The sequence below is a fragment of the Poecilia reticulata genome, chromosome 19, assembly GCF_904066995.2.
Source record: "Poecilia reticulata chromosome 19, P_reticulata-male-v2, whole genome shotgun sequence".
NCBI classification, from domain to species: domain Eukaryota; kingdom Metazoa; phylum Chordata; class Actinopteri; order Cyprinodontiformes; family Poeciliidae; genus Poecilia; species Poecilia reticulata.
In genome coordinates, this window is record NC_088848.1 from 19,760,586 (window position 1) to 19,904,764 (window position 144,179).

Consider the following 144,179-nt stretch of genomic DNA (forward strand, 5'->3'; position numbering starts at 1 on the left):
TGTGTTTTCTGGAAAAGACAGGTTCCTGCTGGTTAACTGTCATTGGACTGGGAGGAAAAGAAGCAAATTGTTCAATGTCTTTATGTACCACCGTTAGTCAAAGTTAGTTTCTTCAGTGCTCTCTGGCTCCGTGTCCCTGTTGCTAGGTCTTTAACACTGTAGCTGGATCACTAATGAGAAACTTTCCTCCCACACCTTCCACTGGTTGGGATCATAACAGATTCAGTTTCAGACCCACGGTGACTCACGTCTCCACCAGTTCTTTATCTCTCAGTCATCTCCAAACCTTTTACCGTCCCAACACTTTTACTCAAATCAACTCTCTTTAAACTTGATTTATTCCCTTTTCCCTTTAATTCCTCTAGTTTGTCATCCTGTTCCTTGAAATACTTCTGTCCTTTTTTTTCAGCAGTTTGCAATTGAACCAACCAAGAACTGTCAGAAACAAAAAAATGCAGTTTTTTTGCAAACTTTACAGACAAAGGGAATCCTTTTCAATGATGTTAAAGCATCGTATCTAGGCAGGATGCAGAGGAAGAAGGCCTTGTAGTCTTAAGGAATGAAAATCTGCTTGAAACGTCACGAGTTGTTGTGTGGGAGAGAGTAAGGTAGGAGGGGGTTAAAAAGCAGTAAAAAAAGAGGGATGGAGGTGAAAGATGTAGCTGGAGGCTCTAGGGAAGTGTTAAGTACCAGATAAAAGGGATGTTTGGTTTTGCTACAGTAGATATGAATCCTCACTTGGAAAAGTTCAAATTAGGTTTCTATGGTGTGGTTAGAGAGGAAATATGAGTAAATGACAGGAACAGTAAATATACTAAAAACATCTCAAGAGCTCATTATTGGACCAAAATAATCAACTGAAATGCAAAATCTCCAAAACGCTGATTGTTTGACAGTTTGTTTTTTTTCATCAAAAACTGATGTTGGGCTACATAATTCAAGTTTTAGAAAATAACTGGTGTTTTCCATGACGTTGTGATTAATGAGACCAAATACATGAGTATATATAAATATAAATGTGAAAATTTTTTAATGCTCTTAGTCATGCAGTTAGTAAAACTTCTGTTAGCTTGTTTTTGCACGGGACCTATGTTTGACGTGTTGTATACTGTACCCCTTTCTGCTTTGAGATGATCCCTCTCTTAATTTTATGTAAACAAGGACTAAGACGACAGTGATGCAACAATAAATATCTTGAAGTAAGCGTTGTGCTGCTTGTCTTTTTTTCTTCGTTGCACCAGAATCAGAACAACTGTTTTTCTGAAACGGTTAGAAATACCCACAAATCACAATTTCAGCTAAAACTCAAAGCAAACCAGAACAGTGTTCTCTGGCATCTATTTCTGCTGTCTGATGGCCACAGTTACCGCAGTTGCTGGAGGTTTTTGTTGTTCAGTGTCCCAAGTGTAACCCAGTGTTAAAAACACAAGTAAAATGAATAGATATTGATTTAATATCTCATTCCACAACGAGATTAAAAAGTACTTAAGTTTAAAAAAAAAAAAAGAATATGTTTGTAAATATGTTCATAAATATTGATTAAAAAGTGCTAAAAATCTTTTAAACCTGTGAAATATACCTTTAATGATTGCTTTTAGTGACATTTTAAACAACCAATAACTGGCACAGTCTGATTTGACATCAGCCAATCAGGTTGATTGTCCCGCCCCTTTAACTGCAGCGCTGAGATTTAGCTCAGATTGTGTCTAATTCCCTTGAGAGCTGACGGTTGTCCCGTAAATTGCCTAGAAGATTATGCTTTGAAGAATCCTGGAAATTGGTAAGACAATGTTAAATTAGTATCGCAGAATTCATAATTCAAAATAGTGAATCTGGGTTTTTTAAAATTAGATCTCCAAAAGCTTCTGTTCTAAAAGCTGACGTCCGGAAAAAATCCCTGGTAGTTGTGTAGCATTGAAGCATCGGTTAGTAATCGCACGCGCTCAGCCGTTGGCCAGTAAATTTGCTAAAAATTGGCTAAAATACCTAATAACTGTTCAAATTTAATAAAAAATGTAATTGTATTGTAAACTTTATATCATTATTATTGTGTATGTTGTATTTGTCTTATGTAAATTTACTTCTTTTTCCATTAGTACGTTTTAATATTTCTACATTAATGTCATGGTGCTGTAATGTGCTCTTATAGGACAGAGCTAATGCGGGTTTCTAATCCACATTTTGAATGTTAGATTTAGTGTTATAAATTTACTTTGGCACTTTTAGATTGAAATTTGAATTATTGAATTGCTTTGTTGATATTAGCATCCTGAATTTTAAGATGCTTTACTTTGACCTTCTTCCAGGTCAGGTTTTTTTTCTTATGGTGCACTTTTGAAACATTGTGCCAGAGACATCAAGATCACCCTTACAAGAACTTGGATGGTGAGCCCCAGCCCAGAGGACCAAGTGAACTGGTAGACGGTGACCTGACTGGTCACCAGCCGTGAAACAACAAAAAAATATTTCACAGACACATTGGAAAGACTAAACAAACTTTGAAAGAACATTTGACAGACATCAAAAAGACTGTGTTATTTTTTTATTTAATTTTTTTTAAAGCGTGTAATTTTTGTTTATTTGTACAATGTGGATCCACAAATGTTGATTATATTAAATTCTACTTTTTAAAATTAAATTCTACTTTTTTATATACATTGTGTGCTCTCCTCTGTTCACACTAGGCTCCCCCGAATTTAGAATCTCCTGGTCAGGCCCAACTTCCTTATACTTTTGTAGTGTTGGTTTTAGTAAGGTAAATTAACTTAACTTGCCATCTACTATTAAAGGTATTTAAAGTAACCCTTCTTGTGGGTTACACAAGGGTCACTGACAAAGACGCGATGCACACATACTTAAGATCAATTTCTATCTGTTGTGTCCCACTAGCCTGGAAAAAACCAGCTCCTTGAGTTACGCTATGCTTCATACACAGAATCTAGACCCTCGCCTATTGAGAAATGATTGCCTAATGGAGGTGTGAACTTCAAGTTTCAAAGAATTAGATTACGATACATAATTGCTGGCGTTTGGCCGTGACATATAAAATGTGCCATCTCGATCATGAAGGAATCTACGCAATGAAGCTTACCGGAAAATACAAACCATCCTAAAATAGAAATGCCAAGTCAAATGGCATCTTTACCAGCAATAAAATGTCTTAAAACATTCTTCTTGGTTCAACTTTAATTTCTCAATGCTTGGAGAAGTGGCCAACACAGACTGAAAGATTTTGTTTACTGCAGGGTTAGTGAACGAAGCTACAAGTAGGTTATAACCCTAAAGGAAGCCAGAAAATCAATATCATTGTTCACAACTTCTCCTTCTGTTTGCCGATTGGCCCGGTTGAAATTCTACTGGAGAAACCATGGTCAATGGGAGAGATCTCAGACAGAGCACTGAAGGGAGATGCGAATCAAGCTGAATTGCATGGAAAGGCATTTGCCCAGCTAGTCTTCCACATCGGGTTGATGGGGCAACAGGTCCAGAAGGGAACCACACGCATCTCTCCCAGTCCAGACTGGACACATAGACCATCTTCATCAGTTCATTTTAAATCCTGAATCGTATTAAAAAACAATCTAATATTAATAATAATGCCGTCTGATGGAGACATAAAAGAGAAGCTACTATTCTTCTAAAAACAGATTTAAACATTTGTTTGCCAGTTGGTTTAATAGTTAAAATACAAGAAAAGTGAAAAACCAACAGACTCATAACCAGTTTACAGGAAAGCATAGAAATTGACTCATTTATCTCCTTCCTGGCTATCAGCAATATGGGCTGCTGACGCTGTGCTGCTGTTGGTGTCGAGCTCAGTTACACAAAAAAAAGCTGGAAGACATTACGTTCTGTCTATTGTTTACATTTCCGCACCGTACAGAACAAATGTGTTCGAGTGGGTTGTTTACAACCCATCAAGTATGGAGCGGCAGCGTCATTTCTTTGGGATCATCCTTTATTCTATTTTTATGCTAACGTGTTAAGTTATTAAACTAAAATTATTTATTTGTAGCTCTTTTCCAAGCAGGCAAAATTTCTTGTCACAATTTACAACAGCAGCAGCAGCAAATGTTTGTCAGTTACATTTAATTTTTTTTGAAGATATTTTTAGTCAAGTATAATTCAAAATTTTAAACCCGATAGAATGATGAAAAACCCTACTTAAATTAATGATTTTAACATAACATTGTCAATCTAAACTTAATATTCAGCCATTAAAATCCGTGGTTTTAATCCCTAGCCTCCTGAAATTTACCCTTCTGAAGTCCGTCATGGCGCCTCGAATGATTAAGTGATGGAGTTGCAAAGGGTTAATAGTTTGAGACATGCAGAACTGATTTGACTGTTTCCATAGCAATGATCAGAAGCAAGATATTCCCCCAGAACTACAGTGAGCTCATTGTAGCTATGACCTCATCAATGACATAGATCAAAGAACATCTGAGGTTATGAATGCTTGGGTCTCAAAACAGGAGGTTATATCCAAGTATCTCTTTTAGCAATAGCACCGTGTTTGACATTTTCATAATGCAACACATCGGATTTACAACAATGTTTTTTCCCCTGACATTTGGAGCAGGGTATTTGATCACAACGGGAGTGAGAAAGCTTTTTAACAAGGTACTGCCTGGGATCACTTTCGACATAAGCAGTTACAAGGACGAGAATGAGTATGACGAATTTGATCAGTACCTTTTCAAGCCTTCCCCAACTGTCCAGCAAGCTGCCCCGGCTGGGGCAGAACAGACGTCCTCGGCTGAGGACGTCTGTTCTGACAATAAAGGGCAGACGTCCTCGGCTGAGGGCGTCTGTTCTGACAATAAAGGGCAGACGTCCTCGGCTGAGGGCGTCTGCTCTAAACAATTAACTGGCATATTGAAGAAAGGGGAAGGAAAAAGGAAAACTCACCGCGTTGATTTTGTGGATCCGCCAGAGACTTTTTGTCCGTCTTGGTGTCCGTCTTGTTGTTCGTCATCTTGACGGACAACAAGATGGACATCAGGGGGAGCTGATTTTTAGAATGGCAGAGAACTTAGCCAGATAGCACATCACAGCAAGCTGACCCAGGCGGCTTGCTGTGATGGGGTCTACACCAGGAGAGACCCCGGTAGAAGGGAACGATGTATCCAAAATTTCTAAAGAGCAGACTTCCTCGGGCAAGAAAAAAGGACTTATGTGTGCAATTCGCCGATCAGCACAAAGATAGAAATTCATAGTGGGAGTTTTCAGTCAGCTCTGTCTGACGAAAAAGCAGTTTGGAGCGGAAAGGAAAAAGACAAAACTAGAAGAGAAGAGGAAAGACGGATCTGCTGTATGAGCTGAATATTACAGTGTTTGCAGCGATTCTTCTGTTCATCGATAGAGAAAATTCATCAGAGATCGTCTGACTGCCGCTGCTGGATAAATATTCAACATCACTAAGTAGTAGTAAAAAAGAAAACAGATCGACCATCAACTCAGAAATCCGGGATCATAGAGCCGTTAGCGGTTGAGATTCGTTAGCCACTAACGGTCTCACCTCACTTTGCGAGGAAAAAGACAACAATCAAGAGAAGTTTTTTCTGAGTTGAATATTTGGACATAGCATTAAGAGACGGAAAGATTCTGGTTTAAGCGCAGTGCTAGATGTTTATTCAGTAATTGTTGCTATAATTTTCAGCGAAGGCGGCGGGGAATTCCGGAAAGAACCAACCGTTAAACATTGTATCAAAGAGCCGTTACCCAGACTTGATATTTTTTTTTGTTATTATTAATAAGCGCTCCCCTGAACACAGCGGTGGTTATTTAGTTCATTTTAAACTCCTGCTCTGCTAGTTATTTTGGTAATGGAACCGAAACGCACAGAATTGCGCAGCATCTTGTTGAAACAATAATCACTGACATTATTATTGTTGTTGGGTCATTAATTTGAACACGTTTTGTTGATTTTTTTTGTTGTTCTTTAATAAAGTTACGGACGTGTTGATAAGGAGCCAGAGGAGGACGTGCTGGTCACAGCGTCCTGGTGGTGTTCAGTTTGTCACCTAATGCCGAGACTGAAAACCTTCCGCTGCTCTAGCAAAGCACGTACAGTTCAGAAACAATACACTGCAAAAAGTCCCCTTTCAAAAACAAGAAAAAAAGTACAAAAATAGGGTATAATTTTCTTAAAATAAGAAAAATTATCTGCCAACAGAACAAGAAAATTTATCTTGTCAAGATTTTCTAAAACAAGAAAAAATATCTAACCAAGATAGACCTACAAATATCTTAAAATTAGTGTATTTGTACTTAAAACAAGCCAATTTTACTTATACGAATAAGATATTATTATCTTATTTTAAGAAAAATTATCTCGAGTAAAGAAAATGAATTTCTTGAAATCAGCGTAAATTTTTCTTATTTTAAGAAAAATGTTCTATGTATTAAGAAAATAAATCTCATATATTCTATTTGTATTGGTAAAATTGGCTTGTTTTAAGAACAAATACACTAATTTTAAGATGTTTGGAAAATCTTGACGAGATAAATTTTCTTGTTCTGTTGGCAGATAATTTTTCTTATTTTAAGAAAATTATACTCTATTTTTGTACTTTTTCCCTCTTGTTTTTGAAAGGGGACTTTTTGCAGAGTTATACCTAAAACTAGTTTATTTTTATTGTTGCAAAGGGTTAAAATATATAGCATAAGCATAAGATTTTTGTCTTATGCTAAGACAAAAATCCAAAAATTGATCCTGTGAATACTGGAACAAGAGATGTTATTGGCTTGCTGAAATGAAGACATAAGTTCAATTACTTTTAACATCTTTATTACGTTTAAGTTTCACATAAACACAATAAAACATGACTACTGGTCAGAATTTAAAGTCTGGATGGGCATCTGATTCTGAAACAATCCTGTAAAATGACAGAACAATGACGATCTGACACATCTGCCGCACTCATAAGATGCACTAAGAGTCAAGCAAACCAAATTGTCCAAAGCAAAAAAAAAATCTTGGGATTAGATGTCAACAATAGGAGCTTCCTCCGCAATGAACTTCTTCCAATAAGCCATAGCCTTTTATATGTGGAAGTCTTGCCTCAGTTACGGACGCTGTTCTCAAGACGTCTGTCAGCAGCACAGAGAGGAGTGGCCACAGACAAGCATGCTGAAAGGTGTAGTAGCTGTGATGTCCTCCTTTCAGAAGATCAGGGCAGGCATGGTTCCAATGGCCAGTACAAAGTTGGTTTCACAATCACCACAGAAAAGTGGTCTTGTTCGAAATTGTTGGGTCATCTGCTAATTGGAGCACAGACAGAAAAACAATCACAAAACAAACCACGTTTTAGGGACTAATCAGTGTAATGATGAATCAGTATCATAAATTTCTTACCTCAAGAATGTGAAGGACGCGGCCACTTGCAATTCCCAAAGTTTCTTGTAGATGGTGCAATACGTGATTGACAATGTGTCTGGCATAGGCTTCACCATGGCAACAGTTTGGTTTACTTGAAAAATTAAACAAGTCTTATTTTAGTTTATGTGTTCAATTACAATATTACATGAATTCAAGATGGCAAGAAAGTTATTTTAATTAAATCAAATAAGGACTACTTAAATTCACCAATCAAAAATAGTGTTTAAAATATCCTGGTAACAGTGTGGAATATCTAACCTAGGCTTTTAGACTCATTGCATTTAAGTTTTTAAATTACAGCACATCAAACACCCTCAGTTAGTGAAATACTAGGCGGAATTGGCCTTTAACCATTTCCCGAATCAGAAGCTACGAATGAGAAGCCACCTTAGCTATGTTAAAAACGGAAGCTACCAAGAACTCGTGTCGATATTATTTTTAAGCCACAGCTATTGTGGTTAATAACTGTTCAAAGCTCATATTTACAAGAGCGGCTCTTTAACCGCGGATGAAAATTGGCATTTCACGACATGCTAACTAGCTTCAGTTAGCTTATCTAAGAAAGACAGACTTTAAACTTACCTCTGAGTACAGCAGCTGTAGGGTCTATACACGTAAAAAAGTCCTCCATCTTCATTCATGTCCAACCGAGATTAGAGAATTTGCCAAAAGAAAATCTTATAAAAGTACAGTAGATAAAAGCTTAGTTAGGCTGTTACAACTGAATTAACCGTTAATCAGGGCAGTTAAATGATCTCTGGCGTTGCCGTTAGTGATGTGCGGATTGATATTGAAATATCGATTCTTCCGATACCAGAACTTAATTCTTTAAAATCTATTGTCAGATCCAAGGATCAATACTTTCAACATTAATTTGAGATAATGTAGATTAACTAGAGTACATTAGAAAGTATCTAAATTATTGAGATCTTGCCTAAATGAAACGTTGTTAATGGGAACTACTTTTTCATCCGCCTGGTAAGTACGTAATGCCCAAGCGCAGCGTGCTGCTGACGCTCACTCACTCAGAAATGAACATGTTGACAGATTATAAAAAAAAGTGACATGGAGCTATTTCAGCTGTCAATTTATAGTAGTTTTAATAATTAAACAAGGATGTATTTAGTAGGGTTATTACTTTACTAATTTTCTTTTTTTTAGTTTGCAACTCGATTTTCACATGTTTTGTATATTTCAGCTGAATTAAAATAGTTTATAGTAAACGAGATTGTTCTCAATGTACTTCTGAGTTTAAAATGAGTGCATCAGAGTACATTGTGTTCTTTTTATGAAGCCAAGATATGGATTACATTTATTTTTTATTTAATTAAGAAACAAATTAACTGTCTTTGCACAAAGTATGGGATCTGTATTGCCAATACCAGCTTAAATTTTACTCGGTATTGGATCGGAAAGAAAATCTGTTGTATCGAACATTAATACTATCTCACTGACATTTTGGGCGCTTTCCCATTTGGATTGTATGATGTCATAATTAAATCAAACAAGGACTACTTGTTATTGTTAGTTTGAACAATAAAATATTGTTCAAACTAATATTAGTAACTTATAAAGTAAGAATTTGAAATATAAACCAAAAGTTAAAATATTTATCATGACATTGAGCTAATCAATATTGTTGATTCTAATCTCATTGTGTGGAATACCAGCCATCAATAGAAATTTCATGACATGTCAGTAAGAGGTCCCACATCTTGCATCAAGAAGATTAGATTAAGAAGGTCCTTAGCAGATGGAAACATGCCAAGAATTATCTTGATATATAAACTGATATTGTCTCTGAAATTGTTGTGTAAAATGTCCATCCATCCATCCATTTTCTTGCACTCTTGTCCCTTAGTGGGGTCTGGAGGGTTGCTGGTGCCTATCTCCAGCTAACGTTCCAGGCGAGAGGCCGGGTCACCCTGGACAGGTCGCCAGTCTGTCACAGGGCAATACAGAGACACACAGGACACACAACCATGCCCACACACACACTCACACCTAGGGGCAATTTAGAGAGACTAATTAACCTGACAGTTATGCTTTTGGACTGTGGGAGGAAACCGGAGTACCCGGAGAAAACCCACGCATGCACAGGGAGAACATGCAAACTCCATGCAGAAAGACCGGGGCCGGGAATCAAACCCAGAACCTAACCCATCTCAGTCTCCCATGAATTAAGTGCTCATGTAAGATGTATTTTCCTTATTGGAAATCGTGCTAAACTAACCAGGTTAATGTTGAACACAGCACAGTGCTGTCTGTCATTGTTTTTGTTGCTTAAATTGGGATAAAAATTTAAGAATTAAGCAAATATTTCGTAAATGCTTATTTTTATTAGATGTCCAGGCAGAAAGGCAGAAAATACATAGGTTTTCCTTTGGACAGAGGAAGAAGCTAGCCAGTTCCCTTAAAATGTAACATAATGTGGCACTCAACATGGAATTAAAAGACAGAACAGTCCACAACGCAAACCTGGCTGTATCGAACAATGTCCCGAAATAAATCCTAAAAAGTATTTAAGTAAAATAAGCTTACTTATTTTACTTAAATAAAAAGATGAGAGCTCTGTTGAGAAACAAGATGGATGTGAAAGATTATAAAACTTTTCTGAAGTTCTGAAACTTTTCACGAGTATACAATTTGTTCACAAATGTTTCCAACATTTGGAAACAAATAAAGGAACAGCTCTAATCTCTAATCTATCAAATATTATTTATTACCTTCACTCTGCTGTGGGAGACAGAACTTTAATAACAACTGAGAGAAAAAAAACATTGCTACAGTATTTAAACAGAATTCACTGAGATGTAGGATAAAAGGATAAAAAGAGCAAAAGTTTCTGGTAAATAGGTAGCTGATGATGGTAGAACATTGTGTTTTGAGTGTAGTGTGAGGCCAGGACATCTGGGGAACATTATGTAAAACTACAGCTGGGCTTATTTCACCTTTTACAGATAATCTGCTCTTTTCAATCACAGCTGCAGTAAACCCCAGCAATTTCTAGCTTCAAAGGTTTTTTTTTACTAATATAATCCCAATCATCCTGCATAATACATCCACTTCTTAGGTGAGCATTAGCTTTGAAGATTTTTTTTTTCTTTTGACGCAATACTAAGAAAGGGGAGAGTTTCAGGGGGTTCAGTTAATAAAACTGAATGCGTCCCTTTGATATTTGTTAATGCTGAGAGTCAAGGTGATGACCACAGTTTGGTTTTCTCATGTTTTACATTATGGGTTATAACTAACGGCTCTTAAAACCAAAAGTACTTTCATTTGATCAAGCTGTTTCTAATCAGCCTTGTTAAGCTGAAGCTAATAAATGTTATATTTTAATGGCTGAGTTTTCAAACTGCAATTACAGAAATGAATTTGCTTAATGGAAACATGGCAATTTCTAAAAAACAAAAACAAACAAAAAAAAGTTTTATAAAAGAGTTTTATAAAATGTGTATCAAATTAGTTTATTTCACAAAAATGCAATGGAAAATTTTTTTGCTCCACACTAGTCATGTGATCAACAAGCGGATGTTATTACTGGCGGAAAAGACGACAGGAAGTGGTTGGAGGATGTTGGCATGGCATGTTTTTTTGACGACTTATAGCGTGAATAAATTAATTTAAGTGTGATTTTAATTGCTTTTCTCATTTGGGAGAAACACAACAATTGCACATTGTGGTTGATTTTTTTTCATATAGACAAAATGTTGACAATGTTTTTTGAGCAATTATAATGGAAACGCTGATAATTAAGTGACAGCTAATTTCTGCAGCTTCTATCCAAGATGAAGATATTTGAATGTTATAAAAACAAAAATAGAAGTAAAACATTCTAAGATTCCACAAAAATTCAAGTTCCTTCTATTTGTTTCTTTGCAAAGGATTTCAGTGCAAAGAGGTCTGAGTCCCAGATGTCCCTCATTAGCTGCAGTGCAAGACTGGCAGAGTAGAAATGACATGACAGCAACACATCAACATTATTGATCTATGGCAACACATTGTAATTTCAAGTCTGTCTGCCAAAAGCAACATGTAAAAACGAAGCAGGTGCTCATTACATAAGCACACAGAAGTGAGTAAGAGCAAAAGTATGCTGACAAAACAGCAAATTCTGCTCAAACGGGCATTGGCCACAGACTTGGTATGAATGTCTGACTTACTATCCCTTCGTACTATCAGCTGATCCACGTCCATAACTCTACAGGTTGACATTCCGGCAGCAAATTCTTTTTAAACGCTCCGGTGGGTTCGGAAACGAAGTACAGGCTGACGGAAGCAGGAGAACGTACAGAATAAAGTTTGTGTTTGTTGTGATTAAGATGAGTCCTGTAAGTGTTTTTACAAGTTATCCTGGTTGGAATCGTGTCTGCAGTGATGAGAAAAAGCATTTGCCTTGTAGATAGACTGAAGTCCATCACTTCCTAATCACATGGGCTATGATTGGTCCAGCCCAGAATCAATGGTGAAAATCAGAAGTAGAAAAGAAAAAATAGATGCCACTATAAGCCCAGTGGCAACGGCCCTGTATGCCCAACTGCCAGTCCAGCAAAGCCTCATACAGATTTCTTCTACTTTAGCTTTTTTGTGGCTGCAGCATTTCAGCTCGTCAAACTAATTTAAAATTTTGATCAAAACAGCCTAAACATATACAAAGCCAAGTTTTCAAAAATGATTATTTCATTTATTTTAAACCAAAATATTAACACTGTTCAAAACTCAACCATGAAAAAGAGAGGGTTTGTTGTAGAGTTTCAAGTTCAAAACTTCTTACCAAAATGTGTGAAAAATCCCTGGATGGATTAACATTTAAGATGCTTAAATTTGTATATTATTCCCTAAGACTTTAAAATAAATTTTGATTTTTTTTTTATTGCTTTTAATTTACAGTTTGTTTTTATAATCATAAGCATTTTGTACAAAACCTGTGTTCAAAATAAACCACAATAAAATCCAGTGTGAGTTAGCACAACTCTGCAAAGAACAGTGAGACAAATTTCCTTTACGGTGATGTAAACGACTTTTCCACGTATTGCAAAGTCTTGGCTCAATTACTTTTTAAGCTTAAAAACTTCTGTTTGTATTTACATCACCTAAATGAAAAATACCTTTTTACATAATTGTGTTCAAACACTCCCTAAGCTGAACTGTGGTGTTTCCATAAAAGCCAGTAGCTGCAGCAGTAATTGGCCAGATGACTCCAGGAAGTTTGAAGTTTTAGCGCCGTCAGCTAAGTAAATGTCAACAGAGCTGCTGCTGATTTCTGCAATTACTCACTGAAAGGTCTCCACTGTTGCGACAGCTTTCTGTTTCATCAGCCGTATACAAATTCAGATGACGGCGGTGAACGCTCCTCTCTCAAAGCGAATGCACGGCGGCGTGGTTCAGGTTCTGAGCCTTTCTCGACTCGTTATTGATCCGTGTGAGTTCCTCATCCTGATCGCCTCATCACGACCAAATCACGGAGGCACACACCCTTGAATCACTTTGAGAAAATGGAGAAAATATAGACTTCACGTCCCAGAGCTGGGTTTATTTAATCTAACATTAAAGTAATCAAGTTGGAAATTAATATTAAACTGTCTGCAGTGATGATGACTCCCAAATATCTTGCCTCATTTCCTCTTTGTTTCCAGTTTCCACACAGCCCCACTAAATTGCCAGATAGTTCATTCCTGCAACTACTTCAAACTTTCCTCAGCAATTAAATGGCTGTTTGTGTACACAGATGAAAATGATTCTAAAATTAAGCCACAATAAGGCTTTTTTTTCTCAGTTACTTTAATGTATGTTAATGTGAAAAGTAGAATTCTGAAAGCAGCTGGTTGCACTACATTTTATTTAGATATCAGATTAAAAATTACCCTTTTTTATTTTTGCTTTAATATACTAGAGCTTAAGCAGCTTAAGCAATGAAGCATTTTTTTATATTGGGACTTCTAATGTATGTTTTATGGTAACTGTTTTATTATCTCACTTGCTCAGGACAACAGAAGGAAATTAGCTTAAGCTAACTTTGGTGAAAATTATTTTTTATTTAAGTTTTTGCACATTGTTACTGTTGTAAATAAACAAATAAAATGAATTGAAGGCGGAATGGCTGATTTTTCACAGTTTCAAAAATGTAGGACCAACTAATGTGACGGGATTAAGGAACTGACATAACAAGCGGCTAACAACTAGCAAACAGGCTTTTCTTAGCCTGTTTGCTAACAGGCTAGCATATTCCAAGCCAAACCTCTTCCAGTTATTTTATTTTTTAAAGAAATGTATTTCATGAGTCCCAACAAGAACTTTATTTGTTGTCATTTTTAACATGAATGTTGGAGGTCATGCTGCCCTAGACAGGAAGTTGACATTGTTTGTGATTTTACCCATATCAGAAACTGCTATTGGTTAGCGGGTACAACTTCTGTTGGGCTTGTTTTGTTTTACTCATTGCTCAGTGTGACTGAAAGCCTTGGGTCAAATTTGACCAGTAAATGCCCAGTAATGGAATTTTGTCCTTTCAAAAATGATTTTCCAGATGGTCTCACAAGTGGAACCCATCAATTTTTCAAAAACTATTTGTATAGTGGAGAAAACTGGCGGCAGAACACACCTGCTTAGGAATCCATGCCCAGGAATATGACTCTTGATCCCATTTCATCAGATCTTCAGTCGACACAGGTGCCAACTAGCCTCTGGCCAGGCCAGTAAAATATATTTTATGTTTTCCTCTAACGACTAATGACCCAACAAGTCCTGAATTGCCGGAGCTCAGCAGGTTTCAATTAAATTAGAAACGCTGTCATGAGATGCAGTTCTCTTGAGAGGAAAAAGACAACAAGTAAACTATGATTACTTTCCTAAATGCAAAACCATTACTGATGAATACGCTTCACATCTGTAACATTACCTTTTAATGACCACGATGAATTTGAAACCTAACCAGATGTTTCACAGTGTGCGAGGGGATACGAATGGCAAACAGCAAATGTCAGAGACTCCACTGAGGGTAGAGAGCAGAATAAAATTCACCTGCTGAAAAGCAGCTAATGCTGAGCTACAGGTCCTGACCCGGATAAAACAGGCAACGATGAAATAAGATTAACAACATTTTTGTTAGGGATTTATGCTCCAAAACAAATAATAAAAACAGATTGAAACTTGTTAATATTTAATTTCTGAATGATTCAAAAAAACTCCTCTTTGTGTCTGTAATGAATGAACCAGTTTACAATGCCTTCCCGTTGTCCAATCGTTCATTATATCATCACACTAAATAGGGTGTAGATGGTTTTTTCTTTTCGTCACTCTGGCCATTTTTATATCGAGAACTGATTTTTTAAAATCCACATTTAAAACCTTTATTCAATAAATATATATATGTATACATATATATATATATACATATATATATATATATATATATATATATATATATATATATATATATATATATATATATATATATATATATATATATATATTGTGTTGCTCAAAAAAGGGAACACTCAAATAACACATCCTAGATCTGAATGAATGAAATATTCTCATTGAATACTTTGTTCAGTACAAAGTTGAATGTGCTGACGAAATTGATTGTCAATCAGTGTTGCTTCCTAAGTGGACAGTTTGATTTCACAGAAGTTTGATTTATTGTGTTGTTTAAGTGTTCCCTTTATTTTATATATATATATATATATATATATATATATATATATATATATATATATATATATATATATATAAATTCCCTTCTCACCCTCCGCGGGTGGTCTGTTTCATCCTCTGAGCTTGGGTCGTCTACCAGAGGCCTGGGAGCTTGAGGGTTCTGCGCAGTATCTTGGCTGTGCCTAGAACTGCACATTTCTGGACTGAGATGTCTGATGTTGTTCCTGGGATCTGTTTGAGCCACTGCTCCAGTTTGGGGGTGACTGCCCCGAGGGCCCCGATGACCACAGGCACCACTGTGGTCTTCACCTTCCAGGTCTTTTCCAGTTCCTCCCTGAGGCCCTGGTATTTCTCCAATTTCTCATGCTCCTTTTTCCTGATGTTGTAGTCACTTGGTATTGCTACATCCACCACAACGGCTTTCCTCTGTTCTTTATCCACCACCACAATGTCCGGTTGGTTCGCCATTACCATCTTGTCTGTCTGGATCTGGAAGTCCCACAGGATCTTAGCTCGGTCATTCTCCACCACTTTTGGGGGTGTTCCCCACTTTGATCTCGGGGCTTCCAGTCCATATTCTGCACAGATGTTCCTGTACACTATGCCCGCCGTCGTTCCATGTACGCTTTCCCTGCCAAAGGGAAAGCGTACATGGAAAGCGTACACACATATATATATATATATATACAACCTTAAATGTAAGATATAAATTAAAGTTACAGAGACAAAGTGTGGTCAGTGAATTAAAATAACAGAATGGAAATTATTTTATTTTATTTTAATCTATTTTCAGTCAGAAGTGTCCTTGTAATATTTGAGATAGATTTATTTTTTTGTTGAAGGCTTGCTGTAATAACGAGACAGTATTTTTTTTAATTAGAGGTCTTGCAAAGTCTTCAGAAGCAGCATTTTTACTTCTTGTGCTTTTGCTGAAAAATAGTTTCACAGAAAAAAACTAAATAAAGAAATAAATAACTAACTACCATCCGATGTCACAGTGGAGGCGATGACCTGCCAGGTCTGCAGTTGATCTACACATTTCTATTTTCAGAGGACGGACTGAGCAGAGCTGCATGAGATGATTGAGATGTTATAAGCTAACCTGTTTTAAAACCTTCTGTTTTTATATTCTGGGTTATCAAAAGAGAATACAATTGTAAAATCTTTCAAAACCGTGAATCGTTTTTGATTTACTCTACAGCTTTGAAGCCACCCTTATCTCATAAAATTCAAATAAAGCAGGTCAAAGTTTGGGCCTTTAATGTGACAAACAGGGAGAAACTTAAAGGAGCTGTGTGTGTGCGTGTTTGCGGGTGTGTGTGTGTGTTCGGAGAAGCCGCTGAACATCTGACCCGTGAAAACGATCAGCGGCTTACTTTGCGGACCTGGATAAAAGCCCAAAGAAGCCGAACCTCCATAAATCTGCTTCACCTCTACTCCTCTGTCCTCCTCTTTACCTGCATTCAATAACTTCACTTAAAATAGCTGGACATAAACACCGGCAGTGGGCAGCAGCACCGTTCCCCTGAGGACGCTCTGACCGAACGCCCTCTAAAAGGAGGCTGAGCAGCATCCATCATGGCGACGGTTTAAAATATACAGTGAATAAAACAACCACAACAACGCAGGTCATCAATCAAAACTGGACTTAGCTTCAGGTCAAAACTCAACCTGTCAGAAAATGATTTTCTCCCGTCGGGATAAAATATTATTTTATAGCATAAAAGATAAAACGGTAGGAGGAATATTAATGTTCTTTGACTTTCTAGGACAGATTGAAGACGAATTGTGTTTCTAATTTCTAATACCTGACAAAGTTTAAGTGTAAAACAAATAAGAGTGACTTGTGTAGCAGGATTGGCCAGAAGTTTGAGTTTTTGCTCTCTGATCTTTTGTTCTGATAAATCTTTACAGATTGTCTCAAGAAATATCTTATGAGCTACAAATGTACACACTTTGTTATGATCTGTTGCAACCATAATTCATATCCAGACACCAGCATCTGGTAGAGTTCCTGAGGAATCTTACCTAGCTCACTCCTCCTGAGCAGAGGCCTTTACTTCATGAATATTACTGGGTTTGTGTTCTGCATCCGGCCCGTTTCAAACCCAACCAAGTATTTTCTGTCGGGTTCAAGCAAGGTGACTGTGATGGCCAGTCTAATGTCTCCCAGGGCTTCTTCTTCTTCCCAAGCCAGTTTCTTGGTGGACTTCGAGATATGTTTAAGCTGAGTGTCCTCAGCTGTTTGGCTGAAGGTCCAAGCCTCGGATTCCTCGCAGGCAACATGAAATTCTCCGTTGTAAATTCTTCATACTTAGCTGAATCCCTCCCTCCTTAAAAAGTCTTAAACTCATGTATCTAAAATTAAGGCCTTAAAATAAAAACAAAACTTGGTCTTAAATACTTTAATCACAGGCCTTAAATTTTGTTGCGGCAGGACTATTTAATCTTGATTATGCGTTTTTAGTTTTGTTTTCTTGCGGGACTTTTCTGTCAGGGAAAAGTTTGAGTTGCGCACAGAGGTTTTTATTTCTAGTATACCCCTGCTAGCTGGCTAGCTTTTACTTGCGTCTGTTATGGGTGGGTGCAAATTTATCAACAGTTTTCTGGATGATCCTTGTCTTCGCCATTCGCTGGCTTCTGTTGCTAACCTGATGCTAGGTGAATTCTGTACAAAAAAGCTCAACACTATAGGGGTTAAAGCTACAGAGAGGCACAAACAGACCACAGAAATGTCTGTTTTGACATGGCAGGGCTAAAACTCTCCAGAAAACTAATCATCTCTTCAAAGAACAGAGTCCACAACACTGTTTTGCTTATTTACACAGCTGTGAGCAAACAGGAGCTGACCTTTATGGTTCGCAAGAGTTGGTAGCGGTGGACATCTTGGAGTTCAGACATGGAGTCAGTCAGAGTTTAGCATGAAATCTCAGTGGTTGTTGTCACCAGTTCTTGCTACAGGTCATTCTTGGTCAGTCGAAGGTTGTATCTACCAAGGGTAGCACAGATAGTTATAAGGTTTAGGGGGCAGTTACTTTTTTGGTTAGGACCAGGGTCATTTGGAAACTCTTTTATATTTTACTCAGCTTATGTGGTTAAGAAACAAAGAAATTGTAAGGGAGTAAATACTTCTCTCTATATTGGCTAAACACCAGTCCTTGTTGTTGAAACAATCTCTGGGTGAAACGCTTGTCAACACAAAGGTCCTTGAATTTCAGTGACTTCAGTGGAAAATCCTTGCCGACGGCCCGAGCAGGATATCGATCAGTGACTCTGCTGATTGAGTAGCTGATGAAAGCAGTGTAGGCAGGTGAGCAGAATGATGGATTTGGGGTTTAGGGGCTGATCAGTGACATGGTGTTTGATTTAGATAAAAACCAAAGTGCTGGGGTCGATGTGCGATATTCAGTCAGGCGTGTGAGCATTAAGCTCCTTTCAGACGTGTCATGCCAACCTTTCCGTTCGCCGATGCTTAATGCATGTGTGCCTTGGTGCTTTTCCCTGTCAGAGCTGACAGCTAGACCCAGATACATTTACACATCTCTCTGCTGCAGCATCATTCCGAATTGCTCATGTGGCTTTAAAAGCTGGTTTCAGTTTGGACCTTCTATACTTTGGTATTTGGTACTTTGGAATTTGTGTTTGGTATTTGCGTACTCTGTTACACACATACCAAAAAGACTCAATGAAGTTTGAGAATACAATGTGACAAGTTTTTGGTGGTATGAAAACCTTGAAAGGCACTGTAGAACAATTTCACTGAACGTTGTTCATAAGACTATGAAGTCTTAAACGAATGGCCTCACAGCTCAGCTCCAACAAAGTTCTGCTTTGACTAATAACATATTTGTACCTCATTGGATATAAATTGTGGCGGTCTGAGCGGTATAAAAGCTGCTCTGAGCTCATCTAAAGACTTCTTTTGATCAGCCTGCCTGTGGATATGACACTTATTACACTAATCATCAGGCTGTCTGTCAGCCTTCAGCCACGTCTACTAAATCTGAGAAAAAACTCTGCTGCTTTAAATCACCAGAACATCAATATACTGAGCCAGAAAATTAAAGAAATTTAGGCTTAAATTTTTTTTTATGTTTATAAAAATAATAAAAATCGTGAAAATTAAAACTCAGAATAGGCTGAGTGACCTTCGCTGATGAGTGAAGGTCACAGGTGGGCAGCACTTGATGTTTGGTGGTAAAGGGGTTTAATTTCTACATTCAAACAAACTGTTAATCAGACCGTTTTGTAGAATATTTACCAGTGCAGCTCAAAAAATTTGAATATTGCATGAAAATGCAATATTTTTGGTCAGTCATCTCTGAAAGTGAAACTTATGGACACCGTTTTCTAACTAGACCACTTCTGAAGACAACTGGATGCACTATACATGTATTTTTGCCATATTTTATCTTCCTTTCATTTCACATTTGTGTTTTTACTGAAGTTTTGTGGTTGTGATGGCATTCAATTAAATAAAATAAAATAAGATGAGGGGTATAAACACCTTTGCACAAACAAAAATTCTCAACAGAGACAGAAAAGCGTGTAGCTAACTCAGTACCTTGCTGTTTTTGTGGGCAACTAACACACTTAACTGGTGTGTTAGTTAGCGTGTTAGCTGGTGTGTAGCTAACACAGTACCTTACTATTTTTTGTGGGCAACTAACATACTAACTATGTTAGTTGCCCACAATATCGAACAGATATCTGTTGTATATCTGTTCGATATACAACAGATTTTCTTTCCGATCCAATACCGATCGGAAAGCTAGTACACAGGTTTCCACAGTCACTACTAGAGTTGTAGCGCTCTGAAGGGTTTCTCTCAGCTGGTGATATACAATATAATTTGGTGAAACAGTGGATGACAGACATACGAGGTGCTGACATGTCAGCAAACGAACAGGTTGAATGGCCCATTGATGTCACCTGCTGCGGTTATTTAACATAAAAATGCTTTGAATGTAAATAAAGTCTGACTGTCCTACGTGACTCTGAGCGAGGATTTAATCAGCTGCTGTTAGCGCCTTTTGTGTCAATGCTACGGAAAGATAACATCTGATCATTCACTGGCACGGGGAAAACAAGTTCTTTCCATTGCAGGATGCCTTTCTCAGCAGACAGGTGTAGGAAATCTAAAACAGTATACTGCAAAAACTGAAATCTTAGTAAGATGAAATATCTTAAATTAAGAAGATTTTTCTTGTTTTCTTTCTGACAAGATAATTTTTCTCACCAAGAGGGATTTATGTTAGAATATTTTTCTTATTTTAAGTGTTTTTGTACTTATCTCAGTAAGATATAAAAGCTTAATATTAAGAAAATATTACTTATTATGAGTAAATATGTTCTAGAATCTAGAATATCAATATTTACCAATCAAACTTCAAGTCTAGAACTTATTTTATATAAATAAAAATTTCTTATTTCAAGCACAGAAAGCAAAATCACATACTTAATGAAATGTCTTCAGATAATTAAAACAGACTATGTCCAAATGGAATCTTTTGTGTTATTGTCAATGAAAAATAAAAAACCCCATGAACTTATATTCTTGTATAAGTTGGCAGAGTGTACTGGAAATTATAATTTAATATTTAAACGATTGACATTTAACACGGTGCACAGTGGCGCAGTTGGTAGAGCTGTTGCCTTGCAGCAAGAAGGTTCTGGGTTTGATTCCCGGCCCCGGTCTTTCTGCATGGAGTTTGCATGTTCTCCCTGTGCATGTGTGGGTTTTCTCGGGGTACTCCGGTTTCCTCCCACAGTCCAAAAACATGACTGTTAGGTTAATTGGCCTCACCAAATTGCCCCTAGGTGTGAGTGTGTGTGTGTGCATGGTTGTGTGTCCTGTGTGTCTCTGTGTTGCCCTGTGACAGACTGGCGACCTGTCCAGGGTGACCCGGCCTCTCGCCTGGAACGTTAGCTGGAGATGGGCACCAGCAACCCTCCCGACCCCACTAAGGGACAAGGGTGCAAGAAAATGGATGGATGGATGGACATTTTACACAACAATTTCAGAGACAATATCAGTTTATATATCAAGATAATTCTTGGCATGTTTCCATCTGCTAAGGACCTTCTTAATCTAATCTTCTTGATGCAAGATGTGGGACCTCTTACTGACATGTCATGAAATTTCTATTGATGGCTGGTATTCCACACAATGAGATTAGAATCAACAATATTGATTAGCTCAATGTCATGATAAATATTTTAACTTTTGGTTTATATTTCAAATTCTTACTTTATAAGTTACTAATATTAGTTTGAACAATATTTTATTGTTCAAACTAACAATAACAAGTAGTCCTTGTTTGATTTAATTATGACATCATACAATCCAAATGGGAAAGCGCCCAAAATGTCAGTGAGATAGTATTAATGTTCGATACAACAGATTTTCTTTCCGATCCAATACCGAGTAAAATTTAAGCTGGTATTGGCAATACAGATCCCATACTTTGTGCAAAGACAGTTAATTTGTTTCTTAATTAAATAAAAAATAAATGTAATCCATATCTTGGCTTCATAAAAAGAACACAATGTACTCTGATGCACTCATTTTAAACTCAGAAGTACATTGAGAACAATCTCGTTTACTATAAACTATTTTAATTCAGCTGAAATATACAAAACATGTGAAAATCGAGTTGCAAACTAAAAAAAAGAAAATTATTAAAGTAATAACCCTACTAAATACATCCTTGTTTAATTATTAAAACTACTATAAAATGACAGCTGAAATAGCTCCATGTCACTTTTTTTTATAATCTGTCAACATGTTCATTTCTGAGTGAGTGAGCGTCAGCAGCACGCTGCGCATTACATACTTACCAGGCGGAATAAAAAGTAGTTCCCATTAACAACGTTTCATTTAGGCAAGATCTCAATAATTTAGTTACTTTCTAATGTACTCTAGGTAATCTACATTATCTCAAATTAATGTTGAAAGTATTGATCCTTGGATCTGACAATAGATTTTAAAGAATTAAGTTCTGGTATCGGAAGAATCGATATTTCAGTATCAATCCGCACATCACTAACGGCAACGCCAGAGATCATTTAACTGCCCTGATTAACGGTTAATTCAGTTGTAACAGCCTAACTAAGCTTTTATCTACTGTACTTTTATAAGATTTTCTTTTGGCAAATTCTCTAATCTCGGTTGGACATGAATGAAGATGGAGGACTTTTTTACGTGTATAGACCCTACAGCTGCTGTACTCAGAGGTAAGTTTAAAGTCTGTCTTTCTTAGATAAGCTAACTGAAGCTAGTTAGCATGTCGTGAAATGCCAATTTTCATCCGCGGTTAAAGAGCCGCTCTTGTAAATATGAGCTTTGAACAGTTATTAACCACAATAGCTGTGGCTTAAAAATAATATCGACACGAGTTCTTGGTAGCTTCCGTTTTTAACATAGCTAAGGTGGCTTCTCATTCGTAGCTTCTGATTCAGGAAATGGTTAAAGGCCAATTCCGCCTAGTATTTCACTAACTGAGGGTGTTTGATGTGCTGTAATTTAAAAACTTAAATGCAATGAGTCTAAAAGCCCAGGTTAGATATTCCACACTGTTACCAGGATATTTTAAACACTATTTTTGATTGGTGAATTTAAGTCGTCCTTATTTGATTTAATTAAAATAACTTTCTTGCCATCTTGAATTCATGTAATATTGTAATTGAACACATAAACTAAAATAAGACTTGTTTAATTTTTCAAGTAAACCAAACTGTTGCCATGGTGAAGCCTATGCCAGACACATTGTCAATCACGTATTGCACCATCTACAAGAAACTTTGGGAATTGCAAGTGGCCGCGTCCTTCACATTCTTGAGGTAAGAAATTTATGATACTGATTCATCATTACACTGATTAGTCCCTAAAACTACTCTTAGATGCACTAAGAGTCAAGCAATTTGGTTTGCTTGACTCTTAGTGCATCTTATGAGTGCGGCAGATGTGTCAGATCGTCATTGTTCTGTCATTTTACAGGATTGTTTCAGAATCAGATGCCCATCCAGACTTTAAATTCTGACCAGTAGTCATGTTTTATTGTGTTTATGTGAAACTTAAACGTAATAAAGATGTTAAAAGTAATTGAACTTATGTCTTCATTTCAGCAAGCCAATAACATCTCTTGTTCCAGTATTCACAGGATCAATTTTTGGATTTTTGTCTTAGCATAAGACAAAAATCTTATGCTTATGCTATATATTTTAACCCTTTGCAACAATAAAAATAAACTAGTTTTAGGTATAACTCTGCAAAAAGTCCCCTTTCAAAAACAAGAGGGAAAAAGTACAAAAATAGAGTATAATTTTCTTAAAATAAGAAAAATTATCTGCCAACAGAACAAGAAAATTTATCTCGTCAAGATTTTCCAAACATCTTAAAATTAGTGTATTTGTTCTTAAAACAAGCCAATTTTACCAATACAAATAGAATATATGAGATTTATTTTCTTAATACATAGAACATTTTTCTTAAAATAAGAAAAATTTACGCTGATTTCAAGAAATTCATTTTCTTTACTCGAGATAATTTTTCTTAAAATAAGATAATAATATCTTATTCATATAAGTAAAATTGGCTTGTTTTAAGTACAAATACACTAATTTTAAGATATTTGTAGGTCTATCTTGGTTAGATATTTTTCCTTGTTTTAGAAAATCTTGACAAGATAAATTTTCTTGTTCTGTTGGCAGATAATTTTTCTTATTTTAAGAAAATTATACCCTATTTTTGTACTTTTTTTTCTTGTTTTTGAAAGGGGACTTTTTGCAGTGTATTGTTTCTGAACTGTACGTGCTTTGCTAGAGCAGCGGAAGGTTTTGAGTCTCGGCATTAGGTGACAAACTGAACACCACCAGGACGCTGTGACCAGCACGTCCTCCTCTGGCTCCTTATCAACACGTCCGTAACTTTATTAAAGAACAACAAAAAAAATCAACAAAACGTGTTCAAATTAATGACCCAACAACAATAATAATGTCAGTGATTATTGTTTCAACAAGATGCTGCGCAATTCTGTGCGTTTCGGTTCCATTACCAAAATAACTAGCAGAGCAGGAGTTTAAAATTAACTAAATAACCACCGCTGTGTTCAGGGGAGCGCTTATTAATAATAACAAAAATAAATATCAAGTCTGGGTAACGGCTCTTTGATACAATGTTTAACGGTTGGTTCTTTCCGGAATTCCCCGCCGCCTTCGCTGAAAATTATAGCAACAATTACTGAATAAACATCTAGCACTGCGCTTAAACCAGAATCTTTCCGTCTCTTAATGCTATGTCCAAATATTCAACTCAGAAAAAACTTCTCTTGATTGTTGTCTTTTTCCTCGCAAAGTGAGGTGAGACCGTTAGTGGCTAACGAATCTCAACCGCTAACGACTCTATGATCCCGGATTTCTGAGTTGATGGTCGATCTGTTTTCTTTTTTACTACTACTTAGTGATGTTGAATATTTATCCAGCAGCGGCAGTCAGACGATCTCTGATGAATTTTCTCTATCGATGAACAGAAGAATCGCTGCAAACACTGTAATATTCAGCTCATACAGCAGATCCGTCTTTCCTCTTCTCTTCTAGTTTTGTCTTTTTCCTTTCCGCTCCAAACTGCTTTTTCGTCAGACAGAGCTGACTGAAAACTCCCACTATGGCCACAAGAATTTGTGGCCACAAGAATTTCTATCTTTGTGCTGATCGGCGAATTGCACACATAAGTCCTTTTTTCTTGCCCGAGGAAGTCTGCTCTTTAGAAATTTTGGATACATCGTTCCCTTCTACCGGGGTCTCTCCTGGTGTAGACCCCATCACAGCAAGCCGCCTGGGTCAGCTTGCTGTGATGTGCTATCTGGCTAAGTTCTCTGCCATTCTAAAAATCAGCTCCCCCTGATGTCCATCTTGTTGTCCGTCAAGATGACGAACAACAAGACGGACACCAAGACGGACAAAACGTCTCTGGCGGATCCACAAAATCAACGCGGTGAGTTTTCCTTTTTCCTTCCCCTTTCTTCAATATGCCAGTTAATTTTTTAGAGCAGACGCCCTCAGCCGAGGACGTCTGCCCTTTATTGTCAGAACAGACGCCCTCAGCCGAGGACGTCTGCCCTTTATTGTCAGAACAGACGTCCTCAGCCGAGGACGTCTGTTCTGCCCCAGCCGGGGCAGCTTGCTGGACAGTTGGGGAAGGCTTGAAAAGGTACTGATCAAATTCGTCATACTCATTCTCGTCCTTGTAACTGCTTATGTCGAAAGTGATCCCAGGCAGTACCTTGTTAAAAAGCTTTCTCACTCCCGTTGTGATCAAATACCCTGCTCCAAATGTCAGGGGAAAAAACATTGTTGTAAATCCGATGTGTTGCATTATGAAAATGTCAAACACGGTGCTATTGCTAAAAGAGATACTTGGATATAACCTCCTGTTTTGAGACCCAAGCATTCATAACCTCAGATGTTCTTTGATCTATGTCATTGATGAGGTCATAGCTACAATGAGCTCACTGTAGTTCTGGGGGAATATCTTGCTTCTGATCATTGCTATGGAAACAGTCAAATCAGTTCTGCATGTCTCAAACTATTAACCCTTTGCAACTCCATCACTTAATCATTCGAGGCGCCATGACGGACTTCAGAAGGGTAAATTTCAGGAGGCTAGGGATTAAAACCACGGATTTTAATGGCTGAATATTAAGTTTAGATTGACAATGTTATGTTAAAATCATTAATTTAAGTAGGGTTTTTCATCATTCTATCGGGTTTAAAATTTTGAATTATACTTGACTAAAAATATCTTCAAAAAAAATTAAATGTAACTGACAAACATTTGCTGCTGCTGCTGTTGTAAATTGTGACAAGAAATTTTGCCTGCTTGGAAAAGAGCTACAAATAAATAATTTTAGTTTAATAACTTAACACGTTAGCATAAAAATAGAATAAAGGATGATCCCAAAGAAATGACGCTGCCGCTCCATACTTGATGGGTTGTAAACAACCCACTCGAACACATTTGTTCTGTACGGTGCGGAAATGTAAACAATAGACAGAACGTAATGTCTTCCAGCTTTTTTTTGTGTAACTGAGCTCGACACCAACAGCAGCACAGCGTCAGCAGCCCATATTGCTGATAGCCAGGAAGGAGATAAATGAGTCAATTTCTATGCTTTCCTGTAAACTGGTTATGAGTCTGTTGGTTTTTCACTTTTCTTGTATTTTAACTATTAAACCAACTGGCAAACAAATGTTTATATCTGTTTTTAGAAGAATAGTAGCTTCTCTTTTATGTCTCCATCAGACGGCATTATTATTAGTAATAATTAGATTGTTTTTTAATACGATTCAGGATTTAAAATGAACTGATGAAGATGGTCTATGTGTCCAGTCTGGACTGGGAGAGATGCGTGTGGTTCCCTTCTGGACCTGTTGCCCCATCAACCCGATGTGGAAGACTAGCTGGGCAAACGCCTTTCCATGCAATTCAGCTTGATTCGCATCTCCCTTCAGTGCTCTGTCTGAGATCTCTCCCATTGACCATGGTTTCTCCAGTAGAATTTCAACCGGGCCAATCGGCAAACAGAAGGAGAAGTTGTGAACAATGATATTGATTTTCTGGCTTCCTTTAGGGTTATAACCTACTTGTAGCTTCGTTCACTAACCCTGCAGTAAACAAAATCTTTCAGTCTGTGTTGGCCACTTCTCCAAGCATTGAGAAATTAAAGTTGAACCAAGAAGAATGTTTTAAGACATTTTATTGCTGGTAAAGATGCCATTTGACTTGGCATTTCTATTTTAGGATGGTTTGTATTTTCCGGTAAGCTTCATTGCGTAGATTCCTTCATGATCGAGATGGCACATTTTATATGTCACGGCCAAACGGCAGCAATTATGTATCGTAATCTAATTCTTTGAAACTTGAAGTTCACACCTCCATTAGGCAATCATTTCTCAATAGGCGAGGGTCTAGATTCTGTGTATGAAGCATAGCGTAACTCAAGGAGCTGGTTTTTTCCAGGCTAGTGGGACACAACAGATAGAAATTGATCTTAAGTATGTGTGCATCGCGTCTTTGTCAGTGACCCTTGTGTAACCCACAAGAAGGGTTACTTTAAATACCTTTAATAGTAGATGGCAAGTTAAGTTAATTTACCTTACTAAAACCAACACTACAAAAGTATAAGGAAGTTGGGCCTGACCAGGAGATTCTAAATTCGGGGGAGCCTAGTGTGAACAGAGGAGAGCACACAATGTATATAAAAAAGTAGAATTTAATTTTAAAAAGTAGAATTTAATATAATCAACATTTGTGGATCCACATTGTACAAATAAACAAAAATTACACGCTTTAAAAAAAATTAAATACAAAAATAACCCAGTCTTTTTGATGTCTGTCAAATGTTCTTTCAAAGTTTGTTTGGTCTTTCCAATGTGTCTGTGAAATATTTTTTTGTTGTTTCACGGCTGGTGACCAGTCGGGTCACCGTCTACCAGTTCACTCGGTCCTCTGGGCTGGGGCTCACCATCCAAGTTCTTGTAAGGGTGATCTTGATGTCTCTGGCACAATGTTTCAAAAGTGCACCATAAGAAAAAAAACCTGACCTGGAAGAAGGTCAAAGTAAAGCATCTTAAAATTCAGGATGCTAATATCAACAAAGCAATTCAATAATTCAAATTTCAATCTAAAAGTGCCAAAGTAAATTTATAACACTAAATCTAACATTCAAAATGTGGATTAGAAACCCGCATTAGCTCTGTCCTATAAGAGCACATTACAGCACCATGACATTAATGTAGAAATATTAAAACGTACTAATGGAAAAAGAAGTAAATTTACATAAGACAAATACAACATACACAATAATAATGATATAAAGTTTACAATACAATTACATTTTTTATTAAATTTGAACAGTTATTAGGTATTTTAGCCAAATTTTAGCGAATTTACTGGCCAACGGCTGAGCGCGTGCGATTACTAACCGATGCTTCAATGCTACACAACTACCAGGTATTTTTTCCGGACGTCAGCTTTTAGAACAGAAGCTTTTGGAGATCTAATTTTAAAAAACCCAGATTCACTATTTTGAATTATGAATTCTGCGATACTAATTTAACATTGTCCTACCAATTTCCAGGATTCTTCAAAGCATAATCTTCTAGGCAATTTACGGGACAACCGTCAGCTCTCAAGGGAGTTAGACACAATCTGAGCTAAATCTCAGCGCTGCAGTTAAAGGGGCGGGACAATCAACCTGATTGGCTGATGTCAAATCAGACTGTGCCAGTTATTGGTTGTTTAAAATGTCACTAAAAGCAATCATTAAAGGTATATTTCACAGGTTTAAAAGATTTTTTAGCACTTTTTAATCAATATTTATGAACATATTTACAAACATATTCTTTTTTTTTAAACTTAAATACTTTTTAATCTCGTTGTGGAATGAGATATTAAATCAATATCTATTCATTTTACTTGTGTTTTTAACACTGGGTTACACTTGGGACACTGAACAACAAAAACCTCCAGCAACCGCGGTAACTGTGGCCATCAGACAGCAGAAATAGATGCCAGAGAACACTGTTCTGGTTTGCTTTGAGTTTTAGCTGAAATTGTGATTTGTGGGTATTTCTAACCGTTTCAGAAAAACAGTTGTTCTGATTCTGGTGCAACGAAGAAAAAAAGACAAGCAGCACAACGCTTACTTCAAGATATTTATTGTTGCATCACTGTCGTCTTAGTCCTTGTTTACATAAAATTAAGAGAGAGATCATCTCAACGCAGAAAGGGGTACAGTATACAACACGTCAAACATAGGTCCCGTGCAAAAACAAGCTAACAGAAGTTTTACTAACTGCATGACTAAGAGCATTAAAAAATGTTCACATTTATATTTATATATACTCATGTATTTGGTCTCATTAATCACAACGTCATGGAAAACACCAGTTATTTTCTAAAACTTGAATTATGTGGCTCAACACCAGTTTTTGATGAAAAAAAAAACTGTCAAACAATCAGCGTTTTGGAGATTTTGCATTTCAGTTGATTATTTTGGTCCAATAACGAGCTCTTGAGATGTTTTTAGTATATTAACTGTTCCTGTCATTTACTCATATTTCCTCTCTAACCACACCATAGAAACCTAATTTGAACTTTTCCAAGTGAGGATTCATATCTACCGTAGCAAAACCAAACATCCCTTTTATCTGGTACTTAACACTTCCCTAGAGCCTCCAGCTACATCTTTCACCTCCATCCCTCTTTTTTTACTGCATTTTAACCCCCTCCTACCTTACTCTCTCCCACACAACAACTCGTGACGTTTCAAGCAGATTTTCATTCCTTAAGACTACAAGGCCTTCTTCCTCTGCATCCTGCCTAGATACGATGCTTTAACATCATTGAAAAGGATTCCCTTTGTCAGTAAAGTTTGCAAAAAAACTGCATTTTTTTGTTTCTGACAGTTCTTGGTTAGTTCAATTGCAAACTGCTGAAAAAAAAGGACAGAAGTATTTCAAGGAACAGGATGACAAACTAGAGGAATTAAAGGGAAAAGGGAATAAATCAAGTTTAAAGAGAGTTGATTTGAGTAAAAGGTGTGAGTGTGTGTGTGTACATGGTTGTTTGTCCTGTGTGTCTCTGTGTTGCCCTGTGACAGACTGGGGACCTGTCCAGGGTGACCCCGCCTCTCGCCCGGAACGTTAGCTGGAGATGGGCACCAGCACCTCTCCCGACCCCACTACGGGAAAAGGGTGTAAAGAAAATGGATGAAAATGGATGGAAGCTAAGGGTTAAAAACGCATGCACATTCAATGACATGCTAAAATGACAGTGCCACCTAGTGGCCTGGAAGGACAACTACAGCTGACTCAAGGTGTCTGGGCAGAGACTTTTAAATGTAGACTTTTTTTTTCCCAATCAGCTTTGGAAAATACTGGCAGTTTCTAGGCAATGGTCTCATGTAAATGTAGCCTAAGTGACCGACATGCAAATCATTACATGTGGTGTAATCCTAACATTAAACATCACACTGAAAAATCCCTCCAGTTACTCTACTCTGCAGTCAAACGTCATGACAACACTGAGGTGAGCAAACGGGATTCATAAACTTCATTAAAATATATTGATAAATATATTGATAAAATAAAAGTTTGTGGTTGTAACATGACAAAATGTTTGAAAGTTCCAGGGTTGTTATAGCTAACTAAAACTAACGAAATAACAACAATTTTATTAATTTATGGAGAAAATTTGTGACTAAATAGAACTATGTCATGTGTTTATAAAACTAACTAAAACCTACTAAAATTATAGATATAATATCCTTCATTTTCATGTTTCTGAATATATTTATAAGTCTTCAAATCTGATTTCCCCCCTCACAAGCAGTTTACGTTAGCAAATAACAGCACTCCAATTAACCAAAATATAAAAAAACTGAAACTATTCCTATAACTAATAAAACCTAAACAATATTTGTCTAATAATAACTAATACAAACTAGAAAACACACTCTAAAACTAACTGAATTAGCCAAAAAAAAAAAAAAGTCACAATGAAATGATAATGACAAACCGCAAACTATTATAACCCTAGAACAGTGTTTCCCAACCCTGGTCCTCAAGGCTCACTGCCTTGCATGTTTTAGTTATTTCCTTCCTTCAGCCCAGCTGATTTCAATCGATGACTGACCAACAGGCGTTTGTTGAACTGCAATCAGCTGAATCAGGCACATTAAAGCAGGGAAACCTCTAAAATATGTAGGACAGTGTGCCTTGAGGACCAGGGTTGGGAAACACTGCCCTAGAAAGTTCAATTGCTAAGATGGCTTTTGCAGAGCATTGGAACGAAGCCTTTTCAGGGATCTAGTTTCTGATCTTGACAGACTTATCAGAGATGCATCAAGGAATCCTGAAGGACGCGCAAATAGTTTAATAAACACCTCCGGCAGTGGCTACGGTGGTGATCTGTGCCTGCCAGTCAATCGTTGCCACAGGCTGCAGCTTCAGCAGTGGTATATATTTGACCGGCTGAGATAATAATCTCCTGTGTTTACTTGTGAACACAACGCTACGGCTGAATCACTGCTGGGTACATGATATTCTCCATCATGGGTGCGACTGCCTGCCTGGAACTGAAAATTAAGAAAAGCCCGTGGTGAAAGGCGGCCCTAAAGGGTGAAGAGTGTGATAAATGGAAATTCAGCGGTGACTTTGAAGCTGTCCCAAATCATTTTATTAACACATGAGCACATGGACTGAAACCCAAGAGATGAAACCAAACTTTATCTACTCCTATGTTGGAGGTGCGACTCCCATTTTGGAAAGTGGGGGCTGGGGGAAGTGACACCTTTAACTTGGAAAATCTGATTTTGCTTTGAATTCAGAACCGTGTTAACAAGCTTTGAAATATAAAAAAATGCATTTAAATAGCACCTTATAGGCTTATCCATCCAAATAATTCATAAAACGCAGAGCCTTCATTTGCATGCTGCTGCAATCCCCCGTATAGCGTCCTGTGTAAGTCATAATAGAAGGCAGATGGACACGGTGCTTCTGCTTCTCACCTCCCACAACTCAGCTGGATGCTCAGAAACATTCCCACCATATGGTAGAAACCAGAAATGTAATATCAAACATTTATTGTTTTGTAAGTTATTCAGAAAACCATTATGGTTTGGAGGACGACACTGTAGAGCATGGCATCTTAAACAGTACAGAGAGGCAATTTGATCACAGCTGAAGAGTTGAACTACTGGTGGCATTGCAGATTTCCAAATATTTTGGGATGCCCACCACAGAAAGCACTCACAAGAAAGAAAGCCACAATCAGAAACACAGAGTAATGGAGATCCTGAAAAAACAGCTGATCAAGCTGGAAGGAGGGAGACCGTAAAGCCTCCACCAAGATGAAAGCAAAGATCCTGGAATACATCCAGCACAGAGATGTCCAACTCCAATCCTCAAGGTCTGGTGTCTTGATGATGATTGGCTTGTTTTGGATGTGCTTCACCAGAGCTGATATAGATGATTGAATAACCTCCAAACCATCAAGCTCTGCAAGAACACACTAAGGAATCATTCATTTGAGTCAGGCATGCTGAACCAGAGAAACATCTAAAAGAGGCGTCCAATTTTTTAATTCACTTTGCACAGCTTTTTATAGCTTTTGTGTCCATGTGAGCGATCTGCATACAGGTGTGTGTATACAGGCTGCACATGTATACATACACACGCCACGCACTTCATCTTCGTTCGTTCCAAAGCAACCCACCAGGCAGCCAATGAAAGAAAGGCTGTTGTCTGACGTGCATCACAACATTTGGTTTACTGAAAAATTATGAAAACTGAATATTTGAGCTAGAGCTGTTGCCTTGCAGCAAGAAGGTTCTGGGTTTGATTCCCGGCCCCGGTCTTTCTGCATGTTCTCCCTGTGCATGCATGGGTTTTCTCCGGGTACTCCGGTTTCCTCCCACAGTCCAAAAACATGACTGTCAGGTTAATTGGCCTCTCCAAATTGCCCCTAGGTGTGAGTGTGTGTGCATGGTTGTGTGTCTCTGTGTTGCCCTGTGACAGACTGGCGACCTGTCCAGGGTGACCCCGTCTCAGATAGGCACCAGCACCTCCCGACACCACTCAGGGACAAGGGTGTATAGAAAATGGATGGATGGATGGATGGATGGATGGATGGATGGAATATTTGAGCTGCCTGGTGCCCAGACAGATCATGGAAAGTGAACATGTCCAGGTAAATGTCACCCTGGATTATGCTAATAGCATTTAACAAACATCAACAACTCACTGGCGGGAGTGAGAGCTCTGAGCAACACAAATAATCATCTAGCCGACACACAATGCTAAATAGTAAAACATAATTTACCGAAGCCTCGAGGAAGATAATTTGCCTCAAATTTTAATAATTGAGGAACTCAAATCATGAATATTTACAGCCCTAAAGCAAACTAAAGCTCCCAATATTGTTTTCTAACTTAACTTAAATCCCAGGTGTCTGCTGCGGTCTTCATAAAGTTGTTTTCTCCACCAAACCTCAGAAAACATTTCAGTTAACTGAAATAAATGAAAACAGTAATTAATAGACAAAAACTATAACTATGTTGCGGGTTTAGAAAACTAAAACATACTAAACTGATAGATTTTGCAAAGATTAAATTTTTCCATTTATGAATCTATTGACTGATGTGAAATTGATTTTGACTGGCGGCGACGCTACGAAATAAAGCTAAACCAACATATGAAAAACCCAAACTATCCCAAGCCTGGGCTGTACTTGCTGTTATTTCAGAGTAAAAGATTCAGAGGGACGGAGCAGAAATTCACTGAATTTCACAATGACACTTTTACGCTAAATATGACTTTGCATTTATGACAAAACTGCAGCACTAACAACACTACTACGCATTGTTCTGCTTTCCTTTTCAAACGTCTGAACGAGTGGCAGGGATTAGCAGTTTCAGACGGAGGAGGGAGTTCTCCATGCCCCACTTTCTGCTGCATAACCTTAAACGGCTTGCAACTTGATCCACTGGTGCCGTTTCTTTGTTCTTCAGGCATCAGCCAAAGATTCACAGAGATGTCTCCCGTTAAATGAAAAAAAGCCTCAGCATGTCGCCCGTAGGTTCTGAGGCAGTCACGGGTTTTGGTCGACCCGACTGTTTGTTGTTTCTGTTTATATGGAGATCTGTCACGATCCTAAGGCAGACCTGACTGGTGCCTTCCCAGTCAGTTGTTCTTTCCGTTTTGTGTGTCTGTGTGGAAACTGTCTTAAAATTAAAAGCGTACGGCGAAGTCCGTGAGATATCCATCTCTCTGGGGTCAGGTTGGCCTGAGACTGACGAAATCTAAAAATATGAAAGTCTATTAAGCTTAATCAGTGCAGTCGTGGATGTGAACCGCAGAGAAAATTGCAGTACTTGAACTCCGCACTTGAATTATACATTCAAAAGGAATGAAATAAAAAATACAATGGAAGGCAGATGACACAATGGGGACTTCTGAGTCATAAAACTGTCTGCCAAGTTAATGAATCTATAAATGAACATGTTACTCTCATTCCTCTGTTGGTAGTTCACAATTTTCAGTATCTGGAAGGTATTTTTTCTTCTAAACAAGCACACAGTTGAAATATGAAAAAATAAAATCATGTGGGGGAAAAAAACCAGTCAGATGGAAATTAACCCTTAAAGCCCAAATTTTCAAATCTGGACCTGAATATTTTTACTTTTTTCAATTGTATGCAGTTCTTCAATTGTCCTGTGAGTAAATATGTTAGCCCATTTATCCATAACAACTGGAACCTTTACCATCTTGTAGGTTATTTGCGCAATTTCCCGTCTATTAAAAGCATGCCCCTCAGATTAATTTCACTCGCTGCTACAGTGTGGGCGAAATTACCGTAATAACCCGATATTGGCTGGAAAGCGCAGCGTCTCCACTTCCAGAAATGGTTGGAATTTTTCAGACAGCGTCGCGGAATTACTGTCCTGTAAATTTGGCTACGTCATCGCTTATACATTCGGCACCCTTCTCACTTATTTAACATTCGTCCAGCGATTCCTCTGAAGTGCAGAGAAGTCAAATGTTGAGAGAGAAACAAAAGATGAACACACGGAGGACGTGACTCATCTGAGGGAAGCGGCGCGGCGACTCATGGCTCACGGGGCAGAGAGCAGCTGTCGGGGGGGCAGCACTCGAGTCCGCCGGCAGGCTCCGTGTAATTAAAGCTCGGCTCACACGCCTGCAGCCTGCACAAGACAGAGATGCATGCTACACATTACTTGTAAATTATATATCAGTGCCGTAGAGCCCCTACAATCCCTCACAAATTAGATTTGTGATGAAATGTTTTGTTTTTGGATGGAATTCATCCTGCCGCCAATACAAAGGCTTTCTATATGTCTTCCGGTCTGTTTGGCTTCACTTTGAGAGTAAATATCAATGGGGTGATGGATGCCGTGGAGAGCCAGAGAATAATTAAGATGCATTTTTCAGATTGTTTGGAAGTTGGAAGAGGAAGTGGTGCGTAGAAGACCCCCCGAGATGCTCCACTGCCAGACACCTGACAGAAGTTACTGAATATTTTCAATGTCTTCCTTTGACATTTCTTCATGTTTTGGCAGCTCTCTGTATGAAAAATGGGGAAAGTTTCTTCCCAACTCCACCCGAAGCAGCAGAAAGTGAGACCGAGAGAGTCATACAGGGACAGAAACTTTTGGTTTCTGTCAAAAGAAAAAAAAAACATAGTTACACACTCCACAGATGATGGATGTGAAGTTTTAGACTCTTCGGTGCCACAAAGGTGTGAAATACATAATAGTCATCACCCAAAAACCGTAGCAACCGATGGAGAGTTCAGTTAGACATCTAGGTGACATGGAACAGCAACGGAGAATTGATTCTCCAAGTTTCTTCCTACCTTGTAATAACAATTGTTTGTTGCGAATCTGCAAATATGCTGAGAGTGACATGATCAGAACAAGAAATTAGCTAAACAAAGCTAGTACCAATTGTCTGTTTTTTGGCAGCGGTTTTGAGGAATGGGATGCTTTCTGAAGAGCGAGACGTCATGCTCACGGTGCACACCTTGACATTTAGGGCTAGTTTAATAGTGTTAAGTTAAAGGTAGTTTAGTTTTATTTGCGTCTTGTTGCCATAGCTAATTTTATATTTGTTTGTTCCTTTGTGATGTTGTGCCTCCCTCGTGTGGCACATTTAGGTTACTGCACTCGTGTTAAATTCCATTCATAGTTCTTTGTTTGTTTGCAGGTCAGTTTTGTTTGTGTTCAAACTCAGTTGAGTTTGGTCCAAATCTGTTATTTGACATTTGACTTATTTTTTTTTTTATTGAAAAACTTTTATTGAAACTTGGTGCTTTGCTCCAACTATTTTTGGAGTTATTTTTTCTCATTTTTGAACACCTTAAGTCTGGTGCCCTGAGTGTTGGCTCATATAAAAGTATAATAAAAGGCGATAATGAAAATAGTAGACCAGATGGATAAAATCATCTAGAAAGTAATTTTTATCCATTATAAAAGACTTTTAATGAACAAGTAGCCCTCTTTCTATTTTGCATGAGTTTTTGCAGTCTAACTAAATCTGAGAAAACTCCTTTCAGACTCATAGTTCTTTGGTTACACATCCATGGGCCATTTGGGTTGAAGCCATTTAATTAGCACGAGTTTCAAGGCAAAAAAAAAAAAAAAAAATATATATATATATATATATATATATCACATAGACGGTGATATAACATTGTTAGTCTGTTTTGATCCTCAGCTTCATTTTGTCTTGTTCCAACATTCTCTGCTCCCCAGAGTCAGATTCAGCCTCTTTTCTGGTGGTGTTGTCTTTTTTTTTCTTTTCCCCCTGTCTGTCGCCTGTTTTCGATTTGTCCTTCCCTGATGGTTTTTTTTTTTCTCCACACTAATTCCATTAAATTCCAACTTCATCCTCTGTCCTATCAATTTCTCCTTCTGTTATCCACTCTGGCTCACTCCACAACACATTTCTGACTGCTGCAGACCTTTTCTTTTTCCACTGTCACGCCTTTTAGACCTTTAAAAACCAAGAGTCTCAGATTAACTCATGCTTTTGCCCTTTAGCTTTTGGTTGAGACTTTATCGTGTGGTTATTCCTTTGTAGGTTTTACTGCCAAGCAGTAATTGTATTTGGATACAACACTTTATTCAGACGATGATTTTCTTTTTAAATGGTTTTAAATCGTTTCTTACTTATTTCTTGTGTTCTTTTCTCTGTAAATTTTGAATCTTTTCTCCTTCTCATTCATTAATTAATTCATCAATAGTGCAAAATATGTGAGCTTTTTTTTTTTTTCAAAATTAAGCAAATACGTTTTTGTAATTCCAAATTTCACAAAAGTCAATAAAAACTCGGCTAGTGTTACAGAAAGCGTTGGGTCAAATAAAATTGTCAGATTTTGCTAAATCCTGTAGGATGTTGCAAAAATGCTTCAATCCGAAATGAAAGACCCTTTTTCAGGAGGCCTGTATCAAAGTACTAGTGTCTTTTACAATGTCTTCCATACAAATAGCAACTGCAACATGAAGTTCCTTAAAAGGTTTCTTTTTAGAAAAGCGGCTGATGGTTGTCTGTGAGGAAACTGGTGGGAAAATCATTCATTCATCTCAATCCCTAGAGAAAACCATAGCTATGGTTTTCCCTAGGTTTCCCCAGGTTACTTTAAAGAACATTTTCCACAGGTATTCTACACGTTGCAGCCAAAAGGAAACGCTCCGTCTGTCTTTGTTTGCTTCAATGCACTTCCTCTCCCTGGCGTTGTCAAGCCGGTCTGTTGTGATTACGATGTGGGAGTTTAGTGAGCAGCAGCAGCCTCAGTCACCGTCTCCTTTCAGATTCCACCTGCTTCCCTGCATGCTATATTTACCTGACGTTGCTGTTCATGAGATGTGACAGCCTGCCTAGCAACTGTACACTTGTGTGGTGCCACTGTCAAGGAAATTCAGGCTCATTTTTCAAACAGTAGTGGTAAGCAAATGTAACCCAGTGTTAAAAACAAAAGTAAAAAATGATTAGATGTTAATTTAATATCTTATTCTACAACGAGATTAAAAAATAATAAAGTTAAAAAAAAGAATACGTTTGTAAATATGTTCATGAATATAGGATAAAAAGTGCTAAAAATCTTTAAAACCTGTGAAATATCCCTTTTATGATTGCTTTTAGTGACGGATTAAGCAACCAATAACTGGCACAGTCTGATTTCACATCAGCCAATCAGGTTGATTGTCCCGCCCCTTTAATTGCGGCGCTGAGATTTAGCTCAGATTGCGTCTAACATCCTTGAGAGCACAGAGCTGACGGTTGTTCCGTAAATTGCCTGTAAGATTGTGTTAAATTCTATGAAGAATCTTGGAAATTGGTAAGACAATGTTAAAATAGTATCGCAGAATTTATAATTCAAAATAGTGAATCTGTTTTTTTTTTAAATTAGATCTCAGAAAGCTTCTGTCCTGACTGCTGACGCTCGAAAAAATTCCCCTGTAGTTGTATAGCATTGAAGCATCGGTGAGTAATCGCACGCGCTCAGCCCAACGGCTGGGAATTTACTGGGCCAACGCCCAGTAAATTCGCTAAAAATGGGCTAAAATACCTAATAACTGATTGATCAAATTTAATAAAAAATAAAATTGTATTGTAAATTTTATATCATCATTATTGTGTATGTTGTATTTTTTTTAAATGTAATTTTACTTATTTTTCAATTAGCACATGTTTTAATATTTCAACATTGTTAATGTCATGGTGCTGTAATGTGCTTTTATTACTTAGGAACTTTCTGTTCTCTGTAGGTCAGAGCTAATATAATGCGGGTTTCTAATCCACATTCTGAATGTTAGATTTAGTGTTATAGATGTACTTTGGCACTTTTAGATTGAAATGTATATATATTTTTTTTTACCACCTATGAACTAATTTCTGTAGTTTACTGATGTATTGGTAATACTTAACTGTGATAACTAGAATAATATTGTACTACATGGAAAAACTTGAAAATTGATAAAACAGCTATTTGAATTGTTGCTGCATCCTGAATTTTAAGATGTTTTACTTTGACCTTGTTCCAGGTCAGGTTTTTTTTCTTTATGGAGTACTTTTGAAGCATTGTGCCCAGAGACATCAAGATCACACTCACAAGGACTTGGATGGCGAGCCCCAGCCCAGAGGACCGAGTGAACCAGTAGATGGTGACCTACCAGCCGTGAAATATTGAAAAAAAAAAAATTTACGAACACATTGCAAAGACTAAACAAACTTTGAAAGAACATTTGACAGAGACATCAAAAAGACTGGGTTATTTCTTTTATTTTAATTTTTTTTAAAAAGCGCACAGTTTTTGTTTATTTGTACAATGTGGATCCACAAATGTTCTTTATATTAAATTCTATTTTTTTTATATATATATATATATATACATTGTGTGCTCTCTTCTGTTGTTTGGACCTAGGCTCCCACAAATTTAGAATCTCCTGATCAGGCCCAACTTCCTGTATCCTGTAGGCTTCCTGTATTCCTGTAAAGTAAATTAACTTGCCATCTACTACTAAGGGTATTTTAAGTAACTTGTCTCGTGGGTTACACAAAGTTAGACTTTTTGCTGTTTTTTGTGTATAGAAGAAAAGAAAGCCATTATTACGAGATTATTTTTAAGCTAGTGGCTTGGAAAAACATTGGCATCCTTACAGTTTTCGTCACGAACCAACTTGTAATTAGCCAAATTTTGAGAAAGCTACGTCCAGGTCTGAATATGTTTGCAAAGAACTAAAGTTTTATAAAGTACAATGAAAACCTTTTCTTGTAGTACTACTTAGCAGCTGTGCTACTCATCCAGCACAGCGGCGTCAGAGCAGCTTTCTAACTAAACATTCTTGTTGGTGGGGGAAAAAACTCTCCATAGCTATAAACTGTCAGAAACAACAAAAAAGAGATTATTCAAAAATAAGCAATTATAATTAAACTACTTTCTTTTAAAAACATAATTAAAAGATCTTGATTCATTTTTACAGCCAAAGCAGGACCACTAAAGTTGCCTTGAGGCACTTTGAAATGAGTAGAAGCAGCACAGTGTCTGGCGTAGGACCACCATGGTTGGACTTTATCCCAGCTTACGAGCTGGACGCCCACCAGGATATCTATTGACTGTCTGAGGAGATTAGAGACAGTCTTGCAGCACTAGGGCTTAGGCTTTAAGAAGCCATAACCCTTACAAAATCCTATAGTAACACTTTGGGAATTATGACTGACTTAGAGATTTTTTTTTTCTGTATTGAATTTCTTACTAAGCCATACATATTTAATCAGAAGCAGTGATGTATACCACAAAGTTCAAAGACTTTCACCTTTAGCTCCGTTTTTGCTGTTGGCCATTCTTTTCATCTATGGTTTTCCTGTTAAATATAATTTCATAGAGAAGTGTAGGCAATATCTTGCTACTTTGTAAAGAGCAAGTGGGGAAAGAGGGGGGGGGGGGTGCAGCATCCCTGCAGTTTTCAGATAATTCATGCACAGCGTCCAATCATGCTACGGTAAAGACTCAGATCAAGAGATGCGGAGAGATGTCCATCACATTAATAGAGTTGATTTTGACCTGCTGAGCATGGGGAAATGTTACATGAGCACCGTGTAGCATTTCCTGATAGACAGGAATGTACGCAAGAGGGTTTATTACCAACTAACACGTTGTGACAGGAATACCAACTTGGTGAAGTTGAGTGTTTCTTGCAAAACAAAGAGCTATTGAGGAGAGAGACTTGTAGTTTATTTCCCTAAGAGATTACTTCCTATCACAAAAACTTAGGCTGCATTCACACCAGCCCTGTTTAGTCCGCTTTAATCAAACTCTAGTTCGTTTCTTAGAAAGTCAGGTTCTTACCACCGAAGAATCAGCAGACAAAATTTTTTTTAGTTTACTTGTTGAGTCTTATTTCTTAACTTCTTCTTTAGGGTGACCATGCTCAGCCTTGGAGATAGGGTGAGGAGTGTCATCAGCCAATGAGAAGGTCAGAGTTGTTGCGCCAAGCATCCAAGGGACTCAACTGAGGGGATTTTGGCATTAGGTCAGGATACCTTTTGGGTACCTAGGATATTGCAGGCTGGGAGATAGATTTCTGGGTTTCCTTCTGGCTGCTTATTGGACATACTAAGGATGGTGGATGGATGAATGGTTTGCTAATAGTCCACTAGCTATGCTACTCTAACAGGATTCCTAGGGCCTTTGCTTTAAAAAGTCTGGTTTGTTTGGGAAGGTGTGAAAGCGCAATCGAACAGTTGAAAATGTAAGAAATGTTGTAATTTTGGTCCTTGATCAAACCAAGACTACTGGTCTCATCTACTTATCTTTGTGTGATTTCTGAAAGGAGAGTGGAAGTCAACCCTCTGAGCCACCATGTGGTGTCGTGATGTGTTTTGGGAAAGCTGCTTTTTTGTTTGGTTTTTCCCTCCAGTTTGGAGGTGCAGTCTTTGTTACAAGGACCATTCCAAGGAGCTCCAGAAACATGAATCTGATCGCCCTCGTCCAACCGCTCCCCCAAGAAAGACTCTGGTTGTGAACAACAACACCGTTTGAGTGTTTGAAAGCCACCAGAGGCGCATGTGCATTTTAATACTAGTGACTTAGTGAAGTGCAGAACACTCACTCCACTTGACCTGCCTCCTTTTGTCTGGGCACTAAAAGCATTTGGCTGCTTATTCTGGTCTTGAAATAGAACACACCGTGTCCAACCTTGTACTATAGCGCGTTTAAATTAAACTCTCTGCACTTTTTGTGGCTTTTACTTTGCAGAAGCTACAACTGTACCAGAGAGATTTTGATCTTATACAACCGTATTGGCTTTTTTGGGTCCTTGTTTGATGGATACGACAAGAAGAAACATATGAATATGGGGTTAGGTGATAACTGCTGAAACTTTGAAAAATTATTGTATGTTTTGTACGATACATATTAGTGTTTCAATTCCTAACTTTGCTGTCCACAAATTTAAGTCAGCTCTTTATTTGGAGCAAAGATCGGTAGAAATATAGTAGAAGTTATTACGAAAGAGATTTCTAATAACTTGTGTATTATGAGGGCATAGAGGTGATAGGAATTGAGTCACGTATTTCTGACTTGTTTTTGTAGACTCACAAAGATTGATGGCGTTTTCGTAACAATAGAAAGGAAAGTGAAGCGTGAGGAAATGGTGGGTAAATGGTAATCGTCACAGCTGAAATTTCCCAGCTCAGCTCCTTCAGACTAGCCAGCAGCAATTAGCAAACACCTGGTGGAACTACGCATCAGCTGAACTCATTATAGAAGCTACTTCTCAGTTCAACTCTGGTAAAAAACGTTGTTAAAGGGTTAATAGAGGAGCCATGTTGTGATGGAGTTTCAGAAAGAGCAGCACTTTTTAAAGAGACAGAGGCCCAATTCTAAGGCGTTAAATTACAAAGTCAAATTTCATATTTTATAATAACTGAAGGTGTAAGTTTTATATGATTGTGGTATAAAATGGCATTATGTGCTTAGAAAATACATAATACTGCTTTAAAGAAGCTCATAAAGGAGGCTGGTTTAGTTCTGGGATTGCTTTGGAGCATCTAGAGATAACTTATAAAATTATGAATATCATAACTGACCATTCTCTTTATGACATAAATTTCCAAAGAGATCATGGGACTCCCCTCCACACCCGCAGTTACTATCAGCTTACAAATGAGAAGTCAACTCTGTTTTCTGTGTCTTGTATACTGGAGGAAATAATGACCAGTGCCAAACTGCTAATGGCTGGACATTTAGTTTGGTCCATGGATAAAATAAAAAGTCTTGTGAAACAGCGGGACATTAGTACTAACAGTACAATAAGCTAGCGCTGTAGTCATTACCAGCTCTCAACACAGCTGTGTGTGGGGCAATCAGAGGACCAGCAGCGTATTAGGCAGAGGTCACGGCGTTTTGGCTCATCAGCACATTTCAATCGGCCTTTTAATAGGCCGGCTTAAGCTATCCGTTTCTGTTTTGGACTGCTGCCACGTCTCTGATGGGGAACTCAGCCGGGCCACTTACTGCTGCTGCTGGTTTTCCAGAAGCATTTCAAAAGCTCCAAACTCAGGGGTGCTAATGAGCGCCCAGCAGGAGACGTTACAATACAGGCTGAGAAATCTGAGTTTAGTTTGTCCTGGTGGGGAGGGAGGATATCACCAGAGAAATGGGAGAAATGAAGAAAGGACATTGCCCACATTTGGTAGAAGTTTAAAATATTGCCAATAATAAATTAGCTTAAGTTTCATTAAGCCAAAAGCGGCATGGCCTAAAATCAATATTATGATTACAGTTCGCTTCAATACTGATAAATGGCTGCAGATTTTTCTTTTAAATTTACTCCACTCTGCACCTTTTCAATTAATCATCTCCTTTTAAAAAAGTTCAAGACTTGAACTTCCTCCAGAATTTCCTCTGCTAACATCTAATAGTGACTTTGAAGCTAATTTTGTATGTCTCAAAGGATCGTCTTCAAACAGGAAAAAAAAAAAAACTAAATCAAAATGGAGGCCTCCGGGGCTTCATGAAAAGATTTTTCTTTCTTTAACGCGGTGGAGGCTGTCGGTTGTCTGACCTTCATCTTCAGTAGACGTCAATAATCCCACACTTTGTATTGAATCACAGGATTAACGACGCTTTCAGGAAATTCTTGCTCTGTTTTGAAACCCTTTCAGTTTATTGGAAATCCTGAGAGAATGGTTCGGAAAATTAGGTTCGGAAAACAATCAATGGAGCTGAAAGGAGTGTATATATTCTCTGACTTTGACATCAGATTTGGCAGCGGGAGGTTGTGTCAGCGTATAAGTTTTTACTTATATTGAATATGAAATACGAAGGCAGGTGACATGTATTGTAAATAATCATCCAGCCCTTCGTGATCTGCTGACCGTTTTGGAGTCTTATGGAGGATTCTTCACAGAGGATACTCACAAAATATGAAAAACTGCTCAAAAAATGACAAAATTTAATGAAGAAACTGTGTTTATGTCATCTAGAGCTATTGTCCTTAAAACAGTGAACAGTTTAATTCAAGAACTTTATGATATGGAAGCTTTATGAAGCTAAAACCCACAGTGATAGAACAGCTGCTTATTCGATGACATCTTTTGTAGTCATCTACATTTGGATGTCACTGATAAATAAAATGTTTAACATTTGTAAAAAATAAAATACACCTTTACTATTTTCATAATCTACAGTCTGGGTCAAAACGTTTGACTGTTTTTCTGCTGACAGTTCACAGTGTAGATTATAATCAAGAGTAATGATGCTTACAGTAATTTAAACCTCAAACTGTGAAAAATTGCTATTTTTTTCTATCTTTCCTTTTTATGTTACATTAAAATGTTTCAGATCATCAAATAAAGATCAGTCAACCAGTCAAGTTTGTTCATATATTACATTTCAAAGTGCTTTACATCATGAAAAGATAAAAAAAAACCCATAATAAACTAGTCAACGGTTGTGAAAACCAATAACAAATGTTACATTTTGTCAAGTGCCATTTTGTCAACCTTGTTGGTCAGTACTCCATTTATTATGGCTCAAAGGCAACTCTAAACATGTGGGCTGTTTAGTCTAGATTTAAATGAGATCAGTGTTTCGGCTGTTCTGTAGTTTTCTGGAAGTTTATTCCAGATTTGAGGCTCATAGAAGCTGAATGCTGCCTCTAAGATCACTCTCTGCTGCAAGTCGTAAACGATCAGGTTAGGAGCTGCTGAACGGCTCCGGGCTGCTTAGCTCAGCAGATTGTGATTGCCGAACTCGTTGCGGATCTGGCAGAACGAATGTTAACTTTGACGTCCGCAGCCACCGCATCACCTGCTAAACGAGGAGAGAATAAAGAGCGATCCCAGGTGTTCTGAAAGTGGTGACGAAGCAGCTGCATCTAGGTCGTGGTCGTTACGGATCAGACAGATGTGCAGCTGGGCTCTCATCAAGGGACTGGTGGCAGCAGTGTTAGCATCGCACGTTGGCCAAATCTCCTCCACCCACAAGCTAAGCAACTGCCGGGTTTAGACGGATTGGATCGTGGCCATATGCTTCACCCACATGCTCATTTTGACTGATGTCTTTTCAAAGTTTACCCAGGCTGTTGGAGAACAAAACCAAGAGAGCTTCTACCATAACCACCGCCTCCTATAAACGGTCTAGTTATAGGAGTTAAGAGTCTCTGCTGAAACTTTGACAGTGCTTTCGTATATCAGCTGTGATGAGCCACTTGGCGCTGTTGGCCAGATTTTGTATGATGGCCACCGTGTCGCCCTGTCATTCCAACAATTTACATGTACAATTTTGTAAATTATGATAATTTAATGCAAAGTTGGCACTTTTAATTGACTTTAAATGCAACTTTTAGAGCAACTTTGCATTAAAAGTGTCATTATTGACCGAATGACATTTCATGACAACTGTCATAAACATTCATAAAGACTTCTTCATTTTCATGACAGGTGTTATGTCATGTTTATGACAGTGTCATGTCAGTCTTATGTAAACCCCTTCAAATAAAGTGTTACCAATATTTAAAAAGGAACTGATTAACCGCATTGATGGCAGTGTAACCTGCTTGGACAGATCAGCCTGACAGACATTCCACATGTCAATAATGGCAGACTTCATTAATTCGTGGCTCACATGAGCAGCTGGACCAACAGTGAGAGTTTGAGGTCTCCTTTCTGCAGATCAGATCTGCCCTGGCATCCTCAGACAACCAGCTTCTCTATACAGTATGACTGAAGTGCAACGACAAAACACAATGAAAAAAAAAGTGACGGAGGCTTAGAGGCATCCCTGTGGAGAGAGAAATGGGAAAAAGAAACACACATACACACGCATCTAGCACGACTTTAGCTGTAAGAAAAGGACAGCATTGCCAAATATACTGACTAGTACAGTTCAGTGTTTCACAAACCTCAATTCCTCTGGTGAAAACAAAACACACAGAGGACGAAGCGGCTTCAACTTAAATATGAAAAAGGCAAATATTTTTAGTTGTCAACAAGCAGCAACAAACTGAACAGAGGGTCTTAATGAAAGCTGGTTCTGCCCTCATTCACCTCTACACCAAGGCACTTTATTCAAGTGTTGGTAATATTCCGAAGGGGAAGCGGGTTATGTGTTTGAGAGTGAAACTTTTAATTATAAAAAGAGGGGTTCCAAGTACTCAGCTCTGGGGGCCACTCCAAGGTAATAATGTGAGTAGACAGGTCCAAGGAACACAGAGCAGGAAGGCAAGTCACCGAAACATCAGAGTATTTCTCAAAGGGCTGAACGCCGCCATGCTATTTGACGATCAGGCCCTGAATGACAGTCAGTGTTTCCAATGAGCTCGATGTGGGACAGGTGACCAACATGGAGTCACCAGAACTACAACCTTTGTCCACTAGAACTAGAACATACGTGTCCAACTCAGGCTTAAATTAGGTATTTATGGCCTGCAGGATCAAACGTCTTCGACAACTGGCCTACGGAAAGTCAGTGCATGCACCACTAAGGCTCCTAACCCTTGAATGCTGGTGTGTTGTCCCAACGATTACTTCGTCTTGTCTGTCCAAAGCAGTTCGGATGGATTTCACTTTATTTCTCAGAGAATACGTTGAGCCTGGAAACGTTTAGACGGGTTTAAACGGATTGCTGTGTTTCAGACGGACCGTCTTCGCTCTCAGCTGGGCGTACAGCTGAACGTGTCGTTCATTTCCGTCGCTGCCAGCAGAGGACGGTGAGAATGATGAAAGGGAGCCGGGCGTTTGAGTAAATGAGCTGGAACTCCGGCTGGGTCAAGGCGGGTGGCTTTTCATCTTCCATTTAAAAGACTCAAACCGCTCATGTGTCATCTGACAGAAACACTTTCCTCGGCATTTCCACCTGACACACAGCATCGTTTTTCAAACCACAAATTGAGCTTAGCTTCACTGTTAGCGCTTTAAGTGGTAGAAGAGCTAACTCTCTCCTACTTAAAGGTGTGGGAGAGTTTTTTTTAAAAAAATTAGATCTGTAGATGGTTTTATTGTACAGAAATTACATAAAAGAAAAAAGTCAGCTCTTTATCAAACTCCCCCTCTGATCAGCACCAGTACTTTGGTAAGACAAAAACCTACAACACCAGACTAATTAAATAAACTAGTTCTAAAAACAGGAATGTGGGCTTAATAATAAGTATCTTTAATACTTGCTTAAAGGTTATTTTCAAAGGGTACTTTTAATTTGACAAAAAAAAAGGACTCAAATGCATAAATTTACTAACATGTATTCTAATTCTAATTTATTGGACATAAGTGTATTGCACTAATCCACACTATAAACAAAATAAACTCTATAATTTATACTAAAATACCAGCAGCTGTGATTTTTAAGTATACGGCGAAGTTCTGGCAACCACAGAACCGGCATTTTAACGTAAATTAAAGACGCTTCTGTTTTTACGGTGCAGAAACTGTGGACTTACAGTCTGTGGATTTACCTTTCTACATAACTTTTTACACAAAACTGATTTAAACCAAGTGTTTCTGCTGGTTTACTTCTTATCCTCTTTCAATTCATGCCCGGAAAAAAAATGAGCTTTTCGCCACATTTGAAGCAGAAAAACGTGTTGTGGCCTTTTCCCTCCCTCAGCGTCAGATTCAGCAGATCCAAGCCTCCTGGCTTCAAAGTGAATGTCGGGTCAGATGGTATCAGTACAGCTCCGGCTGACTTCGCTTCTGGATCAGACGTTCTGACAGCCAGCAGAGGTGTGATGTCAGCCGCTACGGTTATTTGATTAGATGTTGATACTGAGCTTCTGTCCTGTGAAATCACTGAAATCGCTTTAAACCTCCAAGTTTATATACTCTAAGGTCTCTGAATGCGACCAAAGGATGTTTGTAAGGACCTGACAGCCGTGAAGCTTCGCTCTGGTGCGTTTTCTTTACTTCTTCTATGGGTGAGGTGAGCAGAAAAACCTTATTTCATGATAATGAACCCTTGAAGACTTACTGTACACAATCAGCAACACAACAGGTGGCAAAACAAAAAGGCAAACATGAATAAAGATAAGCTTCATTCTGTCAGTACATAAATGACAGAGATTTCTGTTCCTTCAAATGAAACTTAAAAGTTTCACCTGAAATGCACTGAATGGCCGTGCTGAGAAAAGTGAAATAAAGTTACGAGACTAAAGTCATTTGAGAATGAAGTTGGAATATTATGCGGATAGCCATGAGAATAAAGTTTTAATACTACGAGAATAAAGTTTTAATACTACGAGAATAAAGTTTAAATACTACGAGAATAAAGTTTTAGTACTACGAGAATAAAGTTTTAATACTACGAGAATAAAGTTTTAATACTACGAGAATAAAGTTTTAATACTACGAGAATAAAGTTTAAATACTACGAGAATAAAGTTTTAGTACTACGAGAATAAAGTTTTAATACTACGAGAATAAACTCGTATGAAAAGTCATAAAATGACAAGGATAATGTTACGATAATAAACTTGAAATAGTTCAATGATATGAGAAGTAAAGTCTCAGCAAAAATAAAGTTGTAATATTATGACTTTATTTTCAAAGCCAGAGGATTTTTTTTTTTTTAGAGAACAGCTGTCATTTTTTATTTCACCAACATCAATTTCATAAAATGACGTAAATAAAAACAGTTCCTTTAAGGTCTGCGTCGTTGATTACATCAGCAGGCGTCTGGAGCTCTAACTTTACTCCTGTTATTTTGGCGTTTTTCTGATTTTCTTCCAAATTTTGACAAATTTTGTGTTTCCCTTTTTTTCTTCTTGCTTTCTTCACCTTTTACCAAACCGGGCTTATATTTGCTCCAGTAAACACACGGTCTGAATCATTAACACACACACACATTCATTCTTGATAAGTAGCGACGTTTGTGTCAGAAAAACCATCCTGCAGGATGTGAAGATCTGCTGGTTCTCAATAGATGCTGCTGCTGCTGCTGCTGCTGCTGTCTTTATGTTCCTCATGTATCGTTTCAGGATGGGATGCAGCGTTGAGACCCAAAATGTCCCCGGCTCTGACCAGCTGTCACGGCTCCGTAATCGCCTTGTCGATTTTAATAGCGGCTTCGTCAATTTCCTGTTCCCTTTTGTCGTGCCCTAAATTGTAGAGTTAGCTGAAATGTCGAGCCCAATACTTCTCAAGAGGAGAAGTGCAGCAGGCTGAACGACGGATACGTTTAGCACTGATTTATTCCATGATGCGGTTTTGGTTTTGGCGTCAACAAATTGCCATCATTTCAGATGAATCACAGAAACAGCAGATCCTCTCAGTCATTACAGGTTCGGTGCGTTTCTTGGATCAGAGTTAAAGATCTCCTGAACAGCGTTAGTCCATCAGAGCAGCAGTTTCCCCTTCACACCCCCCACAAATTGCAAGTGTATCTATGAGCCTATCACAATAATCAATAAATCAATTGATTGCATGACAGATTAAAACAAACTCAATGCTTTCCATTTGCAGGATTTATCGCTTTTCATTTTTCTTTTGTTTTTCTACCAGAAACTAGATGACAGAAGTCTTCAGTCTTTGGTTTTGTTTATAGTGACTTAATAATTCCTTTTATTTGCTTTTTATGTTGTTTAGTTAATTTATTTTGGATATTTAAAACGTCTTCCAATTTCAATGATAAAAGTTTATTTGGATTTAAGGTTCATTCATCCCTGAGGATGTGTTCTTGCATTATTTTGCCATTAACATTATATCATTTGAAAATGATCTCAAAACAACAATATTATCGTTTATTGCAATAACATCTGGGGCAATTCATCGTCCAATAAAATGTATCGTGACAGGATTACGTATCTATGACTTCCATACAATTATCTATTTTGTTTGTTTAATGACATTATCACATTACTGAAGTCACGCCAGTCAAAATGAACCATCCTGTAACAGAGAATGGACTTTCTTTTCACTTATTGGTTTCAGTGGAGTTTCTTTCTCCTGTTTTTGTTGAACTTCACCTTTTCCTCCAGAGATATGGCAACACTTTAAATATCGAGCCGTTTAATTAAACCGCGGCGCGTCGCGCAGCAACACCGAGATCCAGAAGGTTATTTTCTACGAACCATAAATCTTTTAAGAAAAGAGCAATAATGGAAATCACTCTTTCGCATGCCTCCTCGGAGACAGGAAGGGATGATTCCTAATTCCAACTTTGCGCTGATGTTCCATTATTGGACAAAAGAAAAAACTCATTTTACGTTAGAAAATGAGCAATTTGTTCTGAAACTGATCCTCAGCTTTGTGGGATTTGATCTTTGTTATCTGACACAGTGGAGATTACATAAAGCAATCTCCTCCAAATAAGTGAGGGACACGCTTCCATGGCAACCAGAGAGCAGGTTTCAAAGGAGAACTTCACCACCAGAGGATCATCTCCCTGAAACTGAATGGATTGCTAATAAACTACGTTTAGACTTTCTAAATGCTCAAGACAAGATTGGACTGGTCCGTTGTTTTCAAGTATGTTTGAACTCTAATACCAGTCCCATCTGTTGTAGATGTCAAAGGGATTTTATCAAGTTTTTTAAAATCTGAAATCTCACAACAGCATTCCAGGTGTAGCTGCAGTAGGCAACTTTTATTTATATAGAAATATTTCTTTTGCATTTTTATGAAAACTTTCACTGGGTCTTGACAACATGTAATATAAACAGGACTCTTGACATCCTCTCTGCTTCACTACAGCTGGTTCACCACAACAGAACCTGCCTGAAGCTAATTAGCATAGCCACCGACCACGGCAGGTAAACAGTTTTCCTGGAACGGTAAGCTGTTTCTATTTAGCAGCATGTACATGAGGATGACTGACAACACTAAGACCCTCCCCCTGGCTCTGATTGGTTGTTTCTGACTAGAAACCTTTTCTGCACATGGCAGTAGGACCTCAGGCAGAGGAGCTGCATTTCATCCCAGGTCGTCTCATATCGCCACCTTCCTAAAATAATGGCCTACGTCACCTTTTAACTTTAATTAGGCCATTGTTTTAGGAAGGCTACGTCATAATTTTAACAAATATGTACAAACATATAGATATTTTTTATAAAAGTTTCCTGCTGCAGCTTTAAGGCTTAATGAAGTTAAATCACATCATAAAAGGAATGCTAAACTCTGTCTGATGTATGTGATGTATGTGAAGCTGGTCCTTTCAAGCATGAATTATGATCCTTTGTCAGGATTTTTTCCAGTTTTATATACAGTATATATGTATATATATATATTTTTTTTCCTTAAGGCATTAAAAAAAGGCAGGAAAAAATTTTTTGTAAAAAAAAATACTTTTATTATTATTTTTTTTTAGATGATCAATTGTCATTTTCTCCAAATACAAGGTTGTTATTTGAAAAATAAATCAGTAGCATGCAGATGGATATTCCTAAAGTCTTCTACTGGATTGTTTTATAATTTTTTTAGTGCAGCACATGCTAACAAATGTTTCTAATTCACATATCTCACATGTCTCTGATTCCCAACAGAACTTTTCTCACCTTTGATCTGGGTTTAGCGTGTAAAACAGACACTTTGACCAGTTCAACACAGGAAATGCCGTTTCCTCTTCTGGGAGAATCCAGCAGCTTTTCGGGACAGAAAATCCACTGGATGTTTTGGGATTCCCTGAAGTCTGAGGTTCACGTTTGGTTCTCATGGAGGCTGGATCCTGTCCTGCTTCTGGAAGAAACCGACCGGAAAGGACTTAGGAGGTGTTACTGCATCAACCATACATCCAGATTGAATATAATTCATTTAGTTTGAACTGAGAAGAATCATGAAATGTTTTGTTTTCTGGCCAATCAGAACAAACCGAACTTTCAGAGTTAACACTGTATCAAGCAGGCATATCATGTGAAGCTGCCAGTTAATCACTGCAGTATTTTATGTAATGGGAATTCTTTTCAGTTCAGTTCACTTTATTTTGGTAAATTGTCAACATTAAACTCAGGAAACAAACAAACAAACAAACAAACAAAAAAACAATAAACAAACATAATTTACCAAAAAATGAATATTCTACAGCCAGAGCTTACACCCAGAATTTTTTTTTAAAAGTAAGTTTTAAGGAAAAAAAAGTCCTTTTATTTCTAAAAAGAAACTTTTAATTTCTCAAACTTAGAAATTTCCAAGGCTTTTCTAGAAAATGTCTTTTTTTTTTTGACAAAAATTTACTCTTATTCTTTTTCTCTAATGGGCTGGAGCTAGACTTTTTTTTCTTCACCTTATAAAATGTACATACTGCATCTGCGTAAAAAGTTAGAATTGAAAATGCTCCATTACGTTGCATTTTCAGGGATTTTTACGTGTGACTTTCTTTCTCCGCATTCAGGATAACAAAGATTTATAGCAATTTGTCATCATGTGTTTTTTACTACTTTCCTTAAACGTTTAAATGAAAACATGTCTGTCTGATGTCCTCACACCTGACTGTTTTGGTGAAACGTTTTCAGCTCCAAAGCTGCTGATGCAGCAAAACGACAATCATCCCGCAGCTTCCAGGGAGGAAAAGAACTGAAAGTGGCTGCGCTCCAGATGTTCCTACAGGAAGCCACTGGGTTTGGTGCCGTTGGTTTTGGATCGCGCTCTGCAGCGTCTCTAAAGCCCGGCAGGAGCCGTTTAGCTCTGGGCTGCATGGAGGACGCGGGCCAACGGCGCGGTGCGATCCGAGCTGCTGGAGAGGTCCAGCTGCCAGGAGCCAGGAAGTGGAAAGAGGTTTTAAAAAAAAAAATATATATATATATGTGTTTGTGTTTGAAAAAAAAATCAAAGTGAATTTAGTAACGTCCCAGGATTTCTTCAGATGTCTGTGTGCAAAATTATAATTCAGAGTTCCTTTTCTTTTTCTTCAGGGAGAGTGTTATTAGATTCCCAGCTGCTGTAAGAAAACTGAAAAATTCTCCTGGGAATTTCGGAAAACACAGCAGGTGAAATGATCTGAAGTGAAGCATCGAGTTCAGCAGCTGCATTATTTTAGATGCTATGTCCTAAATTGTTCCAGACATGATCAAATATTTAGCAGAGGCTCTCGTGTGGCTCAGTTCGCCGCGTCAGATCCAAGTTTCATGTGCTGGAGCAAAAGGAAGTAACATAATTAGAAATTGGAAAGAAAATAATGATCATTTTCAACAGATTTTACAGATTTAAATCTGAAAGTGTGGCATTCATTAATATGCAGAAATGTTGGTATTTCTGTATTAGCTTAGCGTTTGTAGATATTTGTATTTGGTCAACATTCTTTGCCAAATATTTTCATCTCAATCTGGATTACTACTGAGAGAATCAAGTCGGATCATTTCATGTTGAGATGAGAGGGTGAAATTAGAAGCTTTTATTGAGCTTAAAATGACCCAAATTACAAAAATACAAAAGAAGATTTGCTTAATGGAAACACAGATGTTTTAGGGGAAAACAACCCAAAAAAAGCTCAGTCTTTTTGTTTTTGATGAAACGTTTTTAATGAGCGTTTCTCTCCAAACGTCTGAGCGGATGTTGCCGCTGGTGAAAACGACAAAGACGACAGGAAGTGGAACGAGGACGATGGTGCTCCGTGTTTTCAATAACTTATCGCCTAAACAGACTTATTCCTGTGATTTTAATTGCGTTTCTTATTTAATGGAAGCGCTGCAATCGCAAAATTGTGATTATTTTTCCAGACAAAGTTTGGCGCACGTTTGTACAGAAAACGCAGCAGGTTGAGGCACGTTTGCGTCTCTTCCTTTTTTAAATTTGAATTTGAATCTCAAGTGTCCCACATTTCCCTGCTTAACCTGCTGAGCCAATAGGAAGTGAGCTGACTGGCAAAACCAATAAGAGCTGGAAAAGAAAAGATTTATTTTAAAAACCACATGTTTTCTTTTCCAACCACTGCTCATTTATCCAGAGCTTTACTTTGGTACGTCACAATAAAACACAACTAAAGACACTCTTTTTTTTTTTTTCTCTGTAACTGTCTGCAGAGCTCCCTCCCCAGAAAGCTCAACCACATTGGTTTCCACTGCTTTCTAATCACTCCAGTACCATCCGTTCTGCCCGCTGGGTTGGGTTAGACGACACAAACAGCCGCAGCGAAACGGACCTGCTGCCTGGAGTTTTCCTGAAGGGTCACTGAGGTTTTCTGAAGCTGTGAACAGCTGACAGATTGATGGGGAGTCCTGCAGGGTCCTGTCGTCGGCTGGTGTACTTCATCATCAGGCCACACAGATACCAAGAGGTTCATTTGTTATTATGTGGGGATTGTGTTGCTTTTATCAGCCCTTTATCACTCCAGCACAGCTGCCTTTATGTGGCAGGATTATTTCTCTCTGTTACAAATTAAACACCTTTCAGAAAGTTGAACCAACACCAGAACTGAGCTGACAGACAGCCGCGTTGTTTTCCATGTTAGCTTTAAGAAATGTCACTTCCCACAATGCAACGGCAGCCTTTAGTGTGTGTTTGTACAATTTACTTTTGAATTTTATGTCAGGTTATAACATTATTAATCAAAAACACACCTGGATTGTTGCTTTGATTCTCTCATGCATCTTTGAGAAGTCCTTTAATCTCCATGGCAACCATTCAGCTGTGCACTGAAATGCTGGTGAAAAAAATGTTGTTAAAGGGTTAAAAGAGTAGCCATGTTGTGATGACTTCCTGAAGGCAGAGTTTCAAAAGGAGGAGGAGTTTCTTAAAGAGACAGAGGCCCAATTTCAAGGTGTCAAATTGCAAAGTAATATTTATTTTAAGTCATTTATGAGCTTTCTTATAACAACATAGTTACTTATTCATGCCACAAGATGTCACAATACGCAATAAAAAGAATACGATACTTTTTATTATGTATTAATTATGTAATAATTCATTTAATTAATATCATTATTAATAATTATTAATGAAAATCCCATGTATCTCAGCATTGGGACAATTTTCTTCCCCCAGGTTAACTGTTAAGTCTAAAAATAAATAAAACAAACATTAGCTTAGCCAAGCGTGTTCATCTAAATGAACATTTTTTCCACCATCTTTCCTCAACTCCAGATTTATAATATTCTCAAATTGCAGCTGCAAACGGCCGTCGGGCCGCACTCAGGACGCCACTGTTCCAAAATAACTCGGCTTTAACTCTGGATGATTTGTGTCATAAACACAACAGGGATTAACGTCATCATTAATGGATGCAGAGCGGTCGGGATGCCAACAGCAGAGAGGTCCCTGCAGGCCGGGTTGGTGTTTGTGCTCCCGACTGGACCAACCGGTTGCCGTGGGAGATGAGTCACCTTCCAGCAATAACACTGGAGCTTTAAGACAAAAGTCTCCGGCCCCGACGCTTCGGACCGAATGGACGTCCGGATGCCACTTCACATTCAATAATGTCAGCGCTTTGGGGAATCCGCCAGAGGAATCGTCTGTGTGAAACTTGAGACACGAAGATGTGAGGATGAAGGTCTTAAAAGGGAAAATGTGTTTTCCAGCCACACAGAATCATCTTACAGCACAATAAAGATACTGAGTTTACCTTCAGTTTTCAGAAAAACTGAACTTAACTTTTACATCATATATTAAAAGTAACTTAAAATTAATTTGACTTTGAAATTTAACACCTTGAAATTGGGCCTCTGTCTCTTTAAGAAGCTGCTGCTCTTTCTGAAGATCCGCCTTCAGGAAGTCATCACAACATGGCTCCTCTTACAGTTGAAAAACGTTCACATTTCCTCGCTGCCGTTGCTAACCCATGTTTTGCTCATCCAAAGTGTTGGAAAACCGTCTCCGTCGTTCCTCTTGTTTAGAGGAACAGTGCTGCAGTGCACTGCAGCACTGTTTTGCTGCAGTGCAAATATCACTGCAGCAAAACATCTTAGAAAAAAAAAAGATTATTTTTATGCATCATCCTCTGAGCTGTTTTAATCACTGGCCTCAGGCTCTTCCTCTTTGTTGCAGTGCAGTCAGTGCGGACTCTGTTGTTTGAACCAGTAGCATCCAGTCAGCATGTTTGTCTAATCTACCTAAATTCCTTGCAGAAATGATTAGAAACATGCGGCTCTCTCACGTTCTTCTGAATGGACCCGACCTCACAGAGGAAAACTCGGCAGGACACGGAAATCCGTCGGGGTTTTGTGGCGTACAAGGATGATTCATACCTTAGTAAATACTCTGGGATCGTTCTTTATCTGAGAGAAAACACACACACATGTATTTAATATTCAATAAGCACAAAATGACATTTAGGGAATTCTGACTGCTGGTTATCAAGGAAGAAATGCAAATAAGGTTGTCGGTTTTTTCTCAGACTAATTGTGTTCAACAATCCACTCAAGTTCCGCTAAATCCTCAAGCATGTCAGTTAAAGCCTGTAGTTATTCCCCTTGAAGAAATCCTGCAAAGATAAGGTCTTGGCGTCATTGAGATCATTTTTATGAATTTATTTTTGTGCTTACAGAGCTCAGCTCCTCCAGACTAGTGGCAGCAGCTGTTAGCAAACACCTGGTGGAACTGCACGCCTGCTGAGTTGATCACACAAACTACTGCTGGTAAAAACAGTGTTAAAGGGTCAACAGAGAAATGTTGACGATTTCTTGAAGGCGGAGTCTCAGAAAGAGCAGGAGCTTCTTAAAGAGACGGAGGCCCAATTTCAAGGCGTTAAATTGCAAAGTAAAATTTCCTTCAAGTCATGTCTGGCATTTTTTATAGTAACTCATGGTAACATATTATAAAATGGTTTTGTGTGTCTGAAAAATACAAAAAGCTTTTAGTGCTACAGTCTTTTTGGTAAAGGATGTGGGACAAAATGTACTCTTCTTCTGAACTTTAAAACTTTTATTCACAGCAGTTCATCTTCAGTGTCCTGCTTTATTCTGGGATTCTCAATTATTTACTCCAATAAATGATAATCAAAGGATTTTTTCCCCTAACATATCATTGAATCTGGGTTTGCTATTTTAAATAACTACAAAGTCATTTTTTCCTCTCTTATGCAGTAATTGTTTCCCCTAATGTAGAATCTGAATAATAATATATGAATTTTCTTGTTAGGTGTTACATCAGTATTTCCTCTTTCTTTATTTCTCCACATCAGATCAGATAAAACTTGCAGGTCAGCTGCTGTTCTGACCCGGTCCAACGTCTGTTCAGCTCTGCTTCATAAAACGGAGCATTTAGTTTCTGTTATTGGCGCGTAGTATTCTACTAAGTAGCTGTAAGCCGTTTTAATGCTTTTATAAAGCATTAAAAACCCGACTTTATCCTGACTGGCATAAAGGGGAAAGAATTCTGCTGTGTTCAAGTCGTTTGCAGAAGTTGCAATTTTCTGCAAACGAAAATTCCGACTTTTTGTTGGAATTTTCCAGGCGTTCCAATTTGGATGCCTGGAGTCCATTCTGACTCCAGGCGTGTGCCTAGAATCAGAATGGAAAACTTTGAGGTTTCTCACCTCGTCTGACCTCAAATCCAACATGGCTGCTGCTAGTAGAGGGTGAGCAGCTAATGTGTTTATTTCAACGTCTGGCTAATTTTGGTGAAAATGCTGCAGCAGCATTATGGGATTTACACATTTTCGAACATTTTGGAATTAACGCTAACTCATGTTAGCTTTAGCAAGATAATTCTTTTTTTTATCTCAAAAATTTGCTCACAAAGTATCATTTAAAAATCTATGCGGCTTTCAGCTGACTGTTGAAGCAAAGTTGAGTTAAACGTGACAACGCCAAGATCCATTTCTATTTCCCCAAATTAAAATAACTTAAAAAAATGTAAAAATAATTAGGCTGGGATTCTCTTATTTTTAAGAGAATTTTGGTACTTAATTTTTAATGTCATGTTTTCCAAACAGCCTTCTCGCAGAAGGTTTTATGGTTTTCGGAAATTTAATTAAGCATTTTCAGAATAATCTTATTTTGTTCTTTAGCTAACAATTTTAGGCAAAATTAAAAGTAGATAATTCCGCTCCATGTAAAGTTGACTTTAAAACAGTCAACATTTCCCTGCAAGAAAATAAACTCTTGAACTTGATAAATCAACGGAAATTCAGTGAGTTAGCAGAGTAACTGCCACTGTTTGGTCTTATTGAAACGGCAACACAGAGGAAGCACAAAAAAATATCTCAGCTGACACAGTCAAAATAATTATGCTTATTTTTCCCAATGAACCGAAAATTCCTTCAGACGGAAGTCGCTGTGCTTCTGTTTCCACTGGCTGAGCGGCAAAAATCATTCATTATTCACGCATCATTCATATATTATTTAAAGTAGATGCTGAAGTTGCTCCAATAGGAGCTGAATCAATACAAACGCAGGCAGGATGCGCTTCTGTGCTGCTTGAGCTCTGATCGGCAATTAAATCCTGCAGACCAACAGTGTATTTCATTCAAATTTACTTGTTCATGAAAAAAAATGAAAAGGAAAAGAAAATGTGCAGGGCATGCTGAAATAATAATGTGAAATTTGCACAATGCAGAAGCAGCAGATTTCCTCTGTGACAAAGCAGGCGAAAGGAAGTTAACGAAATTCAGGCATGGAGGATTAAAATCTGACTTTATTCCTCTGAATGTGGAGAAGGTAAAAGTAGCAAAAGTATTCAGGCCACTTGAAAATGTACATTTCTTTTTCTTTTTCGTTTTTCATCTCTGACCTTGAAAATGTTTTGTGGAATTTTCTGTGACTGACCGACAACTTTGTGCACCTGTGACGTGGGAGGAAAACAGTGTTGTGTAATTCCATTTTAGTATACATTAAGCTTTCCTGCGAAGGTTTAGTTTGCTAAAGCACATCAGCACAAGCAGCAGCATGAAGAACAAGAAACACGACAGAGAAGAGAAGTCCGCGAGAAGGTTGAGTAGAGATTTACATTTGAGGTAAGTTATAAAATAAAATGCCAGTCTTTGAACATCTGATCTGCTCAATCTGAACATGGAAGGAGCGTGGGATTACTACAAATCTGTCAAGACATGGGAAAATTACGGCAAAAAAAAAACAACAAAAAAAACACAGGAGAGCAGCAATGAAAAGGTCAAACGATATGATGGTTTCGTCCAACTGCGAAATTTCTGAGCGATAGGCAAAAAATTTCAGCCTGGTCTTGTGTAAAGCTGGTCGAGGTGTTTACTCCTGAAAGCTGCGATATGCAACTTTATGAGAAAAAAAAAATAAATTGTATAAAAGGTGCAGTGTGTAGTTTTAAGAGTTACAGTTAAGTATGACTGGAGGGGCTAAAACAAACTAATGTTACAACATATCGTTTCTCTTCTACCTTACATTTCCACATCGCTTTGTGTTGGTTTACCATGTTATTCTTGCAAAAACACATTTAAGTTTGTGGTTATAATGTGACAATTTGTTAAAAAAATGTAAATAAAAGAGCGTGAAGAGTTTCTCCAGCGACTCTACGGCTGAATGTGTGCAAATCCAGAGGAGCGAAAGATTTGATTAAATCCACTTTATTACATCTGCAACTTTTCTTCCACTTTGCATCTCCAAACCTTTCAAACCCAAGAACAAGATTCCTTCAGAGGACACGTCAGTTTAATATGCATCAGCCAGGCAACGACTGCAGCCTTTCCTTCATTGAACTGGGAATAAAATCAATGAAAGTGGAACAGCTCGGCTTTCAGCTCCTTTCATCCTTTGTGTTATGAAAGACGGATGCTGCTGATCAAACTGGATGAAGACAGAAACCTGTCAGACCTCACACAAAATGACTTTTTGTTTCTTTTTCTGAGCGCAGATGGTTTTGTAGACGCTGAAAACATTGAAGAGTCACATTTACACGCAAAGGAATTCAAATCTGTGCACATGAAAACAAACACAGTCAGCAAAAAGCAGAGATCGTCGTTGTGGCCGATAATCTTCAAAATATTTCATGTCAAATTTACATTTTTAGGTAAAAGCAGCTCAAAAATAAATTGTGTCATAATTTTGCAATGAAACTGTCAACTTTACAAAGCAGCTAATGCTCAGTAGCTTAATAAATTTCCATGGTAACAGAATTGAAGGTTAATTATTGCTTTGACAACATGTGCAGACATTTGTTGTCGATTGTCTCTTTTGAGACGTTTCTTGTTGATGAGGAAATAAAAAGGTACAATGAAAATAGCTTTTTGATTGAAAAAAAAAATAAAAAACTTTTTTTACCTCCATGAAAAAAAATCATAATAGTTAAAAAAAAAGTTTCCTAATAAGTCTGTAAACACCAACTAGTAGAACAGATGAAAGTTTGGCCCGTCCAGCATGGATGCAGATGGAGTCTTATTTGTAATCAGTGGAAACGTAAAATGTTAAGTAAAACACAAACTATTCGTCTTTTCATAACCAGGTTTTGGTCATGACAAAACTTATTGAACAAAGTTTTACTACTTATTGAAATGTTGATTTTGCTTCACCCAAATCAGCTTTAAATCCATAAACTCGGCTTGATTTTAGCTTTTAAAAGGAAGAGACAAATCCTGGTTTTATAACTGAGGATACATTTACACAATCGAGCAATCAAACAGAAAATGGTACAAATAGACGTCCTGTTTTAATCCCCCAAAATGAGAAAATCCTTAAAGCTGAGATGGAACAAAATGGCGACCAGAGATGAACTTCTCTGTTACATGATTGGAAAGTTAACGTGTTTACAAACCTAATTTTCTCTTAAACTGCATTTTTTATTTCCTTGATCTGACTGGACAAATGTGTAAACTCTCAAATGACCGAGTGTTCCTCACACAGTAACAGCTACCACACTGAAGAGTGTTGTTGGTTTTTTGGTACAATACATTCACAGATTGGAAAATGGCTTCTTTTTTTTTTGACCAGTCAAAATTAAAATCTATCAATTCACATCATTGGATGATTTTTGGATGCATCTCAAATAAAAGGTAAATAAAATCAAAACACATTTTTGTAACCTGGTGGAGAGCTTTGTTAAGTTAAGACAAGTTCAGGAGTTTTTCTTCATCCTATTTATATATCATACATTACATCACAAAAATCAAGGACATTTGTGTTTGGTTGATCTTCTTTCATCTTTGCTTCTTGGTAATGAATTTTAGCTGTAAAATAATTTGTAGGTTGATTCTAGTATTTGGGTTCCAGATCAGATCTTGACCTGAGTGTCAGTTCTGCACCTCAACTCTCATTAGTCATGTTTCCATCCATCCACAAATTTTAAATAAAAAAAGTGAAAATGCTGAAGAAAAGAAGCTGCGAATTAGCTGTTCTGAGTTTCTGATTCCAAGCGAATCCAACCCTGTCAGGCTAAGACCCGCCCCCCTGGCTCTGATTGGTTGTTTCTGGTAGGAAGTGGTGTTTTTCTGCAGATGGCAGTAAGACCACAGGGAGGAAGCAGGCTCCAATTTTTCCCCCACAGATTATATTGTCATAACATAAGGACAGTTTTAACAAAATGTAAGAAACATTTTTTTTTTTATTAATGAAAGTGAAATTTAACAGGTTTTCCAAAAGCAAAAAAACATTAATTTGTTACAGCAAAGGGGAAAAAAATCAACCAAACCCAAGCTGGGTTTTTTTATTTTAGTTTATTTTTGACCCTTAGTTTATTTTCAACAAGACAAAAAATAATTCAAAACACATATCTATGTACACACCATGTTCTTTCTTCTTAAAATTATATAAAAAAGTATATCCAACAAAATCAATCCTGACTCGTAATTCTTACATTACCCGCGCTTCAAACCCAATAATCCAAACTCGATTATAGGAAGAGTTTCGAAGAATTCTGCATGCAGGATGACATGATATAAAACAAGATGAAGGTAGAGCAAAACAGAGAACAGTTTTTTTTCTCTTTTCTTTTTTTACGCCAGGAAGTTTAAGACCGACGTAGACGTGAAAAAGTCAAAAAATGCCAACAGTTTATCGTCATTCAGTCGCTGCGTAAAAAGGCCCAAATAGCTTCCGCCATCATCGTCTTCTCTCTCAAATCACGAGGAGTTTCCGGTCAGCTCTCACTTGTTTCTCCCTCCGTTTGTTTCCTCTTCTCTTCGTTTCATTCTGTCAGAGAAACAGAAGACAGAGCGACGCGATTAGCACCGAGGCTCTCAGCTCATTCACGATCTCGGCGCTTCGCAGCGGCAGACAGGCTAAAACTAGCCAGGAAGCCGGTATCAGTTCCCACGGAGACATAGTGAGGTTGGCACATCTAATTACGCTTCTTTTAGTAAATACACATACAGAATTCAAGCGCCAAGAAATCCTTCAATGATAATAACTTCAATGATAATAATAATAAGAATAAGAAGAATAAAGATTCCTCCAGTTTGTCAGTCATTTTTGGTTTGTAATCAAAAATCACTGATTTTGTGGAGCCAGTTGAAAAATTGAAAGAAGCTTTGAGATGTTGATGGTAAATGTGACTTTGTTACTCTCCAAATAACTGCACCTTGATGTCATCAGGCTGAGTGGAGCAGAAGTCAGACACACGGCCACCTTCAGGTTGATCATCATATTAAACCCCCAATGTTTTTGACCAGTTTTGCATAAAATGTGCAAAAACTCACAATTATGCATTAGTGCAAAAAATAAAATAAAAAATAAAACGCCGGGATCTGTCGAGTTTGCATGAATTTCTGCAAAAATCTGGAGGGAGAGATGGGTGTAACTTGGCAGTAAAAAGATAAAACCTGCTTTGATCTGATTGATAAAATCAGATCAAAGATAATCTGGAGAGCATAGAGGGCCTCATGAGAGCCCACAGTGGGCTGGATTTGGCCCCCGAGCCTCATGTTTGACACATGTGCCATAGTTCATATGTCAGTTCTGCACATTTAGGTGATGATGACTTTTTTTCAGCTACACCTCTGGGAGACTGTGGGCCACTAATCTGTAGAAGATAAATAGAGAGGGTCAGAAATGAATGTGAAATGATGAAACTGAAGAACTCTGAGGTTATTTTTTTCTTCTTCGTCTTAATACATACGTCATCTTGGTGCTGCAAGATTTCAAAGAGCCAATTTATGCCGACTAAATTAGCCGTGCCAATCCTGACAGAAGGAGGAGGAATATTCGGTTGCAGGGACACATTCTGACGGCGTCTAAAACTGAACCCGAGAACCTTTTGTTCTCTTCTGCCTCAAAGACGAGAAGAGGAGAATATTCATTTGAAGTTCCAATTTTATTTGTTCAAAGAAATTAGAGTTTGCTCTGCAGAGCCTGAAAAGACCAGGAAAGAACTAATAACTGAGCTTTGCACTCCTGAGAAGAAGAACCGTAGTTCTGTTCTGGAAAGTCAGAATCTTAATATGCGTTTGATGATCTGATGACAAAGGCAGATTTTGACGTTTTCAGAACATTTTTCACAGATATAAGAACCATAATTCGTCTCCAATGATGATGGAAAATATGCCGTTTGTTCCCTGGCGTTGGCTTCTGTTTTCTAACAGTAACAAAAAAAAACCCCATCTGTAATATAACTTTGTGATAATTGTCAAATTGTGCATAAAAGAATTGCTCCATTCAAAGGACATATTAATATTATTATATGTTTAGTGTTTGTCTCGTGTTCATTGATTCATGAGGAAAAGATTCAACAGTCAGTAACTATGAAGGATGAAGAAGAAAAGAATGGAGAAGATTTTTCTGACAAAATTAAACAATCACAGGGCTGAGAAGAGCGTTTCCTTGGAAACAAAAGGTTCCCGAGCGTTTTGCTTTTACTAATTTTAGCCTTTTTCACACTCAAGTTATTTTTTTGATGGGTAAATTTTGAATGTAAAATGAATTGTCACAAGTACTGCAGGATACCAGGGATGGCAGAAGGTATTTGATTGCATTAATGCCAATAAAGGGTTTTCTGCAACATTCCTTCTTGAAATGGGAATAAATTCATTATTTCAAAATGGCGCTTGTACATTTTCATATAGTCTTTTGGAAATAACATGTTTCCAGCTTTTTGAGCTCAATCCACAAATCTTTCTAAAGAACTATGATCTGTTCGCTGAGAGAGACTGACTTTTGGTCAACTTTTTTGCAGATGCATCAATTTAGTTTAAGAAAACATGAGGGGGTCATACATACCTTCACTCTGGGAAAGGCTCAAAACTAGCAGCGTCTGAGTGAAATAAATATATGTTCATAAACTTTAGGGCTGAGCTACAAACTTTAGATTCCCATCGGAGCAAAACATGGAAGTGGAAAAAAAAAGTCCCTTTACTTTAATATTACAGCCTGAGTATTGAACTGAGCTCCTCTTCGGCCCCGGGGCCCGACTTTAGGTTTAGAGCTGCTTCCTGTTGGAAAGCAAAGGCAGCTTTGGAACATTTTAGCAAGTCAGTATTTTCTTGCTCTCTTCCGTTCGCTACACCTTCAAAACGTTTCCTTATTGTTTTCCTTCTTGCTTCCAGACCTCCATCCCTGTTACTGAAGGAAATAAACTCAGCTTTAAAAATCTGTGCCACACATTTGAAATACGTTTCCTCAGTAAATTGGGACGGTTAAGCCTTGAACAGTAAATCTCGGCACATTCTTCCCTCAGTGTGATAAAGTGTTTGGTTGTCTGAGCCGATGAGTTTAAGCCTCTTACTCCTCGTTTCTCTTCTTCATAGATGTGTGAAACGACGTACGATAAAAGAAAACAACCGCTTCGATCTTTTATTGGCGCTTACACACCAACACTTACCTCACAGTTTGGCACATCCTCCATAATAACTCTCCTTATTATTGACTAACTTGCTCTGAAATAACATTTTTATCATTCCCAGCTTTTTATTTGGATCTCGTTGCTTTTACAAAGCTGATGTCAAGAGGGAATCAAACAGGATTTTATGTAATAGACCAACAAAAGGTTAGTCTTTTAAATAAATAAATATATATATATATATATATATATATATATATATATATATATATATATATATATATATATATATATATATATATATATTTATATATATTAAAAAAAGGTTGGTAGCACAATTTCTGTTGTTGATATTAGAAGCAGATTTTGCATAAGAATTTATGGAAGAACTACAGAGACCATTTCTTGTTGCTTTCCTAAAGGAAAACTTTTCCTTTTTGATTTTGTAATTGCAACAGTGCAGAGCTGCAAACCTCTGGCCTAGTTAAAGTCAAGGCCTGAATTTGCAGCAATACTTGAATATTGACAGATCTTTTTTTTAATTATTTTTTTATTCAATTGTTGATTTGTTAAGGAAAATGAGATCAGATCATCTTTCAGTCTCTGGACGTGCAAAGCTGGTAGGAATACAGAATTCTTCAAAAGACTTTCAGCTGGAACTGAAAAGAAAATATCTGAAAATAATCTATCATCTTTATGATTTCTACTTCATAAAATCTTCTTGAAACCTCAACAAAACAGATTAATATTTGTGGTTACAAAAAGACCGCATGTGAAAACAACATGTGTAAATTAGCAAAACACTCCAGACGTGATTATTATTTGATTCTTTGACCGTAATTTTATGAAATTTATTTACGACACATAAAAACCCTTTTGGCTTATTGGTGGAGTTAAGTATGAGTCTATATATGTATATATATAAAACCCTGTTAATTCTCACAAACAGATCTGTTTGTGAGAATTAACAGGGTTTTTTGTGTGAAATGGTGTTAAAATAACTGCTTTCTTTTTTTTTTGCTGTTTGCATCATCTGGAAGGTGAAATAACCTTACTTATTTCCTGCTGTGTTGGCAGACTTCACATGAAAACCACTTTAACAAAGTAAACAACATGCAGCTCTTTCATTCAGCGTCTCTTCTCTCCTTCCCTCCTTCAGCTCTGTAAGCCAACACAGCTGCCATCTGCTCTGATTTTAAAGGCCACTCCGCCGCTTTAATCGCCGTCTATTCACTTCCATGTTTGTTCCGATGTCTGTGTGACTTCCTGCTCATGGAGACTCCACCTGCAGACTGAGCTGCTCCTAAAGGGAATCCCTCCATTATGTAATGAACGGTGTCGTATCAAGCCGTTTAATTTGAACCGCCTCCACCTCAATTATGCTTTGAAATTATTTTCGGAACGTGGAGAAGCTCAGACTTCAATCAGGGAACATTTTGAAAGCTGATCGGCCCAATCAGCCCTTCGCTCTCCTCCAATTAACTTGCTATAATTGATCCATTTCAGAATAGATAAGTGAAAATAGGCCGTGTTAATGTTAATGGCTTATTATTGTCTGGAACTAGAGACGGGCAGCTCAGGACAGCTGTGTTGTATCTCTTTAATGTGAAATAAATATCTTTATTTTAATCTAAAGTGTTTTTCAAAATGCTGTCACGCGTAGCAAAAAGGAAAATACAGTGTAGAAAAATTGAAATTGAAAAATTAACCCCCAGTTTTTCCTGCTATGACAGGCTAAATAATCCAAATTTTATTGCTAATTGTTGTTAATTTTTGGCTGTAGCTTTACATTTGGCCCACAGAATAACGCTGGACAAACTGAAAATTAAAAATGCCCTTGTGAAGTTGTGTGTCCTGTTTATCCTGATGTGTCATCAGTAGAAAACAGCACAACGCAGGTTATTTGAATTCACATACATTGAAGTTTGACGTTATTCCTAGTTTATGGGCTAAAAGCTGTTTAGTCAGCCAAGAAAACACTTCTACTGTCATGAAGGAGATGCATTTCACATGCTTTACTGCTCAATGGTGGCAAAAAACACTTAATACTGGAGGCAAATCTATCAACCAGCACTTACAGTACAACACCATGTTGGTTCTATTCAGACTGATCATTTGCAACACTTGCCTGAAAGCTATTCACGCTTAAACTGTTTTACAGCGAATGCTTTCTCACATGTATCCTGAAAATGTCTTTGCTACCAACACAGCAATAGTAGCCCCCCACCCCCCCAAACCCCCTGCAGGCTAGAAAAAAAACTGTTCATTAGTCTTATTGTATTTTCCTAAACTGCAGAAAACTGAGCTGGGTGAAAATGGCCTGGACAGGTCAAAGTTATACAATAATCAGAGGAATTGGCCAAAAATATTGATCAGTGCAAACTCAGGATGTCTGCGCATCCTTAGAAAGTCTTAAATTATCTAAAATGAAAGTCTTAAAATGCCTTAAATTCAAAGAAAATGTAAGTTGGCCTTAAATTGATTAATCACGGGTCTTAAATTTAGTTCTGCCAGAACTATTTGATCTCAAATATTTTATGCAGATTTTTTCTTGCTAGTTAGCTGGACAGCGTTCATTTTGTTGCCAGCCTTCTGTCTTGACACAGGCCTTGAATTTTTTTACATTTTATTCACAATGGTCTCTCAAAGCTCTTGAAAAGTCTTAAATGTGAGTTGGTGAAACCTGGAGAAACGCTGAAAATGTTAATCAAGCGAGACTCATCGATACATCGTCATGTTCATATTTTAAAAGCTGTTATCCATTTAAAAGTGAATGCCATCATGTAGCAAAGCTAAAAATGTTCACACTAATGACAACAATAATCATTGGCTTTCTGCCTGATGTTCAGACTCTCTCTCTCTCTCTCTCTCTCTCTCTCTCTCTCTCTCCTCTCTGACCTTTTGCCATCGTCACTGAGACTCATCAGACACACACGTGAATCTGAGGAAGAGCCGGCTTGCTGTCTGAAAGGGTTTTTCGCTGCCATTTTCTGGAACGTTTCAGCTTGGTAAACAAAACAAACTGGAGCTGACTGGAAAATGTGAAAAAGTTTGATGGTTCAGTTATTCGAGGCTTGCGTCCCTCAAGGATAAAGCTCGTTGGAGAAGCTCTGTTACGTTCATTCTGATTTATTCTATTAAAGAAAAGCATTTCATTGCTTCTTTGAATAATTATTCCACCTGATTGTGGATGCTGTGCAGCTAGATGGATTTTTGCGGTTACCTTTTTTCTTATCTTTGTGACAGTTGTGATGGGTAACCATAGCAACAACATGCTTTTATTTATTTTATTTTTTTATTCCGGGGTGTCCCTGTAGCCTTAAAAAGTTGTGTATCTAAAATTGAATCTTTAAAATGTCTTAAATTAATTTGAAAAAAACATAAAAATAAATAAATACAATGTTTAAATTTTACCATGAAGAGAAAATGTAATCTTGCAAGTAGTTTTTTTTCCCCCTGACAACAAAAATGTGCGTTGCACTCAGACGTTCTGTGGCCCAAGACGATGGAGGTACCCGGTAGCTAGCTGCTAATACCTTTACTAGCTAGACCGCTGTGCTGCGTCTATCAGCAGAACGACAAACGACAGCGAGAGACGACAGTCATCGCCACTCAGGGTGAAACCAAACACACAGGACACAACAGCGGCCATAGCAACAAAAGCTGAGGGCTACAAAGAGACATCAGAAAGGTCACAATGCTACGCTAAATTCTAATACAGGAGGATCACCCAATCTTTTTTATTATTTTAAATATAATTACATATGGCAATAAAAAAGGTCTTAAATAGTCTTGAATTCAACTAAATGAAAACCTGCAGATGCCCTGAGTTTCAAGTGCTAACAGATTAGCTAACCGTGGAGACTGAAGCTAATGGCTAATCCAAATGAAGACAGGACTGAAATCACCTTCTCCCATCAGAAAACAACTCTGTTCATGTGTTTCAGAGTGTGTGTGTGTGCGTGTGTGTGTGCGTGTGTGTGCGCGTGTGCGTGTGTGTGTGTGGATGGGTGAATGACTGACTGTAGAGTAAAGTGCTTTGCAGTCCTTGGGGACAGAGAAGCAGGTAGGAGTTGGTGCTCTTCCTCTTTGAGTAATTTAAAGTCTTCACCATCATAATAATTACTACGGAAGAGGATTAGGGCCACTGGAAAAAAAAAAGATTAAAGTCAGAATTCAGATTTTTTTCTCAGAATTCTGAGATTAAAGTCAGAACTGTTTTATTTTATTTTTTACAGTGGCCCTAATCCTCTTCCGTAAATTACAGCTCAAGCTTACTTGACTGCATAACATTTAGCGAGACACTTTGTTTCAACATTTAGAGAGGAAGAAGATTTCGCCACGCCCAATGAAAAGTACATTTACATAAACTGTTAGTGACAGAAATGGTCTTAAGGAGCAAAAACTTTGTCTCCTCTCAGACTTTCCTTCTAGGTTTTACCCTTCAAGACCAACTCATTTTCAATTATACTAAATTAAGATGCCAAGTGACAATATATATATTGTGGGTAAAGATGTTAACCTGAAAGAACGTGGACTATTCCTTTAAATCCCTCCGCTGCGCTCCAGTTGGTCTAATTTACTGGATGCTTATTATGATATTTAAAACATTTCCATTTTAAATATCATCCTCACCACATAGCCTGGCAGCAAATATGAAGTTTGGGTCTAAATGTCTCGCTGCTTGGATGAAAAAAACCCCAAAACAGAAAATTTTTAATAACTTACTTTGATTTAATATCTCCTGTTTGCAGAACCTCAGCGCTCAGAGACGACTGATAATAAACAAGTTTGAACTAAACCTAAAACTGTCTCATTCGACTCCAGTGGACTCCGGAGGATGTAAGTGAGATCTTAAATGTCAGGACTGTCATGTGTAGAAATGAAATTCTCCTACCCCAGGCAAATGTTAACCAATTTTTTCTGAATTATTTTTCCCTCTAAATCTGTTTTTTTTTTTGGGTTTTGGATTCACAGAGACGGCAAAGTTACTCACACCCCGTAATGTTTTGTTCTTTCCGTAATTGTTTTAAGTCCTCAGAGGGTTTTCCAGTAAGATCATCTTACTGTACGCTCATGACGCAGCTACTCTATAGTAATTAGGTCCAAACTTTGACTAGGCCACACCACTATCTGTGGCTCATTATCTCGCTGATGTTTTTTGTCATTTGTCCTGCTGCGTATCCTGAGTGCTTCAGCATTTTCTGGTAGAAGGCAGACATTTTAATTCCCTAAATTACTGTAATTTATTATTTGTTATTATTATTATTTAGTTCAGCTAAGCAAAGCAGATCCAGATCGTCCCACTTCCAACACCATAATGGATTGATAATATCATGTCCTTTTATAAACTGGTGCTGGCTCTATGCAGGATGTAACGCCACTCATAAAGTTCCACTTTTGTCTCACCAACCCCCAGAATACGTTCCCTAAAGTCAAGAGGTTATCAGGATCACTGCATAAACACAAAGTGTTAGTACAATATTTGATTTTTGGTCTAGTTTCTAAAGCAAATATCTTAAAACACTTGAAATTAGACAAAACAAACTTACAAGTAACTTTTGAGCAAGAAATAGGAGCTTGTTTTAAGTAGATAATTCTTGATGAAAAGAACAAGAGAGTTTTACCATATTATGAATTATAATATATTAAAACTGGGTGGCATTAAAACAAAATGTCGCAACTTTTCATTTATTCCTGAATCTCTTTAGATTGGGGTCTTATCTTTTTACCTTCTTCATGTTATCTGGATTCTACATGTTTTAGTATTTAAACCTGAATTTCTCAAAGGAAGTTAACAGAATTACCATTTGAAAACCTTTTGATTTTACTGGGGTTATATTTGTCCGATATTAACGTTTATTTGACTATCTGAAACATTTAAGTGCAACAAAAAGCAAAATGTTGCAAATACTCTTTCACCGAACTGCAGTTCTTACAATAATAAAGAGTATTTTCACAGCCCTCCCTGTGTGTGGAAGGGGGTTGCTGGAGATTGCTGCCAGGTCTCCTTCCTGCAGTGAACACTCCCCAGTGGATCCTGGAAGGCTAACTGGTAGATTGCAGCGGTTTCCCAGTGAACCGCGACTAATGCAAGCTGGGGATTTTTGCTTTCGCCGCGTCCATGGCCGAAAACCAAAATGCCTCAGAGCTCCGAGCAGAGCGCTAGGCTCTGGAATCCTACTAAATGGATGAGTGGGCCAAGTCATGTGTGAAGAACAGTCACAAAAAATAATGTATGTGTGGAAATGTCTGTAAAGAGTAGAAAATACTCCAGTCGGGTGGCTGGAAATCTCATATTCTCATCCAGAGTTCTGGGTTTTAGTATTTTAGTATTTAAACCTGAATTTCTCTAGCAAAGGAAGTTAACAGAATTACCATTTGAAAACAAAAAATAGCAAGTTTTCCCCCAGAAAACTTGCTAAGCCCGGTGTTAGCGGCGCTAAAGCGGCCACCAAGCAGGCCGCCATGTTTTTCTGTCAAAAATGTTACAAGATGACAGGAAATGTAAAAACATTAGGCTTATTGTAAGACATTATTGACAACATTTTAGCACAGGCACAAAATAATATACTGAGATACATTTTTGTACTTCAGTTTAATCTTCATAAAGTTATAGCAAACTAAGCAGCTGCTGCTTTGGGCCCCTCAGACTTTCAGGGGCCCCCAGAAATGATGAAACTTCACCAGAGACTGTAGGGATAAAATTTACATTTATTTGTTTTATTGAGAACAATGTTATTAAATCTGATTTAATGGCTTCAGCATAGATTATTAAAATATCTTAAATTGTTCATCATGTAAATTTAATACTTTAAAAAGTTAGCTAGTTTAATTTGTAACAGTGCCAAACAAAATAATCTTGTATAGTTGGATTGTTGCGTTACCATGACTACAATCTGAAGCTGACTTTAATCTTTGTGCCTGAGCTCCATTTCTACACAAAATACATCCCAACAAATAATAACCAATTATCACTGATTGCTTTTTAAGATTCTGAATCTAGTAAAAAAAAAAAAAGCAACTGTGTTTAGACAGATAATGTGAAAAACACAACACAGCTTCCTAGATTAGCTGTTTTTTTTTCTTTTTCCTCACACCTGGTGAGTAACTGAGCTTTTACCCTCCGGTATCATTCTTGGAAAATCAGCCTTTGGGTTTATTGGTTCTTTTTTGTTCTTTCTCGTCTTTTTTTTGTGTCTCACTCGAGTTCAGTTCCTCTTGGCCATCGATGTCCAGGTGGAGAAATATGGTTGAGCATCTTCAGATCCATCTGTGACCTTTCTTTCTCCAAAATAAAATAAAATAATAAAAATAAAAGTGTGAAGAATTTTCCAAGTGAAGCGCCTCAGTCCCTCTGATGTTCGTAGCCGAGCAGCTCAGTGAGAATCTCTGACCGTTTCCTCCACTGGAGTGATATTGATGAGCTATCGCTCATTAGCTGTGGGGGAAATAAAAGTCTATTGAAGTTTTATGCTATATTATTAATGTTATCAAGCGCAAGATCACATGGGAGACGCTTTTTAAACTCATAATCAGAAATATGCTTTTAATCTGTGTGGATTAATCAGTTTTACTTTGTAATCACTTGTTTAATGCTGCGACACGTTTTGAGATCAGACTAATTAGTGGAAAGTCTCTAAGGAATCCTCTGTGGAAGCCGTGTTCAGTAAAATCAGGTTCTGCTTGGAAAAACTTCATGGTTTATCCACAAAGGGAATACGCTTTCTTCCCATACTATATTGAGTGTAATTTTAATCAGTTTTGAGGATTATTTAGACGTCATTTTCCATAAATCTGCCAAAGCTTTCACAGTGACAATCTTTCATCTCCGTTTGTTTCTGCAGCAGCGGCGATGCAGCCCATGATGTCAGCGATCCTCTGAAGGAGCAAAGCTTCCAGTTTGTCCGTTACAGGATTCTTACAGGAGCTTTTCCAGCAGGACGTCGTCTCGTCCTCCTGCTTTGATTGTTGGGAGTCCAGCGCCGGGCGACCAAGTTTTCCCCGTGAGACATTTCGATTGAGATAACAGAGCTGAATGTCGCGCGTCTACAGTTAGCATTAAGAATGTAGTGATGCTAACTGTAGCACCACGCACATCTTCTGCATATGGTAAAAAAAATAAAAATGTCAAGATGTCAGAGTGCCATACAAAGTAATCAATTCTGTACACATTCACTAATGTATTTTATTTATACTTTAAGCAATGGACCAACAGGAAGTACTGCAGTACTTTTGGATGTACCTCAAATAAAAATCAGCCTTGAATATACTTCAATTAAATGTTGCTCAACCGATTGCCTTCAAAAGTTTCTAAAATACCAAAAAAGTCTTCACCTCTGCGCAAATCCAACTGTTCCATAAATGTCTGTTAGGGAACAAACAGCATCCCAGGGTCAGGGATGTGGTTATAAAGACGTTTATAGCCTCTGTCCAAACGACAGCTATTAGTCTTGTACCTCACAAGTTTGACCTTTCATCAAACAGCTGTAAAAAGATAATTTAACAGAGCCGTTTAATAGAGTCCTATTTGCCACAAACTGTAGACGGGACAAAGCAAACTGTGGGAAAACGTGCTTTACTCAGATGAGAACAACTTTGTTTTTGTCCTACATGTAAAGAAAACCCATTAGACGAGAGTTGAGTGGAGGTTTGGGAGAAAGCTTGAGATGCATGACTACTTCTGTAGATGGTTAAGAAACAATTAAAGGTAGGTTTTCTTTCTTACCAACTGACCTTACATGTTTGGTTTTAGAGAACCAAAGTCTACACAACACAGACTCTTGACATTAATCATCAACTGCATTTGAACAGAGATCTATGAATTTGACCTGTTTTTAATTGCTTACCATCAGCATTTGCCTGGTACAAACCAGTGCTTTGTTCTGTGCTTTGCTTCGTACGGATTGGGGTCTGGACGCTCTGCTATTGAGAAACGATAGCTTCTTTGAACTCTGTTAGAGTTTTAAATGTTGTTACCCAAATCTAAAACAGCGTTTAAAACAACATCAACTTCTCCTTCTGTTTGCTGATTGGCCTGGCAGAAATTCTACTGGAGAAATCCTCTTCAATGGGAGAAAGCCCAAACGGAGAACTGAAGTGATTCAAATGACCAACTTCTCAAATATCTCAATAGATGAATGACAGAAGGGTTTGCTGAGGAGGCTTCCTGACTTGTTTGGTCGACTTTCCTCAGATTCTGAGTGTAACAAATGCATTTGTTAAGGAATCATTTGCTGTATAGTTCCCATCGTTTCCCCAATTAAAACCCACTTTGTCCGTAACCAACATCATTCATCAACATATTCAGATGACAAAGCAACATTCCCCTTTCCATAATGTCATCAGTGTAATTTTGTACTACAGAATTCCTACTGGGAATGTCCTGAAGTGATTCATCTCAGTCTTAGTTCCTCAGGATGTAGAAGACTCAGAGCTACGAGTCGCAAACACAGGTTAGCATTTTGTTGTTGCAATGAAAAGAAAAATACATCCCATTACGTCTATCCTGAGGGTCCCAGATCCATTCAGCCCCCCACCACACACACACACACGCACACGCACACACACACGCACACGCACACACACACACCCTGTAATTAGATCTCATTCTGTGGATCTGCCCTGCTGTTTAAACTGGACACATGTTGCGATCGCATCCAGTCACACATGCAGATGGCAGATAAACAAATTGCATCCTCTTGTTTACCACATCCCTCATGAGTCTATAAAAGCCTGCAATTATTAAAGAATGTTTGGGTCTTTTTTTTATTTCTTACCCCAGTTGGTGGAAACTCATTTTATTATTAAGCGACTCCTTTCATTAAAACCTGTTTTTGTCTAGATAACAGCGTTGGTGTTTACTTGTGAGACGGACACAAGGTCAGAAATATGACCTTAATTGTTGCAGAACTTCCACAGTGAAGCTCGTCCGTTCTGTTGTGTGCGGATGAATTAATGACTAACTGAAGGCATTTCCAATTAACTTGCTCAGCGAGTCGCAGAGTGCGCACGGTGAAACGTACATGTCACATTTCATTTTCAATAATTAATGTTAGCACCAACGACCTTCCTCCAGTCTGTACCTGTATGTCTGCTTGTTACTGTGTCCAGTCCAGTCCACTGGCCTAAATGGAGTGAACTCTTATTCTGTAAACATGGAACTTAATGATGGAAATTTTTTTTAAAAAGTGGCCGACGATCAAGCGAACAGCCGCCACAACGCTTGGTGTTTTAAACAGGCCGGTGAAGGGAAACGACGTGTGAACAAACAGGAACAGGCTAATGAAAGGGCAAAAGATGAGGTGAGAGGGAAACGGTGGTGAGGAAACCAGTTAATTAAGCCAGCATGGCGGAGAGAGGCGTGAAAACAAAACACTTGGACTCATTGTGGTTTCAGAGTGAATGAGAGAAGACTTGGACCTGGAAGCTGCTAGTTTTCCATAGCAACTGAAAGCATGTTAGCCTGCTAGCATGTTGCTTAACGTAGCTTAAATTAAGAATGAAATCAGGATTGTCCATTTATCCTTGTTTAGCCTATGTTTATTTTGGTTACAGCTACAGTATGTAACTTTTACAAAAATATGTCTTTTTGTAAAAGGAGGAGCTGAGCACACTCAGCGGCAGCAGCAATTAGCCAACACCTGGTGCAACTACGCCTCTGCTGAGCTTCTCATACGAACCGTTTCATAACCCAGCATTTCCATGGCAGTGTGAGGGGACTGGCGGGGGTCAGAAAGAACAGAAGCTTCTTAAAGAGACAGAAGCCAATTTCAAGTTGCCACATGCTCTGATGTTATGTCAAATTTAATTTACATTAGTTTCATTTTTACAGGTTTTTCACAATGACTAACGGTTTATTGTGCTAATAAAAAGGCACAATGTGTCTGGAATATACATAATGATAATGATAGTATCATTATATCAGCCAATAATCACAATAGAAGTTTTATTTGAAATACTGCCAAACTGCTGGCCTGACCTTTCCTGTTTTATCAACCATTTCCTCTTGACATGTTGAGCTCATTTTCTCCTTTCACTCCACATCATTTTTTTTATTTTTAAGCAGTTGCGTCGAGATGCGGTAGCAAACCTGAAACTGCTGTTGTGCAAGTTACTCAACAGGTTGTTGCTAGGTAACCAAGGTGAGTTAGTTGATGCTTTGCTAGCTGTGAGAGGTTGAGCGGCTAAAGTCATTCCTCTGCTCACATCTCGGAGTTTAGTGAAATTATTGAATATTCTATCAGATGTATTGTCTGTTGATTTTAATGATGTGCGTATCTCAGTATATATTGTTGCTGATTTGCACTGCCTTGTGTTGGTGTATTTTATTAATAATTCTGCTTAAACGCATTGGACTTTCTGACTCCACTGTAACAACAAGTTTTAAAAAATCAAGGTAGTTAGTATTTTCATGTCCTCCCCAGATTTCCAACATTGCTCCAACATTGCATAACATAATTAAGCAGCCTTGTCCACGTGTGTCCCGCTTCCCCTTGGAGCCGCAGTGTAAATAATTGAATCAATTTTGATTTGTCTGCACACATTTCTGCCAAAGTGAAGCTTTCATGCAGTGTGGAACATGGTGAAATAAAGCACAAACCCTAACCCTGCCCTCTGTTGTATGCGGGCATCTGCAGGGGTTTCCTGTTTGTTAGCGTTTCTTGGCTCTGCAGAGTTCCCATTAGGCAGTGCGACGTCCCCGCCTGCCTCCTCCCTGTGTGATCCGACCGTAATCAGTTGACCATCTGTCAGCCAACACTTAACGCGTTCTTCCCACGCCTCCTGCTGCGCGCTCGTCCTTTGGCGGGCCGGTCCCGCCCTCCAAACATGCTGCCACGGCGCCTAATTGCCTCGATTAACATTTGAAATGGGATGGGTAATCTGTTTACCTTGGCCAGATGAAGACAGGCGAGATGTTTATTAGATTACATCACACCTCGGATGATGACATGAATTCTACCAAACCCGACATGCGCGCAGCCCGTCTTAGGACAAGTAATCCAAAGTGTCAGAAAGTCTTTGCTCAGAAAGTCACACAAAGACTTCATTTGCCTAAGTTCTGTAAGTTTCAAGGCCTGTGCTGAGTCAGGTGTGATAGGCTTACAGGATGAACTTGAAATGACCTTTGGATTACAAATCCCAGCTTGTATTGATCTGTTATAATCAAACTTCTTCAGTGATCAAGCTGGATCTTATGAAAGATCTATGCGAAGCAGCATAGATCAGAGGCCTGATGAACTGTAAAGGTTGATGAAAGGTTTTAGTCCCGTCTTTCTATATCACATCTAAAACCAGGACTGTTCATCATGTAAACCAACGAAGCAGAAGAGAGGTTCAGTCGGCCAATGCCTGATCCTCTCTGTGCTTCAAACCTGGCATTATCTGCGTTCAGAGCATCTAGTCGGATTACTTCAGTGCTCTTTTGAAGCAGGATGATTAAATATGTGGGTGCTAATCCATTTAAAATGTTAAAGGAAAGTAAAAGAAACGTAAAGTCAGTGTGAAACGAGGCAACCAACCCGTGTAAATCTGCAAAAACAGCAGGGATGCGATTAAGTCTTCTCACCTGGGAGGGCCGGAGATCTGAAGGGTGGCTGATCTGGATTCAAAGAACTGACTTGGTTTAACAAGCCAGGCTGGTGTGATTCATTTTGTTCAGGCGATATTAACTTCTAGGGTATAATTTAGACCGGAATCATTCACTTCTTATCAACCAACCAAATTATGTTAAATTTTATAAAAACAATAAAATAAAATTGAAAAATCATTTAAATTAATGACTACACTTTCATTTGACATTTTAAATGGCCTGTACTTGTATAGTAAGTCCAAGGAATCCAAATGTTATAAATGTTTTCATCTCTGCATATAAAAACAGGAGACAAAAGGCTTAGAGCCGGTCAGTACATTTGGTTTATTGGTGAAATCTTTCTAACTGTTAGCAATAAAGATCGGTCAGGGCCAGTTTAATGGAATTGCAGTGATGAAGACATAAATATATTTTTCAGATCTTTGAAAGAATAAAAAGATTCTGCTTTGGCAACTTAGCATAAAACTAGCTATAAAACTACAAAAGCCACAACAGAAGCTATGCTGACAGGGAATTCAAAGAGGTGCTAAAAGGAAGTTAGCATAGGTTAGCATAACTTTTGTTTGCTAGCAGATTTTGTTGTTGACCTTACTGGCCCATTATAGTTTTGGTTTAGTGTGTATAACTATTTTGTTTGTATTTAAGGAGAGGCAGATTTATGTTCATTTCACTAATGTTTTATATATTTTTCACGTACTTGAAATTCTGTAGCTAACATTAATTTTGAATTGTTTGCCAAAATTGCCTTTTAACCCTCCCACAGTTCCAAGAGGGGTCGAGTTGACAGTCAGATCACTGAAGTGGCTACTTTCAGAGGGGAGTGGTGTTGCAGCTGCTGAAGGGCACAAAAAGGGTTTTGGGGAATTAACATGGAGGTGGATTGATAAAATTCTCTGATATCAGAGGTCATAACCTCAGAATATGTTTCTGCTATAGTGATATTGCCTTAGAGGCTTATGACGCATAGTGTACTTTTTTTATCTTGGATTGTTTTACAACCAGATGTAAGTTATACTTTTTTGTTTATCTCACTTTTTTCTCAATGGCGCTTCCCTAAAGGTTATCATAGAAGAAGAAAGCTGCTTAGTGGAAGATGAATAAGTGATTCGTGTCAACCAAAGCCGATGAGAGATTCCACATAGGCTAAACATCTAGACGGTGAAATCTTTAGCTCTTTGAAGTTTCAAGACTTCAGAGAGTGAAAGCATGTCCTTGCTTTGGATCAAATGATTGAGCGTCTGGAGACGGATCAAGGCTAAAACCAACAGAGAACCTTTTTAAACTACGCTAATTAGCATGAAGCATAAACCTCCAGAGAGCAGTCGGACCCCCTAACGACCAGCAGTCATGCTTTCAAAACAGAAGAAAACAATTAAGGTTTCCTCTTTGATTCCTGAAACTTTCAAGCTGCTCATTGTGGCGTTTAGTCTTCCTCATGTCCCATTTAGCCAAATCCCAATCGGCACACTGGACAATTACACTAACCCCATAGTAACGGTTACAAAAGGGGACATGACTATTCACTGTCTGCAGTTCTCTAGTCAATGTAACAAGTTTCACATGTAAAAAAACCAGCTAACCTTGGAAAAAATAAAAAACAAGTGAAGAAAACTCAATTCTGATAAGAAATGTAACAGAGAGGAACATAGCACCTGGACAGAGGCTGTAAAGAATCATTCGATTCATGGAATCGAGTATCTTAACTATTTGAGGCAAATTATCTGCCTTGAAGCTCTATTAGATTATGTTTAAGGTTGTTAGCGTAATGTGTTAAGGCCAGATAATTATTTGTGTTGCGCAACACTCTTACTTCCGCCAATGAGTTGTTGACGAATACTAAGCGCCATTAGCATAACACAGAGAGACCAGACGTCCTCTTTTCCCCGCACATGTTTGGGTTTCTGTCGTTTTTCGGGGCCTGAGGTCCTGTTGCTCACATGGACACAAAACCCATAAACAGCTGTGGAAAGTGAGAATTCACCTGCTAAAATGGCTGAAGGTGAATATGGAAACTAAAGACTGAAGTATTATTTTGTCTTTGTCAGCCTGCTGCTTTATTATTTTTATTAAATCAAAACATAATTTCAAATTTTTGTGTAATTTTTGCCAAGATTTGATTTAAACAATTCGCTATTTTTGTTACAGTTAATTTTCTAAGCTACAGTAAAGTTGTTGGCATGCACAAATATGAAAATTTGGGTCAATACTATGACCACTGCTGTTATGGCAGAATTTACCAATATTTCATTTGATCACTTGATTAATCATAAGAATAATTGATAGATTACCTGATTACTTGATCCCAAAATGTAATTGTTTACCACAGCCTTAAACTGGACAAACATGACTGCCCACAATTATAGAAATCCCTGGTAGGGACGCGTTTAAAAATGTGACAGTGGATTTAATTTTGAACTGTATAATTAATATAAAAACAAACAGGATCAAAATTTAAATCTTGAGAGACCTCTAGAGTACATAGTGAACATCCAGAGTACCTGACCTGACAGGGTGAGGACAGTCAGAGCATCAGAGTCATTTAGTAGCTTCTATAAACACGATGCTTAATAAGTCACTTATAATAAATTCAAACATGGATCCTGAAGCATTTTTATCCAGTCAGATGGACGTTTTATTTGACGCACAGAGCTCGGACAGAGCAGTCGATCCTGATGCAACAGGCTTCAAGTCTTTCATACACGACTCTGACGATCCATGATGAACGCTAACATGAGCACATGGAGTAATCATCCTGAGGACTTGCATGAATCTATTAATATTTATGTTTGATTTTTTGTAATGCACTTCCAGAAATCCGTCATTTATAAGCACCATATTTTAGTATCCTCCCCTGAGATGTGTGTCATTTTGCATACTAATCATCCAGATGATGCAGTATGCCTCAAAGTGCATAAACAGGAAGGATTTAACTTTCAGCGTTCAGCTGCTGGATTTAAAAACACCTTGGATCATCCTTCATGAACCGTCATGTTGGGCGGATCCGGTTCAAGTGGAGCCATCGTCACTCTGTCTGCTGACTAATCATTTTTGACGTTTGTGCCTGAGGTTGTTTTACAGTCACAGCAGAATGTATAATTGGAGCTAGATCATGAAATATGATCATGTTTGCACTTTTCCTGCCTATTCTTCCTTTTAGCCAAACAAACTACAAATAAACTCCTACAAAGATGTGAATTAAAAACTATAACAAAGGAGATGTAATGATTGATAATGCGTTTATTCTGATTTTACTCAGATGTTTGTATCCAGTTTTGATTTTCTTTCTTTTGTATCATGTTTTTGTGCTTTGGCATATAGTCGCCCTACTCTGCTCCCATCAGTCACACATCCCAGATGATTTGTACTTGACTCACCGTGCAGCTACAACAAGCGACCAGACGGAGCTGGAAGACGCTAAGCAGAAGCTAAAAACAGGAGAAGTTGCTCCACGAAGCCAGCAGGGGGCAGAGTCAGATCTGGAGGTATGTTAAACTGGTGGCAGGCCAAAAGCAAAAGTTTGAACAAATATGTAAAAAAGTTACATACTGCACCTTTAATGCCTAGAACACAGTCACATGTCTCTTCATTCGTCTCAGTCTGTTTGTTTTTCATCTCTCCACGGACTGCGACATGACTCTATCAAAGGTACAAAGTGTTTCTGTAAAATGATAATCAACTGCAGTCTATTACTGAAAATCCTAAAGGTAAAGACAAATAAAACTCAAGTGCGGATCCTACAATTTTTTTTAGGTGGGGTATTTGAGTTTTTTCCCACCGAAGCACAAAACAAATTTAACCCGATTATAAATGTAACATGAAAATATTAAAAAGTCAGCCATAAAAGCTTCCTCCTCCTTCAGTAATCTGTCTAGATTATTCTTATTTTTTGCTCGGTTTTCTTTGGCTTCACCACAGCAGAATTTCTGATTAATTTGCGCTCCTTTGGGGATTCTGATTGGTGTTTTCGTAGAGCGTGTGCCCCTGGGAAGCCCTCTATTTATGATTGCAGCCCAGTGCGTCTCAGAGTCAAGCGTTTCACTGTGTAATTAGTCTGTGAGAACCGTTGGTGGGAGTTTCAATCCCAGACCCTGATGGATGTCAAAGAACCTTTTTATCAACCATCGGGATCTGCATTCATTCCTATTAGAAGAGTGAGAAATCACTTTGACTTTCTTAACATCTCCCTTCTTTGAGCACGTTTTCTTCTAAGTGTGTTCATTTATGAGTCCCTTTCTTTGTGCAGTCGTGTGTTTCTGTTGCGATCCGCTCCTCAGTCTTCAAGCCAGCTGTGTGTGCCGGTGTGTGATGAGGCTGTAAGGTCTGCCTGAGGGGCAGCAGGTGGCAAAGACATCATTTGTTTCCAGCCCCGTTGGATGGAGCCGCATTTATCACTGCTGCCGTTTTGGAGCCCCTTGATGTCTAAAGCTCCTGAGTGCAGAAATGGAGAAAAAGGGAGTTTCTTTGAGTGCTTGTGTGGCTCAGGCCTTCTGCTACCGTAACAGAAACATCATAAGAGCTTTTCTAATGCATGTTGACAAAGAAAACCCATAATCTCTTATTTCAAACATCAAATAAAAAGACTCATCTTTTCTTTTCACCCTCTGTCAGAAGTTAAGTCAAACCAAACTTCTCTCGTTTTAGGTGGGCTAGAAATTGTTTTGATTTGCTAAATGCCACAATAACACGATAAAGAATATGTCAGAGATGTATTTATTTATTTATTCATGCCTTCAAAATCAGAAGCTAAAGAACAACGTGGCTCGATCGGCTATTTGAATTGTGAGTCACGTCTGAATGTGTTGCAGTTTTCCTGTGAAGCTAAAAGCTCTTGTGTCTAAACACTGTACCTGCAGTATTTTTGCTGTTTTGCTTTTACATCAGAAATATTATTGACAGAACTAATTGTGGATCACAAGGCTAATTTTTGTGGCCGTCTCCCAGAAATATTTTGTGAAAATTACAGAAATCTTTAGTTTCTTTGCCTAATTGAAAGTAATACATTGTGTAACTCATTAGTTATTGATGATATAGTTATCATATTATACATATATATATATATATATATATATATATATATATATATATATATATATATATATATATATATATATATATATATATATATATATATATATATATATATATAGGTTGTGCAAGGAGGCCCCTGAGACAGTCCAGCACATAATAGCAGGGTGCAAGATGCTGGCAGGGAAAGCGTAAAAGCGTACATGGAACGACATAACCAAGTGGCGGGCATAGTGTACAGGAACATCTGTGCAGAATATGGACTGGAAGCCCCAAGATCAAAGTGAGGAACACCCCCAAAAGTGGTGGAGAATGACCGAGCTAAGATCCTGTGGGACTTCCAGATCCAGACAGGCAAGATGGTAATGATGAACCAACCGGACATTGTGGTGGTGGATAAAGAACAGAGGAAAGCCGTTGTGGTGGATGTAGCAGTACCAAGTGACTACAACATCAGGAAAAAGGAGCATGAGAAATTGGTAAAAATACCAGGGCCTCAGGGAGGAACTGGAAAAGACCTGGAAGGTGAAGACCACAGTGGTGCCTGTGGTCATTGGGGCCCTCGGGGCAGTCACCCCTAAACTGGAGCAGTGGCTCAAACAGATCCCAGGAACAACATCAGACATCTCAGTCCAGAAATGTGCAGTTCTAGGCAGAGCCAAGATACTGCGCAGAACCCTCAAGCTCCCAGGCCTCTGGTAGAGGACCCGAGCTCAGAGGATGAAACAGACCACCCGCGGAGGGTGAGAAGGGAATTTTTTATATATATATATATGACTCATAGCTTCTTTTTAAACTGAATTTCAAAAGTAAAGAATGTCATCAGTAATAATTGAATCACTGTTTCCTACTGAATGTGCCATTCTTCTACTTTTTATTCATATTCAACACAAGGATCAGATCTAGTTTTACCTACAGAGATCATTACGATCATCCACAGGGAGATGTCATGTGATGATAAGCTCTGATCAAACTGAAACAAGAGAAACATTGGCAACAAAAAAATTTTAAAAAATTGACTAGGTCTCATAAACTGAGCTCAAAATGTTGGATTTTAGTAAAATATGCTTTTTTCCCCTTCATGTTTCGATTAATACGTTTGCATCTGCTTCTATTTGCAGACCCGGTCGAGGAATGCAAAGTATTTGTTATCCTGACAATGAAGGGAAGGAGTTATTGTGTGCTTGGCTATACATCATGAATATGACAAAGCACATACAATGTTGTGCATGGACTTATCAAGAACAGATCAGAGATGTGTTGTGCTGGGTGAGTAACAGCTGGAGGCTTGAGATGCTCCCCCAGAGGAGCAACAAATCACTTCGGTTGGGTAATGCCGTAAAACACCAAATTACTGTCATATTTTGACTAACAGCAGTGAAAACAATGAAAGTTTTATCAGTATTGTCCATTCATAGAGCCACTTGGCAGCTTTTAGTGTTGTTATTAAACAGCAGTCATTTTATAAAAGTATCTATATACTCAGTCGGTATCTTATATTGTCTGAAAACGGCCGATTCTTCGGATGAAAAACTACAAAGGTTAAAATCTTCATTGTTCTTTTTCTCACTAATATTAACTCTGAAACGATTAAAAAGATTGAAACCAGCATATTATCAGATTTCATCATGTCAAAATCTGCCCACTAAATCAGCAGGAAAAAAAAAGTATATTCCAATAGAAATGTTTTGCTGTTGCACACATAACACAAGATCACAACTAATATGTGAACGTTTTAATTGACTCTTCTCCGTCTTAAACTACTACTGAATATGGGTCAGTTCTACTGAATTTTTGGAATTGCTATGTAAATGTGAAGATTCGCTCACCTCAGCATGCCAAGTGCTTGAAGTGACTCCAGCAGGAGGGCAGTATGACCCATTTTCTGATTCATCTAGCTAATAGTTAGTTGACCACTTGGAGGCAGTCATTAGCTGTGTTTCCATTGAACATATAATTGCACAGAAACTCTTTTCCATATAAAGTTTTCATTCAAGGATCAGGTGATTTTTCGGTCGTATCGATGTTGGTGTATTTCACAAAACTGCAACGGAAACACTTTTTTTTTTGCGTCATTTGAGTCATGTGATTAACAACCAAACATCGCCACTGGTGCAAACCATGAAGAAGAAAACAACAGGAAGTAGTTGGAGGATGTTAACGCGGCATAATTTTTAATAGCTTATTGTGTGAACTAACTCATTCGCATGATTTAAATTGCGCTACTTATTTAACTGAAACACAGCAGTTGCGAACTTGTGTTTTTTTTTTGACGTTAGTAGAATATTGACAAAGATTTACACAGATTTGTGATGGAAACGCAGCTGCAGACTTTGCATAGAGCCCTGAACTTCCATCAATGTTCAATAAGTATGAGGAAAAAAAACATGACTGTGACATCACGGTTTAAGTAGTTTACTGTATTTGTTTTAAATCGGGTATTCTTAAAAATGGCCCTACATTATTTAGGATTCCTTCCATTAGCAAGGCACTCAGACATGTTTTGAAGACATTTTACATCTTTAAAAAAAAACTGCATCATAATTATAAAGCAATAATACTGCCAGAGTGTTACTAATTCGCTTCTAATTTTAGCTTCAGGGCCAGAGAAACCACAGAGGGAGAGAGAGAAACAGCTCCAAGTTGGGTTTAGAAAGAGTTCAATTTATGCACACACACAAACTCATTTCAACAAGCCACTCAAACCGTGACATTTAAGGGATCCTTGGATGGATTTAAATGATATTATCTGAATTGCTCTTGTTTCGGTGCATTCAAGGTAAAGATGTGGCAGGAAACCATCAATAAGGAGCTCCATCCTGTTATTTATACAAAATGATTCTTTATTTTTTTTTTACACATCTTTAATAGTAATGCTCATCAATGTGGTTTTTATTGTAGGCAACCTCTTGGGATTTAAATGCGCGGCTTCTCCAGAGTTTATCAGGTGTGAAAACACAAACTCATAAATCAAAATGGTCTTTTTTATTTAAAGTGGCAAAACGAATTATTTACTGAACCAGAAAATTAACTCCATATTTCTCTGGCAAATCTTCGGCACCTAAAAGATGCAGGAGGATGTCCTTTGAAAACCGGACCTTCCAGGTTTTAGGAACCTGAGCAGAACAACTTAAGTTCAAATGAAAAACGGTAACAACATAATGAAGCATAATGGAAGTTTCCCAGTGCCTGATTGAACTGTTTACGGCATTTAATCGTTTGCAGAGGTAGACTGAATGTTTGAATTTGATTGATCACTTGGTCCTTTAATTTGCAGAAACCAGAGAACAAAACGAGTGTCCAATTATAATCGCCCATCTGAGGTGTGAACATAACGGTGATTGTAGTTACGGACGTTACTGCAGATAATGACAAGGTGGAGGTCAGAAAGGACAGATGGAGCAGCAGAGCAAAAATGGAAAGATGAATCTGTTTGCCGTCCTTCTGTCAAAGACAATGACCAAACTTTTGATTTATGGGTGAAAACAGAACACAGAAAGCCTTGTATTCACATTCCAACGACTTTGTAAAATAAAAACAGTAATATGAGGATAAAAAGGCAGCACAGAGTGGCTCCCAGAGACCGGTGGGGATCAGACTGTGACAAGGACGAGGTCTGAAAAGTGTTAGACGCCTGAGGAAATTAGCAAAGGGGTACAAAGCGACAGTCAAAATCAAGATAAAGTTCTGCACTATGATGAGTCAACATTACAGTCATCTCTGCAGACAGACAGCAGTTAGAAGTTTTGGCTTTAATTTGTTTAACTTTTCTCCGCTAACCTTGAAGGGTGACTGCACAACATTAAAACCTGAAACTGATCACCTCCTTGTGCTGAATTTACCTTGGAGACCAAACATCCTTCTAATCTAAAGAGCGGTAGGACTACTGAAGAGTTTGAAATCATGTAAACACCAACCAGTGGCACTTAGAGTCAGCAATTTCCGACTGATGTACTGCTGTGAAAAAGTATTTTTGCCTCTTACAAATGTCTAGTTTTGCTTTTTTTTTGTCACACTTAGGATGTTCCAGATCAGAGAAAAAGCAGTTTTTAAAACATCATCATATTAACCAACAATAAAGTTACACGGTTACAAAACAAAAGGAAGAAAAGTTGGCAGAACTCAAAACTCTAAGGCAACAAACATCAGGGATTTTTTGAAGTTTAGGACTTCAACTTTACTATTTGAGTTTGACAAACTTTGATTTCTGCTTTTTTGTAAGTCGACCAAAAGTTTTAGAGACTTTGGATTCAAAGTTCTTAAAGCCTAAAATTTTGAATTTTAAATTAAAATTAGAAAATGTTAATTTTAATTAAAATTTTAGTTATAAAAAAAAATACTGGCATTAAAGTGCCAGTAACAAAATATGAGTCTCAAATTTCTGTAATTCAACTATAGTTTGCAGACACTTAAAATGTTAAATTTTAACAAATGAGGCTTAAGTGTTTTTTTTTGTTTCCAAACCAAAAAGATGTTTTAATCAGTTAATTCATGAGTTATTTAAACATGAAAATGCTTTTCACAAAGCAGCAGGTTGGTAAGGAAAACTCTTTTAACTCAAATCGATTCTGGTTATGTTTTATATTAATATATAATGATATCAATCAAAAGCAGAATTTTGAGCTTGTAAAATTAAAATGATAAATATTATAAACAATTCTTCAGAGTTGGCAAATTTTTTTTTACTTTTCTACATTTTCTCACATTATAAACACAAAATTAAGTTGTTTTTTAAAATCATAATTTTATGTGACAGACCAACACAGTTTTTATAAGCATAAAGCTTATAAAACATGCAGCTCTTTCTGCTTGTTTTCTTCAGCCAATGTTGGAGCGTTTCTGGTTCCTGATGTTTTATTTCACCGGGAAGAATCAAGTTTCATTTCAGAAAGTTTTGACTTTATAGAGAAACCTGCCTTGAGTTGATGATGTTTCTAATTCGGTGGAGCGGAGCAGAATCTATCACAGATCGCTGCAAAGCCTGTATCAGTAAATCCTCTCAGTCTCGGTGTGAATCAGATCTCGGTGCTCTATTCATCATGCAATTGCACCGGTGGGTTTTTGGTGGTTGAGAGCAAATGGAGGCGCCAGCAGGCGGCTGCTGTGAGATAAGATTTTGCTGTTTGCTGTTACTGATACAGACCAACAAAACCACGTTCTCACAGAGACGACTGCTGTTTAATCTGCTGCGCTCTTCTTAAAACTACACCTGTTTACTCACTGCTTTTATTTGTATGCAGTCCAACATGAGAAACTAGGAAACTGTACACTTGGTTCAGAATATTACAAGATGATGATAACTATAATGTAGATCCACTGATTCAATATTAATACCTGTATGGGTCCAGATATTGAAAATAATTCTAGATCTGATATCAGGGACAGCGGTCCCGATTCACGAGGGCAGATCTAGTCAGTCTAATTCTATGATTTGCGGTCTACGTGACGTCTTGCTTTATTATTTTATTTTATTTCATTTTTAGAATTCCTAGCTCACTGTCTGAACCATTTAAAGGTTTGTTGCCATTTGTTTTTGCCAGTTTCATTATTTATTTTACATCGGCTCTTCTACTCCTAATTGCACTGACTGAACAAATTAAAGTTGTGTTGTTTTCACATGTTCGACCAAGCTTGTGAAGCTATTGGTGTATTTCAGTGTTCTGTACTATATTTGTAATGCAGCACATTTATGTCTCCGTTTTAAAAAAAGGAAACATTTGTAGTCAGTTCAGCCGTTTTTCTGTATCGGATCATCTCAGCCGAAACTTAACCTCAGATATCGGTATCGGCAGTGAAAGAAGTGAATCGGTTCATCCCTAATCAATATACACGTTATTGTTTTGGACAATAAATTGGTTGGTAGTTCGTTGTAGCTACTTGCTGATTTATTCTTGCTGTACTCCCCTCCTTGTTTACCAGAGTTCCTGGAGCAGCATTTTTAAACGATGATGCCGCCACAAGTCTTCTTCTCTGCCTTCTCTGTCTCGTTTAGCGACCCGGCGGGGAGCTGGAGCTCAGCCCAGAAGTCAGTGATGATGACACACCATTAGGCCCTGGTCCTAAAGGCGTTCTGCCCTGCATGTTTCAGATGTTTCCCTGCTTTGAACCTGATTCAAATCACTTCAGTTCAGTTGTTAATCAGCCATCAATTGAAATCAGGTGTGCTGAAGCAGGGAAACATTGTGCCTTCAGGACCAGGGTTGGAAAACGCTGCAACACTCGAACCAACACAGAGACCCACAACCTTGTGGTCACTCTACTCTCATTCTACCATCATTTCACCAACAGCCTTTAACCCTTGTGTCTAGAAATGGGGTCCTACCGACCCCCCACACGTAAAACTTGCATTATTTGCCTCAGTCCCCCTCGCACACACAAGGGTTAAGCTGACATTAATGTTTATGAACTCTTCGGACAGGGAGGGCAATTGTAATACATCAAGAGAATCTGTTATACCTGGCAAAGTTAAACGTTTTCACATTTGGTCTAGTTACAAACAGGAAATGGGAGCAAGTGGGAAAATATCTTCATTAGTTAAAAACAACATCAAGTATGAAATTCTGCAGACTCACTCCACAAAACACAAGTCCTCCTGATCATACGGGGAGTCGACTGATGAATCATTTGGGACCAGACTCTCAGTAAAGACTGTCAATGATTATGTGTCTGTAGCAAAGACAGGATGATTTAAAGGGGAAGTCCGGAAGGAAGGAAGGAAGGAAGGAAGGAAGGAAGGAAGGAAGGAAGGAAGGAAGGAAGGAAGGAAGGAAGGAAGGAAGGAAGGAAGGAAGGAAGGAAGGAAGTGTGTGTTATACTTCATGTTTTTGTGAAACACAGTCTTTAGCAACGTTATTGAACATCAGAATATTTACATAGGCAATATTACTTACTCTACACTCCCCCTAGTGGTCTGGAGAACTTATGTTTGTGGAGCAGCTTCCAATAGTTTTTGCTATTTGCAGCATTTTCTCTTGTTTGTATTTTCTGTGGTTCCATCAGCTTTCATTTGGATATGATTTGTTAATAGTAGGTTTTTTCTTCTATTTTTATGATCGCAAAAAAAAATTTGCAGCGTTTTTCAGTTGGATTCGTCTGTTTTTTAGCGTGTCTGCTGTGCATTTTCACCAGTTTGCACCACCTTTCGCTGCTGGCTGAGTGCTTCCACTTGTCGGTCAAAGTACCAAGAACATTACAAAGTCGGTGACCTTTGTCATTAGTTAAAGTCCAATTGCAGGAAGACGGTTCTAAAGGTATTATAGAAGCAAACAGCTTATTACAAAATGTTATGTGTGGAAGAAAACTAAAACTGGAAATCAAAAAGTGTCTGTCTATGTAGAGAAATATCTCAAAAGGTGACTCTATACGGTGCTTGACTTGAATACAAATGTGTCCAACAGTTTTCAGACTAACATTTGCTTCCAAATCACAATTATCCACTATTCTCTATTAGACGATCATTTCAAATCCTAATAAAATACGTGACGAAACATTGAAAGACCAAGAGGTATAAATAGTTTGACTTGAAAGGTGAGACAGAATACATGGGGTAACTGTGTTTGTTTCCGTGGTAACTGCGCAATTAGCTGGAAGAAAACACCAGCACAGCTGAACTGACATCTCTGCCTTTCCTCTCAGATCAAACCGAACAGGAAATCCCCAGAGGAAAACACGGCCGGACGTGAAGGAAAAGGTCAAACAGTCATGTCGGACGGCGTTCTTCTCTTCTCCTCTTTGGTAGCATCACAAACACTTTTACCTCGACAAGAGGTCGACTCTAAAATGACGAGTTCTCTCGTTCCAGATTTTATTCCCACTCTAATGATTTGGAGCCAAACAGAAGAAAAGTTCAGATCCAGGTGAGAAGAATCTCCATGTAGGCTGTTGATACATTCCTTCAACCCAGAGATGGGATTCACTCTGAAAACCTTACATGCCAACAAAAATAACTATTTTTCACAACTACAGAAAACTTATTAAATATTAATATTATTCTGTAAACATAAAGTTTCTTGTTAAGCCATTTGCTATCAGTTATCAATCTAAAAACATACACTGCATTGTTTTTAAGTCAAGCAGAGCCTTTCACATGCTGTTAGGTCTTTTTGTGCTGCAGATACATTATATTCTAAATTATCAAGCAAGTTGTATTTTAGACAACAAAATTTTGTTTTTTTCCATTTAAGTCATTCATTTAACTGGGATCTTTTAATGTATTTCTAATATTCTATTGTTGTATTCTAATGTTGTATTCTATTGTATTCTAATGTTGTTTACCTTCCCATGAATACTCTGTGTCCTAACCCTAACCCATCACATAAAGTTCTGAAAAAGTTTCTGAAAACTTTTGCAAGGAAACAAAAACACCTTCACTGTCCCCAAGACTCAAAGGTGCCTTCACTGTCCTCACAGAAAGAGTTGAGGAAATATAAAGCTGCAGCGTCGCGTTCTGTAAGCAAACATCCAGACGTCCTATTGATTGCATCTGCTCTTCTGCTACATGGCTGTGATTTATTGCACCAGATCAGCTCCTGCAGAGTGTGAATCCCTCAGCAAACAACCATAAACTATCACAATATAGAGCTTTGACGAAGACCTCATTGTTTCCTTGGACACCGTATCTCAACCGTTTGCTGTTCACAACCTGTGGCGTGGAGAAGACAGTCGGAAGAGGGAGCGCGTTGTTTCAGAATGTGTTTAGATAAATCATGGCGAGTTTTCCCGGTCTCCCTCTTGCTGGCAGTGAGGATCCGCTGACGGTATCAGGTCTTAACGCTGCGTGGGCAAAGGGGGGTTATTACTGATGAATGCAGCAGATGCTCCTGCATCAATAACGCATGAACGCAGATATTTCAGAGAAATCTGAAAGTGGTTGATATGTCAAGGATGGGAAGCCAATACTGGAACGTTTTCCTACTGGGAACATCTATAGCCCTTCTCATCTTCAAGGACAAAACAGACTGCTCTGTTGACGCTGCTGCTGGTGGAGACGGGAAAAATGAATGAAGTCAATCAAATCCAGCATCCCAACGTCACTGCATGGCGTCATTAACGTCTGCTTTGTTTGCCATCAACTTTTCTGCCATAAAATTGGTTAAACCCTCTCTGATTTTTTTCCTCCCCTTTTTCAAACAAGATAGGTTAGCGTGGATGCTAAGAAATAATTGAGCAAACTGTTTCAATTACTTTCAAGAAACTAATATTTAAAAATAAAAGAGAGAATTATTTATTAAAATTGTTCACCACAGTATGACCTGAACCAGTTTTAAAGTGAAAAGAAGAGGCTGAGAACAAACTGATGCAATGTTTATCACGCAACAATGAGAACCGATTTCGAAAGTTTGACTCGACCAAACAGAGGTTTTTACTAGAAAAAAAAAAAAAAAATTGAAAATTTTTTTTTGTTGTTGTGGTTAAGTGGGAATTGGTGGACGGGGAAAAAAAAAAACTAAAATCAGAGAGCCAATAAACTAAAAACGTTCAATGGACCACTGACCTTCAAAAAGCAAAACAAAAAAAAAAACAAAAAAAACAAAAAAACCCATAAAAACAAATTTAGTGCAAAGTTTAGGACATAAATTAAAGTTTCTTGTTGGTTTTAAAAATACCTGTGATGACCTCTTAGAGAAGTGACCTCTTGAAGATACGCATCAGAAGATGGGAGAAGAAACAAGGTTGTAAGAGTCAGCCATGCTTTCAAAGAGAGGGAGGTTGGGAGCTGAACAAAAACAAAAAAAAACACTGTCCAGCTTTCATGTTTTTAAATGTCAAATATGTGAGATTCTCTGCTTTGCTCATGACGTCTTTTTTTTTTTTTTTTTTTTTGTTCTTTATAAAAATGACAGGTAAATACTCTGAATGCCTCACAAAAGCACTCGAAGTCCTGCTGGACGACAGGACTGTTATTTGTGAAAGTTAGATTACAGTCATTAGACGTGGAGCTCTTTGGCTGTTTTGTTGCATTTCCCTCACTGTATAATTCCACATTTTTGGGGGTCTAATAATTACAGTTACAACGGAAAAAGCGGAAGTCTGAATAAACATTTCAAAAGCAGAATTTAGAAGAAATATATGCAGCCCTAGATCTGAAGTGGTGCTCAAACATGACAAATCACAGCGACTGAAGCTGAAAGTGTCGAGAGTCTTCACGGTCCAACGGGCAATTTCTATCTTGAGACCAGAAAAAGAAAAGAAAAAAAAAAAGAAGAAAGAAACTATAACCTGTTGAGATGCAACATTTATTTTACAGCTTCTGCAGTGAAAACCATTTCTGTTGAAATCTCTTCAGAATCTCCAAATGAATCTGCAGGAGGAGACAGAATATGAGATGTTCCTGTCTGCAGTGCAATAGCAATGAGTTCAGGAGAATGAGGTGGGGTTTTTTTTTTTATGCTCTGGTTTTAACTGCCTCTGGGTTCAATACCAGATTGTGTGCAGACAGCAGACACTCTTCCCCTGGGTCAGTGGATAAGTATTTACAAGCATGTGTTCAGATGAGAACCTGAGAACGATATACACACAGCTGTCCCGAGTCGGTCACACACACTTCAGCGCAACAACACAAGCATAAATATTCCAAGTGGCGTTTCATTGAGAATTTCAATCTATCAATTTCTCCCCCCAACCATACCTTCAGCATCACTTTTTAATGACGTGAGGAGAGATGCTTTTCCACCCTCTGACACAACCTCACCCTTTCTGCTCCTGCTCATCTTACATTTATCTCTTTCCCCTCAGTTTGCCTCCAGAGGTTGGAAGCCTGTTCAACGACTTAAAGCCACGCAGGCATATGACACTTTCAGATAAAGTCGCTGAGCTTTAATGCCTCCCAAATCACATGTCTGTTTTTCAAACGGCTGCAGCTTCAATCGTTGTGCTGTGGCAACTGTAAAGGAAGCACGTCGAGTTTTAGAAGTCATATTGTCAAGGAAGTTGTTTTGATTATATGAGCCAGGGTTTGAAAATATCGCTTAATGTCCTTGAGCTTTGTAACGTATTCATATCTTTATAATGTTGTCATGTTACAGGGACCAAAACTTTAAGGTTGCTATATATGATATTATATTTTATCACGTTAAAAATTTTAACATAATTAATCAAAATGTTTTTTGTTTTTTTACATACAAAAGTCTCATGTTGGAACCTTTGTATTTGCATGTTTCTGGTACTTCCCAAAATGCGACGCACATCAGAAAACAGTGGGCCAGTGGGCGTCTCTTGGCCCAATGGGTTTTAATTTTTGCTTCAATAAACAATCTGATTGGACGCTGGAAAAGATTATTGTTGCTTTCATGTTGTAGCAGAAGCAGCTAGTCCATCAGTAAAGCTATTCAAGCATAAAAAAGCACAGCAATGCCAACATGAAGCAGCAGCACAGACATCCCCAATGCTAATGTCAGCAGCCTCTAAAGAAGCTACATCAGGGGTTCCTGGTGTAGCTTCTTTCAAAGCTCAACAAGTATAGTAGCATTTTGCACCAATCTGATGCTTGAATAAACTAAACAAAACAGATTAAAAATAATATATGCGTTGTTGAACTCCTATGTCTACTTATCAATATTTTAGCAGCAAAAAGGATTTTTGAATTGAAAATATTGCTAATTTTGTCTACATATAGTTTGACTGAAATGTGATTAATTGCGATAAATTAACCACAGACCCTGCAATTATCTCAATTAAACATTTTAATCCATAAACAACCACCACTAGGCATCATGGTGTTTATCAGGCACAATCGGGAAGTTGGGGAAAAAAACTCCATCAAAACACATTTTTAAAAAATAATTAAAAATTAAAAACTTAGAGGGACCAGGGCAGAGTAGACCCATAACCACCTCACCTGGTAAGCTAACCCATGAAGGTCAGGAAGGTTGGATGCCTGTAAGAGGCCTGTACAGCCGATACATCCCCAGAAGCCATGGGCTTCCACACAAACTAAGTGCAAGATAGATCCCATACAAACCCAGAAGCTCTTATGCTTAAACTTAAAACTGGTCCTCTAACATTTGAAAGCACTCACTCTATGGAGCTTGTGTGTCCCTTATGGCCCGTCATGGGTGTAGGAACATGCAAGTACTGGAGTTTATGAGCCTCAAGGAAACTAGAGCATGACCCCAAAAAGGAAAGGAAAGTGTGTGTGTTGCATTTAAGTGCTCAGATCATAAGTGGAACCCATGTTTCAATGTTTTAAGACTTTTGTTTAAAGCAGGGTCAGAAGATTAACATGAACCAAGATAAAGAGGCACTCAATCCCCTTTCATCTCTGTAGGATCTTGTTGGACAGCAGGAGGGTGAGTTGGGACATTTATTGATTGCAGGCGGTAGTTTCCGAGACAACACTTCATGCAGCTATCGCCGGCAAAGCTTCAGATCTGCTACGATTAGAAAAGATCAGCAATTCTCATCTGCATTTCCCAAAAAGGAGTCGAGTCAATGCAATCTCTGGGAAGGAGATCGATAGTTCTTGCTCTGTCTTGAGTAAGCAAGAAGGGATCAGTGAGAAACTGTCAGAATGACCTGTAGAGAGGGAACCTGAGCTTTAATCCGTCATGCACTGACCTTCAAACTACTCTTGTAATATTTGTAACAAAAACAATACACAATATCCTCTTCTGAATCAATATTTCAACAAACTGATGCGGGTTATATTCACAGCTCCTAGAAATCTGAAGCTTATTTTGTCTGCCAGAGAGACTGGAGCATCACGTAGGTGAATCCTATTCTTGTCTGACGATGTTTCCAATAAAGCACAGAAATATTGTCCTTCTAGCTGTTTTCACAAATAAAATAGGAGGTTTTTTTTGAAGGTCGAACCTTTTTCTAAAGAGTCAGTGAAGAACAATCTCAGGTATTATTGAAAAGACTTTCCCCTCTTAAAGATTTTTAGTGTTTTGACTCTTTGGTTTCAGATCATTGAACTGAAAAAAGAATGACCTGAATAAAGGCGAAAAATAGTTTTCAAAAGGTGGTATTTTGGGAAACGAAACAAAACTGGTCCCAATGTGAAAAAGTGATTACGATTCAACTGTGACTATAATCACATTATTTGGAAAGTGGAGTTCAAGTTCACTAGTGATGGCAAAGTCTGACTACAGCCAGACCTGTTAAAAAAATAAAGAGAACCTGCCTCACAACAAGAAGTAGGCTAAGAATCCAAAGATCAATACATTATGCACTGACATAAATAACATTAACAGATAACAAAAAGTCACTGATGTTTATTAGAGATCTACCTCTCAAAAGGGGGAAAGAAAACAGAGACGCTGGACTAAAATCTGATTGGCATTTAACCGGCCGTTCATTCTCCAAATCTCTTAAATGTGGCTGAGTTTGAACAAACTCAGCCACATTTAAGAGTCTTTAGGCCAAGCATTCCTCTGCAGCAATGTGAAAGTCTCCTTACCATTCATCAAATGCTTCATGGCAGTTGTTGACACCAAGTGTGGGACATCCAGTAATTAGATTTAGGAGGCAATTACATGAAATATTTAATTAGAAACTGGTTTTGTGTGAGATTATGTGTTTACTGTGGAGCTTAAATTTATTTATCAATCTAAAACGGATTGTCCTCTGAACTGGATGATCTTGTGCCACAAAAAAATCTTTAGGAATTTTACAAAGTTGCATGTATGCAGGGAGGCAGTTGAACGTTTCTGCATCATCATAAGAAAAATGTCAAGCCTCGAGCTTAAATCAGATCAGATTTTGTTGTCCTCTGAACAACAAAATCCTCCCAGTTCAGCCCTGTGTGAATAAAGAACAGGCATGGTCAGAGGCGCTCACCCAGCTACACTTGAACAGAAAATCAGCAGAGCCAAACCACAAGCTGCTTTAATATGGGCAACGGAGGACCAGAGGCTTGTAATGAAGAAGGGGGCATTTTACTGTGTTGTGGGGAGTAATGGTGGTAGGTTTTTCCCTTTGGGATAAATATTGATACAATGAGATCATCTTGTTGCTTATTCTGTCAAAACCAATTAACTTCACATACTCATTTGGATTTCTTGTGCATTTAACACACTGCATGCACATGCATGCAGTCATTTTGCTTGTTGTCTTTGGCTCTTACAACTAAATAATGTTAACAGCAAACACACCTGGATACATACCAGCTCCAGGGGAACACGAATTACTGCTAAGGTTTTAAATTTTACCCGTGATGTGTGTATCGCGCCGGTTCGGTGCTATGAAGCTTACAGGAAATTGCCCGCGCTGTAAACAACCATCCTCCATTGCCAAGACAGAAGTGCTGAGCCGAACAAGATGGCTGTTAATGTCAATTCAACATCTGGCCAACGCAAACTGAACGGCTTCATTCACTTCCTTTACTGCCGCTGCAGAAACGACAGGCAGGCAGCAATTCTAAAACAAAATCGATGTCAGTTTAAATTCTACTGAAGAAATCCAGCTTAACGGGAGAAACTGCAGACGGATCAATGAAGGGAGATGAGAATCGAGTGGAATTAGTTAGGTAGGAATAGAGGCTGCATAACTAATGAAACAGACAGAATCCAAACTAAAGACATCATGTTTAAATGCAAAAAATATAACACTTTGGACACGCCGACAAGATACACATTTTATTGGCGTTTTAGTTCATAGTGCAGCATAGTGCATAATTGCCTGTCATCAACAGCGAAGTGCAAACCAGGTTGTGCACCAAGTCTATAAATAGAAACTCGCGTCACAATGGAAGCATACCAGTCGTGACAGTACTTCACATACTGACAAGTAGCAGAAATATGGCTTTGTAACTGGAACATTTTACTTTAAAAAACAGCTGCGCATAAAAAAAGAAGCGATATTATTAAGCAGAAGTTGCTACAAGATGAATTTGGTAGCTTACAGAGTTGCAGTTATTGAGTTGTAAAGAGGAGAAGTTGTATGCTGTCATTAGGAGGGAGCTCCCAATGTGTCGGTGAGAAGCTGGAAAATTGGAGTTCTTGAACCTGCTAGAGGCAAAAGCCTTCAGGCAAAACCAGCAGCAACCAGCATGACAAACTCAAATTACTGACAGAAGTGGAGGCTGTCAAATTCCACTCCGACTATGGGCAACGGGCTTTGACGAAGAAAGAAACAAACATAAATCTGCTTCTGCTGCAGTGATGTTTGTGCTTTCACTAAGCGAAGTCAGCAGCAGTTATTGGGGTAAAAAGTTCTTTATTCTTCCAAAAACACACTTGTTATAAACCTTTTTCCAGAAACACAAAACTAAAACCCAGCCACCCGCAAGGAAGTGAAAGGAGCTAGTTCAAATAATAATAACTCTGATAAGGTCTTTGAAATGTGTAATTTCAAGTCTGAACAAAAACTAAATCTTAACATGACTGAGTGAAGACAAAATGTCTAAAAGTCATCGAATACGGTCGGGCAGGGCAGGAATAATATTGCTCGCCTGACTACAGGAGAACCAAATCCCACAGTGAGAAGCTTTTTATTAATATGCTTATCTTTTGGGGCGATGACTGTAGTCATTTTTTCTGTAATCGGTGGATTGCTGGTTCAGACAGATTGAAATCTCTAGAAAACCTTCAAAGTGAGGCTGTCGGGCTGTATCCTGATTAGATGCTGTTAAAGTTGTAAAAACAAGTCATTTTGGGGCGGGGAATGCGGTAGTCTGACACAGAACACAATGTGTCATTAACCCAGAAGTTACATCAACAAGCTGAGGTTATGGGTGGTGACGCAACCCCAGCAACAACGCAAGATAAGATAATTACAGGGCAGAGAGGGTGATAGACAAGGAGAGGTCTGACCACTACTGAAAGAGCATGTGCACCATCAAAGCTCTAAGGTTTAACCATGGATTGCTTCTTCTTATAATCAATCATTGTATTATTGTGTTATTGTTCCATGTCACCCATTGTGTGAGACATGTATGCACTGTTTGATTGTTGCTTTTCTCCCTGTGGGATGCTGTGAGTGCAGCGGGTTGAACAACAGGAACGTCCTTGCGTAACCAAGCCTTGAGTCATCAGTAAAACATTAAAGGAGAGAAATAGTTTTGTGATTTGTTGCCACATGAACAAAAACTCTGTTTTTTTTTTTAACTCAACAACACCCGAAGCACCTCGGCTGACTGCGTAAATGAAGAGGAACGGAGGATCTAAACGGAGCTTCCCTGGACAGCAGAGCTCCAGACTTCTATCCCTAAAGGTTTGCAGCTCTGTCTCTTGTCCAGAGGGTAAGTCTGCGCAACCTACGAAAAAAAGCTCATTACATTTGCCTGGAACCAGGATCTTGTTCTTTCGGTTGAAACACATTACTCATGGTCATATGTATAAGTCTGAAAATAAAAATGACTCAGGCAAAGATTAGCTCTATCTACCCATCTCTTGGTCCATCCTACCATCACAAGACGCCTACTGTAGTTGAACCACCTTAGGTAAAGACTTACTCCCAATATGAAAAGATCAATCCGCATGTTCTACTGTTACTACTGAAATAATCTATCAGTAAAAAGAGAACCACAAAACTCCATTGTTCAAATGAATACATTTTTACAGAATTAAATTATGAATATTTTGTTTAGTCCAGAACCAGCCGAGCCGAGATACGTCTTGAAAGTTGAAACCTGAACTGCCTGAGTCTTTAGGCCAATGGAGCCCAAATCAAGTCCTGGAGAGGTACCATGCTTCTTCAACAGACCAGACCTGAATCAAATATCTGAATTCCCTCTGCAGCAGCAGTCAGGCTCTAGACAGGTCTGGTATTCATTTGATTCAGGTGAGTTGTGGAAGGGAAGCATCTTAAAGCTGCAGGATAGTAGTTCTCGATAGCTGGGCTTGGACACTCCTGCTTTACGCTAAACAGCAAAAAAGGATATTTACATAACAGTACAATAAATTCTTAGATATATGTAAATGTAATCTTTAATAGAGAAACAACTGCATTGTTTGGGTTCATCTTTTGATTTCTTATTTGCTTTTTCTTACCAGCTCACAGGGATCTGACCTTTTCCTGAGAAGGAAGCTCCGCATTTACACCTGTAAAAATTACAGAAGCACTCTACTGTTAATGAATAATGCATAGGAGTAGAACAAATGCACTGCAAAAAGTCTGTATGTCTTAATTTATCTGCTTTCCCCTGGCAAGAGGGAACAGAAAAAAGTTCATTTAACACTGTATCAAGAAAGCATGATTCCGTTACGCTTCCTTGAAAATCCCCCCTTGGCTTTGCTGATTTATTTCCTCATTTTATCTACCAGGAAAGAGACAAGCGATCCGACTTGCCAGTGCAACAATGAATATGCGAGATCTATAGCTGTATTTTTAGAACGGGTCGAGAGAAGGAACTTATCAGAACCAAGCTGCTTGCACCGAGAGAATGTTATCTTATGTCTGTTCCTCGTGGATATAACACGGTACAACAAACCAATAGACAGACTTTGCCCACTTTTTGGGTGAGGTTTTTATTTTATAACACCATGAACACGGCACAAAGACTTGACTGAAACAATGTCCACATTCCGCCCAGCAGCTTCCTGGGACGCTTTGTCAAAGCCAAGAATAAATGTCGTAGTGCATCGGGAATATGAATGTTTTATATGAATGGAACAACTCCACTAGTCAAAGGGGTTATTTTTGTCTTTTGCCACTGTGGCAAAATACACACTCTGTTTAGAGTTAACAAGGTAATACATGTTTTCCAAAACATAAAAAAATAAATTCCTGGATCCTATAATTTCTCTTATTTCTCTCTCCAAGTTTCGAGCTCCCATAATAAATGTCAGCATGCGTTAGGTAACTCACGTGTTCCCTTCCAAGCAGCTGGCAAAGCGGTTAACATTTTATGCACTTCTACAAAATAAAAAGGCCTGCATTCTAAATATTTAGAGCATTAAAAGCGTGTGGCAACATATGTAGTAAAAGTTGTGCAGTGCCAAGCAACAGGACTCGGCATTCAACCGTCTCACATTTTTCCACTTTACTAATATACATTCTTAGACATTCTTCTGGGATATTACATGACAGACATTATGAAAACTCAATGTAATGACTGAATGATAAGAGTATTGGGGATAAATACATATCTGTGCTGTAATTGAACATTTTTATTGTTGAAAAATAAGCAGCTAGTTTTGGTCATCGCTAGCTATAAAGTTAGTTGCGTTGACTCTGAAGCACTAATCATAAACATTAGATGGCTAATGCTAAAGCGCTATACCAAAGTGGTATTTAGTGGAAGCTAATGCTAAAGCGCTAAATCCAACCACGTTAGTACACACTGTGTTATAACATAGTATATCGCCCTCCACAGGGTCAAATTTGTTATTGCACACCGACTTGTACGGTTTTGCTTCAAGAAGCGATTTTTTTTGGAACACACCCTTTCACTCGCGGTTTCAGTTTTATGAAGCTAACTAACTGATATTAATGTGTGGCGTCGGTCAGAAAGTACGCAGGACATCAGATTTTAAACTGTCCTACAGCGATGCATTCTGGGTACAGAAGGAACATCATTTGCTGAACTGCATCATGGGTGGAGAACGTGAGGAGAGGAAACGCAACATAAACAGTTTCATCCACTTCAAATAGGGGCGTGAATGTGAGCGAAAACAGTCGATACCCAAATCTTCAGCACAGATGTTGAACTTTATTCGACTGAAAGTTCACAATATGGCCAAGTGAATTAAAGCTCTAGAAATAATCTGGAAAAATTCATTTACCGGAAGCTAAGTGAGCTAAACATCTTCAAAGTTAGCAAAAGTGCTAAACAAAAACTTAATTAGAGGATTAGCGGAAGTGTACCCAGTACTCTGTCCAGTTCATTACCAATGTAGCTGCTCCGCTGTGTTGGTGTGTCCTGTGAGACGCTGGCATTTGAGGTTGTGATGTGAAAAATACGATAATGTTTGCAGGCGTTGTTTGTTGTCCTGCGACATCTTACTGTTGCTACAAAGCAAGACAAAAGAGGCTTCTTCTTCATTCAGCTGTTTTCATTAGGCACCCCAAACATCTGTCTCAATCCCACTTTGTTCTTGGCATCTTCTTCTGTGTCATCGACCTTCTGCACAATCTTCCTGAATGAATCTTTCTGATCCTCCTCCTTTCTTCCTCCCATGCATCCCTCTTGTCTAACATCCTTAGCAGAGTACATCTACTGTCACGCGTCTGCACATGTCCAACTCATCTCACCCAGACATCTCACACTTCATCTCGAACTGCTAAACCAGAGCTGTCCCTCTAATTTACTCATTTCTAATCCTGTCCATTTTGGTCACTTCCTGTGAAAAGTTAACCATCTTTTTAGCTCCTCCACCTCCAGGAAAGCTCACCTCTCTCCAAAGCATAACACCACCATGTAGCTACCCTTTCCTTTTTATTGTCGCAGCCATCCTTCTGTCACAAATCCTCCCTAACAAGCATCACTTCTCTTGTTTTTGGGAACTAGATGAGTTTCTCTACCTTCAGAAAACCTCTGCGTCTTCCTCAAAACATTCATCACGTTCACATACATGCACACATTCTGACTTGTCTCTGGTGCCTTTTTTCACTTTTGACCTAGAGCATACCTCCACATCTCCCGGCTCCCCTGCAACCTCGCTCTACTCTCACTAAAGAACACAATGTTCTCTGCAAACAACCCGTGGGGAGTCCTGCCTGACCCGATCCGTTCGGTGAGCCTGTCCATCACCACGGCAAACAAGACCGGGTTCACATTTGACCCCTCACCCCAAACCCGCAGAGTGTGTGAAAAGCCTTAAAAAGTTTTTTTGCTAAATTGTGGTAGAATAATGTTACAAAAGTAAAAAAAAAATAATAAAAAGAAATAACATATTTCTTTAACTTAAAACCTGAGGTCATTACAACCAGTATTTTCTTAAACAGTCACTGAAAGCAAAATCATTCTTAACTCTTACATGTTTGAAAGTTTTTCTTTCCTTCAAAAATATTAAATGAAAATTTGCCTATTCATGGATTGTTTTCCCCCCAATTTTTTTAAAATATACAACTTGGGAAGCTGAAATACAACATGACTTGACATGCTATTTGATGAAATTTGTAAAGCAGTCAATCCAAGAACGCCATTCATACTTTGAAAGATCTCCACTTTACCCTCTAGATCCTCCTCTGCTAAGTCGGTTTCCATTGTCCATATTAATGGGTTGTAAGGTACATTTGAACTATTAAAATAGGCAGCGACAAGCATATTTGGAAAAATAAAATCTCATATCAGGCACTTTTTGTAAGTATTTTGTATAATCTTGGAATCTTTCAATATTTATCTTGACTTAAGAAGAGATTGACCACAACTTAGATGGCTAATTAAAAAGACTGATGTTGTGTCTGGTCAATAACTTCTGCACTGAACTGAGCATATGTTCTGCTTCATTATCTTTGAAAAAAATAACAGTGACAACCTCTTTTTTTATCTACTACTATGATCCATGATGCCTCACATTTTAATGTGGCAAAGTGTCTGATCATCACACCATACTTTACAGAGGAAAGTTTTCCTCATCTTCATCCTGTTTCATGTTAGGCTCATCTTTGGTATTAGTGGTCAAAAAAATAAATCTTAATCTCAATGTTTTGCAAATAGCAGCATTAAAACAGCCCTTTGAGACTGACATGCCTTTCTGCTATAGGACGCAAATCAATGCAGAAATATTAATAATATCAATACTAAATTGGTATTGAGCTCAATATTATAGTTTCGGATTCCATATTATTGAAATTGGATTTTATTTTTGTATTGTAGTTTCTCAACCATAAAAAATAATTCTCTGTACTTTGTTTAGAAAAAAATGCACACAAACCATGTTAATATGTTATTAAAGTATTTTGTAGACACCTATAAACTTCTGTCAAAAGTTTCAACAAAATAATTCACATTAAAACCAAGTTCAAAAGGTTGAAGATATATCAAGTATCAGTATCAGTATTGGTATTGGCGATACAGGCAACCGATACGTTGTGTTTACAGCATATTGATTCACTACCAAAATATGCAGGATCACACACCTCTAGTAGGAAGATGTGGATCCAGGAGCAGAGTGGCTCAACAGGAGCAAAGAAACTTTTGAAGGTTTGACAAACCAGTATAGGCATGAGTCAGTTTCTTTGCTTCTCCCCTAACACAACCCCAGTCAGAATCACAGCAGATGTGTTTGGAGTTTATTAAACCAACAAACCTTGCATAAACAGAGTGTGTGTGTTTAGCTGCTAAAACTAAGTATGGTGTGAAGTATATGAGGTGTTTTACAAGGAAACCCATGGTAAAGTTGAGGCGAGAAACAAAAAACAAGAAACAGTAAAAATACTTAAACTGCTATTAAATGGATTATGTCTCTTTATAATATTACACCACATATTGGAGGAAAAGCAGATGACGAAAACGCTTATTGGCCTTACTGACCATTAACCTACATGGTGACTGCTGATGATGTAACTTTATTTCCATCTCACAGGAACAGACAGTACAGCGCTTTGTGTTTCCGAGAATAAGACAAGCTACGGAAATGTTTCACAATGTGTTTCAAATAATCTAGAAGTGCAGAACATTTAAGTCAAAGCCTGACTTGTTTAATTCTGTCTTGGTGGAACTGCACATCTGCTGAACTCATTCTATGAACCACTTCTCAGTGAAATGCTGGGGAAAACGTTAAACACTTGATAGAGGAATGTTGTTGTGATGACTTGATGAAGGTGGAGTGTCAGACCAGGAGCTTCTTAAAAGGGCAGTATTATGTTAAGTCGACTGTTTTTTACTTTTACATCATGTTATAATGTCATTCCCGCATCAAAAACATACGTGGAGTGTTGCCTTGATTCTTTCATGTATGTTTGAGAAATCTTAATCTCCCATGGCAACCATTCAGCTGTGTAAAACACCTGGAAGGACCTAGCTCCGCCTTCGAGAACGAAGTTCCTAAGTCTTGTTAGATATATACAGCATTTTTATAACAATTGAAAGTAACAGTTACTTGACTGTGCCATAAAATGACACTATGTACTTGTAAAATGCATAATACTGCCCCTTTAAATTTGTCCCATCTGCAGCGTGTTTCTGTGTCGTCCTCCATGCTCTTGTGAGTTATGGTTGCTGTGACTTATTGACTTCCTGAAGGATAATAAAGCAGGCAGCATGAGCAGAAACTACAACAAACGAAGCTAACAAAGAAACACCATACTCTAAATCTGATTACAAGCTTTGGATTTGTTCTTCTGTTTTCCTCCCTGTGTGACGAGAGCTGTAATATTCTGCTTTATCCATTGGGACTTAGTTCTGATCAAACTTCTGAGTTGATATTTCATCACCTATGTAGCAGATATTACCTGCAGCAGAATCAAATCAGACCCTGCACTGAACTGCAGCTGCTTTTTCTTTTTTTTTCTGTTTCTCAGCTCCACCTGTACAGACATTACTTTTGTGTTCCCTCCATTTCCCATCAATCTGCTGTTCGTCACCCTGCATTCCCTGTCGGGAACCTTTGTGCCCTACATCTAAAGCCCTTTAATGCATGCATGACTCATAACCGGCGGGCACATGAACAAATATAGAAATTGTTTTTCCAACCCTGGAAGTGGGGCACCTAGAGTTAAAAGGAAGCTAAAATAATCCTTCATCTTTGGAAAAAAGTAGTCCCAAAATGCCCCATTTTGGTAACTGTCGAGAATCTCACCAACACACTAACTTTGTCAAGACAGTAGCGTTAAGAAATATGTCTTTCCTTTCAAGGAGTTTTCATATAGTCATAAATAGTATCATACCTGCATCTGCCAGCAGTCAAAACTGGACAGGTTTGAAAAAGTCAGGACAAAATACAACAGGGGAGTTTAGCAACACAATCTCAAACTTTTACTAAGGAATTAATAATATATTTGTTTTCACGCGTGGTCAGTTTTTTTCTCCATTTCCTTAATCAAATGACGTGAACACTGTTTACAGCTAAGCAGTTTACGCTGAAACACTGTGCGCAGTCATAAAAACGTAGAAATGGATCAATAAATCGATCTTTGTGCGGATTGGTGCGCTGGCTGTTTGCTGTGAGATCCACTTGAGTTCCTCGAATTGAAATACACCCGAGTGTGTGTGGGACTTTACCCTGAACTGAGACTTTTTATTGGATGTTGCAGGTATGAAGTACAAATATTCATTTTCATTTAGAACATCCAAAAAGACAATAAAAGAATCTTGACAATTACATCACAAAGACTAATATCTCAGCAGATTTCCGTGGACATTTTGCTACTGTTTTCATGGTCCACTGTTACTATTCTCCTGAGATGGATGCTGATGGATCCAGATTCCAACTTGAATAATGCATGTCTAATTTCATCGGTGAAATGTTAAACATAATGGTTTCTTGCAATTTAATTAAGTCACCAGAAGCAAATCCAATAAGCTTCTGGATTGTGAGAGCTTCATCGTGATCCATGAAGTGTTCATTCTGTGAAATGCTCTTAAGATGATGCAAGTGTTTAGTCTTCAAATGGACAGTTTTATCAATGCATTCTGTCAGAACCGGCCCTTCAAGAACATTCAGATTATTGGTCTGGACCAAAACGAAATTGAGTTTGACAGCCCTAGACTAAAGCATCAGGTTGCTGCCAGGGTTTCATTGTTGAAAGATATTGATGTTGAAAGTGGGCGATATATATACACACATTACACTAATTCAAGCCAGAAGAAGGCTGCTCCTACCGCACAGGCTGCTGCTGTGAGCGCGCAGGGAAACCGTGTGTGTGAGCATGAAGCTCTCGGTGCACTGCTGACTGCTGGCGGACGGCGACCTGCGGGGCGACCGCTGGAAACGGTTCCGTCTGTTGAAGTAGCTGCCGGCCGACCACGACTTCTTGTGCTTCCTCAGGTACTCCTTGTAGTTCTTGGTGAGCAGCGTGTAGAGGAACGGGTTGATGCAGCTGTTGGAGTACGTCAGACATGTGGTCAGGTAGTTGATGTTGCGCTGGACTTTGGCGGAGAGGGGCAAGGAGGGGCAGAACTGGTTGAGCAGCTGCCAGATCCAAAAGGGCAAGAAGCACGCCCAGAAGAGGAGCACGATGGTGAAGATCAGGTACAGCACCTAGGGGAACACGGGAAATGAAGATTTCAGCAATACCATACAACCACAAATTAGTGTTAGAATTATTTGTGGTTGAAAAGAAAAGTCTTTAGTTATTCATTATTCCCCCCTTCACTCAAATCATGTGGTGGGAGACAGAAGGACTCTGACCAGAAATAGACTGGGGATACAAAGAAGCCCTGGACATCAGCTGCAATTTTATGGTCCATTAACTGTTTAATTGCGCAATTTGAGATTTCTAAAATCAATTCGCTTCATGGAAACACGGCAAAAAACCCCAAAAAACTCTACCTTCTTGATAAAAAGTTCGGTGAACAATATATTATGGCCGTTTCAAAATTGGTTTATTTGACACAGTTTATTTTACTGCTCCCAACCAACTCCATGACTTTTTCTCACTTCTTGTTGTCAGTTTTTTCTGCACAATTTTAATTATTTTTTGAAAATGTTTTATTTATTGTATCAGGATAAAGATTGAGATTAAAAAACATCTTTTAAGGGAGTCCTGGCTAAGAGACAGAAACAAATACAACATAGAAAGTAACACCGTTTAAAGAAAATGACAATCAATAAAAAAAACACAAAACAAAAACAGATACATGTAATTAAATCTGCCTCAAGAACTTGTAGTTTGGATGTAAAAGCACTTCAGTCAATCTCAAAGTTTCTTGCAGTAAGTTCAAGGAAAAGAGAGCAGAGTGAATGAAAGCCTTGGTACCCAACTGAGCAAAAAGGTGCAGCAGCTAGAAGAACACATTTATCCATGCACATCTTGTATATTCTTCACTAAATGAATGTACAGATGTACTCAGTTGCACATGCCTCTTAATGTGAGTATGTTACTTTTTTTAATAACTGAAAAAACATTATTAGGCTCTTAGTTGCTTCCCTTAATGCTCTCCTTGCTTCCTGCTTAAATGACCTCCTCCTCATTTGGGTGGATGAACATACCTTGGCAGCTTTTGCAGTTGCTCCGGTCATTTTATGGTTTCGTTTCATAACCAAAGCTTGCCTTAAAACGTTACAACCGTCCGCCATGTTCCTCGATCGTCGTCATGCTGGTTGTTCACTAATGTCCTCTAACGAACCTTGAGTACTTCGTTTTGTTTAAGGGCACCGGATTATGAAAGGGATGAGTTAAATATATGCCAAACTTTTAAGATTGTTCATTATTTATAATGTACAACGGATTATTGGAGAAACTTGAAGGGAAAAAATGACTAGAATAAAGTCGTAATATCACAGGAATAAAGTTATAGTTTTACAAGAATTAATATTCAGTTCAAATTCAAAAATGGTTTATTGATGCCAAAGGAAAATGAAATGTTGTTATAACCCATATTAATTCAAAGTCTTCAGTGTTACTGCAGAGTAACACTGGAAGACCTCATGGAGCGGTCATGTAAGTCAAATAAAATTAAATACAATCAAATGAGAAACAATAATTTGTGATTAAACTCATAGTATTATGAGAATGCAGTTATATTGCAACTTAATTCACATAATCCCATGACTTTATTCTCAAAATGTTATGACTTTATTCTCATACGAGTCTATTCTCGTAAAATGTATTCACATTTATTCTTGGAATGTTATTTTTGTATTTTTAATATGTTCTTAGAATGGTCCTAACACTCCGTCATAATATGGTGATCTGTAACCCTAAATCAAAATAAAATATATCGAAGTTTGATGTAAGTTGTAGTTAGGCAAGGTGTGCTTTTGCAAAGCACTCAAAGCAGATCATTTGCTAAGTACTAACCTTTTGATTAGGTAGCTTCTTGGTCTGCTTGAAGCTTTTTGTTTGCGATATCCAGTAAGTCCGTGCTAGCTGGATGTAGAGATACCCGATGATCAGGCCCGGAGCAACGATACTCGTGCAGAACAGAAAAGAGATGTAAATCTTGTAAGACTGCTGGGATAAAGTGGACTGGCACATTGCCTTCTTTCTAGCTGTTGTAAGCTGAATGGTCACAATCATAGGCAGGGTGAGGATTAGAGAGGCTACCCAGACCAGCACCGCGATAGCCTTCCGGTAACTTTTAGACCGCTTGACCGTGTCCAGGGGCTTGAGCACCGCAAAGTATCGCTCCGTGCTCATGACGGTCAGCGTGAAGATGCTGGCATGCATGGTCAGGAAATCCATGCTGATCAGTATCCGACACCCCACGTCCCCGAAGTACCAGCCCTTCAGGAAGTAAGTGGACACCACAAAGGGGGTAGTGAGAAGATACAGCAGATCTGCCAGAGCTAGGTTTATGATGTAGATGTACATGGACGCCGCGGTCCTCATGGAGTGGCACATGACCACCAGGGTGTAAATGTTCCCCGAGACGCCGACGAAGCACATGATGGACAGGATGGTGCCCATGGTGATGGTAGCGGCGGCGTCCTGGTGAGAGCTCACGGGTGGGACGGTGGCATTGGCGCCCCTTTCCACCAGGATTCCTACGGGCTCCATGGATGCCGTCGTCATTCCTGGATGTGGGAGAAACTGTGAAGAATCATATTCATAATCATATTTACTCAGCAGTTCTTGTTTTAGATCAGCCAGCATTGGCAAAATTATTGCTGTTTTCCAAACGGCTGGATAATGAAGACAGTATCTAAAGTGTATGACTTTGGTCAAATATTTCAAGCATCCCTTCCACAAACGCCTCATAATTGTTTGCTGAAATTTTGGCCAATTCTTCCTGACAGAGCTGCTTTTACTGAAGGCTAGGCTTGTTTTCCATTAAGAAAATTTGTTTTTAAAATTTCAATTTGCACAATTCTATGACTAAAGGTAACATTTTCTAGCTGGTATCTTTGTATGCAGCATCAATATGTTCACATAATGTTCTTTCCTTTTGATGGGATCTATATTGTGAAGTGCACCAGACCCTCCTGCAGCAAAAACCCTCCACACATTACCATCACTGCCATACGTGACAGTTGGGATGGGGTTCGCAGTATTGCAAGCGTCCCCTTTTTTTTCTTTCAGATGTGACAATGTTCATTACGACCAACAGACGCCAAAAACATACTTCTGTTTTTGGTGTAAAATGTTTGTTTAAAAACCAGGTTTGTCTCTGGACTGTGGAAGCTGTCTCCTGGCTAAATGGTTTGGTGGCGTCATTTTTTTTCTTCTCTTCATTTCTTTTTTTTTTTTTTCCATATTTGAAGAGATGGAATTTGTACCAAAAGATGAACCAGACTTGTACATGTCTGCAGTTGTCTTCCAGAAGTTTTGGTTAAGTTTGCCATGATGTCACACAAGGAAGTGAAGTCTTTGATTTGTTGCCTTTAAGAGTTTTCACACGTGTGCCTCCAATAAAGACAAATATTGCAGTTGAACCAGATCAGAAAGGAACATTCTGAAACTATATCAGTTTATATATTCAGTCTGATAAATCCGGCATTTAGTAAATATAGCCAACTTTGGTCCTCTTGGCTTTCCCTGCAACAGGAAAGGTTCGGTCTGATTCACTGTCAGTGACAGATGTACATCTGGTTTCAATACTCAATGCCTCTTAGTCATCTTACATAAATAGTGGAGAACATTATTGGCAAATATTCTGACAGTCTTGTTCTCTATTTTGGAACAGAAAAAGCCATTAGGCATTGAATAGATAAGCTTGCTTTATATGCAAAACATCTTGTCTGCACTCCGTTTTCACTTCTCATGTAGTTCATCTTTATCTTTCGTTTCAGAGAACTTGGAGTCAAAAAAATCCTTTGCTTGTATTTTTTTTGTGTGCAATTATAAACAAAGCTGTAAAAAATAGCACACAATTCATTACAGTTTGCTTGACACTTATTTAAATATTTAAAAAATATATATCCTTGAATGTTCCAGATTAAGAAAGGAGCCCGCCCTTGAAACGTTGACATTACTAATTAAGTGAGATTCTGAAAGAGTGGGTCCTGAATATCTGTCATATCCTCAGCGGGACCTAAATGAAGTGGTTCACACTGGAGGGATGTTTGTTTTCTTTAACTGAACAATTTGTTTGCATTTAATATTTATCTAACGGCTGTATTCATGGCACTGTTTTATCAAACCAGTGGATAGAAGAAGTCTGCACACCTGCGCTGAACTGCAAGGATTTTATGACATAAAAAAAGACACTTTTCTCAAAATGTATTTATGAAATGAGAAGACTAAAGAGGTTAGCAGGGGGAGTAATGAAGGAACTGCAGGAATTTGTGTTCTACATGTGGCAGCAATGCCCTGTTGTCTCTGAAATTCTCGACCAAGTTTAACGACAAACGAATATTTCCAAAGGATCCTTCTATGTTTGGTGAAATTTTGGCCACAATTCTAGAAGTTTGGGTTGGCACAAAATAACATGACCAAACGAACACAGCACACAAAGGGAACATCACGGTTTAGGATGACTTTTTCTTCAGACAAACTAGACTTTTAGTGAAGGGAGGCCAAGTTTCTGTTTCAGTCAGTTTGGGCCCAAAGCGGCAGGTGTTAGAAAACTGTAGATGAAGAGAGATTTTACTTCCAGCATCACAGTTCAAAGTTCAAAACCTTCATCCAACAGAGGAATGATTTCACTAGACCAGGTTCATTAAATCTAATTTCTGGTCTTTAAGTTTTAAACTATAAGGTTTTTTGTTTTGTTTTGTTGTTTTTTTTACATATTTTTCCACAAATGTCAACATCCCACAGAAAAAAATCTATCTATTCTATTTCTACACTTTTTAAAATCCAAAAAACAGAAAAAGAAAAAAACATTGTTTCTTTAAAAATAACAACAAAATTCCTTCCAATTTATCGTTTTTCCAAAAGGTTTTGTTCCATTTGTGGCTCTCAACAAGTTTTCTTTCACTGGACTGAGGGCGAAATTTTATCTTTGGATTGTAAAAATATATATCCATGAATATATATATTCAAGGACCCATGTTCTAGTGTCCAGAGGGCCACATTAAACCTTATGGCGGGCCGGATTTGGCCCCTGAATCTTGAGTTTGAAACACGTGATGAAGTTGTTCTGTAAGCTCTTGACTTTTTATATATTTTTCTCAAAATACCTTTTGAATTTCCTCCTAACATCACAACATTGAAACACAACAGCTAACAGGCTAATAAACCAACATACCTTTTCACAGGACAGCTGTGGTACGTGACTATTTACCAGCTTCTTTTCATCACTTAACTTGAGTTGAAGATTTTTTAATGAGACTTAAATCTGAGTTTGAGTTTCAGACCTTTAGCAACAGACGTGCTACTCCAGAGGCTCCATGTTTTCTGTTTCTAGCTCTAACTGCAATGTTGCCAGAGTACCAAAACCTTACAGACTGAATGGCAACCTCTTTTACTTACTTTAGATCTATGTTGCTTTTTGAGATCCTTTAGCCTACTTCATGTTGTCAGACAGGCTCTATTTAAGAGATTTGAATCTACAGGCTTGGCACTAATCACGTCTGGTTGTGGATAAATAAATTGAACTGGGATATAGTAAATATCAGTTCATTCATGACTGTGCCTTTCCACACAGGTTGGTTTAGACAGAAAATGTCCTCAAAAAGTCATCTTTTGACAACTAGTCATTGTATTTATCGGATTTTATACCTTCCCTCACATTTTAACATTTAAATTTGACAAAAGCATAAAAAGTAGAAGAAATCTGAAGAGGAACAAATACATTCAGTTCTCTTTGTGACTGAAACAGTAGCAGAAAGCCGTCAGTATGGCGTCACACCACTGTGTAATAGACTAATCGTGTTCCCACTACTTCATACTTATACAGATGTGAAACAGGACAACCTGTCTGCAAACTGACAAGCCAACATCAATCACTCATTACCTGGACTGAATTGGAGGAAGAGCTTCAGTAGGCAGCTGCAGTTCCATCAGCCATGCCGCATCCCAAACTTTCCACTTGCTGGAAAAAATCTCCCACCGTGAAAATGCCCGCACATCCCATCAGAAATGGCTGAAAAATTAAACACAAATCTTTTTCCAGAAGTCTCTCTCAAAACAAACACTCCTCCTCTGATGACATAAGTGTTTTACGCTGGTTGCAGAGTGGAAAGTTATCTTCCAATTCCTCCGTCCATCGCTCCTCTGTTGCGTCCAGACGCCTAAAGTCACCTCAGCAGCTGTGAAATCCAGCTCAGAGAAAAAAAACATAGGGGGGGGAAAAAGTACTTGAAGACACAGAGATGGGAAGAGAAAAAACCGTCAATGAAATGATGCTTAGTGGGAATTACGGAAAGCGTCAGCTGCTTTCGGAGACTCCTGTCTTTGACTGAGGACGAGTAACGGAGAAAAGGGAGAGAGAGAGAGACAGAGCGTGTGTGTGTGTCAGAGGTAGAGAGGCGAGAGAGAAGAGCATGCTTTTAGCGCGACGCTCTCACTCACAAGCCCCAAGTGGGGGAGAGGAGGCAACAGGGGGAGGTATGCAGGAAATGCGCTCTGCTCCCAGCTCCAGCCCCAGTGCCATCTATCTCCAGGCAGCAGCGGACCGCAGTGCCACTCGCCGGGATTTAACGCTGACAGAGCAGCCCTGGGGACACCTGCAGTAAAAAATATATACTTATATATATCATGCTAAAAAAAAAAAAAATCAACCTGCAGTGCCCCTAACCCACAAACACACACACACGATTTTTTGGAATACGTTCATGTTTTTTTTGGTATCTGGAAAACGAGCCGTTTCAAAAACAGAATGCGACGTCGCAAACAAGGTTGTTATGTAACACTGAGGAAATCTGAAAATCAGAAAACATTTCAGTTAACCAAGATCAATTGAAACGGGGAAGAACTGGAACTTGGTGGAAATGTACCATACGTTTATAAAACCAACAAATGAAAACATACTCAGAAATACTGCGCCGTCAGCGTGTAGAGCTTAAACTGTGTATGGGAGACAAAATACAGATTTGCACAATTTTTCTTATTGGTTTTATTCAAATTTTTCCTTTGTACATTTTCCTTTTATGGAAAGGAAGGAGCCTGAATTTCTTCACATGTGACGCAAAGACTTTTACTGAAAATGAACTGATCACAGAAACATGCAGAGAACACTTTGTGACTTCCTGAAGCCAAATTTGATGCAACAGAGCCCAGGTAAAACAAATAAATCACCTCCAGCTGTGTGGAGGAGCAAAACCAGGTCTGCTTCGGCCTGGAGCTCAGCTGGCTCGGTTAGAAACAGCTGAGAGGAACTGGCACCATTTCTAAGACATATTAAAACTACCGGTGATTTATTCAATCAAAGGTGTTTCAAGAAGCAAACCGTACCGAGGAAACCGAGAGCAGACTGTACCTGATAGAAATATGCATTTGTTTTGTGACAGTTTGCAGTCATTTGTGAGGTTTCTACACAGGTTTATGTGTTTCCCATTTCCATTTCCATGACAACGGCATTCAATTAGAGCAAAAAGTTTAAACAATATCTTCATACGTAGATTGTTGGTTATTTCAGGGTCCTGTTTTGGGAGTTTTTAAACAACGAAGTCATACAAACAACATCCTTTTTCCTGGATTGTCTAATTGCAGATATGTTTATGGGAGTTTCCGTCACACTTGTGTGGTAATGTACTTTCCAGTAAACAGATATTTTAAAGGTTTTTGCCTACGTGTTCTGAGACACATTCTTAGAGTTGTAGTGTTTCTCATATCAGGGCTTAATAAAAAATGTGTTTACTAGGTTTTAATTTATATATGTTTTTTTATTTTAATTGACGACAATGAGAATTGTTGTCAATTTTAAGAACATGCTTTTTGCCCGGCTCAATAATGTTTTTTATTGATTAAAAAGGAGGAAAAAGGAAACCAAAAATTCAAAGAAGGGAGAACAAAAACCCAACTAAGGTTGTTTTTCAGTCTTGTATTTCCCACGTCGTTTTAGGGCCGTTGTAGATAGAAAATAAAAAGAGGAGGAGCACATTTTTACCCAAAAACTAGAAAGAAAGAAAAAGAAATTTTCTAAGAAAAAAACTAACAAGGAAATTTGAAGAGATTAAAAGGTCAAAAATTTGCTAGAAACAAAAATCCAAAATTTTCTAGAAATAAAAGTGGAAAGTTTTGCAATTCAAAAGCCGAAAATCTAAGAAAAACTCAGACATTTAATAGAAAAATTCTAAATTCCTGAGTTTTGTAAGCTGAAATTGTTGAGTTTTTAAACCACCAAATTTCCTTTTTTTTTTTTTTTAGCAAATTTTAAAGTTTTATCTAATAAATTTTCAACTTTTCAAACTCAGAAATGTTCCCCAAAATTTTAAGTTTTTTGGCAGAAATCTACTCCTCTTTTTTTCTATCTACAATGGCCCTAATACTCTGTCATATGTATTGTATGTTGGCATAATAAACTTTTACATTTTTTATAGATATTGTGTGTGGCAACATGAGTGCTGGATTAGTTTTGCAATGAGGCCACCATTTTGATTTATTGGCTTTTTTATGATTATGGATTATTATAAGCTAAAGTAATCAAAAAAAAATTTTCTATTAAATTTTACCTACATAGTGCCAATTCACAACAACAGTCCATCTGAGGACACATTTAAATGATTTTAGAAGTTTGTATTGTGAAAAACACCAAAGTTAAACTAGGATGAACTTTCTTTTAACCACGACTCTTGGTCAAATTGTGAGTTTAACTGCAACAGCTTGAAAGAGAAAATGAAGAGTAAAAGTCATTACTGGTCCTCTGAACATTTCACTTCCAGCACTCCAAGTTAGATATGATTTTTAGCTGCCAATTTCAGTGGAGAGAATGAATTTAACAGCGAGACGGAACTGGTAAAAATCACCTTTTAAAGGAGAAAAAAAAGCATATTTCTAACTGAGTTCTTGTGCTAAAGTCAGAGCAAAGTGCAATAAAACGAAGTGCTAGGCGACAACTGAGACAGCAGGAGTGGAGGTTTTTTCAGAAAGATAGATGAATTATGCTCTGGGAGCACAGCTTCTATCGATAAAAGCCAAAATCCTGTAATTTCACAGAGCAAAAGTTTGAGAGAAATCATACCAATTTTGATGTACAATTAGAAGAGATGGTTGTGTGAATTTCTTGCTCATTAAACGACAAAGCAAAACCATGCAACGTCACCAATGTCTTCATGAAATTGTTGCATTTCTATGGCAACAGATGAAACTAAAGTGTTCACAGCCCACATTTTCTCAAGTTTCAACATATTCTAATGTAATGCATTCAGATTTAATGTGATTGACCAACAACGAGCAGAGCAGAACCATGAGGTTTAAGTGAAATAATACATGTTTCATGATTTAAGTGCAGTGATGATGAGAACTTACAGAATTCCAGTCAAATTGGATTTCTGGTCACCTAATATCCCAGAGAACTGTAGTAAACAGCTGCATCACTATCACTAGCTTGTTTTGTAATATAAGAAAAATTAAATGAATATAAAATCCTCAGTGTTGCATGTATTTGTATTAAGTCACATTTACTCTGATACTTCTAATGAAATTCCAAGTCAACCAATTGTCTTGCTAATGCATCTAATTATTAGCCAAAGTCCACCTTTATTTACACATTTTTTTATGTGGAGCCAAACACATAATTACTTGTGGGAAATTTGCTAAACTACAGATTCTTTTTTGTAGCGTGTATCTAAAATGTTCAAAAGAAAATGCAGCTGGGACATGCCATTGGCTGGCGTTTGCATTTTTGCAAAGCAACCAATCCAGGAGCGCCATTCATTTTCCTTGGTGCTGACTGGCTGTTTGCCAAAGAAAGGAGATGAGGATCGTGACTGTTAGCTTCTCTGGTAGTAACAAGATGGTTTCCACTGAGCACATTAATGCATATTTAGATATATTTTGTGCTTGAACTATCTAAACTGAGAGTTATACATTCCTCTCCTATCCAGAAAGTTCCCAAAACACTCTACCATCCAAGACGCTCAGGATCAACCCAGATATCACTGACTTTGGCAACCAGTGTGTCCCTGTTCAGGTGTCAAAACATAATCGGACTGATTGGACAGTCCCTGCTGAACCACTTGTAATCAAATCTATCCACTTGCATGACTGACATGTTAGTGGGCTCTTTGGGTCAAGAGAGATGATTAGTATTCAATGTGCTGGGTCTGAGGCATTGATTGACCCCATTTCCCTAAGTAAGTGAAGTATAAACAGTTCTGACTTTTTCCATTTTTTGTGGCAATCTTAGATTTTTATGCACAGAGATGTTTGATTGCTTATTGTTACGCATCAGTCGTCTTGAACTGGTGTTCATATCTTTGAGGTTTTTGACAAGACAAAATGTGAAAATGTCAAACCTCTTTTGGGGAAATTATAGAGCATTTTAATGTTTTGCATCACAGAAACTAGTCTACTTTTTGGCAAATATTATGTATCGCGATGCGAATCGTGACCCTAAAAATCTGAATTGAATCCCAAGACGTTGACAGATTTGAATTTCCAGTAGTTGTGCTGGGTTTTTAATTGGAAACTTAGAAAAGAGCCTTCTTTTTTTTGTTATACTTGTAAGATTTTTATTTGTAATAAATTCTGTAAAAAAGTGAAGCTTCAACTCATTTTATAGTTATTCCTTACTTTGTGACCTGAGTGAAGTTGGCCCCCGAAAATCTAACAAAACTGGTGTCAAACGTTTGTGCAGCCAAGATTTTAGTTTGTGTTGCTATCATTTTAAAGATATTAATAAATGTTTCCAGAGGTCATGAAAGGTCAACCATCCTCCCATGTTCTTCAATTCAGACAAAAGTAGTGCCATTCAACTCTGCTACATTTGTGCTGGTTTGTGCGGCAAAAAAAATCTGTTTGTGCTGCTTTTGTTTTGAAGATGTTAACAAAAGTTTAATGATCAAAAAGACCAACCAGCAGCTCCACAATGCATAGATCAAACAAAATCAATGTCAAATGTTTGTGCTACATTTGTGCAGCAAAAAAAATCATTTGTGCCACTATAATTTTAAAGATATTAATAAAAAGTCTCCCGAGGTCATCAAAGGTCAACCAGCGCCCCCTACCGCTCACGTTTACAAAATCTAACAAATTTGGTGTCAATCAGCTCAGCTACGTTGGTGCAGCAAAAGCCTTTGTCTGTGCTGCTTTTTACTTTCAAGATATTGATGACAACCTGTGGGAATGTCTTTATTTATATCTTTAAAATGATACCGGCACAAGCAAAACGTTTTACTGCACAAACCAGCACAAAGGTTTGACACCAATTTTGTTAGATTTGAAGAAGGTGGAGGAGCCACTCTGGTTACTTTGTGCTGCTCTATCACAATGACTCCCAATAGAAAACGCTGCAGTTTGTCGCTGCACCATATTCTGTCATTTGCTTTAAGAGAAGTGACCAAGAAACTCAACACACCTTGTTTTTGTTTGCTTCTTCACAGTGAACGGACTCTCATCCAGGCTCTTCACACTCATGTTTACAGCTCTGACCTTTTCACCCAACTGGCTGCATTTCCACTTATAGCCATGGAGTAAAAGGTACAGGTCATTGTGGTCAGGAACGTCAAACTCTAAAACAACCAGCTCTATTTCAGGCCATCAAAATCAAAAGAAAGGTTAGGTTGCTGAAATAACTAAATGAAATTGTAATAGTACTTGCAAAGTCTGCTACTCTTCTAATATTTCTAGAAAGTTATAAGAGTTTAAAAGTCACAAAGTACAAAACCATCAAAAAGCGGAGTCTTGAATGCATTGGTTTCACAATCCTGGTAAATAACCTGACAAATAGTTTTTTATAAACCAGATAAACACGCACGCACACTTGCACAAACATTGCAAACGGTAAATCCCAAATGTAAGTGAAGCCGACACGCAACAATAATTACTTGTAGGAAAATGATGTCTTTGGACGCAAATCATACTGACAAAATGGCGGAAATAAACGCCAAAGAACTCTTGTGTCAGGCAGGTGCAGGTGGGTGGAAACACTCGCTGCCTCTCCTTGAAAACTTGTGACTGAGTGAGTGTTCGAGAAGGTCATGCGGCACGTAGCTGAAGGACCTTATCGCAGCGTGGGGTTACATACCTTCTGCGTTGTGCGTGTGTGTGTTTAGAGGTCACCCTCAAAGATAAAACGCAGTCTGTCGGGAGGTTAAGGGAGCTCTGATGAGTGGCTATTAAAGGACCATGAGGGCTGCAGGTCAGGACTGATTACACAGCAAATGATGCAGCGCCACGCCCAGTCACACATTTCTACCATCAGAATACATATATTCTGATATTGCAGCAAACTACACATTACCTCAAAGACAAGGACCAAAGGAAGAAAAAGAAGTTCCAAATGGAGTCAAACTGGTGACGTGACTGAAATACAATTTTTTTTTTGACGTTTCTGATCTTTTCATGACAGTCTGAAGAACGTAGGTGGGACTCTTTTTGAATGACATGCTGCTGTGCTGAGACAGGCAGAGCTAGACGCTCTTTTGAGATGCTAACAGGAGCTATACTGCCTGCTGATCCGATCGGACCCACGAGGTCTGGTGTCGGCGCTAATAGTGACGCCGGACTCTACGCAGCCCAGCTGCACCTCCTCATCTTCATCACCGCTTGTGATTTCTACGTTCCGATCGATTTCAATGCGCTCTTGTAAATTGAAAAGGCTTAATAACGTTACTCGTCACCGTTTTGACTGGAGGAGCCAGGCAGTTGGACCATTACACGTCATTTACCCATAATGCATTGCAGCGTGAACAACATCGGGACATTCCTGTGAAAATATTCTATAAACATTTATAAAAACTAAGTAACCTACAGTATTATTACTGTTTTTACATCTAAATTGTTATGGTGCTGTTATCAATTATTCTGCAAACAAACTTATTCACGTGTGATTTTAATTTAGCTGCTTATTTAATGGAAACATCGCAATTTCAAAATTGTGTCTTTTCGACATTAGCGGAATATCGACAAAGTTTTGCGCACATTTGCAATGGAAACGTCGCGAATGTTTGCTTTTGTCCTCCAGGTTACAAACACCTTAGTGGAGTCTTAAGTTGAATAAAATATTTTTTGAGGACCTCGGTATCAATTAGCGACAAAGAATATTGCAAAAATAATAGTAATAATAGAAAAAAAAAACTACAATGCACCAGTCATTTGTCTGTTTCAATCCTCCCAATATCACTCAGAAACAGCCTGTTGGCCTGAGTGCACACATGCTAATTTACAGGTGTACACAGTTCTGTGTGCAGTATGATCCTGCATGAGTGCACAGCATGTTTAATGCATTAGCATTCTGAAGTGCAGAGCCTCGATGTCACAGTGGCAGCTTCCTCCGGCTCATTAGTTCAGTGCATTAAACAAAATAGAACGACATACTGCAGAGGACGACAAGAGAAAGACAACAAAGGACAGACATGTTGCAAAGATCAAATATAAACTCAGGAGAGAATAACAAGTACAGAAGGGAAATGAACAACTTTGGTTTACACTAACCAGATGCTTAATTATGGAATTGTTTCTCTTAGCGCTATGCTAACATCGTGCCCTCTTCCTCTACTGCAGGTGTTCAGGTAAACAGAGATTAATATTAAGGTGCTGATGTGTGAGAAAGGCTCCAAACCCTCGTTCCTCCTCTTTCTTGTTCCACATTGTTTGAGACAAGCATGCATCCCCCACCACATTTATCCACAGTGTACCTGAATATGAATAATGAGTCCATTCGTGAGAAGCTGCTCTCTGGTGACTTGCTTATGCAGGTGGATTGGCTAACTACCAGGTCAAGTGGCATGGGTGGCTTTTTGTTTGCATTTGTTTTAGTTTTCTTTTTTGTTTTGTTTTTTTACAAAAAGTTATTATAGACGTAAAAAAAAAAAAAAAAAAAGATTTTTAAAAACTTTTTCTGATGTATAAATGTATCTTTCCTTATGAAGCTGTACCAGATAGATAAGAAGGTTAAGGCTGAACCAACAGTGCAAAAACAAATAAAAAAGGAACAAAAAACAAAAAACAAATGTGCATAATAGACTCTTTACAAGGAATGTAAAAAGTCTATAAAGAGTTTTGCTCACACATAACTGGGTACTCTTAAAACCAAATATCTCTGCCACATCATTTAAAAATATCTATATTGTACACAGGGTCAGTTTAAGAAACTTTTTTTCATCCTTAGAAACACTCATGAATATACCAGTGTTGTTTTAAATATGCCAAACCCACAGGGGTCAGTGCAGCGCTAAGGTATAACCTATGTCAGCCAATCAGATTGCTTTAAAACCATAGACAAGCCGTGTTTCATTGGCTCATGCTCATGCACATGGGTAGGTAGGTCAGTTGTGTTAGCTTGACTTTGACAACCATAACATTTAGATGTGCTGCTGTGTTTCGGTTCAGTAATACTTCCGGATCATTCTTAAACACTACATCAATAAAGTGGGTAACTGGCCACATCAAAGATGCTTTCAGCGCTGAAAGAGAGAAGCAATGGAGGAAATGAGAACTGAAATTATTCAATCGTTAGTTTTTCAGCATCACTCTTCATTCATAAATTCTCTCCCCCCCCCAATAGTCAGTCTTTAAAAAGACAACGATTCAATATCAAATACGCATCTTTTGATGTATGGTTGTTATTTTATGGAGCTTATACATACATATTTCCGCCACGATGTATTTAGATTACAGTCAAGAACAGACTGTTTTGTTCTCTGGCGGTTTGTCTGCTACCACCATGCAGCTTTAAATTTCTCTTTAAATTACAACAGCATGTTTCAAATGGGAAGTGAGGCAAAATCAAAATCACCCTTCTATTTATTTTACTTTTTTCATCAGAGATTCCAGAAACCAGTTCTAAGTCTTCTAGTTCGTTGTCAAAAAAACTCCATATGGAACTTTATTGCTATCAAAACTTCCAACTGGTTTTTTTTTTTTATTATTATTATCAGAGATTAGATCAAAAAATGAAATACAGATAGAAATAAATGCTGCGTCTGGAGATACATGTTAGAAATGATGGGATTTCACAAAATCTAATCTTGGAAGACAACTGTATGATTCCCTCATCTCTATCTGTGTTTCAAAAAGAAAAATCTGCTCGAGATGGAACCAGGGCTCAAGGCTGAGATAAAGGATTGATTGATTTTTACGGTGCCTTTGCAATCTGTTGATCTACCTTTTATTTATTTATTTTTTTAAAATTGTAGCAATACTTTCTGGGTCCTGAAATTCGACTTCATTTCAGGGATTTCATTACTGATGAAAATATGTGAGTAAGGCTGAAGATACCAGCTTACCTCCTGGAGCAAAGTTTTGTTGAAAGTCAGAAAAGATGTTATTGCAATGCCTTCCATCCTAGCAATGTGAAAAGAAGTCTAGTGTAAAGATTTCTAGTAATATCTACAGTGGCAGATTTACGGACTGGAGTTTATCGTTCAGTGTTTTTATGTTGCTTTTCTGCTTGTTTTTCAGCAGAGGATTAAAGTATTGATATTTTGAATCGTTTCTCCCTTTGTTTCCAAAAAAAAGAAAAAAGGGTCCAGCTCTGACATCCATCCAGGATTTCCAACTGTGAGGCTGCAATGTATTTAGAAACACAATAAGTCCTGACAGTTCCAGTTAACTTTGCTCCTGTGTTTCCCACTAATGCAATGTAACAGAGTAATCAGTGGATGTCTGAAGCTCTTCACTACAACTGAACAACAGCCACAGGTCGTTTTACTGGACTTGGGAAAATGGTAAAACCTGTTGTTTTAACAGCTCTTTGTGGATGGCCTTCAGAGGCAATCTCTTCAAGCACCTGTACTGTTGCAGGCAACATGCTATGTGTCAATCTGTGTTGCACCTGAAGCAGCTAAATGCCAACACCTACCATTTGTAGAAACAACTTCCTAGTGTTTTTTTCCAAACTAAACCTGACTGTAAACTCTGCTAGCAAACACTGGTAAAGAGGATTGAGTTCAGAACCACCTGCACCCTTTAAAGCTGTCATAGCTCTATAGAGGCAAATGGATAGCAGGATTATTTTAACAGCTAAAACCACTTGCGTTGCCAAATTATATGTTAGGTTAAAAGCTGAATATCCTGGGTGCACATACACTTTACATTTGTTTTTTGTTTATTTTTTTGCGGCGGTGGTGTGTGGATTAGGGGTGATGGAGAAGTTATAAATGACCCCAAATAGGAAATATTGTCTATTTCAAGACAAGAAGCTAAGAAAATAAAGGTTGCCATTTTTTCCCCAGTGTGTGTACATATTTGGTTTCAGGCGTAGCTCCTAAATATAGCAGAGACCTTCCATCTAATGATTGTTCACATCAGTGCTGGCAGACAACAGAGCAGCTAATGCATGTCCTCATCCTGGAGAGCAACAGCGGGAGGAAAGGAAGTAATACACTCGGCTCCATTTCACAAGGCCAACATCAAAAATCTCTGCTTATCGCTGCTTCTCATGCCTCCTCTTCTTGGTTACCACAGCAACCATACAATCCTTCATTCGCCCTCTGAACCCATAACACTCACCTCTCACCTCTTTCCGTCCGGCATTTTATGTCAACTGTGTACTGCAAGAGTTTAAGAAATCCTCCTTAAGGATTTCTTAAACCCTCGCTTTGGACTGGTGATCAGAAGACTTTCTGAAATTCATACACTCTCACAAGCCTTTCTTATCTGCTGAGTGCCATGTAGCTTAGTTTGGCAGGAGAAAATTTACTTTATCTACCTGAAAATGGTCTTCAGGTGAACTTTTCTACAAGGGGAAAATAAATCAGTGTTAGATTAAATTAAAGTGAAAACAGAAATTTTCATTCTATGAATGACTTTTAATGATGCTACGCAAACAAGCTTATTCACAATATGATTTTAATTCCATTCTACTGTTTAACAAAAACACTGCAATTGTGAAATTTTGTTTTCTCTACATTAAAAGAATATTGGGAAAGTTTTGCGCACGTTTGCAATGGTGTCGAGAAGTGAAGGCGGCTGCCTCTCTGCGAACATAACAACGTTTACGTCAATGAGGGACGATTTCAGAACTTCGGATGAAGTCTGCGGCAGCCGTTACTTACTTGTTGAAAGTTGCTGTACTTCAGAGTTTATCTGCCTTGACCAAACATTCAGCTACTTTTAAGATTACTGACAAAACTTTGGAGAAGTAGAAGTGGGCTAATGAATTATGTACCAACATTTCAAAAGGGTTTTCTCAACCGAGCACCAAAGCTTGAGCCGTTTTCTTGGCCAAGTACAGGTCATTACCAAGACAGACTCACAGAAGGGATCCTTCACACTCTCGCTCAGTTACATTTGCCCTCAGGCTCACCTCCACTGCTGTCTCTTCCAATAGAGATCTACTGCTGGCTTAAAAAAGTCCCACTCTGGATGCCTTTATGTAAAATCGATGTATTATCAGAGAGGATTCTATGTTTTTCAGCACTAAACTTGTGCTAACCACTGTTCCTCTATGCTAGGCATCCAGCAGCAGAAAAAAATCCTTGTAATAAAATTGCCTCCTTTCTTCTGGCGCGTCTTCAGCTGACTCTCAAGACACGACATGATTATGTCGTTGACAACCTGATGCTCCATGAGAGACAGCGTCCATCCAGCAGAACAGCCCAAGGTTTTAGAAATGTCTTTGAAAACCTTCTTGCTCAGACTAGGAATCCATTTCTGCTGGATTTCGTATCGCTGTTCCTCAACTTTGTCCCAGATGTTATCAACAACGTGTTCTTGTGTCTCTTTCAGGTAGCAGAGACAGCAACAAGTCTTTGACTTCCTGATGCCTCTGCACAGCAACGACTTCACAAAAAGTCATATCATGTCTTTGTTCTGTTCCTCATGTCTGTCTCAGATCTTCTAGTTGACGCCTCAACGTTATCGGTTCCTGGATGATGTTGATAACAGGTTTCATCAAGGAACTGAATCCTAATCTCACCTTGAGGAACTCTATGGGGTCCTCTTCATCTAAGGGAGATGTAACCGTCGATGTGACATGCTTTAGAAAAAATATGTCAAATATCTCTGCACACTGAGACTTTATGTTCTCTTCAATGTCCATTGCCTGGGCAAAGGCCTGAGAAACCAAGTTTTCAAATGAGGCTTTTAAGTCGTCGTATTTGTACTTATGGATCTCAACGAAATCCAGAACGACATCTGAAAAGACATCCGTCAGATAACGCAAAAGATATTTGGTCCTCTTTGTGATGCTCTCATCTATATAGCCCAGTGACAAATCTTCCAGATCTCCTTCGTCCGGAATTTGGTAAATAAACTCCTCAATCGCAGGTATTTCACAATCACTGACTAGAATCTGGAGGTCTCCTCTTAGCACATCGATGAGATCCATTTTGTGAAATTGAACACAGCTGTAACCTCTCCAACCTCTCCCCAATCACGGAAATTGTTGGATTCTGTGCTTTCCTCTATCTCATTTCGCCTCTTATCTGCTTACACGCACACACTGCAGCTTACAGAACCATAATATTTAGCTTGCTAAGTAATTATTTAACTCAAAGCTAAATGTTCAGCTTCCTCTGATCTTCTCCAAAGACAGAAAAGGTGTGTTTCTCTATTTAATGTTTCTAAAGTTTAAGTCATCATTAGAAAATTTGTTCATTTTCTAATGAACACATTTAGAAAATGAACACATTTTCTAAATATGTTTTTTTCCCTAGCGCTTGAACCCGGATTGGGATTCAAATCCCAATTGTTTATGTTCCATAAGCAACTCTAAACAGATGGGTTTTCAGCCGAGATTTAAAGGCGCCCAGTGTTTCGGCTGTTTTACAGTTTTCTGGAAGTTTGTTCCAAATTTGTGGTGCATAGAAGCTGAATGCTGCTTCTTCTCGTTTGGTTCTGATTCTGGGCATACAGAACCAGAAGATCTGAGGGGTCTAGACGGTTGGTACAGCAATAACAGATCTTTAAGGTATTGTGGTGCTAAACCATTCAGTGATTTATAAACTAACATCAGTATTTTAAAGTCTATTCTCTGAGCTACAGGGATCCAGTGTAGGGACTTTAAAACTGGTGATACTGTATGTGCTTTATCCTCCTGGTTTTAGTGAGAACGCGAGCAGCAGCATCTGGATCAGCTGCAGCTGTTTGATTGATTTATTAGTCAGACCCATGAAGACGCTGTTGCAGTAATCAATGCGGCTAAAGATAAACGCATGGATGAGTTTCTCTAGATCGCGCTGAGACATAAGTCCTCTAATCCTAGAGATGTTCTTCAGGTGATAGAAGGCCGACTTTGTGACTGTCTTAATGTGGCTCTGAAGGTTCAGGTCAGAGTCCATTACTACTCCCAGGTTTCGGGCCTGATCGCTGGTTTTTAGTTGTAATAACTGAAGCTGTGTGTTGATTCGGGTTCACTCCTCTTTAGGTCCAAAGATAATAACTTCAGTTTTGTTTCTGTTCAGCTGGAGAAGGTTTTGGCACATCCACTCATTGATCTGTTCTGTCTGTATTTCTATGGATGTCATTGAACATTTTTACAAGGGCCGTCTCCGTGCTGTGGTGACCACGAAAACCAGACTGGAAGGAGTCAAAGGGGCTGGTTATCGTTAGGAAGCTATTTCATTGTTTAAACAGCTTTTTCAATAACTTTGCTGATGAATGGGAGGTTGGAAATCGGCCTGTAATTCTGCAGTAGTGATTTGTCAAAAGTGTTCTTTTTTTATCAGTGGTTAGATAAAAATTGAAGTTAAACAAAATATTCAGGAAAATATCACCTGAACAAACTGAACCATGAAAGTAAAGACGATCAGCCAGAAAATGATTCTTTTTCATTCATTTATTGATTTATTTTTCATTTCTGATGCACAGAAAGTGTCAGGATTTGGGTTTTTCTATGTGCTTTGAGTTCTCTGTATGTTTAACTTGAGGTTTTTTGTTTTAGTTCTGTGTTTCTGAGTCTCTGTCGTTTCCAGTCTGCTCCCTGATTGTTTCCCAGGTGTGTCTAGTTTCCCTGATTACTCCCTGTGTATTTAAACCCACCTGTTGCCTTTGTCTCTAGTCGGATCCTTGTTGAGTGTCACAGTTGCAAGTCAGTGGTTCCTGTCTAGTTGGTGTTCTCGTTTAGTTGTAGTCGCCACAGCAGAACTGTGAAGTCCTGTGGTGGCGTAAGCTCTCATGAGTCAGTCTTTGTTCTGTTGCTGCCGGTGCTCAGCCATTGTTTTCTGCTCTACTGTGCTGCCAGTGTTCGACTGTCTGAGCTAGTGATGGGCAAATGAAGCCTCATGAAGCAATGAACCTTTCCAACCCTTTGCTTTGCAAAAAGGTTCATTACTCGATGCTTCATTCATGGCTCACTAGTGACATCTGCTGGTGAAACTAACAGCCTTGTCACTCAGTTGGATCATACTTCCAAAAACTACTAAATGCAATATTGTCAAAGTTTTCATCAAACTCATGTTTAGTAACAGGATAATCAATGAAACCATATTTGTTATGTTTTAATTAAAATTATTTGTAGCCAATCTAATCCTGGTTTATGTTGAACGTCAGTGGTTGTGTTGGGTTTTCTTTTGTCATAGACAGATTTGACAATAAAGACATTTGATGTTTTAGTGTCTTGGGAGTGCAGTGCCTGTTGGGGCGTTCACTTTTTCTTGGATTTCTAATTGGATTTGATCCCTTATATTTGGCTACATGTTGAATTTTAGTTCTGCAACTGGATTAAATCTGTTGCTGCTGTGAAAGACTGATCTATCTTTGCTAATCAGACTACAAATATTAGTGGAACTTTGCAGAAGGTGAGAAATTGGGAGGTGGTGGGGATAATTATTATCCAAGAAGAATTTTATTTTGAGGATAATCTCAAAGTTTTCCCAGACGTCTGAGATTTTCCTCTTGCTGGCTCCATTTCAGACAATCAAGTTTATTTGTGTAGCATGTTTCAGCAACAATGCAGGTCAAAGAGATTTACATCATAAAATCACAAAAATATAAAGTCATAAAAATAAAAAAACATGATCTACAATTGAGAAAACCAGTAACAAACATTACATTTTGATGAGTGCCATCATCAATACTCATCAAATATGTTGGTCAATGTTCATTTTATTTGGCCACTTAAGACAAATATTCTCCTCTGATGAAACCAAATGGACAACAACAAGCAGCGCGGCTCATCGCGCTTTTATTTTGAAAACCGACACTCAAAATGAAGCAGTCACGTGACCCATGCAATGCGAGGCATCGTTTTTTGCAAGTCACGTGGTTTTCAGCAAGATGACACAAGCCTCGAAGCAGGGCTTCATCGGACACGCCCCTTTTTTACTCGGTGCACGCCTCGAAGCCTGGCTTCAGATAACCCATCACTAGCCTGAGCTCCACTTACTCCCTCGCAGTAACCAAACCTTCCTGGTCCTCCTTGTTGGCTGTCTCTCTTGCTCCGATCCTCTGTGAACTCAAGAACTGACCTGTCCGCCCTCCAACACCGACCGTCCTCCATCTCAGTCTCTCTGTTGGCCTAGCGGCAAAAAATTACTAATTATTGTAGAAGTAAGAAAGTAGTTCTACAACTCTGAATACAAATGACCTGCAGCAGGTGATGTCCGACTAGATTAAGGAAACGGACTGCAAATCCATTTGTAAGGTTTTCCTTAACTACCAGAAGTTGGTGACCTCTATTTCTATCTGCCCTGAGGCGCCTGTATCACTCCGCTGACCCTTCTGAGAGCTGCTGAAGGACTCACCATCTGCTCGTCCTCAGTTCCCAGGGCAGCCCAGTGCATATCACTGCTGGACTGCCAGGTCTTCCTCATCTAACCTTGCGAAAGCTGAAGCATTTATTTACTTCTAGTTTTCTGACTATTCTTTTTTTTATTTTAAATGTGCTTTTTTTTCTTTCTTTTTCCAGCCACTTTTGATTTGACTTTCCACTGTGGACTCCTTCGGTTTCTCTTTCCATTCATGTTATGCTCATGATTCTTCAACCGAGACCATTGAATAAAACATGTTCCAAACCATGCCTCTGTTTCTCATTTTTTTGAATTAAGGTTTTATTTGCCTTTCTGCGTTGTAACAAATTCTTTTATATTCAGTCAAAAAATAGAAAATATCAGCAATCAGTTTTTGGAATGGATATTAAAAGGATGGAAGATGAAAAACCAGCCCAAGCGTGAACACATGTACTTTTTGAGAAATGGGCCAAAAAGAATATTATTATGCTTTTGTTTGTACGTTGAAGAAAATTTACTCATGAAAGCTAACAAAATGTTACACATTTCACCTGCAGGGCTGTAATAATTACAGGCAGGTAAACTGCATGTGGATTTTTTTGGAATTTTGTTGAACTGATTTTCAATATTAGAAACTAAAATAAGCAAAAAACCAAAAACATCTAAAGTAGATTACACTTTTACCATGTACTTTTCAGTGATGTAATTATTATTATTATTATATATGAATATGTTTGTCTCTGTGATTTCTGTTTATATTTTCTCTCCCTTTCTTCAGGTATAAAAGCCTTTTAGACTTTTAGAGTACTCTCCTCAACCCATGTCAACTCCATTTCCCCATGTTTCTCTCACTTTTGTTTTTTTTACATCTCCATGTACATTATCTGTAGAATAAACTCAATTTTATATACATTTACATACACACACTTTATTTATGTGGAGCATTGTAGCAAAACTCACAATGCTCCACTTCTGATGGTGGATCTGTTAAGACTCACTTTGGGATTCAGACGTCTCGTTGGTGCCACATGTAACAAGACACGTTAAAAAAAACTAAAACGTTAATGCATGTCAAATTTTTTTTTAAATTAGTGGTTCTGACCAATACCTGACATGAACATTGCTGGTAAAACACAGGCACTTCTGAAATCTGAAGTCAGGTCTTCAATTTTTTTTTTTTTAATTTTGAGCAGGAAAAACTGAATAGTTTTCTTTTGCTTCACAATTAATTACAATACTTCATATTGATATGTCGCATTTAACCCCCATGGTTGAAATGTGAGGAAAGGTGTTTAAAGTTTCAAGAGGTATGATTTTGTTTCTCATGTCGCTTCCTCAAATAGCTTGACTTTTATGTTAAATTTAGCAGCATCTGGTTGCAGTACTTTGTATCATTTTCTTGAAATCCAAACATCTAAATTTAAAGCTGCAGAGCGACAGAAATGTTCCTGACGTAAGGAAATGCAGTGGTGGGAAAGTGGAAACAAATATTTCTTCTGAGGGAAAGAGAGAAAAAAAAAAACATAAGTTGAGCTTAAATCAGGCAAGCGCCTCATCAAGGAAGAAAGGAAAACGATGCAACACGAACACAAATCTCCTCGTTTTGATAAAGATTCCTATACGAGAATACATTATGTCAACTCTTTAATCCAAACAAAGGTGTGGGTTAAATTCATCTTTATTTTATTAAAGAGATTAATCTCTTTAATAAAAATGAATCTTTACCCTTCTCAAAATGTTTTCTTTAACATGTAGCTATAGATAAACTGGTACCTCAGGAGGTTAGCTGCTTCTGTTTTGCTATTATAATCTTCCTCGTTTGATGGTAATGAGGAGGTAGCAGTCTGAAGGTTCAGAAATTATGAAAGTCCTTCAACGTTTCCCACCGTACACCTCTCTCTGCTTCTTACATAATCATAGAGAACTCGTTAATTAAAACAGCTAGTATTTAATAACACCATTCTTTACGCCAGGTTTAATGAGTTAATAGCAGCAGTGTAGCGTCACGCATTTTTTGAGAAGAGAAAGAAATGAAACCAAGATGTTGGCAAAGTTTTCGGAAAAACTTTAAATATAAAACCAAAAGTTTACATACGCCACTAATTGAAACAATGAGAAAATTGACCCAAAAACCTTAAAAAGCTTTTCCAGTTGTCATCTATTTTCGTAGTGAAATTTCCATCAGTTTTATAAAACTATTGAGTTTTCCTTCATTTAATTACAAAGTATTACCGTCTGTTTACTCATTAAATATTAATTTCCCTCCAGATTGGTATTATCTTTGCAGTGGTAGTCACCACTGCAAAGATAATCATGCAGTAATAATAATAATAATAATAATAATCATGCATGTACTTCCATGCAGCACCACAGGAATCGGAGCAAAGCTGTAGATGTCACACACCAACAGTGGACAGGCCTTTCCAGCTAGTAGCAGAGGAAACACAAGTTCAACGAATGAAACAATGTTGGGAGGCTTTAGTTCAGCCTAATGCAGGAGAAACGCTTTGGCTAACATCCTGTCTGCAAATAAGTACTCCTGTTTTCTGCTGTGAAAATGTTAGCATGCGCTGGAGCAAACGTCTCACCCATTGCTGTGCGTTTGATTTGTAGAAAGAACTGACCATTGAATTCAAAATCATTTCTTCTCAAGTTAATGTCCAGCAGGTGAAGTGGTTCCTTGTCTGGCCTTTTATTATTGGGATATTTAATAAATAGGGTTTTTCCCCCCCGTAGAATTAATACCTTCATTTATATCTATGTTTGTATATAAGCTATTTATATCCATGGTAAATAAAATTTGACTCGTCAGGTAAGGCAACTGATTTAATTTTATCTACAAAATCATATGCATCTTTAATATAACTACTATGTAATGGAAATAATATATTTTGCTGTATGATAAATTTCACTGCTACCATCAGAGTCAACGGGCGTACTCCATTGCTTTGGTTCCTTGTGTATTTTAGGCAGCAAGTAGAACCGTCTGGGTTCAGAGGAACCAATCAGTTCAGTCCTCTGTCTGGCATTAATACGTTTCTTTTTATATAGATCATCAATAATTTTAGCTACCATAGAGAGAGTATTTTTATACATAGGCTTAGTGTTTTTTTTTTTTTACAATATGTGGTATTTGTCATATGTCGAACTCCGTCACTTTGTTACTGTTACTTTGTTTCTGTGGTTACAGAAGACTCTTGTATGTGTGAGCGCTGTGTGTCGGGTTCTGGAGGAAAACCATTAGAGCTGCCGTCCGTCAGTGTGTGTGTTCGTTGCAACCGTCATTAAAGCTGAGTTTAAAAGACGAAGCTAAAGCTCGTCCATTCCACAGTATTAAATAATTATTTCCTTCCTATAAATATTGTATAATTACAATAGAACTGCTTTTATCTGCTGGTTTAATTATAATGTTTATTTTCCGTAAGTTTTCTTCATGCTTTGGTGCCAGGATTTCATTTCAGAATCCCTAACCAGCCAGTGCCTCCTACACCAGGTCTCCTTTGGCTCTGCTCTGTCTGACAACCTTGGAGTTGATCCTGTATAACAACAATATAACTACTTATTATTATACCTGCAATATAAACACGATTTGTACGATTTGGGATGTACTTACCTCTTTTGCTCCTACTTACATTTTGAGCGTTCAACGCCATGTCAAGCATGTCCATCGCTTGAGGTGCAAAATCTTCACGTAGGTCTTAAATTGAAATCAGAAGCGTTTTTAAAAGGTCTTTAAAACTTTTACTGTTAATTGAAACAGAGCAATCCCTGACCTACCTCATGTAAATTGTGGTGTGTAGTTTGAGGTGATGCATATGACACCCCAAAAATACATGCATTGTGTCTCATGTAAAAAGCCCAATCTGAGTCCACTGACTGAAAAACAACAGAATTAAATCAATGAAAGGAACGTCGTGTTACGGTTGAGGTACTATGTTGCACCTGACAAGCTGGAAATTTCACCAGAAATAATTGTGTAACCATAGGACATAAAGCACTTAATAACTTTATAAGATATTAATGAAAAACACTGAAAACATGTGAAATATTTCAACCGTTCGTTTGAATAAGTCTAAGAAGAATACTAGAACTTAAAACGTTTTGATGTGATGAGAAAGCCTGGTGCTGATGAGACCCCATCATCCTCTAATTAGAGGACTTAATATTCCTTCTGATTGAGCTACAGGTGTTATGGAAATCCAGCCGCCGTTCCGCTCTGTCGTAGCTGAACTAAGAAAGCGTCGGTGTTAATTTTTGGGTAATTACTTGTTCACAGGAAATGGAGCCGCATGACGGGGGAAGAAAACCTTTGAAGGAAAATTGGCTTTGAAAAATTTCCAAACAACATCATTATATTATAAACATGTAATCTTCACAATATTCTGCAATTTTTTATGATCTTCTGGTGAAGTGACTCATTTCCTCTGGACATCTGTGCCTTTGTCTGGAGTTTCTCAGTTTGTAAGGTAGATCTGCTGTTTCTTTCTGCAAAGTCTTAGAGGTGTCAAATCTCTATTTTTAGATGGTCACACTAAGTTCTTAGTTTGTAACATTTTGGAACATAATTGTATGAAAGAAATGGAAAAAGGAATAAAAGTATTTAAAAGTCTTTTTCCTATCACATTGTCTAAATATTGTCTCCTTCCCTTTATCATTCCATTCTTCCATTTGTCCTGTCATGACAAATGGAATTGCATCACTGGGTTATACCAAATGGTGTTTTGAATGTGTGGCACCGCTGAGCTGGTTACATAGCTATGGACACTGACCGATGTAGTTATGGACTACGACAAAGTAAAAACTGCGGTTATTGGAAAATTTGAGATAAGCACTGAGATGTATCGAATGAGGTTCCGGGCCACGACGGTAAAGGATGACGAGACACACAAAGAGCTGCGAACACTCCTTAAAGACATGTATGAAAAGTGGATGAAATCATTGTTGAATAAAGTTCAATGATTTGATTTCACTCTTAGTGGTACTTTTTAAATCTTGATGTCAGCTGACAAACAACCAAAAAAGAATCTGATCAGACATGGGTATAACCAAGTTCTAAAAATGCTGTATTTCCTGTTTTACTTGTCAAAAAGCCCCTACTTCCCGCATGTTTGAGATGTCCTCAAAGTGGCTTAAGGCTGAGAGTGCATTCACCTGTTTGGACCGCTTTAATCAGGCCTGTTACAACCCGGCTCGTTGAGCTGTAACAAAAAACAGGGAGACACGGATTTCAACAATGATTAGACTCTTTATTGAGCATCAAACATGAAATAAAACGAGCAAAATAAACCTAACAAGCAGGCAGCCCCTGTGGCCAATGGCATTGCCCAAAAGGCAGGTGGTCTGAGCAGGGGGACCTGCAAAAGAAAAAGGAAAGTAAAGTCTGGGTGGGCATGGTAAGTCAGGCAAGAGCCAATCTGAAAAGCAGAGCTGGGTGGAGAAGTCAGCTCAGCCCCAAGCGAGCTTCAACTCAGCTCCACCACCTGACAAGAAGGAGCACAGCTGCTTTTACAGCCAGGAGACGTTGGGCCCAGCGGTTCCTGGATGCCACTACTTCAGTGTGAATCGGGACAAAGAACAATTAGTGTCAGGTACGGATCCCTCCATGTAAAGTGGAAGGGACGTCACAAGACCAAAAAAATGAACTCTAGTCCACCTACAAACCCCGGTCTCAGTCCAGTGAAGGTGAACCCTGGTGTGGTTTGAATGCATATGTGGACGCCGAGCAGACCGGAGATCGCTCCAAAAGCAGGACGCAAAAATAGCTTAGAATGCCCTAATCTATTTTTCTTAGGGCATTTAAATACAACCAAAACAAACCTGTGAGTCTACTGCTAGACAGAGAAATGGCTTGTGGTCTTTTACCAAAGGCAAAAGAGAAATCCTACAACCGCTAAAATATCAGCACTCTGTTTTTGTGAACATTTTGTGAAGAAGGAAGTTGCACTCAGTGTCTTCAGAGGTTTTTGTGTCATTTCCTTCAGCGGTTCAGGGTGCAGAGCCAACAGGCGAGGAGGATTTTCAAGTAGTGAACCATTTAAGCTGAAAATGCAACAAACATAGCAATTTGGGTCAGTGAATGAACCAGTGTACCAGACTATCAGGTGTGAAAAAACAACACATGAAAAAAGTTAGCAAATACTGGAACAGAAATAGGTGGGAATCCACTAGACTATTAACACAACTGTGATTAATTTCCCCTCAGTAATCATGATGCACAATCTTCACATTGTTAAATTTCTTCTTGGCTTACGCAGGAGTTGTTGAATTCTCCTCCACTTGTAATCTAATTGAAGGCCATATAAGAGATCTCTCATCTTTTTACTCCTCCTTCCACATACATTCACATTTTAAATTGTACATTACATCCTTTAATTCTACTCAAACAATTTCTAAGTGCCAAGTAACCCAAAGGAATATCCACATTAGTTAAGCTGTTTTAGTTTGTTTCCTGCAGGCCCAGTGATGAGCGCTGTTCTAATATTTGTTTTCGTGTGCGCAGCTGAATCAGAAGCAGGCCGGATTGCTGAGGAAACGCAACAACTACAGATGGTCCTATTTCTCTCAGAGTCGGTGGGAAATGCCAAGCCTGCAGCGATGGGTTGAGATTACTGTTGATTGTGATCTCGCTCTTCCTCCTCAGCATAATTTGTCTATTTACCGTTTGCATCCTCCTTTTTATTACCACGGACCGGTCAAGACTTGGAAAATTTTGCTGCGGCCCACGGGGTGGAGGTAAATAGTCAGATAAGGCTTCTGCATATTGGTGTTCCCGCTAAATCCTGAATATGCCCAATTTGGGTTGTCTTGGAGTTTTTATCGCAACCTCTGGGGTTTTTCATGTCTGGGAACGAGAACACAACCTGTTGAATGTGACAGGTAGCCAATCAGAAAGCGCGGTGATGTAAGAACAGAGGGGAATCCTAAACAGCTGACATATCGCGCAACGGAGATGATATGTGGAAATGTTTATTATTAAATCTAAAGATCATTGTTATGTTTATTCAGTTAAAAATGTTAACTATTAAAAAACACATTCACCTCCAAAATATTGTGCAGCAAATAGAGCGGCTGCTCCCGTTGTCTTTTATCCACCGCCTTTTCTTTTTGTTATGTCTTTTATCTCTTAAAATGACTCCACAAACTATCACTATTGCTTCTACATCGTCATCCATGTTTGGTTATTCTAAATTCCCTCTATGTTGGGGGTTTTGTGGATTATCCTCTGGAATCGCGATGTTCGTGACTGGAATCGGTTCGTGCTGCTCCTGCCTTGTGGCCGGAGACACGAACCAATCGAACTTGTTATTTCATCAGCTCTGTGGTCACAGAAGTTTGGAGAATCGGCCGACAATTCTTAAATCTTTCCGTATAAACCAGATAAGACTCACAAGCTCTACTCATCTCCTCTCGACCGCTACCCAAACGCTCTGACTGGTCGCCATGGTAACATTTACATATCCCTTCAAAATAAGATACAGATGCGCCACAAAAACGAACATTTTACTTTCGTGAAAACTTTAACTCACGATAATGACTAACGGGAGCCCTGATCTTGTTTCTCTGCAATGAGACGGCCCCATCTGGGAGTGATGAGAGACAATAACACCCGAAGTGTTGTTTATATCCACAGCCTGCTTGGTCTCTACGTGGCGAAGCAGCTTGAAGCTTCATTGCCTCATTAGCAGCCGGTCGCCGCATGTTACGCAGAGCGGGCTTGTAATGTGGGACTCATCTACCGGTCTGGGATAAATCCATTCTCCTGTCTCTTCTCTGGGCCTTTTCTCCTTTTCAAAGAAACTTTCCAAAGACATCTGATCTATTTCTTACTCATTTTGCTGCTTGTGGCCTCAGTGTTGGCGCTCAAGTAACCGAGAGAATCCGGTTAAAGGATTTTCAAAATAAAAGATCCTCCAGACTCAAATAATACATAAAACAGAAATATTTCACTATTTCTTGCGGTACCAATTGGTCCACTGATTTACAGCACATGTAGTCAATGTAAAAATATATGCACCTGTAAAACATTTTCCTTTTTTGTCTCTTACAACAAATTTTAGTGAATATCATATCATTTACACTTAATGTGACTGAGCAACATACAGCAGTGCACAGCTTTGAAATGTACAAAAATAACATGATTTTTTTTTTTACAAATTATCTAAAAACAAAGTGTGGTATGCCTATGTTTTCAGCTAATTTTGTACTGGTTCTCCTAAATGAACATACAATCAATTACTTGTAATCAAAATATAAATATTAAATTAAATTCAGCTGGCCTGTGAAGATCTCAGAACGTTAGTGAACAAACAGCAGTAAGCTTTAAACATCTCACAGAAAAAAAATCAAAATGTGGAAATTACACATCACAGTCAACGTAAGCTGACAGGAGGCAATGCTTGAAGTTGTAATATGTCAAAAATATCTAAAGGAAACTGATTGCAAAATAAAAAAACAAAACCGTTATCCAATGAAAAAGGAAAAAATCTGGGATAGCGTTTAGCTTTACTTCAATTTCCATAAGTGTAGTTATCTGAGAGGTGTGTGTTTAAAACAAAGTGAGGCCTGGCATGACAAAGCTAGCATGGAGCTGAGACTTTGGCACTGGGAAGAGGAGATTACAGAGGTTTCCCACAGTCAGGCTTTCAGGGACATGAAGACTTCCTCTGGTCCAGCGGACCCTCAGCATCAAAAGCTTCCACAAACTTCCTCTCATCAGAAGTCTTCCCCCTCGCTGTGGTGCTGGCATCCAGAAAAACAAAAAACATCCAGCTATATGTGCATAGTTATCATCGGCAAGTAAACAAACAGCTGTAGAATATAAAGTGACTGAGTTCAAACCAGGCATCAAGGAAATGATGAAGTTTGATGAGGGGGATTTCAGCAACTTTCCAGCTCTTGCAACAGTTCCACGTCAAGTCAAACCCCCAGTGATCTTTGGAGACGGAGCGGATTTATCAGATTTAAATCCAGCGAGGAGGACTTTGAGAGGACTTCTCAGCAGATCTCGGTGGGAATGATTTCACAGGGTGTGAGTTTATCGGCTTAAATTTAATCAAAGGCGAGGAAAACAAGACAAGGTTGAAAGCGGGCACAAATAAGAGATGTAGGTTTTCTGGCTTAAAACTCACATCTACTGCCGGGAACTTAATAATTTAAAGACGTTTAGGTGTTTACTGTCAGCTTTTGGAAGTAGAAAAAAATATGTGCAGCTTTGTTTATTTATGAGGATGAGTCTGCTGGGTTTGGCTTATGTGGTAATGATCCTATCAAGTTCAATAAAAAGCGTTTTTGCACAAAGTCCTTTGGTTTTCTTAGATTCATTTCACGCTATGACATGGTTCTCTCATCGAAAACATGCTCAGGCTCATTCCTTCACGTCTGAGGAATCCTTGAATCTCCCGTGGCAACAGTCTGGGGATTAGCAGCAATTAGCAAACACCTGGTGGAGCTCATCAAACAAACTACAACGCTTCTAAGAACGATTGTAAACGACATCATGGAGAAGCATGGTTGTCGTGATGTGCTGAAGGCAGAGTGTCGGAAAGGGTAGGAGCTTCTTAAAGAGACGGAGACCAATTTAAAGGCATCAGATGATACGCAGAGAAGTTGTTGTATTTTCATAAATGCATAGTTCCTTGACCAGATTGTCATAATCTGGTCAGAAGTTCCTAACAAACATGATTCTCTGCTGTACGTACCACGACTAAACTACAAATGTATCCTTTCTGGAATATCTTCAGCATTTTCTATGAATAAATATCTGTGGCGTGAAGCTGTGTGGAGTCTCAATATGTGCAAATTTAGCTATTTGTATTCTACATCTCTCCTAAGATCTGTCCATGATTCTGTTCCCCCTTCGGTCACAGGCCCTTTATCTGCAGCACCCAAGATGATCTGCACTCAAGCATACAGATGCATAGACTTGCTTCTTGGGAGATAGTGTGTTTGTGTGTGTGAATCACATCAAACCGTGTGAAGATTTCTGTGGTGGCAGGAAAAGTCGAGCTGTGGTCAGCAGCCAGGACCTTTTAACCTCCTGTATGGATGGCTACAGAATATAATGAGATGAGTCTTCGGTTATTGTGGAGCTTTATGTTACAGTATGTTTGAAATGAGATTCCTTCCCTACTTAAAGCTATTTTCCTTTCTGAAGATAACAGTCCCAACACATTCTTTAATCTTCAATGTGGCACTCTGTGACTGTTTATCTGAGAGTAAAAGGACTTGAAGTTCAAAGTAAGGAAGATGTAAGAAACGCCACGGCCTTTCTTCGAAGTGAGCATGAGCCGCTCGTTGGAACGAGGGGAGCAGCCTGCAGAGATCCCTCCAAAGTGTCGTTTGGGTCACCAATGGGAGTTGTCTCTAGGAATAAGAGAGGCCTCGTTTCTGATGTTCCTTCTCTGTCGACAAGTTCTAGGTCGAAACCTTTCTATGTTCTGAGCTAATTAGAGTCTAACACTTTGCTGAGGAGTTCAGACTGGCAGTGTGGCCTAAAATGTTGTAGTTAATTCACCAATTGCCTACAGTTGTTAGTGGCGAGAAATAATGGTAGTAAATTCATCCACAAAACTGAAGAATCTTATAGTTCAAAGGTAGCACAAGCAATGCTTACAGATTTAGGTATTAAACAAAATCAGGAATCATTGGACATCATTCCAACCATCAGAAAGCAGAGCTTGAAGTGGATTCCTTGGTATGTGTGGCGTACCGTGATTTCCGGACTATAACTTGTGACTTGATATAGATTGATAAAGATTTCCTGTGTGTTTTTGTAGCCAACAGGACCACATGAGTCGATCTTAACTCATAAAAATTCTTATGATGAGGCTGGAATTCAGGCACGTTTCAGGAGGTGAAGGAAACCTGACCTAATGAAACCTGTGTGGTTTCCGCTTGTAGTCCCTGCGCGGCGCTGCATAAATTAGCATATTACACCATCTTTCAGGTATATTTCGTGAATTTCCCAGACTCCCAACACTTTGCTTTTATTTCTTGAAACTCAGTGAAACAGCAGGATGGGAATAGAAAGCCCAGTGAGGGCAAGACTCAGCATTACCGTCTGAGTGTTTGGCTGAAAAATGGCAAAAGGAAACACTGAAGTGTGTGATCCAACCATTAGTGTACAAGTAACAAAAATGACAGTGAAGGTTAATGGCAGAATAAATCAGAGATGATTGATTGATCTCTTTCAATCTTCAGTACAGCGAGTGAAACAACGTCGACCGTGTGACAAGGTTACCTCAGCAGCCCAGGCCTAGCGGGAAAAGTGGTTCGTGTTCCAGTAAGAGTATCAGAATATCTCAAGACTTTTTCTCCTTGATTTAATTTAAAGCAAAACTAACATGATATGTCTCAGATGTGCATTCAATCAGATGCTTAGATTTTAAAAATCTATTAAATCATGAGAAATGACTGCGAAGGGACTTTTGAAGCATAAGAGTATCATAAATATCCAATGACATCCACGTGTAACGAACACAAAGTCGGGTCCCATGAATTTTTCTTGGTTTTGACCCAGTCAGGGTAAGACGTCTAGCAAGAATTGGTTTCCAGGGGAAAAAAAACCCTCAAACTTTTGTGGTTGTACTCTCTGGTGTAAGGTTACAGAACTGATGATGCCCTTTTTTGGAGTTATGAATGACAATCTTGAGCCAATCCTGCTGTTTGTTCAGCGGTTCTCTCACCTCACTGAAACATTTGATAAAGTGAAACATGACATTCTTATCTTGATCCTTTAGGACTTTTGTCAGTGAGCTTTTTTTTAGAGTTAGTTCACATGATCTAACTTCCCAAAGAATAAACTTTGAAATACTCTTGCTAGTTTATGAATCACTGAATGGCTTAGTAGTACAGAACACATTACAGATCTATTGTAGGTCTTCTAGTTTTGTTCTGTTTGCATCCCTAGAATTAGAAACAAACATGGAGCAGCAGCAGTCAGTTTTTCATCTCCACTAATCTGGAACAAATTTTCAAAAAACTACAAAGCTGCTGAAACACTGAGTTGCTTTAAATAAAAGGAAAATCCCAATTTCTTTTGGACCTTCCTGCCTTAATAACAGATTAATTTTAGTCTTTAGTCCAATTGTTCACAATGATCATTTCTAAAAATGCTGCTTGTTCTTTTTTATCATGTAAAGCACATTGAATTGACTGTTGCTGAAATGTGCGACGCGAATAAAGCCTCTTTTACAGACCTGTATAACATGAAGTTTAGATTCAAGCACTAACAATAATAATATCCAAGGTTCACAAAAGATTAAACTTTGGTTCAATGTCACAAGGTTTCATTAGAGCCGTGAGGACAGTTCATATACGCTTTACACACATTATTCAGATTTATGCAGGTGGTAATTCTTAATTAGCTTCAAACATGACATTTCTCTGTATTTTGCGAAGGAAAAGCTTCTCAGGTCAGTATAATTAGCACAGGGGAAGCTGTGAAAGAGTTCATCTGAAATAACTCAATTATCTAATTAGCACACTGTCACGACAGGCGCAAATAAGCTTAAAATGATCTGTCATCAGTCTTCTTGCGTTTTTAATGACTTGTCAAGTGAACAAAGTTAATCACATCATTTTAATGGTGTTTCTTATTTCATGGGCACTACAGTTGCACAACAGTAACTTAGTAATTTAAAGATATATATTCTAATTAATAAATCATTATTTTTAAAGATTTAACTGATTGTCTTTTCTTCTTTTTTTTTTTAACAAACTCACGTTTCTGTATTAAAATGTTTGTTTGGCCTAATGTAATATTGCAATCTTGTGTTTTTAATCGGCGGAAAACAGAAATAAAGATATGAAAAGAACAAGCTAAAATTTCGAATAAAATTTTACATTTTACAATTCTTTATTCTGAAAAAACAAGGAAATATTTATGGACTTTGAATCTTTTACAAGACTCGAGTTCCCAAAGCTTCACTGTTTAAATCAGCTACTTAACCCAGCAGCATGTTTGCGGTCACACAGAAGAGCACCGCCGTGCTGAGAAGACCGCGTGAAATGTTGAACTTGGCAGCCGGCTCTCTTGGCCAGTTGATGAAATCTGAGCGCAGTAGCCTGGTCTCAACACTGCAGCGCCTCATTAACTGGCCTCAGTGAAATAATGAAGGCAGCTGATGAAAAGCTGAAGTGACACGGCTGCAGAGTTGCCGCGCTCTTTACGTAAACGGCCTAAACGTAGAAGAATAAGTTCTTCCTCCTCCCCCGGTGTGTGTGTGTGTGTGTGTGTGTGTGTGTGTGTGTGTGTGTGTGTGTGTGTGTGTGTGTGTGTGTGTGTGTGTGTGTGTGTGTGTGTGTGTGTATGTCTACTTAAATGTCAGAGCTGCAAAAGAGCATGAGTGAAACTCATAAAGCTGAAGATCTCTGCTCAGCTGCAGAGAAGCCTAATTAGCTGAGTGTTTTTTTTAGTTTTTCTCAGATTGGACGGTTTCATTACTGCCTCACACAAATCATATTCAAGTTAAATTTATTCATATAGGACATAAAAAAATGAATCCAAGTTATGGATATAAACTGTTAAAAATACAACAACAGATCAACAAGAATCCACTCTCAAACAAATTTAAAAGGAACTTTCTCTTGCATCACGCTCCAGGATTTTCAAACGTCTCCCCATCCAGAAAGGTTTCAAAACAAAGAGGAGGAGTTGATGTCACTATTTCTTGCTGTGAGGCATTTTAAAACTTCAACACTTTTTGTTGTTTCATTATTGTTCGTGGGCTCTTGTGATGAAATACGTGGCAATTTAGCTGCATTGTATCAAAGACAACAGGAAGGTGAGAATTTATAAATGTGGTTTACAAAGCAAGGAAAGATTATTTTAGCGTCATGAAGTATTAAAAGATTGGTGTAAAAGATTGAAGTTCTGTGCAGCCCTAATTCAAATGTTATGTATCTCAGCAGTATTGTTTTTTTTATAAGTTCACAGAAAAAAATGGCTCCTCAAATGGCTTTTTAAAAAAATAAAGTTAATTTATAGAAATATAAAATAACATCATCCCAATAATGTACATTCAAATTCAATTGCATACCTTTACGAACAGGTTAACGTTAACAAATTATTTTATAACTTACTGATTTTACTCACTGTATCTTCATACTGAGCGTAAATCCATAACATCCCACGTTGAAGATTGAGCCGTTTGGAACAACGCAAGTAACGGTGAGCCTGAAAAAATAAATTCTCAATCTTGTGCCTCATAAAAGCCATTATTAACAGTCATGTATTAATAAAATTAGTATTAACATTTAATTTTAAACGTAAGCTTAAAATCTAGGATGTATTCTATTCGTTTTTGTTGGGGTTTGTTTTTTGTACGTAGCAAAACCAAGAAATTCATATTACAGATGTTTAAAAAAAGATTATTCACTTATTCAGAATTAGGATTCGCACTTGCTACAATTCAGGTTCGATTTAAAAAAAATAAAACAAATGTTAGCCTCCATTTTGTAATTACGTAGAACATGACATCACAATGGAGCAGGTACCGAAACACCAAACAAAGGGGAAACTAAAGGCCACGTTTATGACAAGCTTTTGGACTCATTTTGATTTTTTTACCAAATGCCCTAAGAAAACCAAGCTTGATATATAAGCTTTATTCTGCCCAAAGTTCACAAGGTGAAGATTTTTTACTTCGAAAACAATCCAGAGTAGCGTAGCCAAACTGCAAGACATTTGTTACCGTGTTTTACGCAGAAATGCTCTAGGATGGCAATGTTGATAATTCAATGTTTTGCTCACATAAAACCAAAATGAAATCGTTGGACCTACATACAACACGTTGTGGGTTTGTCCAAATCCAGGAGCCGCATCCTTCGCAAGGCCCGGCCTCGCTGGTAAAGACCAGAGAGGTTGTGAAATGTAAAAGTTGATCATCCATATGTACTCCCATGCTTACCTCGGTTTATGTGCAATTGCATCAAATCTCAGCTTGTTACAATGATCTTACTGAGCTTTTTAATGATTTTTATTCATTTAAAATGTAACTTTTATACAGAAATTCTAAGAAAAAATGTGTGCATGCGCATCCATCAAAAAAGCTTAAAAAACGTTTAACTTTAGTGCTGCCAGATTTTCATACACTTTCATTTAAAACTGTACTTCCAATCTCCCACTTGCAATTCATACAAGAACAAACATCTCCTTGGACAACTGCTTTAAAATATTGATGTATTATATAAAGTAAAAACACTGTATTTTAAGGCTTATGTGACAAAACGTCTTAAAAATATTAACACTTGTAATGGACTGAAATTAGTCAGACCCATCGGTCGTCATTGTTTCCATTTTAACAAAACAAGTTTGCTTTTTAAAAAAGAAAGAAATTCTGATCTCACAGGAGCAATATGTTTATCAGGCCTATAAAACTTCGTACTGCTGATGAAACCCTGAGCTTTTGGGTAAATTAAAATGGCTGGACATCAAGAAGTGGTGCTGATTAGTTCCTTGTCTAATCAAGACTGCCCTTTTATTTTAGATCTCGTTGTAAAAATCAATGCCATTTTAGATCCACACTTGTTATACAGCTGAAGATCAAAAATGGGAACAAAGCAGCTCCGTTCCTCATAGAGCGGTTTGTTGAAGTTGAAGAAATAACTCATGTTGGCTCAGAAAAACTTCACATCCAAAGCGTGAATAATTTCTATCCCCATAATGCAGACAGATGGAAGAAGTACTCCAACAGAAGTTTCTGAAACGAAGAACTTTCAGCCCCTGCTGGTTTCCTTCAGTTTGGATTAAATTTTAAGCAAGGCCAAGTTTTCTTTTCATCTGATTTCTCTCCAAATGGTTCTGCTCGTACTCGTACAGTGCATAAACTATTAAATATCTTCAAGTACCGTGATCGTGATTTATTGTAGATACTCGAGAATTCTTTGGCCCGCAGGACGAAGCATGTTTGCCTCTTTTCACTCTATGATGCTTTTAAGGTTTCATAAATGAAGTTCATTACGAAATCTAATTAAACTGGGGATAAAAACATACTGGCCCTATTACTAATCATACATGTCTGGGTAATAGAACATGTTAGTTGTGTTTGGCTTCGTCGTCTTTATAGTTAATGTTCATATTTCAAAACGCAGTGGGAAAATCTGCAAGGCAGGAAACACCAGTTCCTAATAAGGTAACGGCTTGCGGGTAAAAACGGGGAAACGTCACGTCCCACAGGCTCTTTCCTGAACGTTTGTAGCGCTGAATTCATTTCCTGCACCCTGTGGCGTGTGATTCTTCCCATGAGTTTCAATCTAAATATTAAGAGTACCAGCTAAACCAAGCACGTCACATTTCAATTGTAGTTTAATTTTAAAACGTTTGATTAAAGCCTAAGACAATGAGATTGAATTATGTTCCTACCACTTTGCTGTAGCACTCATCTTTTGCCTCTTATGCTGAGGAAAAAGCACCCCCCTTCCTCCAACATTTTGAGGTAAATTCAAGTTTTATAATCTCTAAAAAATATGAGAATGTTTAAAGCAGAATTGTGACGGTCTTGAGTGCTCGGTTAATTTGTGTTTTATTGACTTCTCTGTTGCCATTTGTATTACTTTTATGGTCTTGTTCATGGGTAACTTTTCAAATGTCGCTGTCCTCAGTTTGTCCCGATTAGTAGTTTCTCAGTTACTCCTTAGGCATTTTCATCATCAAACCAAACTTTTTACGGTCAGAAAAAGCGCTCATGGGCAAACAGAAATGGCTCCTGGAGTCATGAACGTGTCACGGTTGTTGGTGCCAGTCGGGCTGATCTGAGTATAACTGACCAGCTCAGCACATCACAAGTTCAACAACAAATATCAACAGCTGTGAGTA

The 144,179-nt window shown here is 38.2% G+C and overlaps 1 protein-coding gene and 6 long non-coding RNA genes across 10 annotated transcripts; 4 read left to right on the plus strand and 3 right to left on the minus strand.

Moving 5' to 3' along the window:
- The first annotated feature begins 1,351 nt into the window (after window positions 1–1,351).
- Window positions 1,352–2,655, plus strand: LOC145549173 (uncharacterized). Its single transcript, XR_014085153.1, has 2 exons — window positions 1,352–1,780; window positions 1,852–2,655. It is a non-coding gene; the product is annotated as an uncharacterized LOC145549173 (long non-coding RNA).
- Window positions 2,656–6,776: 4,121 nt separating this feature from the next.
- LOC145549174 (uncharacterized) lies at window positions 6,777–8,191 on the minus strand. Of its 2 annotated transcripts, none has more exons than XR_014085155.1 (3): window positions 7,967–8,191; window positions 7,361–7,475; window positions 6,777–7,263 (listed from the first exon to the last, which is right to left on the minus strand). It is a non-coding gene; the product is annotated as an uncharacterized LOC145549174 (long non-coding RNA). The 2 variants fall into 2 exon arrangements; XR_014085154.1 differs by having other exon boundaries at window positions 6,777–7,266.
- Window positions 8,192–21,906: 13,715 nt separating this feature from the next.
- Window positions 21,907–23,144, plus strand: LOC145549162 (uncharacterized). Its single transcript, XR_014085137.1, has 3 exons — window positions 21,907–22,276; window positions 22,768–22,882; window positions 23,040–23,144. It is a non-coding gene; the product is annotated as an uncharacterized LOC145549162 (long non-coding RNA).
- A 4,150-nt stretch (window positions 23,145–27,294) lies between these two features.
- On the minus strand, window positions 27,295–28,522 carry LOC145549145 (uncharacterized). Its single transcript, XR_014085115.1, has 2 exons — window positions 28,170–28,522; window positions 27,295–27,643 (listed from the first exon to the last, which is right to left on the minus strand). It is a non-coding gene; the product is annotated as an uncharacterized LOC145549145 (long non-coding RNA).
- A 5,175-nt stretch (window positions 28,523–33,697) lies between these two features.
- Window positions 33,698–38,989, plus strand: LOC103482074 (uncharacterized). The gene is made up of 3 exons (XR_536387.3): window positions 33,698–37,961; window positions 38,034–38,107; window positions 38,668–38,989. It is a non-coding gene; the product is annotated as an uncharacterized LOC103482074 (long non-coding RNA).
- Window positions 38,990–51,223: 12,234 nt separating this feature from the next.
- On the plus strand, window positions 51,224–54,893 carry LOC145549114 (uncharacterized). Of its 2 annotated transcripts, XR_014085077.1 has the most exons (3): window positions 51,224–51,324; window positions 52,066–52,327; window positions 53,572–54,893. It is a non-coding gene; the product is annotated as an uncharacterized LOC145549114 (long non-coding RNA). The 2 variants fall into 2 exon arrangements; XR_014085076.1 differs by having other exon boundaries at window positions 52,066–54,893.
- Window positions 54,894–58,924: 4,031 nt separating this feature from the next.
- uts2r (urotensin 2 receptor) lies at window positions 58,925–113,421 on the minus strand. 2 transcript variants are annotated; one of them, XM_008438001.3, is made up of 4 exons: window positions 111,604–113,421; window positions 107,565–108,280; window positions 105,424–105,802; window positions 58,925–61,578 (listed from the first exon to the last, which is right to left on the minus strand). In XM_008438001.3, the coding sequence occupies exons 2-4, from the start codon at window positions 108,276–108,278 to the stop codon at window positions 61,574–61,576; spliced, it is 1,098 nt and encodes a 365-aa protein (XP_008436223.2). In that variant the 5' UTR covers window positions 108,279–108,280; window positions 111,604–113,421; the 3' UTR covers window positions 58,925–61,573. The 2 variants fall into 2 exon arrangements, with proteins under 2 accessions (XP_008436223.2, XP_008436224.1); XM_008438002.3 differs by having other exon boundaries at window positions 107,565–108,296.
- Between the last annotated feature and the right edge of the window lie 30,758 nt (window positions 113,422–144,179).

Excerpts from the sequence above, each read along its gene's own strand:
- uts2r (XM_008438001.3), bottom strand. The coding sequence starts at position 108,278 with ATGACGACGGCATCCATGGAGCCCGTAGGAATCCTGGTGGAAAGGGGC. Across the intron at positions 105,803-107,564 it reads AGAAGCTACCTAATCAAAAG|GTGCTGTACCTGATCTTCAC; the intron begins GTTAGTACTTAG and ends GTGTTCCCCTAG.